General features: G+C 41.9%; 1 protein-coding gene across 5 annotated transcripts; it reads left to right on the top strand.

The window, feature by feature from the left end:
• Nucleotides 1-47,972: 47,972 nt before the first annotated feature.
• Nucleotides 47,973-138,242, top strand: TAPT1 (transmembrane anterior posterior transformation 1). 5 transcript variants are annotated; one of them, XM_075930688.2, is made up of 16 exons: nt 48,137-48,278; nt 56,686-56,816; nt 73,169-73,287; nt 78,176-78,243; nt 79,058-79,081; nt 89,854-90,016; nt 97,959-98,094; nt 102,317-102,414; nt 102,676-102,745; nt 117,965-118,045; nt 119,836-119,945; nt 123,454-123,513; nt 124,819-124,887; nt 127,568-127,644; nt 132,256-132,416; nt 136,256-138,242. In XM_075930688.2, exons 2-16 carry the CDS (start codon nt 56,786-56,788, stop codon nt 136,483-136,485), a joined length of 1,497 nt encoding a protein of 498 aa, XP_075786803.1. In that variant the 5' UTR covers nt 48,137-48,278; nt 56,686-56,785; the 3' UTR covers nt 136,486-138,242. The 5 variants fall into 5 exon arrangements, with proteins under 5 accessions (XP_075786802.1, XP_006137044.2, XP_075786801.1 ...); XM_006136982.5 differs by lacking the exon at nt 78,176-78,243 and having other exon boundaries at nt 47,974-48,278; XM_014580547.4 differs by lacking the exon at nt 79,058-79,081.
• The last annotated feature ends 5,937 nt before the right edge of the window (nt 138,243-144,179 follow it).

Raw genomic sequence — 144,179 nt, 5'->3', positions numbered from 1 at the left:
AGAGGAGGTATCTAAGCCTCTAGCTATCATATTTGGAAAATCATGAGAGACAGGAGAGAGTCCAGAGCACTGGAAAAGGGCAAATATAGTGCCCATCTATAAAAAGGGAAAAAGAACAACCCAGGAAACTACAGACCAGTTAGTTTAACTTCTGTGCCAGGGAAGATAATGGAGCAAGTAATTAAGGAAATCATCTGTAAACACTTGGAAAGTGGCAAGGTGATAGGGAACAGCCAGCGTGGATTTGTAAAGAATAAATCATGTCAAACCAATCTGATTGGTTTCTTTAATAGGAAAACGAGTCTTGTGGATAAGGGAGAAGGGGTGGATGTGGTGTACCTAGACTTTAGTAAGGCGTTTGATACGGTCTCGCATGATATTCTTATCAATAAACTAGGTAAATACAACTTAGATGAGGCTTCTGCTTCCCTACTGCACACCTATCTGTAGGCTGGCCAGACTCTATCGCTCAGTTTTTTCAAGAGGAAACTACTTGTGGCAAACAGTATAACTTCTAGTCAGAGGAAATAATTTTTTTTCACTATTAGACCATAAAGACTTTCTATTACTGTAAGCGTTAACTCTGCCTTAAAATTAGTTAGGTTGTTTTCCCTATTGCTCCTGCTGGAATATACGAGAGGTGAGATGAATAACTGGGATGTAACCAGTTTAGTGCATATATTCACAAACAAAGCAGAATGCAAATAGATGTACAATAAGGGTACGTCTAAACTACATGCCTCCGTCGACGGAGGTATGTAGATTTGTGTATTCGAAAAAGGGAAATGAAGCCACGATTAAAATAATCGCGGCTTCATTTAAATTTACATGGCTGCCGTGCTGAGCAGACAAACAGCTGATCAGCTGTTTGTCCGCTCAGCACGCTAGTCTGGATACTCCCCTGCCGACATCAAAGCCCTTTGTCGGCAGCCCCGGTAAACCTCATCCCACGAGGAATAACGGGGCTGCCGACAAAGGGCTTTGATGTCAGCAGGGGAGCGTCCAGACTGGAGCGCTGAGCGGACAAACGGCTGTTTAGCGCGACAGCCATGTAAATTTAAATGAAGCGGCGATTATTTAAATCGCCGCTTCATTTCCCTTTGCCTATAACCCTAATCTACATGGCTCCGTCGATGGAGCCATGTAGTCTAGACACAGCTGTCCCACTGCTCCATTAGTAAAGAATCACCTTTTACACGTGAGGCTAGAATAGAAAATAGCCAGTGTGACACACATCGATTAAGTGACTCACATGAAGTCAAGATTTTAGATCTACTCTTACCAATATCACTGTACTTAGATTTACCAGATGCTACATATTTAGGCACTACACTAATCAACCATGCACATAGCTTAATGCAGTGCAGCTGAACACAGAGAGGTTGCTGATATAATTTCTACTGTAGAACCTCCTTGCTAGCCAGCAGAAATTAAAGAATACTGGGGGCTGTGCCCTCTACTCACCATGCTCGCCAAACTCCCGCTCTCTGGGGATAGGCAGCCCCGGGTTACCTGCCCCCACCACCCCGGCAACCGGGCCAAGGTCATGCCAGCCCCAGCATCCCGCCCCCCCTTCAAGCTGAGGCTGTGCCAACCCAGCCCCCCAGACCAAAGCGATGCCAAATCTGGCTCTTCCCCCCCCTTCTCCAAGCTTCTGGGCCAAGGCAGCCACAGCTCTCCCCTCCTTCACCCCCTTCCCCCGCAGTACTGGGAAAGGGAGAGGGGTTGAGGGAGGAAGGAGGCCGTGTGGCTGAGAGCAGAGGGGCCACGGGATGCAGAGTGACGTGATGACATCCCTCTATCATCCCACAGGAATTTTTTTTTTAGAGTGATAAAACACTCCTTTTCCCTGCCTTCCCATAAAAGGACATCAGAAGGTCTTTTCTATCTAGACAGATTCCCAAAAACTATGTTATGTGCATTCCTGCTTCCAAAGCAAGCAGCATTTTCTCTTTTCATCAAGGTAAATCAATACCAAGGTTCAAACCAACACTCGTATATGAGACCATATTACCTAAGCAAGTCCATTGCTGAGCATGGTATTTAATTTCTTTACCCAGTTCTCAGAGGTTCTGTAGGCAATTTCTTCCTACATGTTGTATCGCTAATGAGGGTCTTTAAAACTGGTGAGTTTACTCTTAAGAGATTATTGTAAAGAAGAAAAACATTTAGTTCTCTTTGTGGTAAATGATTTGGGGTTTCATTTCTTATACCCTCTTTCCCTCCCCCCATTTTACCTGAGCACCTCATAGTTTTTAATGCTTTTATCTTCCCAACGTCCCTTTGAGACAGGGAAAACACTGTTATAAAATGGATATAGATGGGCAAAAAGGACATCAATGACGTGTACAGGCTATTTGTGGCAGAGAAAGTGACTGTTGATCTCCTACAGTTCAGTGTACTAACCACCAGACTCCTCAGAAAAATTGACACAACAGGATACAAGGTCAACTCATTGATGTACCATGGAAGTTGAACCCAGGATCTTCTGTTTACTAGGCAGGTGATTTAGGCAGTTTTGTCCATGACAATCTGCAGTGTGGCATCATGGTTGAGTCTTTGAAATTAGACTACTAAATTTTAAAATCTGAAATAGTGACAGTCATTGGAGCAATAAGGTCTGAATTTAACCAAGCTGACATTCTCAAGTACTGTAAGTTTATTTTAGAGCTTTATTCCCTCTAGCATTTCAGATTGTGTGCTAATGCATCTGAGAATCAACTACCATGAACACAATGGCACATCACAAACACAGCAAAACTGGGCTTAACTGCTAGACTCAAAAGTGTTGATTTTACAAAGTTCTTTGCAATAGATGTGCCTTTGAATGTAGCAAGAAAAAATTGGTAGAGATGGGATAAGAGTAGCAGTAAAAAGAAAAATGTTCAGATTCTGTCTTTTAAAATACATCCCGCAGTTTAGATATAAAGCTCCTTATTTTTTAAAAACCAGTAAAATTGTTCAAGCTCTGCCCCTACAGTTTCAATAGCAGTCTAGTGCTTTAAAACCATGACCTTGAAAAGAAAACGTTTACATTGTGAATGTACTGGTACTATAAAGACTATTCTATGAGTGAGTATCCAACTGTGGGAAAAGGTTCAGAAGTAAGTTTTCCTTATTCTGAAAGGCCTAATCCATGAAGCTTTTATAGTGGTTAAAGCAAATCTTTGGCACGGGTTATACATGCGTTTTAGCAAAGCACCAGCACAAATCTCAAATTTCACTGCAATTAAATCTCATAAATGTATGTCCAATGGGTACCAGAAAATCAGTATTTCTGATAAGTATTGATATAATCAGAGCTTTTTAAAATCACATTTTACACCAGCATAGGAGCACTCTGCAACATGAAACTATATCACATTTTATATAGGTTAGCTGATCACTTTCAGTCAGCTTCTGTTAACTTCAAGGAGAAATAAAGACAGGGCAGAACAAGCTATACAGAGAAACAGAAACTGTGGCATTAAACAGAGTCACACTTGCTCCCACCATCCCAGCTGCAGTTCCTAGAGTCTCTGTGCCTCAGGCCAAGCACAATGTTCTCAGAAGCACAGCTGCAATAACACCCTTTGAAAAAGACCTGAAGCATGTCCTCAGCCCCAGATGGAGTGCTAATTCTGCTGGTCTGTGGTGGGCTGGAATAGGCCACAGCCACAGAAGAAGCTTGATGGCTAGATAGAGATGCCAACTCTCCAGGACTAGATGGACCAGATGCCATTGACACGAATGGCATCTGGTCCAGAAAGTTGGCAACCCTATAGTTAGATCTTCCCTGAGGAGAAGCTACTGCTATTGTTGGCACAAGCTATACAGTGCCCTTAAAATCCTGAGCAGAAGGCCAGGATTCTCAACTCCTTATTTCCTGCCCCCATACTACTCTTCAATCTCCTGTCCTTTGTGTCTTTTTCTCTATCATGCCTACTCTCTGGCATGTCCTCAATTTACCTTCTCCTCCCCCACATGCCTCTACAGCCTCATAATTTCCTCTCCTGTTTCCAAATATATTGCCCCTCCCTGCTAACCCTGCAGCTTCATTCCTTGCAGCATCTCTTCAGTCTTCTTGCCCATGTGACCTTCACATTGTGACTAAGGTCTGCTTACTTGAAAGCAGCTGGATTTCAACCCAATTGGAAACAATGAGAGATGCTCATGGTCCAAATGATTGACATATTTGTGACAGTAAGGAATTTTCCTCCAGGTCAGATTAGCAGAGGCCAACTGCCAACACTGGGACTATGATTGTGCCCAGACATGAGCATAGGGCTAAATTGATGAAATTTCCTAACATGCCTTCGCCCTCAAACTTCTTGAGCATTCATATGGGACCTAACTCTGTCTGTCTCAGGACTATTATCCTTGTGGTGCTTGTTATTACAGAACTCCCGATCACAACTCCATTATCAAGGCTATCCTTCCCTAAGCGTACAGCACTTGCTCTTTGAACAGAGTGAGTTTTCTGAGCAATTGAAAGTCAGTCAGTTAATTTGTCAGAGTTAAAATTAAACTTAGTCTTTTTTTAAAAAAAATTAGCACCTATTTCTTTTTCTTTTGTATTGCATGACATTAACAAAATAACAGATTATTCAAACGCTCCATATATTAAAATTAACAGGAACTTTATGCATTAGCTATTATTGAAGAAATTAGATTGCAAATAACCTAAGTTACAATTATCTTTCTAGATAATTGTTTGGATTGTGTTGGATCCACAGAGAATCAGGTGAAGAGCTTAGGTCACTCTTAAGCAGAGCTACTGTGACACCAGAAGTAATTCAACCAATTACTATCCATTCTCAATAGTTAATTTGAATGTAACAATTCTATTGGTTCAGTGGTATGAGGAAGACTAGATACATGTCAAGAGTTCTCACGAGTAGATTACTTGGCGCTGATGTCTTTGTTCTTTAGAAGGTTCTGTGGCTGCATGCTAATTTGGGCATCACTTTCTTGAAAGGCTCTCCACAATACTGTTGTCCCTCAACTCCTCTGCACATTGAGAAAACACTAGCTGCCTAGCCCTGTAAAAGTCCAAATTCCATAAACACCAAAGCTTCTGCTGGTTGGTTTACACAAAATCACCTCAGTCTTGCTACAACTGGGCTGCTTATGACTATGCCCTAGAGGGATTCTCAGATTAGGCATTTCTCCCATCTATCTCAGTTGATGCAGTAAGTGTGCTTTGAGCACCCCTAAACATAAGTGCTGGGTTAATGGCTCCAGGTTTCACCAATATTCTACAAAGCAAATCAAGTCCTACCAATATTTGAGCCAGGGCTTAACCAGAATTTTACTAATGAGGGTGCTTAGATTACCTGCTTAGCTTTCCTATATTTGAGTGGCATTGCAACCTGGTGCCCAGGGGCACTAAGGCTATGTCTACACAATAGGGGTTTTCTGGGATACCAGAGGTATCCCGGAAAAACTCCGCCGCATCCAGGGAATGCGTTGGCTCTTCCGCTTTTTTTTTTTTTTTTTTTTTTTTCAGAAGAGCAGACACATTCTTTTGGAAACCCTGTCTTCGTCCTCATACAAGGAAGAAGGGCTCTTCTGAAAGAGGAGGCTTTTCTGAAATTTGGCCCAGTGTAGATGGGCCAAATTTTGGAAAAGCATCTTCCAAAAAACTATCGGAAAAAGGTACGCAAATTGCCAAGAGGGGGACATTAGATAGGTAGTCTGCTCTGTTAATGGGAGAATTAAGCATTGACATATCTGAGTGTTTTGCCTTTCTGCTTTGTGAGGAAAAAACAAAAAGCTTCCTGTTTTTATAAAACATCCCATGTTTAAAACGCCCTGTGGCATGTTCTCTAGTTGGTTCTGTGCTAGCTAACAGACTAACAGCTGGGGTTTGAAAAGCTACAAAGATTGTTTCTGCAGAAGGACATGAAGGCTCACTAATAGGGTTTGGCATGTGCTAGCTTGAGATCCTCTAGTAGCAAGGGATTGATAAAGCACACTCCGAGTTGAACTCACACACTGCCTCCATATGCTTCTCTGCCCATCACAGGTCCCTGGTGGCAGGACCACGAGACAGAGAGAATGTGTGTTTCTGAGTTAAGTTTCATTATGTTAGTGTGGTTCTCCCTTTCTAAAATATAGGCCTTAGTTTCTTTTGAAAGACCTGATTCTTACAAACCATCCCTTTTTATAGGCTGCACCACTGTAACTAGTTCCTCTACTTCTGCTATGAGTCAAACAACTCACATTACTGATTTGTTACTGTATGATGCCTTTTAACAACACTGGAATCCTAACTAATGGGGCAAGGCCCAAGTTTTAAATATTTATATAATCTTTGCTTGCATCTGAAGACCCTCAAGGGAGACTGACTCACTTAGAATTAAACAAATAAGATTTTTTTCCCAACGGGTGAACTGAACAATCCAGTTCACTTTGAACCAAACCCAATTATTCTGAAGATTCACTTAAACACAATTTTCATTTCCTTTTGAATTAACCAAAATTCAAAATAAGTTGGAGATTTCATTTCAATTTTGTTGTTTGGGGCGAGATGTCTTTTCAACTTTTTTTTGGTTGTTGTTTTTAATTGGTCAAATCTGAAAACAAAATGTCACTTCAAAACAAAACACTTCAGCTCTTGAAATGTTTTCCAGGGCTTTTTCCCAGCCAAAGTTAGGACTAACTCAGCCCATGATCATGAATAGTTTGAGCCCTGAAAATGGCATTTTTTAAGTAATATTTGCTGAGTCTTTTTTTATTCATGTCTAACTTTGCTGCAAAAAGATAGGCATCATCTTTTATGTTATACATGTCATTACATCGCTTCAACTACCACTGAAATCCTCCTTACAGGAAGGGCTCAGCACTTTACAGAATCAAATCCTTACTTTGTCTTGGAGATTTAGTAGGAAACAATTTACAGTGAGGTACCTTCTAATGCAGGAAGAACTGATCATATGCAGATTATCCTGCTGTTGCACTCACACAGCAAGCTGATGATGAGTACAACATATGTTACTTGTACTTTTGGCTCAAGTTATAGTCGTCTCTTTCTTTCTCTCTCCAACTCTCTCAGGAGCAATAAATGCCAGCAATAAATATTTTCAGCCTTACAAGGATTTCAGTAAATTAGGGTTCACATCCAAGTTTTGGGCAACTTCCTGTAATCTAAAAAGAATCCAAATGAATGTCTTCCAAAGTCTACACAGCAAAATAATAATAAAAACCATCTAAATCATTAAAATGAGCACCATCCCTCTGTTCCATGAATTATGTATAAAACCAAGCTGCATTATATTAGCAAAGGATAAAAATTAGAGATGGGTGAAAGTAAAAACGTCATTTTTGGTTCCATAAAGAACATCCTCTATGACTCTAGCTCAGAGCTCCATCTAGTGGAGAATTATATATGGTTTCGTTTTTCTGTCTGCCACAATGTTTTGATTTTGCAGTTTAGTTAAAAAACAAAAGTGAAAGCCATCTTCAGTGCAGAGCTTCAGAATTAAGCTAGTAACTCCAAAGTACAACCACCAACATTATAGGTATGTCTACATTGTATCCCAAAATAGCTATCCCGCGTCTTCAAAGCAAGCCCATTATTTCAGGCTCACTATTCCAACGTCACTAGAAACCTCATTTTACAAGGAGTAAGGGATGTTTTGGAATAGTGCTTTATTTCAAAATTTGGTGCTATGTAGCCAGCGCCAAATGACAAAATAAGCTATTTCAAAATAGCATAGAAATAAGATATGCAATTTACATAGCTCAAATTGCATATCTTATTTTGAGTTACGGTGCAGTGTAGATGCATCCGATCTATATTACGTTCTTGTCTATCTGTCTCAACCTGCTTATACTGACACTATTAATGTCACACATCCCCTTTCCATTTTCTCCCATTAGGAACAATACAGTAAGTTCTCCAAAAAACACCATGATGCAATTATGCAAATAAAGCACAGGAAATTCAAATCCCAGCTTCATTTGCAATTTTGATATGTCTAATTTACATCCCTCTTTCAGAAGAGGGATGTAGTTTAGATGTACCTTTAGACAACTCATGTATTGTAATTAGTGATCCACTTTGAATTTGCAGCTCATGAGTAGTTTTTCTCTCTGTGTCAGCCGATGGTCAGGGCAGTGTGTGTGTGTATGTTACACCCGAGTCTTCAACTGCTGGGACACAAGGTCCCGTCACAGTGGGCGGCCTTAGGGAAGACTGACGGGCGCCCCGAGAAGTTTAACGTCTGTGTCCCTTCGCGGTGGGCAGCCAACAGGCTGACAGATGCCCTAGAGTTTACAGGGAGAGCTTATTACACCTCAGATTTTGACTGCTAGGATACATGATCCCTTCGCAGCAGGCAGTCTAGGGAAGACTGAAAGATGCCCCTACGGATCTGTCCCCTGGAAGTGACACGATCCAAACACCCAGCTCTGCCTGTATCTGTCCCTTATAGCCAGCTGGAATTCTTTTAAATTGTGCTTGGTTCTGTTACAGCAACTGAAGGAGACAGGTTAAAGCTTAAACAGTTACAGGGTTATTAAAGAAGCTTATAAATCATATGGTTACAATGGCTACTGCTCTATTTCTTAACTGCTAGCAAATATAGATCTTAAAAAAAATGGTTACAAAGAAAATAAAGATAGAAAATAGAAATAATGGTACCAAGTGACAGCTTAATCTTTAAAGAGCTCTAAATCTATGTGTACACTTAAGACAAAGGACACATCCAGGTACAATTTTTACCCCCTTGTGTGCCTCTTGACTCCAGCGTATCAGGCTAGGGCCGGTCCCTCAATTCCTAGGAAAGACGAATACGAGGTGGGCGTCCCCATGGAACCTCGGGAGGCCAATCACCTAACCCGCAAATAGATGGTAGATTGATGCTCAGAGTAAGTGTGCTACTGGACCCATCTTTATACCCATAGGGGCCCATATCCTCTTTCTTATCTAAGATGCCAAATTGTGTTGATCCGTTTTTGTGATGCCAGTTCTTACAAGGGAGTTTCAACTTAATTTACACTTGCAAGAGAGATAATTAAATTGTGAGTACTGGACATTCTTTACTGGGCAGGAGATTCCTCTCCCCTCCCCCCCACGGACGGCTGTCTGTTCGTATCAATATAGGTGCCAGCCAAGGCAGTTCTCGCAGCCTCGAGGTCAGCGATTAGTTCGACTACCCTCTTATCTCTGCTTACAGTTGTCCAGGGCTGGGTGAGCTGGCATATCTGGGCCTTCTGTCAAGGCTTTCAAAGACTATGCTGATTTTACTGCTCTGTGTGCCCTGTATGCTTCCAAGCAAGCAAAGATGGACCGGGGGGGGGGGGGGGTTCCTGTCTGGCTACACTGTTATACCAGTTTAATAATGTAAAACTTAAAAAACAACAAGTAGTCTAGTAGCACCTTAAAGACTAACAAAACATGTAGATGTTATGTTTCGTGGGCATAACCTACTTCTTCAGATGTCATCTTTAAGGTGCTACTAGACGATTAATTGTTTTTTAAGTTTTTCTAATTACAGAATAACTCAGCTACTCCTCTGAGGGTATGTCTACATTAGCTCATTAATTCGAGCTAGGAAGGCAAATGAGGCAACCAGAGTTGCAAATGAAACCCAGTATTTAAATATCCTGGGCTTTATTTGCATGTTCCCGTCCGGTCACCATTTTGAAATTTCACTAGCCCAAACTCACTGCCATGCAGCTACACGCGGCAGTGAAACGTTAATTTGAACTAAGTCTTTAGTTTGAATTAACTGTTACTCTTCCATTACAAATAGTAAAGACTATTTTGATGGTATATGAGTTTTCTCATTACCAGAAGTTATGACAAAATACAACATCAAAATATGTAATTTGCATGAAATATATATTCCTCAGGCAGGGAATCTCTAAGGATATCATGCCTGGTGGTCTGTAGTCTGGTCATAAATTTAAATTTGTTAGAGTATGGGTTTAAGCATGTGATTTTGAGTCCTAGATATCCTTAGTCCAATGATCCCGTAGCAAATGGTGTGAAAAGAAAGACTTCTGAAAAAGGCCACTGACTCCCATATGATCCATATTTGGCTATGCTGAATCAGAGAGAAAAAAATGATTCATGACTGTCATGTGCAGAGAGACTGGCAGGAAGTTGAGAACTAGACTCACAACTTAGCACTAAGTTCTAACAGTAATAATGACTTAGATGTATATAAGCAACAAAGTGTAAACAAAATACCGTATTTTCCGGTGTATAAGACAACTTTTTATACTAAAAACCATCCCCCAAAAATTGGAGGTCGTCTTATACGCCGGGTATAAACATACTGTAGCTTCAGCTACATGCAGAACGTCCCTATTATTACCTTTTAGCCCGCTGGATGTGCCCTAATACAGGACTGTAGCTTCGGCTACATACAGAACGTCCCTGTGCTGATACTGTATGTACCGCGCTGAGCCAATCACGGCAAGCGGTGTCATTTATTAATGCATACAAAGCCTGCTCGGATTGGATGAGTCAGAGAGGCGGGCTATTATAACCTTTGCCAATCCGAGCAGGCTTTGTATGCATTAATAGAATACACCGCTTGCCGGGATTGGCTCAGCGCGGTACATACAGTATCAGCACAGGGACGTTCTGTATGTAACCGAAGCTACAGTACTGTATTACCTCACATCCAGCGGCCTAAAAGATTAGGGATGTTCTGTAAGTGGGTGTACAACAAATGGCTGGTAGAAAAGACCCCATCATGGCTCCAGCAAGAAGAAGGAAATTTGAAGCCAGTTTCAAGCTGAAAGTTGTAAACTTTGCCAAGGAACATAATAACTGTGCTGCTGCAAGTCAATATGGAGTAACAGAAAAGATGGTCTGAGACTGGAAAGCAAATGAAGATGCATTGAAGAGTATGCCAAGTAATAAGTGTGCATTAAGAAGAGGCACCCCACATTGGTCAGAACTTGAAAAGCACGTAGCAGACATGGTGCATGAGCATCGTCAAAATGGTTATGTAGTGACACGAAACAAAATACGTATGTTTGCACTTCAGTGGGCCAAATCTAACCCAGACCACAGCAAAGGATTTAAGGCCTCTGTATCCTGGTGTACTAGGTTCTTGGAAAGGCATAATCTGGTACTGAGGCAAAAGACCAAAATTGCACAAAAATTACCTGCAGATCTCAACGGCAAAGTAAGTCTTTTCCATCGATATGTATTACAACAGCGCAAGAAACATGGCTATGCGTTAAGTCAGATCGGAAATATGGATGAAACTCCTATGAATTTCGATATGGTTGGAAATAAAACTGTTAATCCAAAAGGTGCAAAAACAGTGTTAATTAAAACAACAGGACATGAGAAGTCCAGTTTTACAGTGGTACTAGCATGTACAGCTGATGGCGCCAAACTAAGACCAATGATTATTTTTAAAAGAAAACCAATGCCGAAAATCAAGTTCCCTGTTGGAGTTTTTGTACATGTGAATGAAAAAGCTGGATGGATGAAGAAGGGGTAAAGCTATGGCTTGATAATGTATGGAGTAGGCGACCAGGTGGACTTCGTCAAGAACGTAGCCTTCTGGTGTGGGATATGTTCAGGGCTCATTTAACTACCAGCACAAAGAAAAGGCGGGCAAGAATAAACACAGATGCGGCAGTTATTCCTGCAGGATTGACATCATTGGTACAGCCACTGGATGTGTGCCTAAACAAGTCATTTAAAGATCACATTCGAGAACAGTGGAATGAGTGGATGGTTAGCGGCGAAAAGTCATTCACAAAAGGAGGAAACATGCGTGCGCCACAATTGGATGTTTTGTGTAACTTTGTCATAAAAGCCTGGAATGATATTGATGCAGAAACAGTAATCAAGTCTTTCAAGAAGTGTGGCATATCAAATTCTTTGGATGGTATGGAGGACGACTTCTTGTGGCAAGATGAAGGGGAAGCCGAAGCTGAAGCCACACCATCTGATTCGGAATTAGATCCATATGATGACTGTCTTACAAATGTACCACAAGATGTCATTGATGAACTTATGATGTCAGAGGATGAACATGATGAGGATTTTGAAGGATTTTAAGTACCGGTAAGTCAAAACCATTTTAATTAAAATTATTTAAATCAAATCTGATGTTATTAAATGGTGTTGCCTCAGAAGGGGGGGTAGCCTTATACGGCGAGTATAGGCCAAAACCTATGTTTTAACTGGAAAATTAGGGGTCGTCTTATACGCCCAGTCGCCTTATACGCCAGAAAATACGGTATGTATTATGATAAAGGGTTCAATGTTGGGGAACCTTTAAAGAGCAAAGATGCTATGCAGCTTCACACACAATGGTATTTGCTAGGCACAGAGGGCTGTAGTGATGCATGAAGTTGCTGTATGATCTTCTGAGGTATGTATGTTTTGGAGGACCAGGAGACATCTGCAGCATCTTCTAAAGAAGAGTGGGGATAAGTAGGCAGATACTTCACTGACAGCTACAGTACAAAGCACTGTTGATCTTGCATGCCCTTCCTTAGGGCTTGGTGGGCGAACCTAGCCCCAGTGTCTACTGTGAGTTCCAGTCCAGGAACCCTCTGGTAAGCAGCTAGATCTACTGTGTCAGACATGCTGCTTTTTTCCTGTGTCGTTATGTACCTCGAAAATCCCTTGCATTGCTTCACACAATAGTTTCGAAAACCCCTGTGCTTCATACAACCTCCATTTGGTTCTCAGGCCTCTGGCTTCCTCACAGACTCTCCTAGCTTCTCCTTTCTTTGCTAACTAACCACTTTTCCACCATCGTGGCCTCTATTGAAGTGCATAATTGGTCCTATTTCAGGATATCCTACCCAGGAACATAAACTGCTCCATATGCATTTTCTTGACTGGTTAAGCCCTATCTCTGGGCTCCCATGCATAGGAGTGTAACCTGCTATCTGTGAATTTCTCTCCCAGGTCAAATCTCATTTCCTTCACTTCCTCCTAAGACCCAGAGGCCTAATAATCCTTACATATCTCCATCCCCAATAGCAAGAAGTCAATAAATCCATGAATCACAGCTATACTATGTGGCTCTTCACATCTTGCCTAAAAAATTATGGGAGTAAGCCTCCCCCCCCCCCCCAGTGTCCCATATCCATGATTAATAGTATTACTTAGTTTCATCTCATTATTCCTAATTACAGTCCCTCTTTCAGTATCCTCAACAGTCTCTGTAATACAATACTACCTCTGGAGCATGATCACCCTTCGAATATTTATTAAATAGCCTCCATTCTCTTACCAAGACAGATGATAAAATAATGAATTCTGTGGCACCTTAGAGACTAACAGATTTATTAGGGCATAAGCTTTCTGTAAGCATTAACTAAACAAGATTTCTTTGTGCTCTTCTTGTCTTCAACAGACTTATAATCTGATATTCTTTAAATCCAACATTACTTTCTAAACACCATTATCCAACAAAAAGAGCTTTGTTGCAGGCAATTATGAAAAGTACGGTATAAATTATGTAGCAATATTTTACTATAATACATCAAATGGAACAAGCTACTACATTGACAGAAGGCTATTAATAAAATTAGGGGCCTTGTGCTGTCTGTTTAAAAATTGTGGATTGGAGCAGAAAGGGGATTAAAGAACAAGAAGGACATACTGAGAATGAGTACACTGAGACATTTTAGGTATTAAATGGACATCCATGTGACAAAGCAAACCTCAAAGGAAAATAAATAATTCAGGTGATGAAATACATATTTTTTTTCCACAACATTTGTGTTACCAAGGATGCAATAAGAAGACAGCCATTTTTCTCTCAAAGATAACTTGTAAGACCCAAGAGGCTAGATACTGGCCAACACTATTCACCTCTATTGCCACTAGAGTTGCAAAAAAAATGTAAACCTATCCTAAAAGGGTACCTGAGAATTCTTCTAGCATGGTTGACATTGATATAACTTAGAGTAGCATCTAAGTCTTAACTGCCCCCCTCTTCCTGCATCCCAGCTAACTCAGGATTTTTGGGAAGAACATAGATGATGTATGTGCACTTGCCCAGTGTGCTGCACTTCCCTTATGGCTCCTGTTGCTATGGGGAGTGCAGTGTGTGCGTGTGGGGGGGGAGGATGATACCACAGCCACCGTGAATCACCAGCTCCCCCTCCCCCAGTTAAACCCCAGTCATGTGCTTGGGGGACAGGATTTCATGGTGGGAAGAGTGGGGCAATGCTGGTAGGAAGGGGCCTTGGAGCTAGTAATGGACAGCTCCATCACCCACCCAGCCTGCTGGGAGTCGCAGGCCAGATTGTATAATCACTCCAGCCAGGACTGGCCTGTGGGCTGGGAGTTTGAGACCCTTGCCCTGAACTGAATCTCACTTGCTAAGCAGAGCCTAATCCAGGGAGAAGAGGTGATCCTGTCTGGTGGTATTTCTGCGCTAAACCATGCCAACTGGCTTGGACTGGAGCCTGAGTTCTAGGGCCCTGTGAGGGGGAAGGGTCCCAGAACATGGGTTACAGCCCAAGTTTGAAATTCTAGACTTCAGTTAAACAGCCCCTTATCATGAGCTAGATGGCATGGGCTGTCCGTGTGTGTCTAAGTGAAGTGTAAACATACCCATGGAGTTTGCTCAAAGTGTCCTAAATGCCATTTGACCTTCCTGTCTCCAGAGTTTAATGACAGAGCTGATTTGATTCAGTTAGGAGTCCCTGTTTCTAATTGATTTCTGGAGCTGTATCACTGCTTAGCAGATTTAGGTGCTAAACCTTACGTCTTCTGTGTGGACAGTGTTGCAGCAAAAAGCTGGCTGCAAGGTTCCCACTACCTGCTGAAATCACTAACAGCTGGGTTCACTGGTGGAATCTCAGCTGTGCACAGCAGCAGCAGGAGAGAGACAGTAACAGCTGTGCACCTGTTACAGAGGACATGGCAGCAATAGAAGGATTGAACAATACCTTCCCCCAGGTGGGAAGTGAACCTGTATGAATGCATTTCTGAACTCTGGATGTTTGCTAACCAATGACTGTCAACTGTAAAAGGGGTGTAGAGCAGGGAGGGGTAATGGCACGTTAAGGGACATTTCTTTGCGGGGCAGTGTTCTTTGCCTCAGTCTTACCTTGCACTTTGGAAGTTTCAATCTACTGTAGAGTGGGTGTTTGCCTGTGGCCACAGGCTCTTAATTGTGGTTGTGTTTTCCCAAATTAAAGTTGGGTCCTCTTTTTCCCTTTTAATTGAATATTTTGTGTTGGCTTGTTGGGTTTTTTAAACACTTGGTGCTTGTTGGGAAGCCTCCTAGAGGTGCCAGAATGGTGTTTCATTTTCCCAGATTAATAGGTGGGGGCTTGAGCTGGTTCCATTTTGTGTTAAGAGAAACCCCTAGTCACTAAGCCTGGTTTTTGTTGCTGTTGACGCCACCTGGCAGGAGGGTTACATAATTTGCAATCAGCATTTGAACTACTACTATGCAGTAATTCTACTGATATTTTTTCACATACGCATACCTGTAATATGACTTTCAATAGAAAGTTTACTGCAGCATGCACACACACTACCCTCAGTTTGTTTGTTTTTTTCACTGGGATGACTTCTCAGACTCTGCTGTGTTGCTTCTGAAAGGTATGTATGTCACTGTGACTACTGTAAGCATTCTCCCAAACTCTTCAGCAAAAGCAGTTTGAGCCTGATAGTCATCTACTCATTCTGGGACTGGAATTGCTATCTCTCTAGCTTTCAGTGAGATTGGATCCAGATGACAGTCTCCATAAGTGATAAGTCTCCATAAGGCTTTTGGATACAGACCTCACAACAGAAACTTCTTAGTCCTAAGCTTTTCAACCCTGAGTCAACACAGCTTTCTCCAGCTCCATCTGTATACAGCAAAGACTGGGCAGGTCTTCTTTTGGTCCTGGGGCAACTTTATAATAGGGTGGCTAGGCATCTTCTCTTTGATTGGAACACCCAGTCAAAAAGGGATCTTGGGAGCTCTGGTCAGCACCATTAACCGAACCATTAAAAGTCCAGTTGACAGCACATTGGGGCTGAGGCAGGCTCCCTACCTGCCCTGACTCAACATAGTCCTCAGTAAAAGTGGTCAGCAGGACCCTGTAGCTTGTAGGCATACAGGGGACCAGAGAGGCTCTGCACATTGCCTGGGCCCAATAAAATCTCCAATAGAAAATCATAGTAAAAGAAAAGAAAGCCCTGTAAGCAAAATATTCATTAACAAGGCCCACAAAATACACTTCAAGAATTTCTTGTCATCTGAAAGATACAGATTCCTACTCATCAAAAAAGAGGAAATATAATGTTCATTTTCTGAGAAATAAAGTGATGTTTTTGATAGACAAGCGCTTATTAGGGTTTAACTGGCTATATAAAGGAGGTTATGTCTACACTACAATGTTAGTTCGAACTAACGGACGTTAGTTCGAACTAACATTCATAGGCGCTCCACTAGCGCTCCACTAGTTCGAATTTGAATCGAACTAGCGGAGCGCTTAGTTCGAACTAGGAAAACCTCATTTTAAGAGGATTAAGCCTAATTTGAACTTACTAGTTCGAATTAAGGGGTGTGTAGCCCCTTAATTCGAACTAATGGAAGGCTAGCCCTCCCCAGGTTTCCCTGGTGGCCACTCTGGCCAACACCAGGGAAACTCTATGCCCCCCTCCCAGCACCGGACCCCTTAAAGGGGCACGGGCTGGCTACGGTGCCCATGCCAGGTGCAAGCCTGCCAGCACCCAGCCAGCAGACCCTGCACCTGGCAGAGATCGAGCCACCCACCCGATGTCCCCCAGCCCACCCCCTCTTCCCGGGACCAGGCTGGCGGCTCCCGGGAGCTTGCCCTGGACCGCAAGAGGCGGGCACCTTCCTGGGCTAGTGCGGACATCGTGGACCTTGTCCACGATCTCCGCACTAGGCACAGGAAAGTGGCCGGCTAGGGCAGGAGAGCTGCCAGCCTGGCCACCCAGGAGCAGGTGTGCATGAAAATCAAGCGGGTCCACTGAGACCCCCGACCCTGAGCCCTGAGCTTACAATGGCCGTCCTGGGTCAGACCAAAGGTCCATCTAGCCCAGTAGCCTGTCTGCCGACAGCGGCCTACCCTAGGGACCCTGGAGGGGATGGACCGAAGACAGTGACCAAGCCATTTGTCTCATGCCATTCCTCTCCAGCCTTCCACAAACTTTGGGCAGGGACACCACTCCTACCCCCTGGCTAAGACTACTCCATGGACCCAACCTCCATGACTTGATCTCACTTCCCTTTAAACTCTGTTCTAGTTGTAGCCTTCACAGCCTCCTGCAGCAAGGAGTTCCACAGGTTAACTATTGGCTATGTGAACAACAACTTTCTCTTACTAGTTTCAAGCCTGCTACCCATTCCTTTCCTTTGGTGTCCTCTAGTCCTTCTTTATGGGAACTCAGGAAGAACTTTTCTGAATGCACCCTCTCCACCCAACCCCTGCTTTTAGAGACCTCTATCCTGTCCCCGCTCCATCTCCTCTTTTCTAAGCTGAACAGTCCCAGTCTCTGTAGCCTCTCTTCATCTGGGACCTGTTCCCAACCCCTGATCATGTTAGTTGCCCTCCCCTCTCCCAGCCTTTCTCTTCCCCTCTCCCACCTCCTTTTCCCAGTCTCCCCCAGTTTTGTTCAATAAAGACAGAGTCAATGTTGGAAGAAACGTTATCTTTATTTTGTACATCAATAAGAAGGAGGTGAGGGAGGAATGGGGTACAAGCCCCCGATGGGGAGGACTGGGCTGGCTCTGCGGGCTTCTGGGGGTGGAAGCTCTCCTGCAGCCCCCCGATTGCCCCCTCTCCCCAGATGGCAGCCTGCGGCAAGTGCAGTCGGGCTGATGGCCGAGTGGTGTGATGTGCCCAGTGTGGGTACTCCGGGCAATCCAAGCCAGGACTGCTTTGCAAGCGGGGCACCCCTTAGAACTGTCTGGCCAGGGTGGGTGTCGGGACCCTTTAAGCGCAGCCCTCGGCTAGCCTGAGACAGCATCTCCACGCTCTAAGTCCTCCTCTGATGCTCTGCCGGCACTGCTTCCGGCCATCCTTAAGCCCTGTTCAGGGTCCACTCAATGTGGACTTGCTAGTTCGAATTAGCAAAACGCTAATTCAAACTAGTTTTTAGTTCTAGACGCGTTAGTTCGAAATAGCTTAGTTCGAATTAACTAATTCGAACTAAGTTAGTTCGAATTAACTAATTCGAACTAAGTTAGTTCGAATTAACATTGTAGTGTAGACGTACCCTTACAGGTTTATTTGAGGAAGCTTATAAATCATATGGTTGCAATGGCTATTGTTCTATTTCTTAACTACTAGCAAAATATAGATCTTAAAAATGGTTACAAAGAAGACAAAGATATAAAAATAGAAATAATGGTACCAAGTAACAGCTTACTCTTTCTATGTGTACACTTAAGATAGAGGACCACATCCAGGTACCATTTTTACCCCCTTCTGTGCCTCTCGACTCCAGCATGTCAGGCCAGGGCCGGTCCCTCAATTCCTAGAAAAAAACGAAAATACGAGGTGGGCATCCCCATAGAACCTCGGTAGGTCAAACACCTAACCCGACCAGCAGGTAGAGGGTAGAATGACACTCAAAGTGAGTGTGTGCTGGGCCCATCTTTATACTCATGGGGTCACGTATTTCTCTTTCTTATCTGTCATGCCAAATGATGCTGGTGTTGTACCAAATAAAAGCAAGCAGGATCTTATGAGGGGGATAAGGCAAAAAGCCACATTTATTGTAAAGATAATAATAAAAATAAAGAAAAGATAGAAGCAAACAACGTTGTTTAACTACTTATTCCTAACACTACTTAACCCTTATACACTTATATATATATATATATATATAACCATTCATTCATACATCCATTCATTCAAGTTCTGGGTATAGTTACCAGCCTGGAAGTTGCTTGTGACAGAATACTGGCCAGGTACTCTGTACACAAGTGATGGTAGTGGGGAGCGAAGTCCTGATCAGATGCGAATCTGAAGCTCCTGGTGGGCTGGCAGCAGAACCTTGGACTCTGATTCCATAGTTTTTTAGTCCAGTTCTTATAGGAATTTTTTCCTATGCCAGTCTATGGAAATTGCTGCATCATGCTGATGTCTCCAGGGTGGCTGCCAGGTGCTCATCAGTGATCTCATCGGGTGGACCTCCAGTTTCTCCACTTGACACCTTTTGGTTGCACTGGCACCTGACGCCTTCTTCAGCCCTTTGTTGCTGTATTCTCAGGCTGGCACCTCTCAGAGCCATTCATTCATCATCCAAGCACTCTTTCATACATTCATACAGTATTTTGTATAATAATAAAAGTTGTAGTTACAGAAAGTTTCTGGGTGGTATTGCTTAAAACATTCTCTGACTGCTAAGTAAAGTTAACAATGCCCTTAGACAATTACAGGGCTTGGCTCCCATAGCAGAGTTAGTGGCTTGACAATGCATTGTTACAAAGTATCTCTGCAATGTCAATTTCAAGCAGCCCCTTGCACAAGCTTGCGCATGCCCTGGAGCACAGGGGGAGGAGGGGGGGAGGCTGTTTCTGGCTACATAGGATTATATTCTTAACAGTTAGGATTATATTTTTAACAGTTCTAAATTACATGACCTAATATATTATATTCTAAAGGGGCAATAATAATAATAAATCTAAACATTTAACAATCTTAACAAATAATAATAATAAGAAGAATTAATAATAAATCTAAATACTTTAAGTTGTGGGGAACAAATTATGGGGAGTCACTTCCATTTGGGGGAATCATTTTCAATACATTAATATGTTATCCCTACACTGGTCTGTCTTTTGTGAGACCAGTTCTTACAAGGGAGTTGTGAACTTAATTTACACTTGTAAGAGAGATAACTAAATTGGAATTACTGGGGATTCTTTTCTCAGTGGGAAATTCCTCTTCCAGGGACTGTGTGTGTGTTCAAATCAACATAGGTGCCAGCCGGTGGCAGTCTCGCATATCCTGATCTCTCCTCATATCTTATGTTTGAGCTTCTCAGGATCAGATGAGCCAGCATAGGCTATGCTGATTTTATTGCTCCTTCTCTGTCCTGTATGCTTCAGGAAGGCAAATAAGATGGATGATATGGGGGTTAGTCTGTCTGGCTACAGGGGACTAGACCAGGCCTAGGCAAAATATAGCCCATAGACCGAATCCGGCCCGCCAAGCCACCAGATCTGGCCCACAGAGCAGTGGGCCAGTAACACAGCTGTGGTGTACTTTCTCTTTGAGTCCAGAAAGGAGGGGGAGAAGATTCAGACACTGTTCCTGCCCCCAACACAATCCCATTGGCCGATTTCTGGACAGACACTGGCCAATGGGAGTCACAAAGCACAACCTTCCTGCTCACTCACTCAAGCACATGGCCAATCAGGCAGAAACATTTTAATCTCTGCAAGCCATTTTAAGCTCATCAGGCAGACAGGCAGGCTGGTAAGTCTCCCGGCAAAAACCAGCCTCTGGCCACCTCAGCCCCTCCCTTCCCCAACCCTCCTCTATCCCCCACTCTGCCTCACTACTCTACATGCACCCATACCTCCTCCCAGATCTGGCACCTCAATCTCCTGCCCAAGATCACAATCCCCTCCAACCCTAGGTCACATCCCAAAACCCTGCACCCAGTTCCCTGCCCTAGATAACAACTGCCTCCTTGGCCCAAACTCCCTCCCAGACTCCATTCTCCCTCCTGGACCCCAATCCCTTACCCCAAGCTCCCTTCTGCACCCAACCTCCATCACAGACCCCGCACCTCCTCCATTAATACCACGGAAAAGAACAGCCCTTGACCACTTGCCAAAATCTTAAGTGGCCCCCATCAAAAATTATTGCCCACCCTGGACTAGACCCTGAGTTGGAACCATTTTATAGTGTGGGTGCTAAAGTCATAGAACAAAGCTGCTTATGATGTAAACCACTTCAAGCTGGGGATGCTGCCACACACCTAGTTCCAGCACTCTTGCAGTAAGCAGAGACAGGCACCTAGCTATTACTCATGTGTAGGTGCCAATTTCTATGGGTATGTCTACACTACAGAGTTAATTCGAAATAACAGACATTATTTCGAATGAACTGTAATAGCTGTCTACACATAGAAACTGCTATTTCGAAATAAATTCAGAATAGCGGAGCCCTTATTTAGAATTAAGTATACCTAATTCTACAAGGAATAACGCCTAATTCAAAATAGCTAATTCGAAATACGTGCTATGTAGACACTTATTTTGAATTAGGGAGACTACAGCCCTTCCCAGTTCCTCCTGGTGGCCACTCTGGGCCAAACAAGGAAAACTCCTCACCTCTCCACCAGCCCCAGGGCCTTTAAAGGGGTATACTCTGGCCAGACGGCACTTGCCAGACCCAGGCCTGCCAGCAGTCTCTGCCCCTGGCCCAGTGGCCCCAGGATGAGCCAGGCAGCTGTCCTCCGCCCAGTCCCCCAGCACCCAGGGGCCAGCCAGGGGCCATAGATGGCGCGTACCCTCATGGACTAGTGTGGAGATCATGGACCTCATTTAGGTTTGGGAGGAGTCCCCCAACATCCATGATCTCCGCACTAGGCAGAGGAACGCAGCTGTCTATAGCTGCATAGCGGCCATCATTGTCAGAAAGGGACACAGGCGCACCCAGAAGTAGGCCTGAAAGTTAAGGAGCTGCGGCAGGCGTACACCAGAGCCACCCTCTCTCTTCCCCTCTCCCACCTCCTTTCCCCCATCTCCCCAGAGTTTCATTCCCCCTCCCCAGTTGTGTTAAATAAAACCAGTTTCTATTTTTGAAAATACGTGTCTTTTATTTGACGTAAGGAAGGGGGGGCTAGGAAAGGGTAAGTGGAAGGACGAGAGGGAGGAATGGGGCAACAGCCCCCGGTGGGGAGGACCAGTGTGGCTCTGAGGGCTCTTCAGGGTGGACGCTCTCCCGCAGGGCCTCCTGGATCCTGACAGCCCCCGATAGACCTCCCGGATGGCAGCTTGCAGCAAGTGCAGCTGGGCTGATGGCAACGACCCCATGAGACGTACCGGCGTGCCCAGGGACAGGTCTGGTTCCATGTTGCAGAGTGCCATGGTGTCCTGAGTGAGGGCAAGCAGTGCACTCCGAGACACAAATGCTTTGCTGTCCCTCAGCGAGGTAGACCAGCAAGCAGAGAAACCTGAGAACTATCTGCAAGCAGAGAAACCTGAGAACTGTCTGTCCAGGATAGAAGGTCGGGTCTCTTTAAGCACAGACCTCAGCAAGCCTGAGGCAGCAGCCCCACACATTAAGTCCGACCATGATGCCCTTTTGGCACTGGTTCTGGCCAGCCTTATCTTTGATTCAGGGTCCACTCAATGTGGATGTGCTATTTCAAATTAGAAAAACGCTATTTTGAATTAGTTTTTGGGTCTAGATGCGTTATTTCGAATAAGCTTATTTATTAGCTAATTCGAAATAAATTCATTTGAAATAGTGCTGTAGTGTAGACATTCCCTAAGAGAGGTGTGAAGCTTAGGTCATATCCCAATCATTGGCATCCCCCAATGGCTAGATTAGGCAACTCCCTGCTTTCTATGCTGGCATAACGGGGAGCACATACCCCGAACTGTAACAGGTGGGATTAAGACCCTGTGGGCGGAGGAAGCCCTCCCCACCCCCAAACTGGGCATGCTCCAAATGCTGGGGCTGTAAAAAAGACAGCAGAGCAACTCAGTCTGGGCTGACCAGCAGGGAAGAAGGACCTCCAGTCAGAGCTCCTGAGCAGCTGCAGCCAGTAACCCCGGCGATGGGAATTGGAGACCAGGCAGATGGCAGCCACAAAACCCCCAATGAGTTCCAGAGAGAAGCTGTTGCCAGAGACACGGAAGACCGAGCAGCCACATGGAACGTGGATCTGACCACAGCAGTAGGAAGTAACCCAGGAAAGGTGCAGAAGCAGCCCCTCGCATCCAGATACACTCAGCATGTTTCGGGCAGATTCACCACAGAGGGAGTGGCAGGCAGTGCTGCTGCTCACAGGATCCTGGGTTGGGACCTAGTGGATCAGGGTTGGCCCGGGTCCCCCTACAAGGACATTAGCCCCAATATTATTGACTCCAGCCAGCTGGCTGTGCTGCCTTGAACTGAGAGCTCCTCATTGACTCTAGCCAATGGGCTATGCTGCCCTGAAGTGAGGGCTCCTTATTAACTCTAGCCAGTGTGCCATGCTGCCTTGAACTGGGGGTTCCTTACTGACTTGGGACATTAGGTCACACGATCCAGGGGGACAAGATCATTTGTGAGCTCGGGGTTCCCCGGAGACTAAGATTATTTTGTGAACTGTAGAGACAGCCAGCTACTTCATGGCCAATCAGGCAATGTCCCACTCAGGAAGAGGCTCCCACCTGTGATGGGGAGCACATACGCCCCCACAGCTGGCTTCTGTGGATTGAATTGTAAGGCTCATGTCTCTTCCCCAAGGATGTAACTATGTAGCCTCAGTGGGCTGTGGTCCACCCACTTTGTATCCAGCCCCCCCCCCCCACTCTCCTCCCCTCCAGCACTCATTTAAGCAATAGTTCCTACAGTTCATAGTTCTGCACCTTCAAATCTGAGTTTCTTCAGAACTCTTGGGAGAGCACTATCTGATCCTGATGGCTTATTACTGTTTAATTTATCAGTGACACTTCGGTCTGTGATAGTTTCTCAAATTTGTCATCTAAAAAGAATGGCTCATGTGTGGGACTTGCCCTCACATCCTCTGCTGTAAAGACTGATGCAAAGAATTCATTAATTTTTATGCAGTGGTAGTGTCTTCCTTTAGTGAGGGCTCCTTTAGCACCTCCATCTTTCAGTGGCTCCAGTGATTATTTGTCAGGCTTACATCTTAAGCTGTATGTTAAAAAATAAGAGAGAGGATGTGTGTCTTTTCTAGAAGCTCTTCAAAATCTTTTCTGGTTTTCCTAATTGTACTTTTGCACTTGACATGCCAAAGTTTATGTTCCTTTTTTTTCTTAATATGATTTGATGTCCAATTTTCAAATATCTTTTTGTCTCTAACCATCTCTTTATTCTGTTTAGCCATGGTTGCATTTTTTGGACCTCTTTCTTTTATTTGGGGGTATGCATTTAGTCTGAGCCTCTATTATGGTGGTTTTTTAAAAGTTTCCATTCAACTTGCAGGCATTTTCACACTTCGTTCTAATTAAAACTAACTACTCCTTTTAATTTAACTTTTATATGAAAAACACTGGAAAACATTTAGGAATGATAGTTGCAGCTTAAACTGGGGAGAAAAAAGTAGAGCTCTCCTCTTCTTTGAGATGCTAAAATGAGGCCCCACCCACAGTAGATAGTACAGATGTTTAAAAATATGATCATATGTGCTCTGGTGGCTCCTCTTCCATGCGCAAGTTTAGATACTATTGTCCTCTATCAGCGGGGCTTGCATACCCCTTTAGACTGGTGTGGGTGTCCCCTCCATAAGGATTAATTCCCTGCTGGCTTTCACAGAATTGACTCCCTTTCTCAGATGCCCCTTTGATCTCCTCTGCAAGTCCTTGGGGCTACAAAGTTCAGATTCGGAAGTAAAAGTGATGGTGCTCTTCTACGTGTTCTCTCAGTCATGGCACCAACGTGAAATGTCACTCACAGCTCGGCTTGGCAAACCAATAAGGTCAATTGATGAATCAGTTGACTGCCTATTATTCATCATAGTCAAATATTGTCAAATATTCCAACAAGAATGGCCCAACTCAGACAGCAGCCTACCTTTATCTTTACAATAGAGCTGCTCTTTCAGGTTTTTTAGAGCTGCATTTGATTTATATTGGGTTAAAGTAACTCAGTTAAATAACTTGGTTTTGTGAACCAGTTAGACCTCCCTAAACCAGGACTCTCTGGTCTGGCTGAACCACGTATGTTCCTGGACCAGAGAGCCCTGGTGGCCAGGAGTTAGGCAGCAGGAGGACTGGCTGCTGGGAGTCTTTGGATGCCTGACTGGGCTAGCAGCAGATCAGCAGGGGAGCCGGGGCTCTGTGAGCAGTGGGGCCAGCAAGGGAGCTGGGGCTGGGATTGAGCAGCAGCCCAGCAGGGGAGACAGGGTCATGTGGCAGCCCGGGGAACTGGAGCCGAAGCTGGGACCATGTGGCAGCCCAGTAGGGCAGCTGGATCTAAGGACATGACAATGCAGCAAGGGGACAGGGCTGTGGTAGCCTGGTGGGAGAGCGGGGGGTGGAGGGAGAAGAGACGGCAGACCATCAGAGGAGCTGGGTCAAGGCTGCACAGCAGCTCACCCATCTGGGTGTGACATAGTTGAGGTGCTGTCTACTTTTGTAATCCTATGTTCACTCTGGTGTAGCATTCACTGTTTGTCTTATGGGGTTATATGTGATCCTACTGTCCTATGCTGCTCTGTAGTGACACTGTGTGTGGGTGTGTGCATGCCTCAATTTACCCAGGCCCTGCAGCACTAGCTGCATGAGGAGGGGGAGGCTGGGTGTGACTCACTGGGGAAGTATGTGCAGTCTCTCACATCCTGAGGCCCAGGTGACAGCACATAGCACCTTGGGCCTGAAAGGAAAACAGTGGAGGAGGAGGGGCTACCTGGGGCGAGTGAGCAGTGGCTGGGGGGGTTGTGGTTTAGTCTCAGCTGGGTAGGATGAGGAGAGCAGACTGGGTGCTGGAAAGGGGGGTTCAGGGTCCAGGAGACCTTCCCCCCCAAGAGGAATAAGGCGTCTGCTCTCGGTGTCTGTGCTAACATCAGACCTATGCTACGCTGTGTCTCTGAGAAGCAATAAAACCTTCTACTCTACTGGCTGGCTGAGAGTCACAACTGGCTGCAGATGGGGGTGTAGGGTTGGGGGCTCTCTGACACACCGTCACACTGGGACCATCAGTAGGCAGCTCATCTGGGGCCACTAGCAGGGTGACCAGACAGAGCCAAATGCGGAGCCAGCGGCAGACTAGAAAGCTGGCAGCAGGGTACCTCCCCTGGTCTGGCAAATTCCCTCATTCAGGACCAGTCAGGTCCTGAGGGTGCCGGACCAGGGAGGTCCAACCTGTAATTAGTGATAAGTATCTATTTAGGATTAAGCCTGTTGGAAACCATAAAATCTCTTTTTTTGTTACTGTTCAAATAAACGAGTGCTTTAAAATATTTGATTTTTGTTTACTGTGTTTGATCAATATTAGTCACCTGGCTAATCATTTTTGGAATGGTCAAATGTCCAGTCTATTTATAGTAGATTGTTCAGATCATCATAACATATTTGTCCCTATCCTTTCTCATATGCTTAGATCGGTAACATAACTAACAATGTTAATGTTTAAATTACTCTCATGGGCGATCTTTAATAATATACCTTAAAAGACTACTCATAGAGACACCACTTCATAAGTTACAGACTGCCTGCATGAATAAAAAAAAGCCAGGACAGCTATATCATCATAATACAGCATTACTGTGTCAATAAACTTCCCCACATAGATACACTGGGATAATTATCTGGGATAATTTTGTTTTCCAATCTAGTTTATAACACTTATAACATCAGCATGCTGATAATCTTCCTCAGTGTCAGGATCCCAACAAGGGCAGTCAGAGCCAAGCACAAAAGTAGGGGCAAACCTGAGGCCAAGGCTTTCATAGTTAGTTCTAAGCTAGGGTCAATATCCCTTGTAAGAGTACAAGTAAGGTTTCAGGTTTCAAGTCAGGAGGCAAAGTCCAAACTAAGGTCAAGATATAAAACAAGAACACTCATGGTAGCTACAGAAGATCCATGCTGTTTCTTGGATACTTCCTGGAACGACCTTAGGTTTACATGGAGCAGGGAGTTGGTAAAGAGCCATGGAAGCTGTTGACTGTCACACTATTCAGGTGGAATTTCCCATGCATGGTCCATAGTGGGTCATGAGAAGTTAAATGCAGGTTTGTTACAGCTGCATCTGGGTGACAGCCTGGAGATGTTAATTGTTCAGCAGCCCTCTATTCTAGATCTGTGGGACCAGATTCCACTAACTATTCTCCATCTTCCACTTAAACGAGCCCACAACTTAAACATGCCCACAACCACTGCTTCCTCTAACTACCCCAATACCTTCAGCTGTCTTGGATTCTCCCACCTATCAAATAATCACTACTCAACAATAAACTACTCCCCAAAAACCCTTCAGTGCCCACCTCCCTGCCACCACTCTCATGTTTATGAAGCTGCATGTCTTATCCCTGCCATTGCTTGAGAAATGGTGTAGTAAACTTAAGCTACAGTTTATGTTCCTATGCAAATTAACACAGGCACATCTAATTCAGTTGTTTTCATATCTGCAGATTTGCATAAAATATCACACATGGATCTGCACAAACATTGGCAGCTATGAATAAGGGCAGTGGTTTTCAAACTGTGGACCAGGACCCCAAAGTGGGTCACAGGCCAGTTTTAAGGGGTTGCCAGAATTGGCATTAGACTGGCTGGGGCCAGAGACTGAGCTCCAACTCTTGGGCAGCAAGGCTCAGGCTTTGGCTTCAGTCCTGGATGGCAGGACTCAAGTTACAGGCCACTGTCTAGGGCTGAAGTCCTTGGGCTTGGGCTTGGTGGACGGAAGACAATGATCAAGCGATTTGTCTCCTGCCATCTCTCTCCAGCCTCTGACAAACAGAGGCCAAGGACACCATTTTATCCCCTGGCTAATAGCCTTTTATGGACCTAACCTCCATGAAATTATCTAGCTTCTCTTTAAACTCTATTATAGTCCTAGCCTTCACAGCCTCCTCTGGCAAGGAGTTCCACAGGTTGACTACACGCTGTGTGAAGAAGAACTTTCTTTTATTAGTTTTAAACCTGCTCCCCATTAATTTCATTTGGTGTCCTTTAGTTCTTCTATTTAGGGAACTAATAAATAACTTTACTTTATCGGCCCTTTCCACACCACTCATGATTTTATAGACCTCTATCATATCCCCCCTCAGTCTCCTCTTTTCTAAACTGAAAAGTCCCAGTCGCTTTAACCTCTCCTCATATGGGACCCGTTCCAAATCCCTAATCATTTTAGTTGCCCTTTTCTGAACCCTTTCCAATGTTAATTTTTATTAATTAAATAAAGCTGCTTTAAATATCCTGGATATGTAAAGGGAAAGTTTATCAAAACATGTTTTGCATGTAAAACTGTTATAGTAAGCCAAGGTGGTATTATCTATAGTTATTGAAGTGATTGTTTCTGGTCACCATGTTTTTCAAGTGTTAAGAATCAATAGAATAGAATTAACTGTCAAATGTAGCTGTTATTCATAGACTGGAGGAGGAAATGTTCTGCTTTTTCAGCTCTTATTCTGTATCTTAACTTTGAGTAAACTCATCACTCAACTAAAGTAACTGAATAAACTGTCATTAAGAAATCATTCTCTACAAAAGAGGCTATTGAAGTCAAAACCAGCTTAACACTTTTAACAAACTTTGGTTCCAAGTTCTAAGCCAGTAACTTCTACCTATTCAATTATTTGAATTTCTTTAAAACTTTGGCAACAAATATGTACTGCAAGTACTTAACATTTTTTAATTTAAAGGACTTTAATAAATTGTATGCCCAAAGGTACTAACATAGATTGCTATGATTTCAATTTTAAATACACAAACATTTAATTTAAATAAAAAAATTAATTTTTATCCACTTTTCCAGGTAATCACTACCTTTACATTACTATTGTGTCTTTTAGAGCTGAGCACGGTTAGCTGTTAATCAGCATGAGTATGACTTGTTAATTAAAATGGACTGTAGATCATGACTCAGCCCAGCAAGCATCCTTACCGTGGTGGGCTGTAAATATTTATTACGTAAAAATCTTTCTTATAATCAAAGAAGTTGTATGAGCTGTACTGATTTTTTTCATAGCATTCGGGGAAAAAACCTTGTAGAATGCCCTAATGCCTGCAATGGAAACAGTCGCTGGCTGATGTGCCACGGAATCTTAGAAGCCATATTAAAAATCATCAGCATTAATGGTTGTTGGTAGTTCTGTTTTCCCAATTCATTTAATGAACCACTGCCTGCTTTTTTAAAACTGTCTGGGCAATGCTTTCTTACTATGCACATTATTTCATAAGGCTTTCAGCAGGTATTTTCTATCCAGTTGACTCTACCAATGTCAGCCTCACTAGTGATGGCATCAGAAATATGGCCATGCAACATTTGCTTCTATTTTTTCTTGTCATGCATTTAGTAAGTAGCAGACATAACAGGCTGTGCACAGAGGAAGATCATTTCAATATAACATCCATTCCAATTGCGTAGTAATTACATTCAAATTACCTGAGTGACATTCTAGCCATTATAAATGCAGTATATATTTGCAGACAGAAGATGGCAGCATGGAATAGAAAATAATAGCATTATGCACGTCTGTGTGACTAATGGTGCTTTGATATTGCATTTGGCATTCTGATTCACCAGCTTGATTGAAGTTAAATTAAACAGCACTATTGTCCTCCTTTTTGGTGGTATGTACATTACTTAAACGCTTTCATACTCCTTTTCATGCTGCATATTTTCTGATACATTTCTGGACCTTTCATTTTTCACTGGTCATCCTTAAATTTCCTTTGTAATAAGTCTGTCACTGATGAGGGTTTTCATCCAGTCCAGATGGATTTATTTTGGAGGCAGCTGAATGTGAACAATTAATAATCTCATCAAAGCTATAGTGTACTATGACAATACAGCAGCTGGAGAGTCCTACGAGTTGCCAGCTATATAGACCAGCCACTAAGCAGACTGTGCATATACAATAAATACAAATTACATTGGAGTGAATATTTTAAACAGTCAAACATTTGGGCATAAATGAACAATGTAACTAAATACAGGACTGAATTCATCACTACCTTTAAGCAGGGACCAATTTAAAGCCTATTGAACTCAATGAAAAGACTTCCATTGACTCCAGTGGGCTTTGAATCTGGCACAAAAATGTGCCTGGACTTTCCTGGGGCTGCTAGGAGCCAGTTCAGCCCCTGATTCAAGTTAGACCAGTCCTGAAGGCTACAAGAACTTGCACCTAACTGCTTTTAGTCCATATAGAGTTTGCAGCTGCCAGGAAATAAACAGGGTGCACAACTGCTCTGTCCATACGTTCACATCTCCTTGTAGAGCACCCTCTGACATGTCTCAGAATGCAAAAGCCTCAGGGAGGAGGAGAGCAGAGTGATGACATACTGGCTGTCTACCAGAGACACTCTCTGTACCAGGAGGTATTACCTGCTCTCCTTCTGCCTTCACTTTACATCTCCTTTGTACCAATCTAGCTATAGGGGTACGTCTACACTACAGCGCTAGTTCGAACTAACTTAGTTCGAATTAGTTAATTCGAACTAAGCTAATTCGAACTAACGCGTCTAGAACTAAAAACTAGTTCGAATTAGCGTTTTGCTAATTCGAACTAGCAAGTCCACATTGAGTGGACCCTGAACAGGGCTTAAGGATGGCCGGAAGCAGTGCCGGCAGGGCATCAGAGGAGGACTTAGAGCGTGGAGATGCTGTCTCAGGCTAGCCGAGGGCTGCGCTTAAAGGGTCCCGACCCCCACCCCGGACACACCGTTCTAAGGGGTGCCCCGCTTGCAAACAAGTTCTGGCTTGGAGTGCCCGGAGTACCCACACTGGGCACATCACACCACTCGGACATCAGCCCGGCTGCACTTGCCGCAGGCTGCCATCTGGGGAGAGGGGGCAATCGGGGGGCTGCAGGAGAGCTTCCACCCCCAGAAGCCTGCAGAGCCAGCCCAGTCGTCTCCATCGGGGGCTCGTACCCCATTCCTCCCTCACCTCCTTCCACTTACCCTTCCCTAGCCCCCCTTCTTATTGATGTACAAAATAAAGATAACGTTTCTTCCAACATTGACTCTCTCTTCATTGAAAAAAACTGGGGGAGACTGGGAAAAGGAGGTGGGAGAGGGGAAGAGAAAGGCTGGGAGAAGGGAGGGCAACTAACATGATCAGGGGTTGGGAACAGGTCCCAGATGAAGAAAGGCTACAGAGACTGGGACTGTTCAGCTTAGAAAAGAGGAGACGGAGGGGGGACAGGATAGAGGTCTCTAAAAGCAGGGGTTGGGTGGAGAGGGTGCATTCAGAAAAGTTCTTCCTGAGTTCCCATAAAGAAGGACTAGAGGACACCAAAGGAAAGGAATGGGTAGCAGGCTTGAAACTAGTAAGAGAAAGTTGTTGTTCACAAAGCAAATAGTTAACCTGCGGAACTCCTTGCTGCAGGAGGCTGTGAAGGCTACAACTAGAACAGAGTTTAAAGGGACGTGAGATCAAGTCATGGAGGTTGGGTCCATGGAGTGCTATTAGCCAGGGGGTAGGAGTGGTGTCCCTGCCCAAAGTTTGTGGAAGGCTGGAGAGGGATGGCATGAGACAAATGGCTTGGTCACTGTCTTCGGTCCATCCCCTCCAGGGTCCCTAGGATTGGCCGCTGTCGGCAGACAGGCTACTGGGCTAGATGGACCTTTGGTCTGACCCAGGACGGCCATTGTAAGCTCAGGGCGCAGGGTCGGGGGTCTCAGTGGACCCCCTTGATTTTCATGCACACATGCTCCTGGGTGGCCAGGCTGGCAGCTCTCCTGCCCTAGACGGCCACTTTCCTGTGCCTAGTGCGGAGATCGTGGACGAGGTCCACGATGTCTGCACTAGCCCAGGAAGGTGCCCGCCTCTTGCAGTCCAGGGCAAGCTCCCGGGAGCCGCCAGCCTAGTCCCGGCAAGAGGGGGTGGGCTGGGGGGCATCGGGTGGGTGGCTCTGTGCCGTGCCAGGTGCAGGGTCTGCTAGCTGGGTGCTGGCAGGCTTGCACCTGGCACGGGCACCGTAGCCAGCCCGTGCCCCTTTAAGGGGTCCGGGGCCGGGAGGGGGACATAGAGTTTCCCTGGTGTTGGCCAGAGTGGCCACCAGGGAAACCTGGGGAGGGCTAGCCTCCCACTAGTTCGAACTAAAGGGCTACACAGCCCTTAGTTCGAACTAGCTAGTTCGAACTAGGCGTTAGTCCTCGTAAAATGAGGTTTACCTAGTTCGAACTAAGCGCTCCGCTAGTTCGATTCAAATTCGAACTAGCGGAGCGCTAGTGTAGTGCCTAGGAAAGTTAGTTCGAACTAACATCCGTTAGTTCGAACTAACTTTGTAGTGTAGACATACCCATGGATACTAAAGACTTCTGAAGATTTCTCTTCAAAATGCTGGACTGTTAGTCTATGTCTACACTGATGATGATGATGATGATGGGTAATCACTCATTGCTGAGTATGATCATTTTCCATGGGAGTTGTGGACCATCAAGTTGCTGATAACACTGATCCTTGAACCACATGTTCTATTACAATGAAGGCAGCTATTTTCAAGTACAGCAGGATGTTGACCATGACTAGAAGCACGTCTCCCCTTTTTCCTGCACCTCTTATCTGCCTTAGCTTGTCAGCGGACAAATTCAAAATGCAGAGGGCCTTCTCATAGGATTTCTCTCCATTTTGAGTGATCGTGGGAGAGTATCTCCCAAGTGTCAATGCCAATGTGGCACGTCTTTAAGTTATCCTTTAGCAAGTCCTTATAAAGCTTCCATTGTCCTCCCATGTTACAGTACCCTTCTTGCAGCTGAAAAAACAGGACCTGTTTGGGGAGGCAATGGTCTGGCATCCGAACAGTGTGACCAGGGCCGGCCCGAGTCCTTTTGGCATCCTGGGCCAGGGAGCGTGGTGCCACCCCCGGGTGCAGGGTGCATGCGCGGGCCCGCCCATGGGGCACGGGCACGCCACCCCAGAGTGTGTGGGCCCACCCCCCGGGGTGCTCAGCGCATGTGCGGGCCGGTCACGGCCGCTGGCGCACAGCCCGGGCCTGCCCCTGGGGTGCACGGCACATGCACTGCCCTGCCCGGTCCGGCCAGTGCTGCTGGCGCATGCGCCAGGCCCCGCAGCCATGGGGGAAGGGCACTGCTGGCTGGCGCCATGGGGCCGGCGCTGTGGAAGCCAGGCGCGTGGCTCCTGATGGCAGATGTAAGGGACGCCGCACGTCCCTTGCAGCTGCCATCAGGAGCCCCTCATCAGTTGGCGCCCTGGGTAGCTGCCCGGCTCACCCATGCCTCCATCCAGCCCTGAATGTGACCGAACAATGATCCAAACAGTTCAGCAAAGTTGCTGAAGGATGATCATAGCCTTGACACTGATGGTCTTTTACTCTTCCAGAACACTAATTTTAGTGAGCCTGTCTTCCCATTTGATCTATGAGTCTGGTAAAATTTCTTCTGACAGGAACAAAAGATGGGTTGCAGAGATCTGTGCCAGAACTTTGACTGCAACAGCAAGGAGAAAGATACCATGATAGTTTCCAAGTCCGTTTTAATGCCCTCTCTTGAAGAGGGTCACAATCAAGGTGTCCTGCATTTCACTGGGTATCTTCTCCTTTATCCAGATTTTAAGGATAAGCAGACAAAGCTACCAAATTAACTCTTTAAAGATTTCAGGAGGGATCCATCTGGACCTGCTGCCTTGTTCTTCATCTGCTTGAATGACATTATATACCTCATGCAAATTGGGAGGGTCTCCGAGCTTATCCCTAGAAGGTTGTTGAGGGATTTGCTTAAGGATTTACATCTGCAACAGTGGAGTTACAATAATAAAGATCTTCAAAATGTTCTTTCTAGTGAAAATTAATGGCTTCGTTGTCCTTCAAAAGTGTGGTTCTATCCTGAGAGCAAACGGGGTTCATATGACAAGCTAGCTCAAACAGCTTTAATGGTACTAAAGAAACTATGTGTATTCTGGATGACCATGAAATGTTGGAATTCTTGTGCTTTCTCTGTCCACCATTTGTTCTTGAATTCTCTGGTTTTATGTTGGACTTCTGCCCTCACCTTAGCATGGGTTTCTGTCTTTGTATTACAATTTATATCATTCTGCCAAGCACAAAATGCCATTCTCTTCTCATTGTTGAAATCGAGCAACTCATCATTCTCAAACTAGTCATGACAGTCTCTGGTTCAATAGCCTATGGTTTCCTCACAGACATTGACTACTGCTTTCAGTTGGCTCCAGTGTTCCTCTGTTTCTTATGGAATCTCTGATGGAAGCTATTCTTTCTAAGACTGCTTGGAAGTGGTCATGCTTAATGGGATCCTTCAGATCTTGAACTTTCAGCTTGTGCTTGACCTGCTTCTTTTGCAGCCTCCATTTGGGGGTGATATTAATTTTCATTGTGGATTAAATGAGATGATCAATCCAGCAGGTATTAACACTTTTCATTGATCTTGTGAGAAGTACGTCACTGCGATCTCAAGCACGAACTATGATATATTGGAGAAAATGCCAGTGTTTTGACCATGGGTGTCTCCAAGATGTTCTATACTTGTCCTTTTGTTGAAAAGAGGTGTTTATGGTAATAAGTTCATGTTCAGCCCTTGGACGGGGCAGGATTCCATTTGAGTTGCATTTGCCTGTTCCTTTCCACAGGTCTGAGTGTCATTCAACACGTGCATTGAAATCCCCCACAGGAATGATCTTAACTTCTTTAGGGGTCTCTGATAAAATGGTTTCCAGCTGAGAGTAGAAATCTTTCTTCACATCCTTATTGGCATCCAATGTTGGTGCATAGGTGCTCACAATAGTTACTTGTTGTTGTTGTTGGGGGAGCTTTAATTTGTGTGTCACAACCCACTCATTGATGCCAACTGACACCTCAAAGAGGCTGAGATTTATAGCAAAGCCCACTCCATTTAACTGAGGTTCATCCAAAGATTTTTCCTTTCCAGAAGTAGGTGTATCCTCCTTTCTCCTCCCTCACTTGCCCTTCATCAGCTCGTCTAGTTTTGGACAAAGCAGCGATACCAATGTTGAACAGATTCAGTTCATGAGCACTGATGGCTGTAAGTCACTCTGGTCAGTCACTGTTTGAATTGTCCATAAAGGTGCATGTGTTCCAGGTTCCAAAGTTGAAAAGTTTCTTATGTTTTCAATCACTGGGGTGGGGATACTGCTGGATGCAGCTATCCAACCAAGAAAAAAAGAGGCAAGACTATTTTTAGGGAACCTTTTCTAGTCCCCCTCCCCATACGGGATGAGCACAGTGGGTCCTAAAAAGGACTGCTCAGTCATGGGTGCAGCTGCCAAGATGCTTGACATTAGAATAGGTTCCTGTCTTTTTTTATTGTATGTAAAACGCTGTTTGTCTCATGCTGTGTATCTGTATGTGAAATACTTTTAAGAATAATTGCAGTTCTATAGAACTTTCCATCTGAGAATATCAAAGCCATTTACAGACACCATTTAATTAAGCTCTGTAACTCCATTGTGAGGGAGGTAAGTGATATTATTTTCATTTTACATATAAGGAAACTTAGGCACAGAGAGGCTAAACTCCAGTCTCATAAATAGACTGAACCAGAGCCAGAAGTAAAACTCACATTTGTGTACTCCCAGTGCTTTAATAATGAAATCATTTATTCACTATACATTTTTCATGTTCACATTTGGCCCCTCTAAGGAACAGAATCCACTTAAAATTCTGGTGGAGAAACAGATGTGCTTTTGATTTCTTTAAATGTGCTAAGATGACTTTTTATTAAGATCTACTTTTCTTTTTTTCTCTGTACATTTAACTTCGCCAGGCATTCAGCATCCAGAATTTAGTACTTTGCTTGTTGGCTCAAAACATTTATATTTATTTTAATGTTATTTCCTCATCTAACTAATTACTTAATTGTATCAGTCGATATATTGCTTTTAATGTAATTGGATACTCCCATATCCTCAAATTAAAATGATTGACTATACTAAGTAAATCTGCCTAAAAGCTAGAGCTGGGCCTGAAATGAAAACTGATGTTTGAACTCCTCACAAACAGAAGATCATCTCTTACTCCATTCTTGAATTTTGTGTCTAATGACCCACCTTGAAAAATAACCGTAAATGATGGGTTCAGTCAGAACTCCATGTGACTGTCACTTGATATGCTGAAATAGCACTCAGCCCACCAAGCATCCCTCTGAGGTATCCCACCAAACCTTTTTTAATACGGTGGACTTGCAAACCCATTCACAAACTTTTGTTTGCATATTTGCATATCATTATGCAAATGTTACCAATTGCTAACAGATCAGAGATTGCAGATATCTACAACACTAAAAAAATTCACAGAAAGAATTCCCCTCTGGCTGCTGGGTGCCAAGTACTAGACCATTAAGCTCTTTGAGTATTACTAATAGCCCTCACTTAGCACAACTAAATTAGTACAGGCAACCTCAAAGGTATTGGATACCTGCAGCTACCATTGATTTCACTGAGATTTGTATTCTTGTAATTTCATGGGAAGATTTGGCCCAGCCTCTTAACATTCCACAGCTGCTGGTCTTTGGGGTTCAAGTAAATGAAATGCCACTAAACATTTTTGACTATTACTTTCAGATGAATCTGACGAAGTGGTTTTTACTCATGAACGTTTATGCCCAAATAAATCTGTTAGTCTTTAAGGTGCCACAGGACTTCTCATTGTTTTTGCTGATATAGACCAATATGGCTACCCATCTAAGACTTGAGTTTTATGTTAATTTGTAGCCTTTTAAATTTCCATTCAACTATTTTTACTTAAGACCATGAAAAATGTAGAGTTAAAGGACTTGGTGTATAAATGGCAAATGTACAAGAGAAGTGATGAATCATATAACCTTCATAAGCCCCATCAATAAAGGAGTCTTCATGACTACAGAACTTCTAGACTGCAGCTCCTTGAAATTTATAGTCACAATATGTATCTAACATCTAATCCTGGGTTGAATGAACAGACACTTATCATAAATGGTCCTGCTAGTACTATTTTGCTAAAGGTTGTGTCAGCAATTTTATTATAGGAATTTATAAAGAAGAACTAAAATAATGTGCAACTCAATCATAAAAATAGTTCTGGAATGACACTTGAGGACAAATTTTCATAACCCAGCAACTTAGTGCCCACAAAGTGTATGTACAGTATAGGGGAACTGACATTTATCTATGCAAGTTGGCTAATTGCTTCTGCAGATTTAATGTGTAGGCATTTCTATTGCATTTATAGGTACTTGTGCATGTAAATAACCATTTGCACATGCAGTTTCTCTAAATATACACATGAATATGAGTGTGGATGTGTATATGTTTTACAAGAGTAAGTCAACCACCAGGTTTGACAATTTTTATGACTGGATTGATGGTTAATCTAGCTCTCTACTATAAATCCGTACAATAGAAATGCTGACAGAACCTTAAGCAAAGTAATATTAGCACACATCATTTAAAAGTCTTTTGCTTAGCCAGCTGCCAGTGTTTGAACATGTGGCATTATAAGATGTGTTGGACTGAAATCTTTTTTTCAAGACCGTTAACTAAATGGCAGGGCTCTCTGCTGTTCTGTTTCTCCAAAACAGATATGTTGCATACCCAAGCTCAAGGGCATGAGTTAAGGAAGGAGGGAGTCTCGGCTTTCAATTTGAGGGTACTTCTAGACTACAGGCTTTTGTTGACAGAAGTTTTGTTGACAGATACTGTCGAAAAAGCTTCTGTTGACAAAGAGCGTCTAGACTACAGCCAGTTCTGTCGACAAAGCAAACCGCTTTGTCGACATGACAGTGTAGATGCAATATTGCCTTCTGTCAACAGAACTCTGTTGACAAAAGGCGTTATTCCTTGTAGAATGAGGTTTACAGATGTCGACAAAATTGCTGAGCTCTGTCGACATTATGTCGACGGAACTCAGTGGCAGTGTAGACGCAGGTATAGTTTTGTCGACAAAAGTCCACTTTTGTCGATGAAACTTGTAGTCTAGACACACCCTGAATGTGATTCTTTGGATTTAGACATAGTAGGTGAAGTAATTTATTTTATTGGACCAATTTCTGTTGGTGAGAGAAACAAGATTTTGAGCTACACAGAGCTCTTCTTCAGATCTGGGAAAATTACAAAATGTCACAGCTAAATTATTTTAAATTGGTATACAATTGTTTAACTAATTTAAAATAGAAAAACTCAAAAAAATTAATAGTCTAGCTCAGTGTTTCCTAACTTTATTTGGCCATGGAACCCTTTTACACTTGAAAGAATTTTGCAGAATCCCTAATAACAGTCTTGTATATGGAGCTGAAAAAGTTTATTATACAAATAAGTAAGTATAATAAATAAATGCTAAACAAGGTCATGAGATCAACATTTAGTTTAATTGAATGTATTTAAAAACAAAAATCACATTTAATGTGTACAATTTTTTTTAAATCATAACATGTTATTGTAATGGAATTTTCTCATGGAACCCTTATTTCCACTTTGCAGAAACCCAGAGTTCTGCAGAACACCAATTGGGAAACACTGATCTAGCAACACCTTAAAGACTAACAAAATATGTAGATGGTATCATGAGCTTTCATGGGCACAACCCACTTCAGTTAATCACATCTAGTTTTTTTAACCTAGTCAATTTGTTTTGCATTAGTCGCTTAAATTAACTTCAATTAATTGACAGCCATACTAAATACAAAATCACACAGACAGTTTAGCATTAGTAGAACATATTCTATTTGTTTTTGTATTTAGCTGTGACATTCCTACTCCCTTTTCCAGACCTGAAGAAGAGCTCTGTGTAGCTCAAAAGTTTCTCTTATCAACAGAAATCGATCAAATAAAAGATACCACACTAACTTTATCTCTAGAATATCCTGATATTAATACAGTTACAACAATACTGCATACGTCTATGGGTCTTTCAGTTCTTCATGTGACTTTAGTGTTGTGTAATTTGTTGTAGGATATGAAGACAAACAACAGTATTAATTTTAAAATGGAAATGAAAAGCATGTTAGGTAATGCTATTCTAGTTGGTAAAATGATAGGACAGGAAGGGTTTCTTCTCAGGAATATCAAACATTTCAGCCTAAGTGCCTTCTTTTGTGGTTGGCCAGAGCTGAAAGAGCAATCACAAACATATTTCACTGCATCTTGGGTCTCATCAGCATACACCTAGAGTTCCAAATACTAATTAGAAATATACAGACGCTGCCAAAGTAAAATTGCCTGCATTAAAATAATAAGTCTGAGTTTGGCTCACCAATCCCAATCTTTTGTCTGTTCAAGTTGATATTCCATCCTTACCTCAGCCCTCTACTGCAGAGAGTTAGAATAAAAAAATAAATCACTACCCTGCTTAGGGATAGGTCCCGCCGGGCCCCCCCTTTTTTTTTAAGAGCTCAGCATCTAGCAGTGTCCATTAGGGACTTACAAAAAGTGGCCACATTTTCAAAAATGCAGAAAACCATGGGATTGATTGGCGTGGTACATTAATTTTATGTTTGTACAGTAATATATAAAATGTAATATACTCTACTTTGACCTCATGGCGTTAAAATCAGGGTTGAATTTGGTCCAAATCTTGTTGTGGGCAATGTGAATTTTACAATTTGATTGTGCATGCCTATCAAAAGGAAATAACACTGACTTCTGGGAAAGATGCATGTTCACAAAAGTAGGTTGGAATCCTTGTCAGCAAAAAATTAGAAATTCACTAAATAAGGCTACAAATATTTCACAGAAGTCATGAATTCCATGACTTTCTGGGACTCCTGTAGTGACTGATGCAGTTGACCTAGTGCAGCCTGAGCAGCTGAGGCAGCCTTTGGACTAACCATGCTATCTGTTGCTTGAGCAGCCCCGAGGTCAGATGCACTGGTCACTGCTCAGGTGGTCATAGGAAGCTGGTCCTGACTGCTCTGCAGTCACACTTCAGCAATAGCAGTGGCACACTAGAGCGACGCCTCCGGAGCACCTAACTTTTAGTCAGGGGTATTTGTATAATAAAAGTCACGTTCAGATCATGGCCATGACTTTTTGTTTATTACTAAAATAGACTAAATTGTAGCCTCAGCAAGTCTCAGAGCAATATGCAGTGCTAGGAGTTGATTTCAACACCAATATTCTGCTCTCCTTATATTTGCAAATCTCTAGCTCCATGCATGGAGGAAGAGCAAACTTATCAGAGTAAAGAGATGCCATGTGATTCTGAAACTCTTTTCTTTCTTTCTCTCTTTCTCTCTTTCTCTCTTGTTCTGGTTTTAATCCTGTAATACAAGTAGTAGGTTGAGACTGTCTAATCCATTGTGTGTGGTATTGAGAATCTGCTTTTGTTGTACTATTAGTCAAAATCTAAACACAAATAAAAATAAAGCTTCTGTCGTATCATGACTCAAACCATGTATCCAGATCCTCATTATGGAAGTTGGTCATAAGTCAATAAAACTACTGATTTATGCCATCTAATGTCTTGGCCAAACATCTATTAATTGTAGGGGTCCTAGATACATATCAACATGATTTTGTTACATTTTCTGTATGTATTAGTAAATAATATACAGTAAAACCTTTGTTATCCGGCACACTGTTAACCAGAAAACTTTGTTAACTGGCATTGCCCCCAGCCACAATACTGTTACATCTTCAGGTGCACAGGCCTGGCTTGGTTTACCATGAATGGCTTAACAATTTTTTATTTAAGAAGTACTAATCATCTTTAACTCAAAATAGAAATGTGAGACCAACTGCCTCACACTACAAAACTACCAATATTAAAAACTTGAGTTTTACTATTATTGTCCATTGGTTTTTCCTAGGTTGATGGGACTCTTAGATAACCAGAATTTTTAGATAACCAGAACACTCTAATCCCTGAGTGTGCTGGATAACACAGGCTTTACTGTATGTAATTAGTATAATACATATAATTAGTAAGTAATGTATATATAATTTATGTGCCACTATAATTTTACCTGAAGTTTCAGAAAGTCTTTGACAAGGTTCCTCTGCTTGCAAAGTAAGCAGTCATGGGGCAAGCAGGACGGTCCTCTGATGGAATAGTATCTATTTAAAAGACACAAAACAAAGGGTAAGAATAAATGGTCAGTTTTCAGAATGAAAGGAGGTAAATAGTAGTGTCCCTTAGAGATCTGTATTGGGACAAGTGCTGTTCAACATATTCATAAACAATCTGGAAAAAACACTAAATGGTGAAATAGCAAAATTTCCAGATGATACCAAAATTATTCAAGATTGTAAGTCTTTGCAGCCTGATTTGGACTTAAATAATAGATCTCATAAAACTGAGTAACCAGGGAACTTTACAGGACCAAGGGAGGGGAATCTTAACCTCTGCTTTCTGTTACAAACACACAGACAATGGTACCTCTGTGTGTTTTATTTCTAGCTGCTGCCATTGAGGCCTTCAGGCATTCACCCTACACAGGCACAGAATGCCTGACCCAGATGTGGAGGAGAAAGAAGAGGACTTGGGATGCCATGTGAGGTGAGATACTGCACACCTATGCTGCATCAGACCATGAACAGAGGGCCTAGAGATTGAATATTGCATTAAGAAAGAGACAACAGTAGACAGGCCCATGAGTCCCAGCTGGAAAAGGAGAGGGAGATGGGAAAAATGGGATTTCTCTGTCAGTAAACACAGATCCTGCAGATTCTTGCAAGCACAAAATTTCAACAGCCATTGATTTGCCTTCTTTTGTAATCTATGAGGACCTCCGAGATAGAGCTTCGCTACATGCCTCCCTCAATATTCCATGTGGTGTCAGAGCTGCATCCTTATCACTCCACACTCAAAGACATGAAGGACAACCACAGATTCACATACACTACAGTTGATGTATGTGTAGCTGAGATCTACAGTTGATGTATGTGTAGCTGAAATGGACATGAATGTTCCATCCCTTTTTTTAAGCTCTGTTCCATAAATTTATTAAGGTTTTAACATATTTGCTTTTAACTTGCCCAGAATAAAACTATATTCTTTGGAATTAATCTTCATTAGTTACCAACGTATTAGCAGTACTGAAAGCTTCCACCTACCTGTTAGTATACACTATACCACAACTTATAGGATCAGTGACAAACAGTATAATAACCATAAATGTATAGCAAAACCATAACATTAATTAATATGCCTTGTCAGTGTTGTATTCCTATATGTATAACAAGCACCACACAGTTTCTAACGGACCTAACAAAACTGCAGGACCAGTTAGAACATACTATACAACAACATATTACTGTGACTTGTTGTCAAAGTGCTCTTTCAATGCCTCTTTGAGACACATAACTCCAGTGTTGAGCTGATTGTCTGGCTGTTCACACTCAGCAGGCGGTGACTCCATCTCCATTCCAGTAGCAACTCTTCCCCTTTTGTTGAGCAGATATAATGCAAAATACAATTAGACAGCTATCATCATTGGGGTATTTTCTTCAGTGAGATCCAATCTTGTGAGCAAACAATGCCAGGGACTGCTTCAACCTACCAAAAGCACATTCAACTGTCATTCTATACCTGCTAAGCTGGTAGTTGAATTACTATTTAGTACTATCAAGGTGCCCTATGTATAGTTTCATGAGTCACCCTAGTCTGGGAACAGAATCATTGCAGCACTATACATTTGGAGACTGAAATACAAACAAGGTGGATACCAGGATGCCATGGTAAAGGGTCTAAATAATGAAAGAACCAAGGGAAACCGTTATAGGATCCAATCATCAGAATTCCTAATGGCAGTGTTATAAACCTTAATTAATCATCAATCCTTTCTATAGTAGGTAGCTTGTAAAGTATTACTATTGCTATTATACAGATGGAAAACTGCAGCAGAGAGATGAAATAAGTTGTGTAAAACCACAGAGATGCAGTGTGAGAGCAGAAGAGATTAACATTCAGAGGATTCCAAGTTCTGGTCTGATAATCCACAAATAAATGTTCTTTCTTTGGTTGAAAGAGTGACTATTTTGAAATAATCCCTGTTATATCCCTCTTTCCAATGCTAATAACTCTCACAGAAAAGAAAGTAAAACTCCAGACACCTGTTAAAAATACTAGAAACCACCATTTCCTCCTGTAACATAACCACACATTTTCTGTTCCTCCAGAAGGATCCCCAAAGAACAGCTCTTCGGATCTATCATGAGGAGGCAACTGTTATTCCACACTGCCATGGAACCTTCTGATTCCGACATTCCATTGGGGAGGGAGGTGATTCAAGTCCACATGTATCCTATTAGCATACGCAACTGTGCATTCTGCTGTCACGTTCTTAGCACAGTTCTTGGAATGCGTTCATGGCAGTAATGTGCCCTGATGTCACAACTAAACAAAACTATCTTTAGATGAACATGACACTGGATGACTGATTGAAACTGGATTCTTTCTCCAGGAAGTAGCACTCAACAGCACATTTCAAACCAAACAAACTGTGATGCAGCATGAAGGAGTTACTGTTCTGAAGAAAGCAGATAGCCTCAGTTAACTCGTGACAGTGGGCCGGAGCCATAGTAATGAGCCATAACTACAATTCTAAAACTACTTCTTATGGCATCTTGGATAAATACTAAAATCTAAACATTTTCATGTCATAATTCTGAATGCTCTAATGTTGACTTCGGTTTAGTTTGTTAGGGCTGGGGTGAGATCCTGGAAGCGGCCATTGGTTTTCAGAATCTTAAAATATAATAATTAAAACACACATCTTTGCATATGGAAAGCACAAGCAAAGCAAACTAAACAGATGTACTCTGCAATAGCTGTCATCTCTAGGGGAAAGATACCTCATGGATGACAAAAAGGAGGATATCTGCTCACTGTGTCCAGCAGTCAAAAATGTGAATGAGATACAGGTTGGATCTCCCTGGTCTGACAGCCTGCTGGACCAGGAAAGGTCATTTCTGGCCCCCCGCCACCAACCCTGGTTTCCTGGTCCCTCCAGGAAGTCCCGCTGCCACATTCCAGGATCTCAGTCCACCGGAGCTGCACACCAGGCTCTCAGCCCCCCCAGGCAGCCCTGCTGCCTGCCATGGACTCCCCACTCCCAGCCGCCAGCCTTTCATTGGGACACTCTGGTTCTGGAACATATGTGATCCTGCAGGACCACAGATGTTGCTGGACCAAGTGTGCTGGTTCAGAGAGCTGCAAACTGTGTTATCCCAAAAATTCCCATTGAAGACCATCCAGGGTTATACTAGCATGGATTTATTGATTGAGGAATTAACTCTCCACTATATGGTTAAACTAAAGAGGATAGAGCTGCCACTAAAGGTTTAAACTAAAGGGCTACATCTAGACTGGCATGATTTTCCGGAAATGCTTTTAACGGAAAAGTTTTCCGTTAAAAGCATTTTCGGAACAGAACATCTAGATTGGCACGGACGCTTTCCTGCAAAAGCATTTTTTGTGGAAAAGCGTCCGTGGCCAATCTAGACGCGCTTTTCCGCAAAAAAGCCCCGATCGCCATTTTCGCGATCGGGGCTTTTTTGAGGAAAACAAATCTCAGCTGTCTACACTGGCCCTTTTGCACAAAAGTTTTGCGCAAAAGGGACTTTTGCCCGAACGGGAGCAGCATAGTATTTCCACAAGAAGCACTGATTTCTTACAGTAGGAAGTCAGTGCTTTTGCGGATATTCAAGAGGTCAGTGTAGACAGCTGGCAAGTTTTTCTGGAAAAGCGGCTGATTTTCTGGAAAAACTTGCCAGTCTAGACACAGCCAAGGAGAACCAGCTATCTCTCTCACACACAAACAAACACACATACCTTCATTCATTCAGTCACTCATTCACACACATTAATTCCTGCCCTCAGGCACTCACACAGGCATACAGGTTGCAGAAAGAACCAAGGTATGTTGGTTCTGGAGGGTCTGTCTGCTGATCGTGGCTGGGGCGCTGATCAGAAAAGAAATAACGTCCCAGGAAGACCTTCTCAGAAAGAGGGCTACTACTTTTATTGCCTCTGTACAACCTTCTGTGACTCATCCTCATTCGTCACCAGGGAGCATGCCCAGACTTCCCTTGATCCAGCAGAGCAGCAGTCTCCTTAATTCGTCTGGATCCACATGCTCAGCCTTGCAGTTTCTAATCATAAACACACAATAGTCTCATAAACACACATAAACACTCACATAAACACACATAAACACTCACGTACACATATTCATATTTCAGGGGGAAATGCTGTTTAGAGCAAGTTACAAGCTAGGTGTCTGAGAGTTACAAAGATTACAAAGTTGCATGGCTCAACAATCACCAAGCTTACAGTAGGTTTCTGAATTTATAAAGCTAAGTTGCTGAGAGTTACGAAGTTGCAAGGTTTTACAAAGATTACAACGAATTGCAGAGTTTAAAAGGCAATGCAGCTGAAATAATTAAAAAGCTTCAGAAAATCATTTACAAATCATCAGTAATGAAGTGACTTAGAAAACAACTGCCCTCCCTTTCCCCGACAGCAAGGCAGTCAGCAGGAGGTTTTTGTAAGTCTCTAACTCGTGTTGGCAGGACCTTACAGTTTAGTGTATTTCTAGAAAATCCATGGGTAAAATCAAGTAATAGCTCAGGCGGAGCATTTATGCAACAACCTGTATTAGTAATTAGTAATGCTGGAGGCTGGAGCCATACCACTTCAAGCAATGATAGTGCTTGATCTCATATATTAGACTGGGATAGGCTAGGTTAATCCTTAGGTAGGAAATTCATGTGCTGAAAGTACTGGTTTTCTGGGACAACTGGTCTCTGTGGGGGAGGGAGAGAGAGACTGGAGGAGCCTGTGGGAGCACCCTGTTTAGCAATTAAAATTTTGGTGGGGACATGGGGGGTGCAGGGTGTGGTGCACTTCCTCACTGCTACCATGAGTCAGTATGTTGATATTAGTGATTCACTAGATAATATATGAGCCAGTGCTGAATTGAAAAACAGTGTCAGGTGGTAAATCTGCCACTCGAGTTGTCTTCTTTCAGATAAAATAGATAACCAAGGTCCTTGTCAGTAAAGAATTCATGGCACTTTTTCATGGTGCTAAATCCAGTGCTAAAAATCTCTCAGTAACTGCTTTCTAAAATCATAGATATAGGTCAGCATTACAAAAGATTATGTACTTAGTCATAAAGTGTGTGTGGGGAGGAAGGGGTTACTATCACTGAATGCAGTGGTTATAAAAACCTTTTTATAAAAAATCTAGGGTTGCCAGGTGTTCGGTTTTGAACCGGACAGTCCAGTATTTGAGCTTTCTATCTGGGAAACAAATAGAGAAAATATAAATGTCCACTATTTTCTAAATAAGATGTAATGTAGATTGTGATGTAATGTCAAGTGTGTCTGGTATTTTTGTTGAAACCATCTGGCAACCCAAACAAATCCAAATAAAACATATCAACCAAAACCAATCAGCATTAGCTAACACGGTCAATTAATAAAACATACAAAGGACACATCTAAAATGGAGGTTGGGCTTCACCACCAGCTCCCCATTTATTGAACATTTGTCAATAACTACACTATCTGAACTGCAAGAGCACAGTGATTCCTCGACTACTTCTTGAGCTTAATTCATTATTGCCCCATCTTTCCTTTATACCTCTAATTGTCTTGCTGTTACCTTGTGCTCTCCCCAACTGTTTGTTGCAGTTACATGTTGTCTCTTGTCTTATGCTAAAATTGTAAGCACTTTGGGGCTAGGACCATTTCTTCATTTTGGGTGTGTACAGTGCATGACACAATGGGGGGCTGATCCATGATGGGGAACCTTTACATTCTCCCATCATATAAATAAATAACAGTATTGCCAACACAAACATTTTAAGTACTGTGAGATTTTAAATAAAATTAAATGATGTTATTTTGGTCTGACTTATTTTGACCTCCCAATATCCCAGTATGTACGCATTCAAAGATAGTGTTACCCACGTTCACAAATTTAGTTCTCACTGCAGAAGTTCATGCTACAGGACTCAGTTGAGATTGGCTCCCCGTTGTATTAGCCACTGTAAACAAACACAGAATAATGTACAGGCCCTATCCTGAAGAGTTTACAATCTAGTCCAAACATACCACATTTTAGTAGAAACATTGTTGGCTTTATCATAGAATCATAGAATCATAGGACTGGAAGGGACCTCAAGAGGTCATCGAGTCCAGCCCCCCGCCCTCAAGGCAGGACCAAGCTCCATCTACACCAGTGGTCCCCAACCTTTACGGGCTCCCGGGGGCGGGGCCACACTCGCACCGGGCGCCCGGGGGCGGGGCCACACTCGCGCCGGGCGCCCGAGGGCGGGGCCGCGCGTCCTGGGGCACGCCAGGGCCGGGGCCGCCCGAGCCCCTTGTGCCATGGGCCCGGGGCTGGCGGCGCCGCCCGAGCTGCGTGCCTGGGGCCGGCACCGGCGCCGCGCGCCCGCATGTGCCCCGGGGCTGGGGCCGCCCGAGCGCCGCACACCAGGCGCCGGTGAGTGTCGCGCGCCTGGGGCCGGTGCCTCCAGTGCGCCGGGGGCGGGGCCAGCCCGGGTTGTCGGCGGGCGCCTAAAAATGCCCCGGCGGGCGCCATGGCGCCCGCGGGCACCGCGTTGGGGACCACTGATCTACACCATCCCTGACAGATGTCTATCTAACCTGTTATTAAATATCTCCAGAGAGGGAGATTCCACCACCTCCCTTGGCAATTTATTCCAATATTTGATCACCCTGACAGTTAGGAATTTTTTCCTAATGTCCAATCTAAACCTCCCTTGCTGCACTTTAAGCCCATTACTCCTTGTCCTGTCCTCAGAATTATGGTTAATAGTTTACCCTGCCTCTTTCTGTACCATATTTGAACTATTTGTTTCATTGTATTTGTGTGAATCTGTTGTTAATTACTAACACTAATTTGGTTGTATTGTTTTACATTGATTTATATCGTGCTAGGTACAGTACGTTGAATGCCTTGGTGGTGAATCGCAGGGGGTACTTCATGATATCATTTCTTTTATTACACTTGCATGATGATAGTGTGGGGGCAGAGGATACCAGGCTAGAATGGCCCGTTATCATTACGCACTAAATCCTCTCCCTGACGCAAAGCCCCAGCTGGGATTCCCTCGGGCCAGCTTGCTTGAGGGAGTGTTTTAGCGCTACGTCAGCAGCAGAGCCGTTGACAGTAAATGGTTAATAGCCGCTTTGCCTATAGTAAGATGGCGCCCGGAGTTCTCGCCTCCCTCCTTGGGACGTGAGTTGCCGCCGGGGCCGTGCGTGAGCGTCGCCTGGCGATGACGCACATTGAGTGCGCGGGGTAGTGGAGTTTGTTGCGCCGCTGAAGGCGAACATGGCGGGCGTCGCTGATGCCGCCGCTCCCGGTAGCAGCGGGGACGGGAGGCGAGGCGGCGCCCCGGAGCAGCAGCAGCAACAGGAGCAGGACGCGGGAAGGGGGGAACGGAAAAGCAGCTGTTCGATTGGCGAGTCACGGCCGCCGATTGGCGGCCCGGGGCAGCCGCCACTGCCGCAACGAACCGAAACCCTGGGCTTCTACGAGAGCGACCGGGAGCGGAAGAAGAAGAAAAGCGCCTCAGGTGAGGGGCAGGGGGTGTCGGGGAGGAAGCGGTTGGGGACCGGGGTCTGGCGCTGACAGGCCGAGCGAGGCCTGTGGGGTTGAAGTTAGCGAGAGGGAGAGGCTGGTGGTGAGGAGCCTGGTGCTGAAGCGGAGTCGGGTTCCGGCTGTCGGAGCGCTTGTCGTTTGAGCGCAGAGATAGCAAGTGGCTCATGGATGCCCTCAGCGCACACTCTGTTTAAAGTCTGTGCCCAAAAGTTTTCAAACGTGGGTGCCTAACGTCAGCGTCTTGCATCTGGTTTTGCATCTGACAAAGTGGTTTCTACCCACGAAAACTTATGCCCATTAAATCTGTTAGTCTATAAGATGCCACACGACTCTTTCCAGTTTCTGGATTTAGACTGCTAGATGGACGTGGTTTGGTCAGATTTACAGCTCCTAAATTCTGCATATTCGTCTGAGTGTTTTAGGCACCCATGGTTCAAAATTTTGGCCAAAGTCTTTAGAAACTATGCAGTTTAGTTCAAATATGGTTGGTATGTAGCAACTATAGTAGCTTAAGTGACCAGAGAAAACAGTATTAGAAAACCGTCACTGCATTTGCTTGTTTTCGCCTTATGTTTGGTTTTGGTAGTTGATGTACCTTTAAAAACATCTAAGTGGTTTAAATCTTTCAGTTTTACAATAGTGTCCAAAATAGAGGCATCTCTATGTAGTTTTATGTGTCCAGTGACAGGATGTGTTGGATTTGTTGCTGTGACTTCAGTTACCAAAACAATTCCACAAAATATGTGTACTGTATTCCAAATTAATCAAACAGAGATTCAGATCTAGACAGGTACTGTGTTTTGAAATATTTGGGTGTGCTTGCTCAGTGTTCTCTGTCGCTGAGGCAGAGAAAACGTTGAATAAACAGTTTTTGATAAACAAATTTGCTTAATACAGAATATTGTAAATAGAGTAGTCACCATATTTAGTTTTTAGAACAAAATGTAAGTATTATATAAGTTTCTAGAAATGTATGTATTGTTAGCATTTGTGGCTTTTAGCAACATTTAGTTTAAATGAACACTTGTAAAAAGATAAAGAAAATGTAATAATTTTTGTCATCAAGCTAAAATTGTGTTCAGACTTGCGCTTGAATTGCTGACATTTGAGTCCTGTATTCTGTCCTCATTAGAAAAAATACATAACTTTTATTTTTCTTATAAAAACTTTAATTTAATGCAGTTTATTGCATATGTGGTTCAGATTTAATTTTACAGGTTCAAATATGGGTATTTATAACTACATTAGATATGTTAACATAATACCCTGATAAAAATTACTTTTGAAAACAGGCTTGAAGAATAAATGAAACTTTGAGACTTATCTACTGTTTATGGTAGGATGGGAAACCACAAGCCTGGGAATCAGATGTGCCCCCCAGCCTGCCTGGATCCAGCCCCTGAGATTCAGGGCTTCCTCCCCCAGCACTGGGGAGCCTGTACTGACACGCCAGCCTGCCCCCCCCCCAACTCCAGGTGAAACACTGTGGGGCTGGAGCGCACAAAATCTGTTAGGCTAGGCACCCCCCAGGCTCTGGTTTGCGAGGAGGAATGTGGGGAGTCTCTCTCCTTCTCAGTAAAGGGCACTTGTTTTGGGGCGGTATTTTTGCTTCTCACTTGTGTAGTGCCCCTAAATGATTTTTCTGAGGCTCCCTCACCCAGAAAAGGCTCCCCATCACCTGGTTTATGGTTTTGAGCATAATTTTATGTAACAATAAGTATTAGAATAGAAAACAGAGTAGATATAATTTTTAATTCAGTTTTTAGTAAATTTTTAATTATTTCCATTTAGGCTTGACTAGTGCTATGTCAATCCCAAATTCTACTGCATTCCTGACAAAAGTATTATGTCATAAGATTTATAGCAGCGCCTTGTCTTGCCTTTGTGGCATTGCAGAAACTGCATTAATGTCAAAGCACCACAACTCAACTGAGTTAGCTTGATTACGATATTATGGTTTTTATATGGAAATTGAATTTTATGTTTAGGATTTATATTAATGTACCCAAAAGGTTGTTGAATAAATAGTATGTTTTAGTATCTTTAGAAAATTTTACTATGCTTCCAAACTGCAAAACCTATATTTTAAAATTAGTTTTGGTTAACTATGTTTTAAATTATAAGAGTCGATTGTTCATGGTAGATTTTAAGAATACAGACACCTTATTTAGAACAAAACAAAACAAATTGTCTTTGCTTAGTGTTTGTTTATCTGGTTCTAGCAATATGCTCAATTTTGTTCAACTTCTGAAAATTAAAAATAGTTCCTTCTATTATCGTGTAAGCAAGATAGCATAGATAGGATGTTCTGGGGAGGCTACATGAAAATAAGATTTTTCTGGATATTGTATTGCCATATAGTTTCCCTTCTTTTGGCATTATTGAAGTAGATGTTCAAGATTAAATTTAAGTGAAGAGAAGGTAGCAAGTTGGCATTTTGGAAATGGCAGTGCGATTTATATGTAATGGGAGCATAGAGGGATCCTTAGATAAAGTTGTTTACATGCTTATAAATGGGATTTTCCTTTTCTACTTAGTGATTTATACTGTATTTACCAGGTGAATAGCTTGTAGCAATCTACCTTAAGTAGATCAGTATCTTTGTCCTTTAAAGAAAGTCAATTTTTACTACTTAAATTTTGGGGAAGCTTATGTTTTATTTGAGTATAATGTTCCTTAGACTAGATTTGTCCATTGAGTCTTTGTGTTTCCTTCCACTGCTGCCAGTTCCCAATCCTTGTCTCAGGTTGGGAAATGGCAATAGGGATATAGCATGTATTTTGAGCAGTCAGGATGAAGATAGAACTGGCATACTATTGTTAGCATTCGGCCACAGGCTACTAACTACTGCTAGAAAGGATCGTGAGAAGGTTGCATCTGTGCAGGAAAGAGGTGCTTTACCAACATATGAAGTAGAGATGTGAAAGGTTAACCAGTAAGCACCACTCTTAATGGGTGAGGCTTACCAGTTCCAGTTAACCCGTGGAGGCTGGAGCAGCTCCCCACCTGTGGCAGGCGGTGGAGCTGTCCTAGCCTCTGAGACCCATCACAGATGGGAAGCTCTGGCATCTGAAGCAACCTCTGTCTACAGTGGGCCTGGATACAGCCCCCCTCCCCTGACCTTTAATCGGTTAACTAAGCAGTATGTTTAACTGGCTAACCGATTAAACATGATTTAGCATCCCTAATCTGGAGAATGTTTGGCCCTAGGGAAAGTTTGATATTAGGCTATTTCTTGTTAGAAGGTGCGGTAGTGTGATATCCTCCTGTTGGAGATATTTTAGCCTATCACAAACTAGTCAAAATTGAACTAGTGCCCTTGTCAAGCTGTACATAAACTTGATGCTTAAATGCCTGTAAAGAAGTCTTCTATACAGGCAGTCCCCGAGTTACGCGGTCCGCAGTTACGAACGGGGTTTGCTGCCCATCTCCCTGGTCTGCTGGAGACCAACAGACCAGGGAGACGGGGAGCAAAGCGGAGCAAAGCCGCAGAGCACGCGGACAGCCCAGACGCGCCGCGGATGTCCCGCTGCTGGCGTGCTCCGCGGCTTTGCTCTGCTTTGCTCCCCGTCTCCCTGGTCTGCTGGAGGGAGACGTGGAGCAAAGCCGCGGAGGACCCGGGCGGTGGAACCGCGGTGCGTCTCAGTCCCTCGCCTGCATCTCCCTGGTCTGCTGGGGGAGGGAGGGTGCAGCTAGTACGCTCCCCCCACTCCCAGCAGTCCAGGCTTTTCTCCGGACGCCTGTGGTAGAGCAGCTGGTGCGCTGCCGGTTGGTCCCGCAGCACCGCTCTGGGCGCTACTGGACCAACCCGGCAGCACCCCAGTTGCTCTGCCCCAGGCGTCCTGATTCAGCCGCTGCTGAAACTGACCAGCAGCGGCTGAATCAGGACGCCTGGGGCAGAGCAGCTGGGGTGCTGCTGGATCGGTCCAGTAGCGCCAAGGAGCGGCGCTACTGGAGCAACCCAGCAGCACCCCAGCTGCTCTGCCCCAGGCGTCCCCAAGTCAGCCACTGCTGAAACTGACCAGCGCTGACTACAGGAAGCCCGAGGCAGAGTTGCTCTGCCCCGGGCTTCCTGGAATCAGCCGCTGATCAGTTTCAGCAGCAGCTGACTTGGGGACGCCTGGGGTTCTTAAGTTGAATCTGTATGTAAGTCGGAACTGGCGTCCAGATTCAGCCTGTTGAAACTGGTCAGAGGCTGATTCCAGGAAGCCCGGGGCAGAGCAACTCTGCCTCGGGCTTCCTGAAGTCAGCCGCTGGTCAGTTTCAACAGTGGCTGAATCTGGACGCCAGTTCCAACTTGCATACAGATTCAACTTAAGAACAAACCTACAGTCCCTATCTTGTACGTAACCCGGGGACTGCCTGTAATGGATTATTAATGTGGTCCTGAGAACACTGGTGAAAGTTCCTTTTGAACCTCTCCATTCCTCTGAATTTTCTATATAGAAAATAATGTTCTGGATGTTAGTGTCACTAGATCTCAAAATTCGTTAGCTTTGGCTTCCAGTCTCTCATATGCACAACACCAAATTTTACAAAGATAAAATTATGCTATAGACTAGTTTGATTCCTTTCCAAAGTGATGCCACTTTAATATGTCTGTTGACCTGCCAACATTTTCCCCCTCTATCCACATGTCTGTCCATCTTCATGAGGCCTGTCTCTATATGCTCAATGTTGCTTGGATGCTTGGGAGCACGCTAGAGCCCACACAGTCCACTAAGAAATTCTTTTCAGTTCACACTAGTTCATTAGGGAACACGGTTACTAAGAGGACCTTGTCTGCATAACTTTCACATTGCTTTGACCTATTTGGTCTGAACTAGATAGGTATGTCACTCTGCCTGAGCCAGAGCTATCACACCAGCCTTCCTTAGTCATGTTTCCATTATCTTAAATAGAGCCCTGCATGATGCAACGTTTTATATCTGCATTGCAATATGCAAAAATAAGCTTCAGATACTGTATCCATGGATGCAAAGTGAATATCTGCAAATTTTCAGGATTCTAGATACAAAATTTGTATTTGCATTTACAAAAATGAGTTGTGCATATCCATAGATGCAGATATCTGCGGATCTGCAGGGCTCTAAGCATGGACTTCTGCAAAACAGCTAAAAGCTTGTCTCCCTGTTTACCAGAAGAAGTTTTGTTTTCCTTTAGGATGTCCATTATTTCAAGTTGACTATTTTTATATGCCCTCCTCCCATTTGCTTATTCTACAGTCTATGATACTGAATTCTGAGGAGAATCTTAGTCTTCCTTGTGATGTATATTTTAAAATGTACAGTGTTTTAAAACCTACCTACTAACTGTGAGATGCTGGAGATGAGCCACATCCACTCTAAATTAATTAGCACTGGTGTCGCACTCATCCCTTCCTTTTTTTTCTTTTCTTTTTTAGCATCTTAGAGAATTGTAGCTCATGAAAGCTTAGGTCTTAATAAATTTGTTAGTCTTTAAAGTATGACTGGACTCGTTGTTGTTTTTCAACAAGGTTTATTGTTTTGGGAGATTTGCCTCCTTCCAGGAGAAACAGATTGGAATGTTATGAGGAGACTCATAGTTGGCAGGGGTGATGTTTAGTAACAGAAATTATGGGACTTCCAAAGACCTCAAAAAACATAAAAAAACAACTAATGGTCCTGCAGCACCTTAGAGGCTAACAAAACATGTAGATGGTATCATGAGCTTTCCTGGGCACACCGCATGTAGCCATTTGGGTAACAGATAAATATGAGCTTATCCGTTACCTGTTTAAATGGCTACACTCTTACATCCCTAATTAAAATATATCTCTTTTCAGAGTGTCTAAAGCATCGATATACAATCTACCTGATGAAGTCCTCAAAGGCCTATGTTATACAGGAGGACAGACTAGATTATTACGGAGTTCTTTACTAGCCTTAGTATCTGTTAACAATATAATAGGTTAATGTGTTCTTTCTGGCTCGCTAAAGTGCTTCAGTCTTGACAGGGTTGAATCTCTTCTTCTCTTGGATTGGCTGAGTTTACACAAACACAATACTGTAGTGGGGACATCTTAATATGAAGAGTCCATGACTTCGATATTTTAGAGCATGGGTTCCCAAACTGGGGGAGTGAAGAAATTCCGGGGGGGCATGAAGCGACCCAGCCGCACCCTCATCCCCATCAATCCCACCCCAAGTTCTGCTGCTATTTTTTAGGGTGTGGGGGGGAAGGGCATGAGGGACATGGGGGGGAAGGGCATGAAATCAAAGAGGGGGAGTGATGCCGAAAAGTTTGGGAACCACTGTTTTAGAGACTAAGGAAATCAACTATGTAGCTTTTTCAATGTCATCTTTGCCAACATTCAAGCATTCCAACCCAGGTCAACAGCTAATAATCTCAAATAGTTTTACTAATGACTTGGCATATTAGCTTTTCTGAGTAGTAGCACAGAACAACTTGGCTGTCACATCTAAAAACAGGTCTTTATATTTGCTTATTTGTTAGGATTGTACCTAAATTACATCCACTTACGTGCTAGTTTAGTCAATCTCGTAAACTTGAGTTTAGAACAATGTAACTTAACACAAATACATCTTTATTAACAGGGCTCGACAAATAATACAATCTACTCGCCCATGGCGAGTAGATTGTAACCCAGAAAAGCTGGGTTCGGGCGATCTGCACATGCGCAGATCGCTGGACAGCACAGCTGGTGAGCGGGGCTCACTGCAGTTCAGCGAGCCCTGTTTATTAACCACACACACACAAACATATACTTATTAATCCTATTTTTATTCTACATTTACTCTATAACTTGCATGTTTATTCTCTGTAGACTTCCTTTCCTCTGCTCTGTTAAGGTTCTTTTGCTCTATCCCAGCAACACTGCTACTGCTTCTGGTTTCTTTTTGTGTTGCTGCTTCTGGCAGCAACTAACCATCTGACTGATGACCACACATTTTTGCCTGCTCACTACTGTCTGCCTTACATTCATATTTTTGACTTGCTTTGAATGTTTATTCTTTAACTCCTCCTTCGTCCTCCAATCAAATGTAGAACCTTTCTGCTTCGTCTGGAGTTACAGTCCAATCGCAACTACTAAATCTGTGAATCAGAGTGATTACATAACAGGTCATAGTGTTATGGTCTGGGGATCTTCATCTGGTTTTGGGGAAAAATATGCCTGGCACATCTTTCTCTGCAGTGTGGGAGTGGCCTTTACTTGGCCCAAGCCTCTTTTGTCTGCCTGCTAACATACTAGGGACAGGTTAACTCAAAAACTGTTATTTCACTCTTTTTGGCTGTGTGCCATCATTTTTGCCAGTTTAGCAAAACAAGTAAGCTCTAAACAGTTACCTCACTCCTTTTAATGTGTACTCAATTGTTACAGCCTCTAGCAAGTAGAATATAAAATTGAGTAGAATGATCACTGCTACAGGGATTGGGGCATTGTGGAACAGCTGCTGTTAAGGTTGACACGGGGGTCATTGCGGTGTATAGCTTGCACTGCGTCAGTTTCAGTTGTCTTTGCACCTTTCAGGGAAGTGATTATACTGTGTTGCTGCAAGGGCACATTGGTCAAAGACAAACTGGAAAAGAGACATGCACAAATAGGCTGATGCAAAGCAACTTAGGTTAGCCTAACTTTAGACTTAGACCAGGCCTAAGTCTTTAGGGAAGTTCTATGCCCTGTGTTGTTTAAGAAGTTTGGGTACATGATGACAATGGTCCCATCTGGTTTTGGAATCTATGAATTCACATAGAAGAAGAAGAAATGCCTCCAAAAAGTGTTGAGTACTACTCCATGTAATCAAAACAGAAAGTACTGTGAATATTTGAAACACATTAAAAGAAACAAAAACTGCTCTCATCACTGATCTGTGTACCTTTGCGATTGAGGCGTAGGTTTCTTCAGATGGTCAGAGGTATGTCTGGTTTGGGATAACTTTTGTGCATAGAATTTGCTGGTCATCTGTTAATAAGCATTTTAATAGGAGCATCATGAAGTGCAAATGATCAGTCTCTAAGAAGGAAAATATTAAATATTTGAAAGCTTTCAGTAACACTAAACTTGTTTCAGAAGTTTTGTCAATATTAAGTCCAGATCTGTTGCAAAGGTGTGATAAGGTGTGACCTCTGACTGACCTAGGTGTGTTGGGAAAAGTACCTAATATAGATACAGTTAGACCAGCAAAAGTGCACTTCTTCAAATATAGCCTATTTTACTCACAGGCTGGAATAAGCCTTACAGTGAAAAACAGAGTTTCCTGGATAAACTGTATCCACACTAGGAAGTGTGTAACCTGGCCTGCGTGAAATACTTTGCACTTTCAGCTTCAGAGTTAAATTAATGTTTGATATGTCTTCTGTATTGGATTTACTTGTTTTAATCTGTTTCTTCTGTGCAGACCTTTCATTGCTGAGGTTTATAAGTACTGAATTAACAAGAGGTTACTTCCTTGAACATAATGAAGCAAAATACACAGAACGGCGAGAGAGAGTGTACACATGTATGCGAATACCAAGAGAATTGGAAAAGGTGAAGTATTCTTGAGATGTTTATTTTGGTTTACACATTCAGACCATGACTGTCATGTTAAGATATTTAAAATCACTTAATGTACAAATATTTTTTTAAGAATTATAAACACCAGTTGTGGTGTTATTATTTCAGTTTTCCTTAATTTATTTTTTCAAGATCAAAGTACTCTTCCTATTTATGATTCCAGCTTTCAGTGTGATGGTGGTAACATGCTGCTATATGATTAGCAGAAGCTAGAACACAGTTGAACTAACCTAATTGCAAGTCCAGAGCATTAACAAAATTCTTTAGCTACTTCCAATTAAAAAATGAAAGCAGAGGCTGGGGAAAACTCATTTGATCCCAAAATTTACTTCTACCTTTACAATGATATAACAGTGCCTTTTAAAAAAACCCTTCCTAATCTAAAAGCATACTGGGGTGAAAATAATACAAGTTCTTTAAAAATATGGCACCATGGTACTACGCTGTAAATAAAGTGCAGTTGAATTTTCATGATCCTACCTTTCTCAGAACTTCAATAGTAAAGAATATGATCCTCACAGTTGATAGTCTGGGACTTAGATTAATATTTTTTGCCAAATGTAAAATAAATTAGGAAAAAGTATTCCTGATCTACACAATAATGATGTGTTCAGAAAATATTCACATAGGACAAAAAGTGTAAGATGAAAAAAATTGATTTCACTGAAGTTATTTTGTTACCATCTACTGCTGAGAAGACCCCAATTTAAAACAATAGTTTTTTTTATAGGACTGTGACAGTGTACACATTTAAGCAGTAAATCAGTGAGCCTGGGCTAGTCCGTTAACCTTCACAGTTACATGCAAGGGCCCCTCCCCTGCACTGCTGCCTCTGTATCAGGAGGCAACAGCATGGGGGGAGTAGGTGGGCGCTGGTGAAACCCAGTTCCCCACGCATACCAGTTCCCATGGAGCCACTTTTCCCCCTGCGCTGCTGCCTCTGGAGCACCAGCTCCTGCCTGCTCATCCACACTGCTGCCTCTGCCCCTTCCTCTTCATCTCTTCCCTCCCTTTCTCCCCCGGATGTAAACATAACTGCTGAAATTTTCAGTGTTTACCTGTTTACAAAAAAAATCCCATGCATTTTAATATCCCTTGTTTTTAAATAGAAAGGTGAGAGAGAGTCAGCTGCTAAGGTTACTATGGCTTGCAGGCAGCTCTTGAGGAAGCTGATAGTAGCTACAGGAAGAGGTAGTTCATTCCTCAAATCTTTTGTCCATAATGTAGGAAAAAGGAGGGCATGTCTTCCTGGTTGGCTAGGTCCCTGCTTTCTCTACTTCCTTATGACCATTTGGTCCCGAGTACGTCTTACAGTTAGAGAGGAAAAGCAGAAGAAATTGAGGCCTATTCTTCTTGTGCATGTCTCAAGATCTGCTAGAATGAAATAATGACATCACAGGAATGGAAGTTGAGCAGTTGAAGGGAAATCTTTTTTGTCCAAGTGTTCAAAATTTCGTTTTCATACTTCTGTTGACTGCTGTTTACTACTGCTAACTGACAAATATTTAATAAGTGAACTTTTTTTAAAGGTTCAACACTCAAATCTCTTAATGTTTGCAGTAAATATTCCTGAAATTACTTGATGTCCTTTAGAAAACCCAGGACATATGAGATTTGACACATACATTTTTCTTTTGCACATTATAAACCAAAAAAGTGCAGAATTCCAGATTTTTGGACATTCTTTGCAGATCACCTAGAAGATGAAACTAGGATTCAGATTGTCAGTAACTTAATGGTAAAAGTCCTTAAATATTGGTTAGCAAGTACCTTAAACCAAGAAATAGAGTGCTAAGGTTAAACTTAAGTGTGAACATGAAAAAAAGTGAATACAAGTGTGTATAGTGCCTGTCTAACAATGCTAGTATCCCTTACTGTTTCCTTTTTTAGCTACTTGGTAAAATAATTTTTTGGACTAATGACTTCAGTGCCTTTTAAATACCGATCTCCCCACTACCCGCTATATTTCTGTGATTACTCACTTACCTTAAGCAATGCTGTATCATATAGGGAGAGGAAAGCTATTTATTGCTCTCCAACTCTTAAGTTAAACTGTGATGGGTCTTAGCAGCTGGGGTTTTTTTCTCTTGGGATTCGTGAGACGCTGGAACAGTGTGTAGTTCCATTTCGCTTCTGACTTAGCTCATACGCTTGAATTACACATGAGCATAAAACGTTTAAAGACATTGTCAGATATTATTCAAACTGTCGTGAGTGAACAGTGAAAACATAAATAATTAACAGCCGGAAATTGATTGGGAGAGAGAATGCTGTTGCTCCCTTCCAACAGCCTGAAAACTGAAAGTTGAGGAGGGATTAAAGTTTGACAGGGAAGAAAGAGAGCAGTGCCTGTGCTATACAGTCTGTGTTGACAGACCTGGTCTGTTAGGGTTTGTGTTAGCTCTCTAAAGATAGCTGTGTATGTGGTGCTTTGAAGTTGCGTTTGGGGCTCTGAAGGCTTGGGAGGGAGTTTGCTTCCAGTGGAACTCCCCATTCCTACAGATAATACAAACACTCAGTACTCAAAACTAGGCCTATACAGGCACTGTTACCTCTCTATTTGTTAGTAATAAGCCAAAGGGGGGCTTGGGGGATGTGCGGCAGGGTCTGGACAAGGGCCATAGAGGGAGTATCATCCAGCCCCACACTGTCCTCTGTTGTACCCTCAGCTGTGGCTCCATCCTAGGCCTCTTGTTTCCCAACCTGGGCACTTACCAGACCTGGCCCATGCCTCATCTTCGGCCCACCTGCGAGTCCATTCCTGCTTTTGAGTGTGGCCTAAGGCCTGCACACGGATATGGCCCCAGCCTCCTTACCTTTGTCTGTATCGTCTCATCCCCGTGCCCCTGAGCCCTGCCCAGCTCCTGACTGTGGCTCTCTGAGTGGAGTACAGGCAGTCCCCGACTTACGCGGATCCGACTTATGTCGGATCCGCACTTACGAATGGGGCTTTCTCGCCCCGGAGGTCGGAGCGAGAAAGCCCCATTCGTAAGCTGCTCCGGTGCCCCTGGTCTGCTGGAGACCGTCTCCAGCAGACCAGGGGCACCGGGCGGGTTCCCGCGCTTCTGAGGCTTTGCCAGGGCAAAGCCTCAGAGGCGGGGAACCGCCGCTGCTGCCGCTTCAGTCTAGGTGCCTGTGGTCTGCTGGGGACCGTCCCCAGCAGACCACAGGCACCCAGACTGAAGCGGCAGCAGCGGCGGGGTCCCTCGCCTCTGAGGCTTTGCCAGAGCAAAGCCTCAGAGGCGCGGCACCCCGCTGCCGCTGCGGCTCTGCTCCCCGTGTCCCTGGTCTGCTGGGGGGGGGGGGTGCAGCTAGTGTGCTCCCCCCCCCAGCAGACCAGGCTTTTGTTTTGGACTCTGGGGCACAGCAGCTGGGGCGCTGCCGATTGGTCCTGCAGCGCCCGCTCTGGGCACTACTGGACCAACCCGGCAGCACCCCATCTGCTCTGCCCCAGGTCCTGATTCAGCCGCTGCTGGTCAGTTTCAGCAGCGGCTGAATCAGGACGCCTGGGGCAGAGCAGATGGGGTGCTGCTGGGTTGGTCCAGTAGCACCGAGGAGCGGCGCTACTGGAGCAACCCAGCAGCACCCCAGTTGCTCTGCCCCAGGCGTCCCCAAGTCAGCTTCTGCTGAAACTGACCAGCGCTGACTACAGGAAGCTCCAGGCAGAGTTGCTCTGCCCCGGGCTTCCTGCAATCAGCTGCTGATCAGTTTCAGCAGCAGCTGACTTGGGGATGCCTGGGGTTCTTAAGTTGATTCTGTATGTAAGTCAGAACTGGCGGTCAGTTTCAGCAGTGTCTGAATCTGGACGCCAGTTCCGACTTACATACAGATTCAACTTAAGAACAAACCTACAGTCCCTATCTTGTACGTAACCCGGGGACTGCCTGTATAGACAGACATAATTGTGAGTGTGTGATGTGAAAAGTTTGGGGGCCACTGCAGCCAATCCTCAAGCCCTCTCTGAGCATCTCCATGTAGTGTCCATCCCCTATTCCACTTGTATTCACAGATTTGATGTTTGAGAAGTTACTAGTTGCACCTTAGATCACTGTTCGACTAAATACACTTTCCTTATAGATGTAGAAAAACTAGTAGAATTTTATTTGGCAAACTATAGAGATTCTAGCAATAGTAGAAGCATTGGAAACAAAGGTTAAGTATAAAATAAAATTATAATATGCATTCTGGAACCTACATTTACTTACTTAGATAATTTCTCACCCTACAGAGAAAGGCTCAGCAAAAGTCCACCCAGCATTTTACAGCCAGTCTTGGCTGTGATCTTCCATTCATGAGACAAGTCATGTTTTCCGTTTCTTTTGTGTGAGACATTGAGTGCCTATATGCGCACATAGATAAAACCAAACAATCTGTTTTCATTGATTAGAAGGATACCCCTTACTGGTTGTTTTTCCACTTGTACTCCATTTGTGTAGATTTTTCAATCTCTCATGCTGTCTCTTTAAGCATGAGATCACTTTTTGAATTTAAGTGCAATCCAGGAACTACCTCAAAACCAAACTCCCTTCCCGCCCCTTCTGAGGCCCCGCCCCTTCTCCGAGGCCCTCACCCCCCCCCGCTCACTCCATCCTCCCTTCCTCATTCTCACTCACTCTTATCAGGCTGGGGGCAGGAGTTTGGGGTGCGGGGGAGCGGTTCAGGACCGGGGCCGGGGTTTGGAATGCAAGCTCCAGCTGGGCACCACTTACCATAGGTGGCTTCTGGGTGGTGGTGCAGGGTACTAAGGCAGGCTCACCACTGCCCTGGCCCTGCACCACTCCCAAAACCAGCCAGAAAACTCTCCATCCCTGCTTTCCTCTGCTCTGTGGAGATAGGGTGAAGGGAGTGGTACCCTGACGTCATTACACCCCCTCTTCCTCTTCTTCCCGTGCCCTGCACAGCAAGCAGGAGGTTCCCAAGGGTGAGGGCCACCTCCAAGGCAGAGGGCAGGAGCAGGAGCAGCATGGCAGTGCTAAGAGGGCAGATGAAGTGTTGGCACTTATAGACTCATAGACTTTAAGGTCAGAAGGGGTCATCTAGTCTGACCCCCTGCACAGTGCAGGCCACAAAATCTCACCCACCCCTCCTAGAATAATCCTCTCACCTATATCTCAGATATTGAAGCCTTCAAATACTTTGAAGACCCCAAGATGCAGAGAATCCTCCAGCTGTGATCTGTACCCCATGCTACAGAGGAAGGCGAAAAACCTCCAGGGCCTCTGCCAGTCTACCCTGGAGGAAAATTCCTTCCTGACCCCAAATATGGCGATCAGCTAAACCCTGAGCATGTGGGCAAGACTCATCAGCCAGACACCCAGAAAGTTCTCTATAGTAACTCCTATCATCCCTCCATTGACCTATTTCCCACTGATAATGAATGGTCAGTTAGTTACCAAGATCATGTTATCTCATCAAACCATCCCCTTCATAAACCCATCTAGTTTAATCTTGAAACCAGATAGATCTTTTGCCCCCACTACTTCCCTTGGAAGGCCGTTCCAGAACCTCACTCCTCTAATGATTAGAAACCTTCGTCTAATCTCAAGTCTAAACTTCCTACTAGCCAGCTTATATCCAGTTGTTCTTGTGTCCACATTGGTATTAAACTTAAATAATTCCTCTCCCTCCCTGGTATTTATTCCTCTAATATATTTTAAAAGTGCAATCATGTCTCCCCTCAGCCTTCTTTTGGTTAAAGTAAATAAGCCAAGCTCCTTGAGTCTCCTTTCATAAGACAGGTTTTCCATTCCTCGGATCATCTTAGTGGCCCTTCTTTGTACCTGTTCCAGTTTGAATTCATCCTTCTTAAACATGGGAGACCAGAACTGCACACAGTATTCTAAATGGGGTCTCACCAATGCCTTGTATAATGGCACTAACACCTCCTTATCCCTACTGGAAATACCTCGCCTAATACATCCCAAGATCGTATTAGCTTTTTTCACAGCCATCTCACAATGGCGGCTCATAGTCATTCTATAGTCAACCAGGACTCCGAGGTCCTTCTCCTCCTCCGTTACTTCCAACTGATGTGTCCCCAGCTTATAACTAAAATTCTTGTTATTAATCCCTAAATGCATAACCTTACACTTCTCACTCCTATTGCTATCACTCCAATTTACAAGATCATCCAGATCTTCCTGTATGATATCCCGATCCTTTTCTGAATTGGCAATAGCTCCCAACTTTGTCATCCGCAAATTTTATTAGGACACTTCCACTTTTGGTGCCAAGATCAGCGATAAAAAGATTAAATAAAATTGGCCCCAAAACTGATCCCTGAGGAACTCCGCTATTAACCATCCTCCAACCTGACAGTTCACCTTTCAATATGACCCGCTGTAGTCTCCCCTTTAACCAGTTGCTTATCCACCTCTCAACTTTCATATTAATCCCTATCATTTCCAATTTAACCAATAATTCCCCATGTGGTACTGTATCAAATGCCTTACTAAAGTCGAGGTAGATTAGATCCACTGCATTTCCTTTATCTAAAAAATCTGTTACTTTCTCAAAAAAGGAGATCAGGTTGGTTTGGCACAATCTACCTTTTGTAAAACCATATTGTAATTTGTCCCAATTGCCATTAGCCTCAATGTCTCTAACTACTTTCTCCTTCAAAATTTTTTCCAGGATCTTACATACTACAGATGTCAAACTAACAGGGCCTATAGTTACCCGGGTCGCTTTTTTTCCCTTTCTTAAAAATCGGAACTATATTAGCAATTCTCCAGTCAAATGGTACAACCCCTGAGTTTAGAGATTTATTAAAAATTTTTGCTAATGGATTTACAAGTTCATGTGCCAGTTCCTTTAATATTCTTGGATGAAGATTATCTGGGCCCCCCGATTTACTCCCATTAAGCTGTTCAGGTTTGGCTTTTACCTCGGATATGGTAATATCTACCTCCTTATCTTTAGTCCCATTTGTTAAACTTACCATTATCCCTAAGCTCTTCATTAGCCTCATTAAAGACTGAAGCAAAGTATTTGTTCAAATATTGGGCCATTCCTAGATTATCCTTAACCTCCATTCCATCCTTAGTAATTAGCGGTCCTCCTACTTCTTTTTTTGTTTTTTCCCTATTTATATGTCTCTAAAACCTTTTACTATTGGTTTTAATTCCCTTTGCAAGGTCCAACTCTACCTGACTTTTAGCCTCTCACTTTATCCCTACATGCTCTAACCTCAATAAGGTAGCTTTCTTTACTGATCCTCCCATTTTCCACTCCTTATATGCTTTCTGCTTTTTCTTAATCACCTCTCTGAGATGCTTGCTCATCCAACACACCTGCTAGGGATACAGGCTTCTGACAGCTTCTGCAACTTTAACTTAAAATAATTCCAGGCCTCCTCCACTTCAAGATCCATAATTTCTTTAGTCCAATCAACTTCCCTAACTAATTTCCTTAATTTACTAAAGTTAGCCCTTTTGAAATCAAAAACCCTAGTCTCAGATTTATTTTTGTTTATCCTTCCATTTAATTTAAACTGAATTAGCTCATGATCACTCGAGCCAAGGTTGTCTCCTACAACCATTTCATCTGAGGTCCTCCGTACTCACCAAAACCAAATCTAAAATAGCATCCCCCCTTGTTGGTTCAGCAACTACTTGATGCAGGAATTCATCAGATATCACATCTAGGAAAATCTGAGCCCTATTATTATTACTAGCACTTGTTCTCCAGTCTATATCTGGAAAGTTGAAATCTCCCATGATCACGCAGTTTCCATGAGTATTTACTTCATTAAAAACATTAAAGAGGTCTCTATCCATATCCAAATTGGATCTTGGTGGTCTATAACACACCCCAAGCACTATCCCAGGGGAGGATCTGATAGTTTTCTTCCCCAATGTGATTTTTGCCCAAACGGACTCTGTCTTCTCCATTCCATCACTTTTTTTATTTCTTTACAATCTACCTAGTCTTTGATATACAATGCGACTCCACCACCTTTACCCTTATTTCTGTCTTTCCTAAACAGCACATACCCTTCAATACCTGTACTCCAGTCATGCCTAGTATTCCACCATGTTTCTGTTATTCCTATAATATCTGGTTTCACTTCCTGGACCAATAGCTCTAGTTCCTCCTTTTTGTTACCTAGGCTCCTCGCATTGGTGTACAAACATCTTAATTTTTGCTGTTTGGCCTCATTCTCATTCTTTACCCAATTTGGCACAGACATTATACCTCCAATATGACCTATTATACCACCCCACCCTTCCTCATGTTCATTCTCCTACCCCCAGCTATATCCTTTCTTACTTCGTTTTCCTCCCTCTCAGTGTTAAAATCTGGCATAGAGATTACCTGGGCATCTCCCAACCGTTTTCCCCAAATTCCTAGTTTAAAGCTCTCTTAATAAGTTGAGCCAGCCTCCATCCTAGAAGTCTATTTCCCTCCCTACTTAGGTGAAGTCCATCTCTAGAGAACAGTCCTCTGTCCATAAATGCCTGCCAGTGACCATACATCCCAAAGCCCTCCTTATAGCACCACTGCCTAAGCCATCTATTGATCATCATAATCCTGTCACATCTTAGTTGCCCTTCTCTAGGAACAGGCAGAATCCCACTAAAGATCACCTGAGCCTCAGTTTCCTTAGCATCCTCCCCAGCCTAGCATAGTCTCCTTTAATTCGTTCCAGCAAGAATCTAGCTGTATCATTTGTTCCTACATGAAGGATGATCAATGGATTCCTTCCTGCTCCCTTAATAATTCTCTTCAACCTCAGTTCCACATCTCTTATCTTAGCACCTGGCAGACAGCACACCCTTCTATTCTCTGGATCAGCTCTGGTTACAGGCCTATCTATTCTTCTCACTAAGGAGTCCCCAATCACATAGACCTGCCTTTTCCTAGTGATAGTGCAATTCTCTGGTCTATCTCTAGCTTCCTCTGGCTGCAAGTCCTTGCCATTCCTATTTTCTCTTGTAATCCTAATGCTCATTGGTGTTGTCTCCATTAAGTCTTCCCCTTTATCTATGGGACTAGCCATTCTTCTCCTCTTCCTTACCCTTCCATCTTCATTATCTACCTGCTGTACCCCTTCTACATTTTCCAGCTCAACATACCTGTTCTTGAGCTCTATTTTTCCTTCACTGACCCATCTTTTCCTCTGCCTGGTCCTCTGTGTCACATGCTTCCACTATCCATTTTCTTCGCCCAGCAGTCCCCCCTCTGAGGCCCTTGATCCTGCTTCCATCTGCATATCTGGCTCAACTAAGCTTTTCCCTTCAGCCACGTCATGCCTTTGCCCCATCATCTGCTCAAACCCCCTTCTAAACTCGACCAGAGTTTCCACCTGCATCTCCAGTCCTTGGATCTTTTCTTCCATCAGCTCTATCAGGCGGCACTTCATGCAAACAAAACTCCTTTCAGGTACCCCCTCCAGAATCATGTACATACCGCAACTACCACATCCAATCATCCTCCTTGTGTTCTCTACTACTTGGGCCATGGCCACTAATGCCTCTGTGTTTTATCTACTTTCTCACCAAAATCCTATTAGTCCGGTGAACACAAAAACAAACCAAAACACCCCCTCCACAGCAAAAACAAACTCCAAACAAGTCACACAATCCAAACTCCCTTTACAAACTGCCACTCAAACTCCCCTGTTTACAGCTCTGTTAGCTGCAGCGGCACAGGAGCCAAGCAATCTGACACTTGACAGCCTCCTGGCCAAACCTGTCAGGATCACCTGTCAAAAGTTCCAAGATCTATCAGTAGATCTTGATCTACTGGTTGGTGACCACTGCTCTACAGTATGTACCACAGGTGATGGCTTGTTAGGATATGTATTGAAGTGAAAAGCAAGCTCCCTTTATGTTGCAGGAAGGGCTATAAAGGGCTAAACGGATAACCAATTACTCTGTGAGCATTGCTTTACCAGCATGCTTACTAGGGTAACAGGTTAACCAGCACCTGGCCAGAGCAGCCCCACGGCTTGATGCAGTGGGGTCAGTTAACTGGTTAAACATAAAGTTTACATTTTTAAAGGAGATTTTACAGTCCCTAACTGGCAGGTGTAGCTACTCGTTGCTGGAGCATTGCAACCAGGAAAGACTCTGGTAGGGACGAGCTTCTTGGGAGAACTAAGGAGGAATTTCCATAATACCTGTATCTTTGCTCACTATGGGGGAAAGCTCCAGTAACTGGAAGCTGGCAGAGGCTTTTCCTGCTGCCAAAGTCCTTCCCTGAGTGGTGGAATAGCTCTAGGGCCTTTTCCCTCTGCCAGAGGCTTTCTCTATGGCAGGAAAGGTTCCAGCTACAGAGACACAGCAGAATACTGCACTGCTAAAAATAGCAGGGTAGACTGGAAGGCATGGCTTGGCAAGTAGAGCTGTGTAGGGTGTGCTCAAATATATACCCATGTCCTTCAGTCTATTGTCTTTTCTCGCATTAGCTGTACCTCCTCCTATGTATTGCTACTCATACTCATTCTGAGGAGGTTCACGGTATGTGCTGTTCACACTGTTGAAAGAAACGGTGAAGTCCCGGGTGGCCAACCCGCAGTTTGCAAGCTGCATGCGGCTCTTGAAAGAAAAAATTGCAGCTCCCATGGCTATGAAAGGGGCAGTGTGTTTCTGTCTGAAAGAGACAGAGCCGGAATTGCGGCGTCCTGTGCAGAGTTCAAAATGGCCACCTTCAAAATGGCTGCCTTAAAAGGGCAATGCCTGCTCTGCTCTTAGAAGGGCAGCAGCTGGGGCTTCTTCCGCCTCTCCCCCCCGCCCTCCCGGCTGCTCTTTGCGCTGTATTCACTTCTATTTTGACTCTTCATCTGTAACGGGTTGGCCACCCCTGGTGTAGCCCTACCCCTAATGAGCATCCGATTCAGTATACAAATAGTGTTATGTTGAGAGACGGATTACACAATTACCAAACAGGGAGAGAAATGCACTGCCAGAAAGCTACCTGTCTGAGATATGTCACCTCTTCGTTATCTGCCATAAGAATATTCTTTTTGGTATTGATAAATAATTCTTTAAATACTATTCATAGCTGTAAATGCTATTCATAGTTTATAATAGACACTTCACTATAACTCTTTAGTGAATCATACATATATAAACCCCAGCGCGTTCCTGTAAAATAGGAACATACATTCTAATTGAGTTAACCAGTTAAATGTTAAGTTTATGCCGGTGTATGCTGGCTGCTGCCCCCACACGGTTACTCAGTTACAAACATTTTAACATCCCTATCTTGGACCCCACTATAGAACTAGAAAGTTATCAATTGAGATATAGAAATACATATTAGAAAAAGGAAGAATTCACCCTGCTGTCGAAGTCCATTGGGCAACTGAATGCATGGCAGAACCTGGTGGGAAATCCCAAGACACACTGCCAGGAAAGTGAACTGAATAAGACAGTGTTTCCCAATTGTATTTGGCCATGGAACCATTTTAAATTGGAAATAATTTTGTGGAACCCCTAATAAGTCTAATATATACAGCTGAAAAAGTAGACCACAAATAAGTAAGGGTGATAATAAACAAATGCTAAACAAGATCATGAGATCAACATTTAGTTTAATTGCACATATTTAAAAACAAAAATCACATAATATTCTTTTAATCAAAATGTTATTGTAATGGAATTTTCTTGCAGAACCTTGGGGTTCCATGGAACACCATTTGAGAAACACTAGAATAAGGACATAAGAATGGCCATACTGGTTCAGACCAGCTAGCCCGTGTCTATACGTGGCAGTTCGAAGTAAAGCCCTAACTCGAATTAGCTGTTATTCTTCCTGGAATGAGATTTAACAGCTAATTCATGTAGATGCAGGCAGTTATTCCGGGCTAGTCAATTTCTAAAATGGTGACCACCTGGGAACATGCTAATGAAGCGCGGGATATTTAAATCCCGCGCTTCATTTGCAATTTTGGTCGCCCTCATTAGCCTCCCTAGTTCGAACGAGGGGGCTAGTGTAGACATACCCACAGAGAATTGGTGGAGCACTGTATTGGATTGGTATAAACTGTTTGGGAAGGATAAGCAAGGGATAAAAGGTGGAGGAATTGTGTTGTATGTAAAAGAGCATTGTGATTGCTCAGAGCTCCAATATAAAACTGGGGAAAAGCCTATTGAGACTTTGAGTTAAGATTAAAGGCGAGAGCAACAAGAGCAGTGTCATGGACATCTGCTATTGATGACCAAACCAGGAGGATAGATGAGGCTTTCTTCAAACAGAAGTTTTCAGATCATAGGCCCTGGTTCTCATGGAGGAAGGACTTCAATTACTCTGACATTTGCTGGGAGAGCAAGAATTTCCTGGATTGTCTGTGTGCTGCTGTATTGGAGAGTGGTGGAGACAACTTCCTGGTGCAAGTGCTGGAGGAACCAACCAGGGCTCATGCTTCTCTTGACCAGCTGCTTACAAACAGGGAAGAATTGATAGAAGTAGGTGGCAACTTGGACAACAGTCATCATGAGAAGCTTGAACTCAGGATCCTGAAAATCGAAGAAAGGGATGCAGCAGAATACAGACCTTGGACTTCAGAAAAACAAACTTTGACTCCCTCAGAGAACTGATGGTCAGGGTTCCCTTGGGAGCTAATATGAGGGGGAAAGGAGACCAGGAGAGCTGGCTGTATTTTAATGAAGCCTTATTGAGGCACAAAAACAAACCATTCTAACGTGAAGAAAGAAAGGCAAATATGGCAGGTGACCAGTTCGGCTTAATAGAGAACTCTTTAGTGAGTTTAAACACAAAAAGAAAGCTTAGAAGTGGAAACGTGGACAGATGACTAGGGATGAGTATAAAAGCATTGTTCACGCATACATGAGTGTAATCAGGAAGGTCGAAACAATTGAAATTGCAGCTAGCAAGGGATGTGAAGGATAACAAGAAGGTTTTCTACAGATATGTTAGCAACAAGAAGGTGGTCAGGGAAGGTATGGGACCATTACTGAATGGGAAAGACAACCTAGTGACAGATGATGTGGAAAAAGCTGAAGGACTAAATACTTTTTTTGCCTAAGCCTTCACAAACTAGGTCAGTTTCTAGACTGCTACATTGGGCAGCACAATATGAGGATATGGGGAGCGTCTTTCAGTAGTGAAATTACAGGTTAAGGACTATTTAGAAAAGCTAGACATCCACAAGTCCATGGGAATGGATCTGATGCATCTGAGTGTTCTGAGAGTTGGTTGATGTGATTGCAGAGCAGTTGATCATTATTTTTTAAAACTTGTGGCAATTGAGGAAAGTCTTGGATGATTAGAAAAAGGCAAATATAGTCCCCATCCTTTTAAAAGGGAAAGAAGGAGAATTTGGGGAATTTTACATGGGCCAGTCTCACCTCAGTCCCTGGAAGAATCATGGAGCAGGTCCTCAAGGAATCCATTTTGAAACACTTAGAGAAGAGGAAGGTGTTCAGGAACAGTCAACATGGATTCACGAAGGGCGAGTCATGCCAGACCAACCTAATTGCCTGCTATGATGAGAGAACGGCTCCATGATGATGGGGAAGGCAGTGGATATGATATACCTTGACTGTAGCAAATTTTTTGAAATGGTGTTCCACAGTATACTTGCCAGCAAGTTAAAGTAGTAAAGTTTGGATGAATGGACTATAATATAAGGTGGCTAGAACACTGGCTAGATCATATGGTTCAACAGGTAGTGATCAGTGGCTTGTTGTTTAGTTAGCAGCTTTTATCAAGATGAGTACCATAAAAGTAGGTCCTGAGGCTGGTTTTGTTCAACATCTTCATTAATGATCTGGATGACAGGATGGATTGCACCTTCAGCAAGTTTCTTCCAAAGTATAATACAAGCATTGTCCCATTAAGTATCAAAAAAGAGTGTGCTGATTTTTTAAAAGTGCAGATTTTTTCATTCTTAAACATTAAATGTCATTTAATAATTAATTGCATTGTGGCAATGCCTAGAGAGTAACCAGGTTCTAGGCCCCATTGTGCTGGGCACTGTACACAAAACTAAAAAGATGATTCCTCTCCAAAATACTAAGCTATATATTGAAATGGAAGAACCGACTACTGAATTTGAAAAGAAAGAGCCTCTCACTGTTGCCATTGAAATGTACCCATGATGGTAATTTAAGCTCATATTGTAGGCTTTTTCATCAGCTGCATTTCAGAAGTAGTTGGTCAGTCTTCAGCATCCAAAAAATGGCAAAGATCAATTGGGATTTATGCCATAAAAACAGTTGAAAGGAAAGAGTTTTGAACTTAGTAAGAAAGACTGTCATCTTTGCACAAAACAACTTTTAATAAATACAGCACACACAAAAACAGTTTACAGAAATGTCCACTTAACTTAGGACAAACAGACTTAAACTTGCAAGTTCACTATTGTGTAATCCAAACAAGTTCCTGGAGAAAAACTTAAAGAATAAACATGTGTAATAATATTAGATCAGGGAACAGAACGAAGAGCAATAATGGCTACAAAAGCTGTTTCGACGTGATGCTATTGATTCTGTGCCTGCAAAGAACTGCAGAGCTACCTGCAGAAGCTAGCGGTCTCTGAAGCTGTATATAGAAAGGGGTGAGAACTAACATGGACAATACAGGGCATGGGTTATTGCACCAAAAGAAAGGACTCTGGTCCTTTTTGTACCCACAAACTCACTAAAGGGCCTGGGTCTATGTGTGAATCCTGTTAATTTGGAAAAACTACTCAGAAGTTATAAAGTAGTTTCCATACTGTAGTAAAGAAGTGATTGAATACAAAGGGCATATATTGTGCCTAGAATGGGACAAAGAAGATGCTAGATCATATTGAGTTACTACTTCCAGCAAAATTAATTTGACTATTCACATTTTTACTTTAAATCTATCTTGGTGAATGAAGTTGTTAGTGTTAAAAGGCTGGATAATTATATAAGTCAAATCAAGATAATTTAATTCAGAATGTTGTCAAGGTTTGTTATTTCTCACCCCTATCCTCTCATTCCCCCTCCAAGACCTGTGGTCTTGTTCAGTCAGTTCAGCAGCCACTTAGCATGTTCTAAGTGCACTCAGTCTGGTTTGATTTGAAAATTTGCAGTAGGCTGTTGTGATGGGATACCCAGGATGCCGCCTGGGACTGTGGGACTACTATGCTATACTTATACTATACTTGTCATCCTGGGTTATCTCTCACAATACTTTGCTAGTAACAAGCTGCAAATCCTTTCCAACAAGTACTGTGATCGCTCAGCACAAGAGCTAGATTACATGAATGCTTCCAGAACAGCTCATGAATCATTTAGAGAAAGGCACCAGCCAAATCTCTCCAGATCCCAGCTAAGGAAGTGAAAGGTTAATCAGCTAATGGGTCATGCTTACTGGTTCCGGATCCTGGGCAGAAGGCTACAGCCTCACAGAGACCCCCAGGCAAGAGCTCCTCTTGCCCACCAGCTAGCGGAACTCCTGTTCATCATGGGCCCTGTCTGGCTCACCCCGCCACAGGTTACACACTGGCTCCCCAGGAGCAGGGCAGGCAGCGAAGCCTCCTCCCCAGGAGTGGAGCCAGCATCTCTTGCTGGCCAGGCTACTGGAGAGACAGCGTCTCTGTGACAGCGAAGTCAGACGCCCCTACTGGCTAAGCTCCTGGGCAGGCTTCGTTGCAAGCTCTGCTCATTTAAGCTTATGTAACCATTAAAATTTCCAATAGTTACATGGTTACCTTTGTAAGTGATTTTTTTTTTTTTTAAACATCCCTAGTTTCAGAAAGATATTTGGGATTCCTACGAGGATGAAGTTCTTTGACCTTTCTCTGGGACTGCATATGTTATATGGTCTCTGGTTAATAGATGTCTAAAGATACTTCTTAGCCCCCTATTGAATCTTGGGAAGACATAAGAGTTGTCTTGTCTCTCTCCTTACTACCCCAAAGCCTATTGACTGCTGAATGGTTGGGGTATATCTGCAATTCTCCACCTTCCATAGTTTCTGCTTTGGCTAATCTCCCCAGTGTATACTAAGGATGTTAAGGACTAGTCGATTCCCCTCCCCTCACCCTTTGCTCCCTCTATGAGATAGAGGCAGCAAGGGGGGCGGGGTGGAAAGGGGATACTTCAAAGTGGCAGCGCCTCATGGAGCCCGATAAGGGCTCCACGCGGTGCTGCTGCTTTGAAAGGCCATGGCGGCATTTTTAGATGTCCAAACTATTTTGCTGAATAGGTTTCCAAATATACCACGTTGCTTCCAGTTCAGATGGCTAAATAAATGGAAGTATTGTGCTTAACAATACTAGGTTTTTACTAATTTATACTTTTGTTGACAGAAGTCTTGTATGACATGTAAGTCTTGTATGTGTAAAAGAATGACATGTTTCTTTTTGTTTTCCTTTTATAATCTAGTTGATGTTTTTTGGAATCTTTTTGTGCCTGGATGCTTTTCTCTATGTGTTCACCCTGCTTCCTTTGCGAGTTTTTCTGGCATTGTTCCAGTTCATCACTCTGCCTTTTTATGGCTTACGGTAAGGTTTTATTTTGTTTTAAAAATAAAATATTGCTATTTTAAAATAATATTTTAACTACTTTAAGTTTTTGTAATTAGCCTATTTAATTTTATGGCCCTATGCGCTTACGCTCACATTGAGAATGGATTCCAGCATTGTCAAACATGATCTCACTGAAACCTACCAAAATAGGAAAGAAGTGAGTGTCAAGACTAATGTAATCACTAACACACCCTTTTGGTTTCCCCATTTGTAGCCCATAACATCATGGTGACACATTTTTCTAAAGGGATGAATTTAATAGCACCTTTAATTCAGTTTTTGTTGATGAGAACATTGACACATTGAGGCTTTGTGTTCAAATGAACACTTAAGACAACATTACTGTGTTGTGAAATCAAGGATAGAAAACCATTATTTTACTTCAGTAAGGAAGTAAATGCTGGGCAGAATGGGTACCTTAGTTCAACAACCAGGGGTACATGTACTGCTGGGGTTATGCATAGGTTTTATATGGGTTGTAGCAACTCATCTAGATATTTGCCTAATTTTACAACAGGGCACGTTAAAATCATTATCCACATCAGTAGAAACTAAAATTTCATACAGACACATGTTTATGCTGCTCTCTGTATAAGGAACCTGACTGATTTGGCGAATTGGTAATGAGTGTAAAGACTTTCACTCCGAGAGCAATAGTTATGAATGTTAATACATAAAAGATATTACCAATTCATAGCCTTTTGCCACTCTGGCTGAGAGAACAAAGATAGAGTGGATGCAGGCCTGTTCAGAGAAATGTGGGGCTTAGATGCATCATGCTTGCTGGGGTTCCTTCCTCTTCTGTTGCCGTTTTTGTACACTGTAGTTAGATGTTTTGGGGTGCCCCAAGTCTTAGGTCCTTAGCACGGTTGTCCCACATTTTCCTCCCTCCCCCCCCCAACTTCGAATAGATTAATTTAACCCTGAAAAGGTAATATCTTTATTTAGACTTTGCCATCTCTTAAGTATATTAAATTGAGAGATTGTAGTATTGGTGCCTCTGCTGCAATAATTCTTTGAATTAATAGAATCTGCACTTTCATAAGCAGATAATCATAATCTACTTTCATAATCTACACTTTCATAATTGTGTTGACTTAGTAATAAAATGGCAGCTCACATTTGTATTGTGTATACACACAGTGTTTTGTAGGTTTGAAATGTTTTACTTTAGAGCATACCTTTTTAACAGAGGGAAAGCTAGTGTTACTATATGAAGAAGATCCCATAGCTTTTAAAATGTTTTCTTGTTTTGTGTTGTGAAATTTGTGTGCACACATTTGGGAAATGTCTAAAACTATTAAAAATGGACGCTAGATGGCAGCCTTCCATGTATTTTATCTTCCAATTTGAGATTAATCAGGGAGGTTTTCATTATGCAAAACAAAGATTTTCTTACCATGTACATCTCTAGTATAGCACAGTTACTACAGTTTATCAATTTTAACTTTTTTCTTCATTACTAATTAAACAACATCCATTCAAATTCTTACAAGAGGAGGTGTAATCACCAAAATCCTAAAATGCAATTCAAGTCTAAAAATGTAATTTAAAAATGGCATTGTGGTGATTTATTCCCTTAATTACTTCCTCTCTTTTTACAAAGTTTACAAGTAAAAAAAAAAAAAATTCCCTTGATGCCAGCCTTGCAGATCTAGCCTGGGATAAGGAAAACAAGCCTCTTCTGCTTATGCATAAACATCTATAATAAATATCTGTAGACTAAATGTTGGTCTTTTAAATGTACCTTTGGAACACCATTGTCTTCAGCCGTGTTTTACAGGTGTAGACAAGAGCCATTAGTTGAACAATTTGGTCCACTAATTTAACTTGTACTCGTTCTACTATTTTGGCTGTATAGGGCTTAAAGTAGTAAGTAGTAGTAAAACTTTTTTTTATTTCTAATATCAGCTACAATAATTTTCAGTATACCCAAGGAGAAGATTTTCTTGGTGGGAAAGTTGTTATATTCAGTTATTTTTCAAAACCACTTCACTGGAAACACACCTTTCCAAATACATTTAAGTCAGCAGAGTCTACATTAGATTAGACTATCATACATTATCTAATTCATAGATTTTTACATGTGATGACTTTATATACCGTTCACACACAATTCATGTTTACAATACAATGTAATTTTGTTTAGTGTGATATGATGATTCTGTTCCTAGCATGATGAGTTCTCCATTTTACTTTTTTATTTAATAACCACTGATTTGGTTTGGTATAACAAGAAAAATGTAGACTTTGATTCCCAAAATTGTCAGTATACATTTATGTATATGTAGATACTATGTCAGTAGGCTAAGCACATCTATTATTATTGAAGTTGTTGAGAAAGCAAATTGGCTGGTTAACTTTGCCTTGTTCACACCATTCAAGTAGGTGTTCTTCCCTTCGGTTGAAAAGATTTGAGTAGCTCTTCCTTATAGCTGTAACTTGTAAAGTTGTATTCCATTCTGTATCGTAAATAAAAGTGCTCCTCCCTTCATATAAACATTTTCCCCCTCAAGGTCACATCAGATAAGTTGATTAGCTTTCTGTCTCCCATGTCCTCTTGCTCTTCACTTATACTACTTCTTTGTAATTTTACTATTCTTTATAAAAGAGATAGGGATTATTTTTCCATCCTTTTTTCTTTGAAAGAGTCCAAGCCTTTTCTTTTGTATCAGACTAATCTGTATTCATGGTAACATGCATGGTTAAATGCAAAGAGGGAACTGCACATTAGTTTTTATGTGTGTACAGTATTTTAATATCCCTGTGAAACAAAATAGCTGAAACATTGAACAAGGTGTTTCCCATATGTGGGATTAATTTTCTGGCACCATTCAACTTGTTATACCTACTTTACAAATTAAAGAATATAAATTCTTCAACAATTTGACCACTAAGCCATCATTCTAAGACATTTCCTTTGGTCTAGATTTAAATCTGTAGAGCAAATTCTGGATCATTATTTTTGTTAGAACAACCTTTTAACATAGCTGTACCTTCTCAGATGCTCAAAATTATTGAGGCAACAGCTAATCTACAGAACATTCATAGTTGGTGCAATTCAAGAGTCTGATATGAAGTACAAACTGCCTGTCATTCTTGTACAGCAAAACTGAAAAGATTTTAGTGCTGTTTCCTTTGGGAGTGACTTTGGTAGTTTGGGCCTAATATCTTTTAGATCTTTGTTCCAAACATAAAATGGGTGTCTCACAGGATTCAACAAACCGTTTAGGAAGTTGAGTAGAATTAGTAAAACAATCTTACAAAACTCTTACCTGAAATAATTCCAGAATGTTTTCCTCCTAATAAGAGTCTCCTAAATTCAATAAATCTTTCTTTGTTCTTACTTGCTATTAAATAAATTCTGTATGCTAACCAAGATATTCTTCAGCCACTCTATCATTCTGTGCTGAAACACCAATTCCAATGCAAGGATTTCTGAAAATTTGTTGGAATAAACCTGTTAAGATACTTCTCAAGAATAGATTCCTTGAACTGCACTTATGAAACAATAGTCGGATCTCATTAGTTCAGATAACAGATTTCCTATGCATCTTGATCTTTTGCTTGTAGAATTCTAAGGATATAGATCATTTATTTTCAGCCTAGCATAGCAAAAGACCTAAGAAGAAATGACAGCAAGATCTTTGTTCATAATAATATTGATACAAAGAATTTTAGGATGAAATCTTAAAATTGCACATAATCCAAGACAGTTTTTTAGATATTAGGACTAAAGAAGATTCCATCCAGTAAAACTAATTCTATAATTAAACTATAGAATGAATGACTAGATTATATTACATCTTCGTTCTTCCCTGAAAGGTTTTTCCAATAACCTCAGATTTATTTTTAAGGCATCATTCTAGAAAATACTGAACTAGATTATAAATATTCTCCTGTGGGAAGAAATGTCAATGTCTAAGGTACTAACTCCTTGAAGTGTTTCCCTGAAAGTTCCGATTTGTTCTTTTATGTGGAAATCAGTGGACTTATATTGTAAATACACTAGATAAAGGGCATGTTATTGCTCTACTCCTTTCTTCCTAAAAGGGATAAGTAGTATTAGTTCCAAGTTATAATTTATTTAGCTCCTTTCTAGGCTTGGTTGTAGTAGCTGTATTTATAAAATTCCCTGTTACCCATGTTGGACTTCACTTCTTTCAATGGGAAATAAACAAAGAAAGAACTACAGCATAGAGAGCCTTCTAGAAATACCAAACATATTGGCATTTTTTGTGTGGATCTTAAGAACATAAGAACGGCCAAACTGGGTCAGACCAAAGGTCCATCTAGCCCAGTAGCCTATCTGCCTACAGTGGCCAGCACCAGGTGCCCCAGAGAGGGTGGACCAAAGACAATGATCAGTGATTTGTCTCCTGCCATTCTTCTCCAGCCTCTGACAAACAGAGGCCAGGGACACCACTTCTATCCCCTGGCTAATAGCCTTTTATGGACCTAACCTCCAGATCTTGTTACTCTGATAAATTGTCAGACCTTTTTAAAAAGTAAATTGGCGTTTCCATTACAGACCTAGGTCCAAGTGTAATTGCTTATTTGTTGGGAATGTCTCTCCCTTCTCACCTCATCCCATCCAGGACTAGTTCCAGCCCTTGCACTCACACAGTTTCTTCACTGTCTGATTAAACTAATGAGAAGGCAAATGTGTGTTGTCTTCCATCAGAATGTATTCAAATTTATTCCTTCTAAACAAAAAGCCAAATCCTGTCCATGTGCATTCTGTGTGTGCTACATTAGAAAAGCTTATCAGTGTCAGTGCAGACATCCACCTTTCCTTTCCATAAGAGTACGTTAGTGTAGCAACATTACAATCTTCTCTCTTTCTTTCTCTCTTGTAAATCAGACTGAAGGGAAGAGCACTTTCACTTCCTTTATAGAATGGAATGTGGTGTCACAGGGAACTTCTCCATGGTGAGTAAATCCTGATTTTCCTTTTATGCTATCAGCCAAATTCACATCCACTTGTACTCAGTAAAATGACTGAATACATCAATGGACAACTTAGGTCAATTATTAATTAACATTCTCAGATCAAAAGACACTTGTTATAAATTGCCCACAGCTGAATAGTTCTTTAAAGGAAAACATAAAGGCTTGTGCTGTTTAGTGTTATACTTACTTTCTTATGTGATTTGTGTGTTTGTGGAGGGGTGGGGGCGGTTATGGAAGTAGTTTGGTATATACAGACACTAGGGTTTACATGTTTGTAGGTACAGTATATGTGCATCATTTCCATCAACAAATAATTCTCAGCACTTGCTCTGTTTTGATTATTTAGTACAGTACAAAATGGTTTGTTTTTACTTTTGTATTGTATTCCAGATGTTTCTGTTCATCATCAGTTATATTTTTGCCTGTACTTTATTTTTTAAGCAAATTTTATAATTTAAAATTATAAGAGATTGCTTAAAACTAACTCATTTGACTAAGTACAGTTAGTTAATCTGTATCTCTGGGTGACCACAAGACCAACTTTAGTCTATGGATTTTTGAAAAAGTACCTGCATTTTGGCAGGTGAAAAACACTAAACTGTTTTGTTTTTCAGAAAATTATGGGTATTATGAGAACTACTTAGACTTATTTGCATAATAAACACTTAGCAAATCTACACAGTAAATGTTGACTTTTAATAATAATGCTGCTCATTATTAAAATAAATGTATAAAGTGAAGATTTTTTTAATGTTCTCACGTGGGATCTTATTTTGCATTTATTCTGAGACAGCTCTCCTCGGAGCCTAGAAATCAGGTTGGTTTTATGTTACATTGTTAGTATGGTCTTGTGCTGTGTTGTTTGCATGTAGTTTTCGTGTTTTCAAAAGTGAAGTGCTGTTTGATATTGACAACCTAGCCTCCATTTTGTCCTGTGTTTCAAATAGATGTCTGTGAGCAAAACCCTAATATTAAAAACCAGTTAAGAAAAATTACAAAATGTTGTGTTTACGTACACATGCACACGCTTGAAAATGCAATGACCATGGATATGAGTTACTTTTCCAATACAAATATTAGATGTGTTGAAAATGGCTCTTTAAGGCAGTCTAATCAGGTATTTGTATAAACGTGTAAACACTTGAAATTTTTAGTGGTTACACATTTACATGCAGGAGGTGGGGGCTTGGTGCTTGTGGGGACCCAGTTTTACTGGCTCCCTCTTGCCCCTTCCGCCCTCTCTCCGCTGCCTCCCCATTGCCTTTGATACAATAGTATTAACCGATAAGCCCAGACTTATTGGTTAATCATGTGGTCGAGTACACATTGACATCCCTAGTTTTATTTGTGAATTCAGGCATCTTTTCCAAAACAAAAACGGATGCTGGCTCCTCACACCTTTTGAAGAATTTTTTAAAAATTCATTCTATATACAGACATGTTTGCAGCAAACTCATTTTGGTTTAGTTCTCTGACACTTAATAAGGATATTTTTATGAAAAATAAAATTATTGTATCTTAAGCAGTAGGCTGCTCATTCCTGTTTCTGTTGTTTTATCTTCCTTGACGTAGTTTAACTTGTCTAATTCTTGGATGTGATTATAAATGTTATTAAAGGTAATTGTGTTGACACTGGATACATAAACTTTTTTTACAGCATTACACTTAGTAATGCATAACATTTGGTTTAAAAAAAATTTAATAGCTCTATACAAAATCAGTATATACAATATGTAATTATCCCTGTGTAATATAGGGGTGTTAAATTTTGTTTAACCAGCTAATAGAGTAGTTGATGGAATTTTCCATTGACTACTTGATTAGTTAAGTGGGGAAACAGCAGAGCTGGGTTAGATCCTGACCCCGGGAGCTAACCCCTCCACTGCTCTGCCTTTTAAATGTAGTAACAGCTGCCTGGCTCTTACTGCATTTAAAATCAGAGGCGCAGCGTCTAGGACCAGGCATGAGCTGGGACAACTGGTTCCCGGCTTGCACCCAGTTCCTCACAGATTCCCCCTCTGTGCCTGCCCCCCTTCTACTCCTCCCCTTCCTGCCTCTGATAGAGGCAGCAATGGGGAAAAGTGACTAGTCGAGTGGTCACATGACTAACCAATAAGTATATGCTGCTTACATCCCTAATGTAACATCATCAAAATGACAACTTTATAAATCTCAAACCATAATTATTAGTGGGTATGATGTTTGGGGGATGGTTCTGCTGTTTTTGAAGAACAAGAATATACAGAGAATAAATTGGGTGCTACTTTTTATCCGTTTTCACATATGCCACATCATGATAAAATCGTAAACAGTAATTATATTAAGGCAACACATTTTAATATTAGTACAATCAGTTTTTGCATAATTCATAACTTACTGCCCAAAGAATATAGAATCAAAAAACTGAATTAGATTTGAAAAAAGAATTACACTTATTTATATGAGATTATTAGTTATATAAGATAAGAATTTATAAAGCATAATAAACTTTCTAGAATAAAAGCCAATCATTTGCTGCCTAGTATTTAAATGCAACTTCCCTCTTGAGAAAGTTACTGAATGTGTTTGTCATGAGGATTTATCCTCCGAAGCATCAATCAGTATTTGAGATGACAAGATGCTGAATAGATGGGTACAGCTTGATTTTATAATCTAGAGAAATTTTAACAAGTGTCTAGATGTTTCAGTTAAATGCAATACAAAATAAATGTTTTTATTTGGGTTCTATTTTTTATGGTGCTCCCATGAAAGAAATGCTGTCACTTGATTCTCCTTGGGATAAATTTGGTAGAAACTGGTATCCTGGCTTCTCTTGAAAATATATGGAGTAAAATTATGAGTTAAGCTTATTATATCCTTATGTTGTAGATCCTTTATATGTTGTATAAAAATAGCTAAAAATGCACTAGTCAGATTACATATTTGGGATGCCAGAACTCTAATCAGCTTTGTATATTTCATTGATTTGTGGATTAATTATTCTGGATTCCAGTAAACCAGGGTTTTATTGTGACTCATCTTACTCGTGCCCTACCAGTTGTTAAAAAACTTCAGTGGTACAGCTGTTAGAACAAAGAACATTTAGTTCTTTAGCAAAGACAGATAGTAATGCAATATGAGCCTATAGCTGGCATAATGTACAGTACAAGTACTATCAAAATAATAATTTGCTGCCATTGAAATACTCCTGAAGTGTATGCGTTTGTAATTGTTTTCTTCATAATGGCATTGGTGTTTCTGATCTTTTGTACAGGTTTAGACTCTTGTGCTTTATTTATCTCAAAAAATAGATGGAGACAGAAATCTTCCTATTGTATGAGATGCACATAAGGAATGTATTTAGAATGGCTTGGTATAAAACTTGCATACCATGTATGATTGTTTCAAACAATGGAGTTTTAAAAAAAAATCTTCAGAAGCAAAGAAATTTCACCCTATTTGTTCATTTCTGTTGGCAAACTTTGTTCTTTTTCTATAGTTTTGCATTATATTGCACAAGTCAGGGCTGTTTAACTTTGGGCAGGGAAATGGGTATTAATGTAGGTCAGGTCTTAAATGGCTTTTCTTATGTCAGAAATACCATAATTTTTAAAAGTTGCTAATTGTTCACTACCATTCTTTTTTTTTTTTTTTCAATTTTAAAGTGAAATAAATTTGAGGGTAAAATAACCTTTACATTCTTGACAACTGAAAAGATGTATTTAATTCATCTGACACTAATGTCATGATTACTCTTTTTAGACTTTGATATATTGCCACTATACATCTGTGGCACCACTATATTCTTTTAAGTACCATAACAAGGTGAAAACCTAATAGTTTGTTAGGACTAAAATACCAAATGAAGACTAGCCTCCTTTGTGTTTTTAAGAGGGTAGTCTCACTTGTAGCTTTGCTTCTGGGCTAGAATCCTGGGAGGGTTTGAGCTCTTGGTCTAAATCATCTGTGGATGTTCACTGGAGAGTGAGCTGTTGAATGACTCAAGACTATCCTTGTTTGCTGACAAATGTAATCAGCTGGTCTCCAGATCTGTCTGGTGTGCATCTTTTGCATTATCCAGTTTTTAACATCTGGCCCAGAGATTTCTCATGGTCTCTTTTTCATTATGCCCCCTGAGTAGCTGCTTTTTTGGAAAGTGGGGCTGTGGCGGGGAGCTTGATACAAACTTAATTAAACATATATTTATACAGCAAAAAGAGTGATAGTTCCTGGACACTGACTTACCATCACTCAGAAATAATAATAAAGTAAAACAGTGATTGGACATATCCTCCATGAATTTATCTAGTTCTTTTTTGAACCCTTGTTGTAATCTTGGCCTTTTCAACATTCTCTAGCAAAGTGTTCTACAGGTTAGCTGTGTGAAGAAATACTTCCTTTTGTTGGTTTTAAATCTGCCTATTACTTTCTGTATCAGAAGTAGCAGTGGGGGGTGCCAAGCGGGAGCCAGTTTGTGAGGGGGGCCAGTTTAAAAACCAGCTCCCCACACAGATTGGCTGCTTGACACTTCATGCTGCTGCCTGTATATATATAGAGGTGCTGTATACAGAGGCAACAGCATGGAGTGGCAGCAACCCCTGTCCCCAGATGTCTGAGCTCCCCGTGGATTGAGGCTGCTCCCAAGGGAAGGGTGGTGAGGGAGTGTGGGGAGGCTGCCATGAAGCAGCCTCTGTCTGCGGCAGCCTGGGTTGGCTGTGGACAGAGGCTGGTCCAGCAGCTGCCCCCTGAGCTCCTGCCTCTGTCTGCAGGGAGCTTGGACCTCCCCACGGACAGTGGCTGCTGCCGCAAAGCAGTATATTAATTACATTTGATGACCCCCTCCTTGTGGTATCAGAAGGAGTAAATAACACTTATTTACTTATGCCCCATCTGTCATGATTTTATAGACTTGTATCATGTTCTCCCCCATCATCTCTTTTTTTCAGCTGTGGTCTCATTCTTCGTAATCTTTCCTCATATGCAAGTTGTTCCACATCTCTATTAATTCTTTTTTGAGATGCGGTGACCACATCTGCATGCAGCATTCAAGAAGTGGGTGTATCATGGATTTTTATAGACATTTTGATATTATTTGACTTATAATCTATACCTTTCTGATTATTTACAATATTCTGTTAGCTTTTTTTTTACTGCCACTGCACATTGAGTGGCTGTTTTCAGAGAATTCTCCACAATGAGTCCAAGATCTCTTTCTTGACTGGTAACAGCTAATTTAGACCCCATAATTTTATATGTATATTTGGGGTTGTTTTCCAATGTGCATTCCTTTGCATTTGTCAACATTGAATTTCATCTGTCATTTTGTTTCTCAGTCACCACGTTTTGTGAGGTCCCTTTGTACCTCTTCACAGTCTGCGTTGGTTTTAACCACCTTGAGAACTTTTGTGTCATTTGCAGTTTTTGCCACCTCAATTTTAATCCTTTTTTTTTTCCCAGATCATTTATGAATCTGTTGAATAGCACTGATCCCAGTACAGATCCTGGGACACCACTATTTACTTCTCTCTATTCTGAAAACTGACCATTTATAACTACCCTTTGTTTCCTATCTTTTAACCAGTTCCCAGTTGATTCGAGGACCTCCCTCTTATTCATGATAGCTTTCATTGTTTAAGAGCCTTTGATGAGGGACCTTGTCAAAGGCTTTCTGGAAATCTAAGTACACTATATCTGCTGGATCCCTCTTATCCACATACTTATTTACTCTTTCAAAGAATTCTGTAGATTGGTGTATGGAGATGTAGAAGTTATGACTTAAACCAAGTTTAGCTATATTGCAAGCCTGTAATTGGTTTCCAAAAAACACTCACTTCTGCAGTCCAGTAAGAGATTATAAGAAATAAGCCCTTGGACAGCAGACAGTTTGGATATTACCCTATAGGAACTAGCACGTACCAAACATAGCTTTCGTTTAACTGAGCGTAGATTGCACACAGTAACAAACATGCATTTTTTTTATAGCTACATTGTGAGAATGTACCCACAGTATACTTTCTGTCTGTGGTTGCTGTTCGCCTTCTCGACACTGAGGAATATTTCAAGGCCAGACATAAAGTTCATGGGGGGGGGGAGGACGGGGGAAAATGTCAGTTTAAAACTTGCTCCCCAAAGTAGATTGAAATGGCAGTAATTCTGGCAACCTTCTTCTCCTAGGCACCTTTTTGGGGACTACAGAAGGTATGAAGCTACATACATATACAATCAAAATTCAATTTTCAGTTAAAAAAATATCCCACTCCATCCATTTGTACGGAAGCATGGAACCTTTCTGATAACTTCAACGTATGCTTTCCTCTGCCAACCTCCGAAGAAAATCCAGAGAAAATGTATAATGCTTCTTACTCAACTAGTAGCTTTGGTATCCAGTTAATTCACCTCTGCATTTTAATTGTATGGCTACTTTCATTTTGGGGCAGCCTTAGAATAGGAATTTTGCAGACTAGTAAAGAAACCTGTTATTCCCAGCTCACTTTTAGCACTTGCTTTAGACAAAGGACTGTTAATTGGTGCCTTTGTGGTATGTTGACCATTTTTGTTTTTTCTCTATAGCCATGTGTATAAATCCTTCCTGGATGTTGCCCTCCTTTTCATTTTTCACCTGTGATTGGCTATGGTCTAGGTACACATAATTTAAGTGAAGGTGTGATTTTTAAACTACTTTGAGTGAATTTGTGCAATGCTATATATGTATTTTGTTAGCTTGTTCCTTTAAATTTTCAGTGGCAGGTTATAAACACAGGAGGCCCCAGGAGGGATTAGCTGGTTTGATAAAGACTCCAGAGCATTCCCCATATCCATTGCTCAGTCCCTTATTTCTTGCTGACTGATGGCTCAGAAATATTTTATATGCAGTTTCCTATTGTCTGCAGCTGCCAGAAGGGGCAGATTTTGAAGCTAGAGTGGTGGTGAGCATATGAGCACTATTTATTTGATTAGGTGTCTATACTGTTCTCACCTTTGTAGTGAGTACCTGAACCATAGAATCTTTATGATCACGAAACAAGGTGGGAAGGCACTGACTCCTTCTTGCTGTACTTTTGAATTTCCCCAGTCTTCAGTGTGCCAATGACAAATACAGGCACTTGCTAATTATTGTGTGATAATATTGCATCAGAGGCTTTGATTAGTTCTCAAAACTCATTGCACACATGATATTAGAGATCTGAAAACACCTTTTTGGCCAAGAGCTATGCTTAAGCATTTGGCTTCCTTTCCTTCACTTCTCTTGGGTGACAAAATATGTCTCTCCACGTTGTGATCAGGATATTTTTTGCCTGTCTATACTGTGAATTCCTCAAAGTCATGCTTCAAAAACAGGCATGCTTTACATTCTCCACAAAAACTATGAACAGCATAATTCCTCACAGTTAAGTAACCACACAAGTTTTTCTAAGTACAGTAAACACATTCTTAAAGTGGAAGTTTTGCAGGAGAAACATAATAAAAACAATAAAAGGACCTGTATGCCTGTTAATAAGTTTACCAGAGATCACCCCTAAGTCCACCAAGGATTCTGGCAGGCAATCACATCTTCAGAGCACATAATGAGGTTTTTCTGTGGTTACAAGTTCATAACATCTTTCACTCATAACAAGAACAGCCATTAGTCTGTGAGTGAACTGTGAATAATACAGTGAACTCTTAAACTTGATTCAACAAAGTTTAATTTAATTCAATAAGGTTTGTCCAGTATATTATAGAAATTATACTGTATCAGTCACTCCTTTAAAAATAGGTCTCAATTTGAGCACATCACTACTAAATTGTTGGTGGCAATGAATAGCTATTTTATAGTGGTAATAACAAAATAAGAGCAACTTCACTGAATGAAGGAGTGTAGGGAGATGTACATTAATTCTGTATGAAAGGTTAAGACAGTACTTAGCCCTCCAAGTTGCCTTGTCAAAAAATCTTATGCCGGAGCAGCTAATTGCATGGATACTACATTTCTCCTAATACACAACAGCTCCTGAAACTCACCTTCTTGACCTGGATGATTAAATGTGCAGTGACTTTTTGAACTGGGAATTAGGATTGACAGGGGCCTTGAAAAACTTAAACACAAGGAATAGTCTTGAAGTCATCAACGTTAGCCCCGTGTACTGACACAGAACAAAATAAACCTAAACCATCCCTGATAGATGTTTGTCTAAACCAGTGGTGGGGAACCTAAGGCCTGGGAGGCCAGATGCAGTGCACAGCTTGCCTGGATTCCACCCTGAGACTCAGTGTCTGCCCCCAGCATTGGGGAGTCCATGATGGCACTGCACGACTCCCTCTTCCCCCCCAGCATGAGGCTGGAGCCCACAAAATTTACTACTCTGGACCCACCTAGACCCTGATGTATGAAGGAAATGTAGAGAGTTTTGTCTGCCCTTCTCAGTTGGGGGCCAAAACTGTGAGGTAAGTGAGTTTTTTGGGGCACCCCCCTACGTATTTTTCAGTGGGTCAGTGGCCCCTGACCCAAGAAGAGATTCCCTACCATGGTCTTAGACGGATCCAGACTGGCTGTTCCTTATAGCCCTACTATTCTCTGGATGGCTTACAAATTGTTTAAATTTTTTCAAAGATCTTTCTGGGTATTGATGTCAGGCTTACTAATTCCTTGGATCATCTTTGTTATCCTTTTTAAAGATAAGCGGTATGTTTGCTCTTCTTCAGTCTTTTGGGACCTCACCTGACTTCCTGTAGTTCTTGAAGGATGATTGCTAATGCTTCCAAGATTTCTTCAGCTTATTCCATAAGTACCTTCACAGAATCATAGGACTGGAAGGGACCTCGAGAGGTCGAGTCCAGCCCCCCGCCCTTAAGGCAGGACCAAGCTCTGTCTACTCCATCCCTGACAGATGTCTGTCTAACCTGTTCTTAAATATCTCCAGAGAGGGAGATTCCACCACCTCCCTTGGCAATTTATTCCAATATTTGACCACCCTGACAGTTAGGAATTTTTTCCTAATGTCCAATCTAAACCTCCCTTGCTGCACTTTAAGCCCATTACTCCTTGTCCTGTCCTCAGAAACCAAGAGGAACAAATTTTCTCCTTCCTCCTTGTGACACCCTTTTAGATATTTGAAAACCGCTATCATGTCCCCCCTTAATCTTCTTTTTTCCAAACAAAACAAGCCCCGTTCATGAAGCCTGGCTTCATAGGTCATGTTCTCTAGACCTTTAATCATTCTTGTCGCTCTTCTCTGTACCCTTTCCAATTTCTCCACATCTTTCTTGAAATGTGGCGCCCAGAACTGGACACAGTACTCCAGCTGAGGCTTAACTAGTGCAGAGTAGAGCGGCAGAAAGATTTCACAAGTTTTGCTTACAACACACCTGTTGATACAACCTAGAATCATATTTGCTTTTTTTGCAGCAGCATCACACTGTTGACTCATATTCAACTTGTGGTCCACTATGACCTTCATTAGGTCTTACTGGTTTGAATACTTCTAATTGTATTTAACTATTCTTCAGTATGTTATTTCCCTATTTTGGCTTATGTTCCTTATAGGGATGAAAAGGTTAACTGGTTAACCAGTAATCATTAGCCTTACTAGCATGCTTACCAGGTAAATGGTTAATTGGAGGACTGGTCAGGGGGAGCAGCCTCCTGTCCACTGTACCTGACTCAGGGTGCAGTGTAGCAGAACCCTGGCTAGAGCAGCCCCCTCATCCAAAGTGTAGAGGACTGGGTTGGAAGAACTCCCCATAGCTGGTGGACTGCCTGGACCCCAGCCCCGGGACCTCAGCCACACAGTTAAACTATTACAATTAAATTGTTTAACCAGTACATTTTTTTATTGCATATTTACATTCCTAGTTCCTTCCCCCTTGCTGTTCAAGTTGAGTACCTGGTAACCATTTTCCTTTTCAGTGAAGACTGAAGCAAAATGGACATTCATCAGCTCAGCATAGGAATATACACACTATTGCTTGGTACAAATCTGACACCCTGCTTCCATTGTAAATCCTTAGAACCTGGACGGTGAGAGGATCCACTGAGTTGCTGTTTTATAAAAGCTGTTGTGTTTGTGCACTCTTCAAAAGTATGAATTCATATGAACATCTGGTTCAAACGGCACTACTTATGTTTTTTGCAAGAAATGAGCTTTTATGTAGTTGCACATTGCAGTGCTTGTCTGAAAAGAGTGTATCATGTCTAAACTCCTAAGAGCTTACAGGCTAATACGAGACATAATAAATGAATGGCAAATGAACAATAGAAAGAAAAAGGGGAGACAAGGGTAATAGTAATAAAAACATGGGTATTTTTAGACTCACTATGTATATTTCAAGATTTTATATCTGCTCCATTTTTAAATAAATCAGTTGAAATTATTAAACAATTGTATGGAGTGTTTAAAACACTGTTGAGAGTAGATGGGCATCTCATTTTTCAATCCTTAAGCTCTTTTCTGTTAAACCCTTTTCAATCAAACTTATAAATCAGGTAATATACCCATATTAATATAACTCTAGTAGCCATTGCTAATTATCTGATTTAATGGCTTGATCTAGACATGTGGTGAGGGCAATGTGGAGTCTCGGCATCTGTCTGTTTATTTCTTATCTTTTGTAGAGGAACATAGAATTTGTGTACTTCTGTCAACTAATTAGAGACAAGGAAGTTAGGGTTTTATTGGACCAGCTGTGCAAGATGTTACCTCACCTTGTAAGTGCCATATCCTGGGATCAATGTGGCTTAGAATAGCATTACTTATTTGCAATATATTGCAGTGGAACTATGTACCTTTCATAATTTATAAAAGCTAACCCAACATGTTCATTATCTTTTTATACCACAATTTTTGTTTTTGGAATGTACTAAAATGTAGAGGGGTTTATCTAATTACATGTTTTGATAGGTACCAGTTAAATTTGATTATGGCTTTTCCTGTACGTGTCACTTATAACATCTCTGAATATTTTATAATTTTTACATGACTTGATTTCATGATTTGTATATGTATCTGTCCAGACAGTTTCTCTCTTGCCCTTACTTAATTTTCCTTAGACTGGTAGAAAATAAGGGCAAATCGACCAAAATAGCTATTCTGGAATAATTATTTCAGACTGAACTTAAAAAACAAGAAATGGTCTGGTAGCACTTTATAGACTAAAAAAACATGTAGTCTATACATGCGCCATCCGTTAGCATGTCCTTCTTTGTACTGAAGTATTAGAGAAGGCTGCTTCATTTCCTTTCCAAAGAGAGAAGCAAGCAAGACTACTTCTGAAAGTGAGGAGATTAAAGTGATATGTAAAATTCCTAAGAATGAAGGATTAAGTAAAAACAACCATACCTTTGTGCAAAGGCTCTTGTTAAGGTTAAGGGCAAATGTGATTTTACCTAACCACTGGGGCCTTGACAGCTGGGAGAGAATGATCCTGTTCAAGACAGTGATCTATAGTTTTGCATAATTATTTTTAGCGCACCACTACTTGTTTTTCTGTATTTTTAGCTCAGCAGTAAATTCTTTCAAATTATATATATTCATTCTTAGCCAGCAGCCTCTATCAGTGCATATCAGCTAATGGCATTTGTGTTGTATTTTACTGTATAACATATAGAAAAATGATTTTGTCTTTGTATTTCAGTGATAGACGTTTGCTACAACCTGCTCAGGTATGTGACATTTTCAAAGGAGTTATATTGATCATCTGCTACTTCATGATGCACTATGTTGACTACTCTATGATGTACCATTTGATAAGAGGACAGTCTGTCATAAAACTCTACATCATCTACAACATGCTGGAGGTAAGGGCATTGACACCAAAAGGAAATGTCAAAGTATGCTTTCTTTCTGGATATCAGATATAATGTATTATGATTTTTGCACTTTGACATTTGTACATCTCTCTAATATAGTAGCTAGAAAGATGTTAAAACCTCAAGTTGTACTTTAACATATAGTAAAATAGACAAGGACTTGAAAATCTCTACAACAGATGCTTCCATGAAAAAGGGTGCAACAACTTTGTTATATATCCTCTTAAATCTGTTTCTTGTAATGTATCAGAGTTAATTATGTTAAATTAAAAAAATAAAATGAGGAAGAGAGAAAGAGAAAGAAAAAAGAAAAGTGTTCTAGAGTGAAACTTGAAATACAAGAGTCAGACTATAAGATAGCTGAAAAAAAATATATAATATTTGAAATAGGAATTGATTCTGTGAAGGTTTTGCCCAATAGTGGCAGGATCTTAGGGTAGAATAAAGAAAAAAATCTTAAGGTAGATGAGATTTATCTATTTATTTCTTTTTTTAGAAATGTGCCTTTCAGTATGCTTACGCGTGTGTACTAAAAACAAAATCAGTACTTCCAGCTTCTCCCAATCCATACCAGCATAAAAATCCTTAGTACGTGGGTAGAATGTCTACTAGGGATGAAAGCAAATAGTCGACTAACCGATAAGCTTAAGCTTATCGGTTAGTCGACTGTTTGCCTAAGCTTATCGGTTAGTTGAGATGACTACTTGCATTTCCTCCTCCCCCCACTGCCTCTGTATCAGGCAGCAGTCCCTGTCCATGAGGGGGTCCCAATGGGGAGCTGGGACCCCTCACAGACAGGGACTGCTGTCGCAAAGCATCCCCTGTCCACAGCAGCCCAGGCTTGCCGTGGAGAGAGGCTGCTCTAGCAGTAGCCCCTTGGTTCGCGGTGGGTCCCAGCTGCCATGAATGGGACTGCTCTTGCAGGCAGGCAGCCCGGCTCAGTCCCCGCTCCCCCGGTCCGGGACCAAACCCCTCTGTGGCTCTGCGATTTAAAAGGCAGTAGGAGCCAGACAGCCATCCCCACAGCTCCTACTGCTCCAGGGCCAAACTCTGCTGCAACTCTGCAATTTAAAATGCAGTAGGAGCCAGGGGGCAGGCTGCCTGACTCCAATTGTCTTTTAAATTGCAGAGCCACAGCGGGGTTTGGTCCCAGGCCCGACTGAGCTGGGCTGCTTATCAGCAAATCAAGTAGTCAACTCGATTAGTAAATTAACCTCATTTTAACATCCCTAGTTTCTACCATGAATTAGAGGAGTTGGAGAAACATGGAGGGAAAGAGGGGGGAAGCCAAGAGATATGTTTATGAAGTAGCATAAAAGGAAGTCCTGTAAAACTCAAAGCATCTGTTTTTATATGATTTGTTATTAATATAACGCTTTTGGGAAGCAACTGCTTTTCTTTCCCTAAAATGTTATGAACAACCATAAACGACATTTACAAAAAGTTTTAAAAAGTGGATAAAGCTTGAGTCTGACCGTAGCTCTGAATATCTGTAGCATGAAAGAGGCATAATGTGTTTAAGGGGCTATTATACCCCTTGTTGTATAGTATCCTGGCAGAACTATTGCTAATAGCCCATGATTAATTAGTATGATTCAGATGTCTATCAGAAGTTTGAGGATTATTGAAACTGAGTCTTGATTTGTAGAAAATCCAGAGATTTGTATTCTAGACATGAATTATTCACTACTGCTGTTTGAAAGTAGTGAATAAGAAGCACATTTCGTAACCACAATATTAATATGCTTCCTGAAGTAAGTGATGTGTGAGCACAATCTTGGATGTTAATTAAGACTGTCTTGCCTTTCATGTGATTTTTCTTTAATACTACTTTCAGCTAATCTAGAAATCAAAATGTAAAATTCAGCACTCTAAGATCATGTGAACTGTGATGTACTAGGGGACATTTATCCACATATATTTTCCTAATTTCTGCCTGTGAATGATCATGACTTAATAAGTAAATCCAATGGTACAATTTATTAATGCTGAAAATAGTTCATTTCATTTCAGTGTAATTGTTTTAAAACAACACCAAAAACAATAATGGCTACTTACTGCATGTTTTAAAATGGGGCTTCAATAGTTTAATCAGCGAAGCAGAAGGCATGTTTCATTCCCCTCACTGAGTAAACAGGAAAGGAGCTTGAGCTTAGCTTTACCTGAGTATAAGCAGAACCAATGGTGCCATGTCTGCTCCAGGGCAAGGGAATAGATCCTGCTGATCTGAATTCTGTGTTCTGGTATTGCTTATAGCTACTAGCAAAGCAAGCTCCCTTTGATTTCAGTAGAGAAGGCTCCTGCTAGAAAGTGTACTGGATTTCTTGATCTACCATGAAAAAATGTCATGCATGGCAGAGTAGGAAACGTGATTTCTGCAAGCTTTTTACAAGCCTAAATCATATCCATATCAGCATAAAACAGAGGGTCTTAGATCCCACTCAACATACTTGTTGGAAACTTGTTTCCATTTTACCCAAATGCAAATCTGCCACTAACAGTACACCTTAGAAGTTGCTCATGTGCACTCTTTTTTTGTAAAGGCAGTAACCAGACTTGTATTGGTATTAAAATATACTTAACTCAAACCTCTGATTTTGAAATTTTTAATTCGTGGAAATGATTAGACTGACAAAGATGTTTACAATGACGTTTTCGGCTGACTTTGGGTCAGAGAATATTGTCCTGCAAATGGATTTGATAGAAATAAAAACCACCCAAATTATGTGCTGAATGCCCCCCAAATAACCAGGTTGAGGGGTGCATTCAGCCCTGCTGGCTTAAAATGACGCTTTTCTTTTTTTAGATTCAGACCCACCGGCTCCTACTCCTTATGAAGCCCCAGCGTGCGTTATGCTGGTGACGCAACATTCACCATGGAACTCAACTGGAGCCTGGAGCCGGCATATAGGGTTTAGGTAAGTCTGCTTTAAAAGAACCAACAATATTGCGTGGTGTTTCCTTGTTTTATACCATAAGGGATATAAAACATTAAAATGTTAAAATTAAAAAACTTTTTTAAACCCTTCGCAATATTGTGAACTAAACAAAACTTACCTGCCTCCTTAAGTATTCAATAGTGGGTGCCACTTCACCAAACAAAGTGCATGATGGGGCATCACATTGGAGCAGGAGCGAGGGGATGTTGACCACTTTTACTGAGAAGTAAAAAGCCGAAAACAATACCATTGTAAATATTCTTTTGAATTAACCTAATTCTTTTCCTGATTTAAAATTTCAAGCTGCAGAGCTTTTGAAATAACTCTGAGCAGGAGATTCTATTACCATAATACTATTAGGGTAGCTAGTTAGTGCTAAATGGTACTCTTGTTTTGTCTGGGATATTCAGCATTTAACTGTACTCATTTGTTGTTTTGGTGAAATCTTCACCATTAAATGTTTTAGTAGTACTTAATAATGAGTGTTGGCTTGAGAGAGGAGTTGAACTTTTCTGATTTCTGTCAGAAGTTGCTCTTCAGTGATTTTTTTTTTTTAAATCTGACTAGCAACCGCTTTAAAAATAAAAAACACTGAACTTTGGCTGACTATATTGTTCTGTGGAAAAACCTTTAGGTTAATGTGGCAAAGGAAAGTATTTGCTTGTTTATCTTCTGCTTTACCCTGATACTACTGGTTATTGTTTTTACTTGTCTAAAGTAGTCATTCTTAGTTTACAAAAGAACAACTAACTGAAGTATTAATCTTAATACATCTTACAACAGTGATTCTTTTTATATCATAATCTTACTACAGTTTAATAAGGAATTATAATATTACAGCTTGAATTTCTCTAGTCAGGAACTCTTTGGCATGATTTTGGTAGGCAGCTATCAACTTATCATAGGTGTGGCCAAATTTCCCACAATTCCATAAAGTTGGTTTACAACAACAAGTCCTAGCTCTCAATGTCCTGTACTGTTGTTTAGCTCTAATTTACCCCTAAGTGTTTTCTAAGAGTGTGTCTAGACTACATGCCTCCGTCAGCGGAGCCATGTAGATGAGGCAGGACGACAAAGGGAAACGAAGCGACGATTTAAATAATCCCCGCTTCATTTAAATCAAAATGGCCACTGTGCTGTGCCGATCAGCTGCTTGTTGGCACAGCGCGGCAGTCTAGATGGGGATCTGCCGACCGCAGAACCCTTCATCGGCAGATCCTGTAAGCTTCGCGTATAGGATCTGCCCATGAAGGGTTCTAGGGTTGGCAGATCCCCGTCTAGACTGCTGCGCTGTGACGACGAACAGCTGATTGGCACAGCGCGGTGGCCATTTTGATTTAAATGGAGCGGCGATTATTTAAATCGCTGCTTCATTTTCTTTTTTCAAGTAAACTAATCTACATGGCTCCGTCGACAGAGCATGTAGTTTAGATGTACCCTAATAGCCCAATAAGCAGTGGAAGTGTTGGTAATGCTGCTAGACAATATTGACCTCTCGTGGTTTGACACATTCTCTGCTTCAGTACCAGTCAAGTCCATGTGGTGCTGGAATAGAGAGGCTTATGGTATTGTGCTATTTATCTCTTTACTTGGGTTATTCTCATAAGAGATAACAAACACCTCTTAATTCAGCCAAACATGCCCTGTGAATGTAAAGCTATTCTCTAAAGTACGTCTTCTACTGCTTTGTTCATTTTAATTCTAATGATCTCAGACTTGTATGTATGTGCTAGAGCAGGGGTGGGCAATAGGCCACTTCAAGATTTTGGAAAGTGATCAAGGGCCATGCTTTTTCTGTAGAGGAGATGTGGGATCTAGGGTGGTGGTTGGATGTAGAAGGGCACACACATTTAAAGGACTGGGGTGCAAGAGAGCGTGTGAGGTCTGAGAGGGAGTTTGGGTGAAGTAAGGGGTTGTGACCTGGGTGCAGGAGAGGATTCTGGCCTTGGAGAGGGGCTCTAGGAGAAGGTGCAAAGTCTGGGAGGGAATCGTGACCTGTGAGAAGGGGAAAAGGGGGTGTAGACTGCAGAGGGTTGACTGGTGACTTGGTGTGCAGAGTTTTGGAGGGTGTTTGGGTGCAGGAGAGGATTCTGGCCTGGGGGAGCAGCGTCGGAGGGGGTACAAGGCCTGGGAGGGAGTTGTGACCTGGGGCAAGAGGATGCAGAGGGTTTGGATGATGACCTGGGGGAGGGAGTTGGCGTGAGGGAGGGGCAGGGGTGCCAGAGGCAGGCTGTGACTGGGGAGCACATACCTAAGCTAGCAGCCCTACAGCACACCCAAGACAGGCTGGGCTTCCTGTCTGCTGCAGCCCCAAAACACTTTAAACTGACGTCTTGTTCCCTCCACATGGCTCTCAGCTCTGGGAAGGGAAAGAGGCTTGTCCGGCCCCCGTCCCCAGGCCAGTTTCTCAGCTCTGAGCTGAGAGATTGGCTGGGATCGATTTGTGTTGGCTGGTTGTTTCCAGCCTGTAGAAGTTGAGGATTGGGCTGGGGGCTGGGAGATCACACACAGCCTCCCCCTACCTCCAGAGCAGAGAGCTGCACAGACTGTACTTTAAATTGCGGTAGCTGCGTGCCTGAGTGTCCGGGCAGGGTGGTCCGCAGGCTGGATCCAGTGGCTTGGCAGGCCAGGTCTGGCCCCCAGGCAATATTTTGCCCAGTGTTGTGCTAGAGGAAGGGCTTCTATTGCTTCTCCACTGAATTGTCTTCAATTTGTCAGTATCTCCAGTTTCTGAGAATTACATTTAATCACACTGACTTTTTTTGCTGCTGTATTGAATAGCAAACTACAGTAAACTCCCAATAATCCGGCACCTTTAGGACCCAGGGGGTGCCAGATTATCAAATATGCTGGACTATTGGAAGGGGGGGACTATGATGGGTCTGGGGTGGAGTGGGCGGGTGCCACCCCAGACCTCTCATAGCCCCCCCTTCCGATAGTCTGGCTCTGGCCCAGGAGTCCCCGATTCAGCCGCTGCTGGTCAGTTTCAGCAGCGGCTGAATCGGGGACACCTGGGGCAGAGCAGCTGGGGTGCTGCCAGGTTGGTCCGGTAGCACCGCCCCTCAGCACCGCGAGACCAACCCGGCAGCACTACAGCTGCTCTTGGGGACACCTAGGACAGAGCAGCTAGGGTGCTGCCGGGTTGGTCCCGCAGCGCCCAGGGGCGGCGCTATGGGACCAACCTGGCAGCACCCCAGCTGCTCTGCCCCCTGCTTCCCCAATTCAGCTGCTGGTCAGTTTCAGCAGCGGCTGAATCAGGGAAGCCGGGTGCAGAGCAGCTCCAGTTGTCCAGCAGCTGGAGCACTTGCGGGTTCCTGATGGTGCCAGGCGATCAGGAGTGCCAGAGCATTGGATGCCGGACCAATGGAGTTTTACTGTATTTAATTTTCTACACATGATTATTCTTAGGTTTCCTTTAGAATTACTGCTTTCTGAATTCCCCCTCCTCATTGTTCATATATTTTGGATTGCATTTCCTCAGACATCTGCAGTTTTCGAAATCAGTTCTCATGTTATTTTCTGACCCATTTTTCTAATCCTTCTAGATCCCTTTGTATCATTTTTCTTTGGCATTTGTAACTCCTTTAAATATTATCCAATTCATGCTGTTTACTTCATACCCAGGGCTTTAGTGAAGATGTTATATGAAACAATCTAATGCCAATCTTTGCAGTAAAATCTCTCCCTCTTCCCCCCCCCCCCAACTTGAAACTTAGCTGTTTATCATCTTTTCCTTCATTCTTTTTAAATAAATTCGAAAAACATGAGACACAGGCTAGCTTTGTGGCATGATAGTGAACATGTTCCTTTGTGAAAGAAGTCTGAATTGCAATGTGATACTTTTGGCAGGCTGCCATAGCTGAGTTGTTGCCACGGCCCAAGATTTCGTATCCTAAGGACATAGGAATGGCCATACTGGGTCGGACCAGCGATCCTTCTAGCCCAGTAGCTTGTCTTCTGATAGTGGTTCGAAGGATGAATGGGGATGATCAGAATAGGGCAATGTTGAGTCCTCTCTGGTCATCCACACTCAGGTTCTGGCAGGTGTAAGTTTGGCGGCATGCAGAGCTTGAGGTTGCATCCCTGACCATCTTGGCTAGTGGCCTATTGATGGACCTATTCTCCATGAACTTATCTCATTATTTTTGATCCAGTTATGTCTTTGGCCTTCACAACATCCCTTGGCAAAACATCCCTTGGGTTGACTGTACATTATGCAGAGAAGTACTTTGTTTTAAACTTGATGTCTATTAATGTAATTGGGTAGCCACTGGTTCTTGTGTTATGTGAAAGAGTAGATAGCACTTCCTTATTCTTTCTCCACAACATTCTTGATTTTACACACACCTATCATATCCTTCCTCAGTCATCTCTTTTCTAAGCTATATGTTCCCAGTCTTTTTAATTTCTCCTTATGGCATTTGTTCCTTATCCTCATTCTTGTTTCCCTTTTCCAGTTGTTAGCTATCTTTTTGAAATAGGGGCAACCAGAACTGCATGCAGGATTCAAGGTGTGGGTATACTATGGATTTTTATAATAGCATTATAAAGTTTTTTGTTTTCTCTCCCTTTCTTAATGGTTCTAATGCTCTTTTAGCTTTCTTTTACTGCCACAGTGTCTCCAAGATGGTTCTTGAGTGATAATAGCTAATTTAGACCCCATCACTTTATATGTAGAGTTGCGATTATTTTTCCAATGTGCACTTATCAAGTAGGTATCCAGTTCCTGAATAAGTCCTGCTGAAAGAAAGGAATGATAAGATTAGGGAAGTGTAGACCATTTAGGGATATGAACAAGGCAATTGTAATACAGCTTTGAGAGAGATTGCAATGGAATGAAATGTCCAAAAGGAAAAGAAAAATATGGGGGAAAAAATTGACCCTGTGAGGCATTTTTTGTGTGTTGGGCTTTAACTATTGCTAAGTATTTAAATAGCTTTTTTAATAAAAACAACTGTTGTTTTGAAATATTAAAAGGTCTCTCTCTTTAGGTGGCTGATCGCCTGTTTTCCTCTTTTGGGCAAGATATTTTGGATGCCCTTTATTGGACAGCTACCGAACCTAAGGAGAGAAAAAGAGCTCATATAGGTGTGATTCCTCATTTCTTCATGGCAGTGCTGTATGTCTGTATCCTTTCTTTTTCTCAGGATTAATTGCAGCAATTTGCTTTATTTCACGGGATATTAGGTTAAAGTTTCTCAAAATAAGAATGATTTTAAGACATAATTGTATACAATTATTTTGAGATGTTTCTGGACTTACTTGAAATTACATATTCATGTTAGTTTTCTGAATACAACTTACAATACTTGATTTAAAAAAAACAACTGTAAAGCTTTTAACCTGCCAAAAAGTGAGTTAAGAGTTGTATTTCTCACGCAGCAGTTGATGACCTTACTAACAACAAAAGTGGAGCAAATGTAAACAAATTCCTGAACTTTTATATGTGGATTCTGAATGAATAGTGACTGTACTTATACTTAAGTATTACACTTAAATCTTTCAATAGTCTTTAGTATTACTATCTTTGGTGTAGCATAATTGCTTTCTTAACTTGAAAATATTAGTTTGAAAAAATATAACTCTTTAACAATTATTTTTGCTCCCCTCCTCCATCTCTAGCTAATTTTTTCTAGTTTGTCACTAGATTAAATATACTCACACGTATTTTTCCTGATGTCGCCTTATGAAGCCTTGTGATACCATGTTGTTGTTTAACTGGGGTGGGTGATGTGAAGTGTCCTCAGAGAAGTTTGTCAGTCTTTTTGGTTTCCAAATTAGGTTATAGAATCAATAAACTTCATAGGCAGAAATTCATATCTTCTTTATGGTAGTGTCTTCTAATGTCAATAGACCAAAGGAGTAGTGTTTTGGTTTTTTTTGTCACATAAAATAAATCAAGACAGGTTTTTTGTGTCTTGTAGATGGGTTCCTAGACTTTTCTTAATTCACCATATAATGACAAATAAAAGAGCTCAATAGATGTTTGTCTTATCAAAAAAGAAAGTGTAGTGTATGCCATTCATTTTTCCCTGTTGAATTTTATGGGTCCACTTGAACCTTTTGCTCAGCTTTCAGATATGAAAGAACCATAGAACTATAGAAGTCTTCTGAGAAGAAGTCTGAGAAGCCTTCTAATCTCTCCCTGTCAGTGAAGTAGGACCACATATACCCAGACTGTCCCTGGCAAGTGTTTGTCTAACCCTGTTCTTCAAAGCCTCAAGTGATGGGAGTCCCCTAACTTACCTTGGAAGCCTATTCCAGTTCTTAATTATCCTTGTAGTTAGAAAGTGTTCCTGAAATGTTTCTGGGGAGGGAAAGAGGCATATGAAAGGAAGAGGGAGAGCCCTCTCATGCTTTTTTTTTTTTTCTCGTTGCTTCATTAGATTTAAATTTCTCACTGCTTCCGTTATTTCACTGGCCTGCTTTTGTGACAGCTCTTCTTGTGGCTTTGTTTTCTCTGACTGACAAGACGTGGTATCCCTAACATAGATCAACAAAAGGTATAGAAACCAGCAGCAGTAATGATGGATCCAGTGTATTACATGCTAGTTAGAGTGTGCAGTACAGTCATTACACATTTAGTTTCCACCATCCCAAGTACGTTCAGGCTATATTGACATTTCTCTTACATGATGACCTAGGACTCTTTCAAAACAGGAAATCTTGCAGCCTCAATCATGATTTGCAAAAGAATTCTGTTTATATATTAGAATAGAATGAGCTGCCTACAAAAGGACTTCAGTGCCTTAACTTACAACAATGTGGTTAATGTTTTGAAACACTGCAGTGCATTACAGGCAAGTTGCGGACATTTAAGCAGTTCTGAAACTCACTGACTTGAGTGTAAGAAGTTGCGGTATGGTAGAACCCTGTTCAATGCCCCATATAAAAAAACATAACACAGTGATGAAATCCAGGCCTCATTAAGATAGATGAGAATTTTGCTTCCACAAGTATTGTACTACTAATCTACTTCACTCATTAACTTTTCAGTGGCGGAAGAAATATTTTTGGATTTAATTTTGAGGATACTAGGGGAATGCACCTCTGCGCACTACACTTGCCAACCCCCATCTGTCTGCCACAGCTGGACTGTGGCCTCCCCTTCTACCCGTGATGTCACAGGAAGGGGGCTGCCATGTGCTGCACCTGGATTGGGGCTGGATAGGATGCTGTGGCAAGATTGGGGCTGGGCCCCAATTAGGGTGTCTGGACGGGGAGGGGGCAGGAGTAGTGAAATGTGCAGGAGTAGGCTGGGGGCAGAGTGTCTGTCCAGGAGAGAGGACGCAGGAGCAGGCTAGGGGCAAGGTGTCTGGCCACGGGGAAAGGGGCAGGAGCAGGCTGGAGGCAGGGTGTCTGGTTGGAGAGAGGGGGCAGGAGCAGGGTTGCCTGTAAGGTGCACGCTGCATGGGCACGCATCAAGAATTTCATTCCTGCCCACCTCCTCAGTAGAGTTTCACATCTGTGACCCAAGCTGTGAGTGGCGGGTGACTGCCCATCCCAGGAGCAGCTGGGCAGCCACCCTGTGGGCTGTGTTGCAACTGCCGAAGCTGGAGGCCAGGCCACGGTACTAAAAAAGCACTGTGGCCCAGCTGCAGTCCCAGCACATGGGGCAGCCACCTGCCATGTGACTCAGCGCCTGGGAGCAGCTGGGACCACAGCTGCTGGGGCTGGGACCACAGTACTAAAAATAGTACCACGGCCCTGGCTTGAGTCCTGGCATATGGGGCATGCTGCCTGCTTTGCAGGTGTCAGAATGATGGCAGGGAAGGGGCAGGGGGATAACTAAAGGGAAAGTGGAAGTGAGGGGAGGAAGGGGCTTGTGCTGAGGGGAGAGGAAGGTTTCAGGGCAGAAGAAAAGGGAAGTCACCAAGGTGCAGGGTGGAGAAGAGACAAATACCGGGGGGAGGGGGAGCAAGAGGAGTCAGTAAGGGGAAAAGGCAGGAATTGGGGCAGGGGGAGGGTAGGGGAAGCTATCAGTGTGGGAGGAGAGGGGCATGGGGAGCAAGAGGAAGGAATAGGAGAGGGGAGAAGTGTATGTCAGGAGAAAAGGGGTTGAAAGGAGGGGTGGACCTGAGGAAGGCAGGGGTTGGAGCAAGTCATGTATGAAGGCGCAGTGGGGCGTGAGGAGAAACTGGGACAGAGGGTGATTAGTGGGTGTGCACCAGGAAGGAAGAGGGCAAGATGTTGGGAGGGCAGGGGCAGTGAGGGAAGGGCGAGGCACCGGGAGGGTGCAGGAGTATGGTAAGGTGAAAGTGCGGGTGAAGCAGAAGGGCAGACCTGGGGAGGGGAGAGGCAGGGCAGGTGAGTAGAGGAAGGTGTTAGGATAAGGGGAGGGGAGGGGAGTTAGAGGTGGGGTTGGCATAGGGGCTAAGGACAGTGCAGGGGTCAAAGAGAATGGGGAGGTGGGGCAAGTCCCAGGAGGGCTGAGGGGAGTGAGAAGGGCAGGATCCAGGGCAGCAAAGGGGGGGCAACAGCAGGCACCAGGGAAGCAGATGGGGCAAAGGGTGGATGGGAGACATGGTGGCAGAGGGAAAAAGGGAGAGGTTTATAACTTGGTACCACAGTGGCACACGTCCGAACAAGCACACATGACCTCAGTATTGATACACACTCTCCTCGTGGATGGAAAATCTTAGAGTGAACACTGGCCAGGAGCATGCTGGGCAGGGTGTCTGGTTGCAGAGAGCGGGCAGGAGCAGAGGACAAGAGTGAAGAGGGCTGGAGGCAGGATGTCGGTCCAGAAGAGAGGGGGCAGGAGAAGGCTGGGAGCAGTGTGTCTGTCCAGAAGGGAGGGGGCAGGAGTGGGCTGGGGGCCGGAGAGGGGGGGTGTCTATCCATGGAGCCTTGGGGCTTTCTCCATCCCCGGAAAAAGCTAGTGCTGGCACTCTAATCTTGCAGGGGGGACCACAAGGCAGCCCGAGGCAGGCAGCGGCAGCAGTTTCCTACTGTGTCACAGAGCATCGGGGCCCCAGACCCACAAGTAGAAGTGGGATCAGAGGCAGCTGCTGCTGTCACCCCCAGTCCTTCTGCATGGGAGCTAGAGGCAGACCTGGGGAGGGGAGAGGCAGGTAGGCTAAGGCACTCCCGAAAAGGAACTGGGGGGAACCCTGAGCCATGGCCATCACTTCCCCTTCTGACTCTGCGGAGGCTGGGAGGGCGGGGTGACGCAGAGTGACATGACTACGTCACACTGTTGTCCTACAGGAAAAGCTTTTATACATACATACATAGAGAGAGGGAGAGAGAGATCTTTGTTCCTTTCTTTTTCCAAGTTTTGCTAATGCCAATATACTACAGAAGTGTACTTTTCATATGTCATATTCTTTAACACTGCTATTTTCAGTCTTGCATGCTATTCTTATAATGGTCCAGGCAACAACACTGAATGTTGCCTTCAACTCCCACAACAAGTCACTGCTTACCATCATGATGTCTAATAATGTAAGTATGGAGTAAATTTGATTTCTACTTCAGAGTAATAAATATTCATAAATGTAAAAGATAAGTAATGGTGCATTTTAGCATCATTGAGCCACAGGATACCTTTTTAATGCTTAGATTGTAGTATAACTTCGTAATTGTATATGTACCCTCAATTATCCTAAACATAGCCTTTGAAGAAACTGTTTGATCATCTTTGGCTATGAATTTTAATTGAACATGGATAATCTGTAATGAAGCTATTTGTTTTTAAAATTACAGTTTGTTGAAATAAAAGGAAGCGTTTTCAAGAAGTTTGAGAAGAACAATCTTTTTCAAATGTCAAACAGCGGTATGTATATTTACATGGCTCAGAAAAATATTGCTAAATCAAAATTTGCTCTTATTTCAAGGCAATCTTTGTTGGACCACAAATGACATTAAATACCACTTAGTAGGTTCCTTGTTAGCAAGTATCCTGTCTTCTTTGTTATGTTACTGATCACTGGAACTCATGTGCATATCACAATATCATGTTTTATGCTTCTGAGCAAACAATGTAGTGAAAAATTGCTAACAAGGAACCTACTAAGTGGTTTTTAATGTCATCTGTGGTCCAACAAAGATTGCCAAATTTGGCAATAATCTAAAATCTGGTGTTTGAAACATGTTAAAAGCGTGACTTTTGAGAGTGTATTTAAGTAAATGTTAGACAATGTGTAGACAGATTGCTGGCATATTTAGATATTAAATGCAAAATAGTTATTTGAGCAAGTACAATAAAAGGGATAAACTGAATTCAGTTTTAGGAATACTTGACTTGCTCAAATAAGAGTAAGAGTTGCACCACATCTATCCTGGAACTTCAATATGCTGATGACAAAGCAGTTTTTGCCCACTCTGCAAGAGATCTTCAAACTATCTTGAACGTGTTTGCTGATGCTTACTCGTGTCTTGGTCTCACCCTCAACATGAAGACCAAAGTGCTCCATCAGCCCTCCCCAAATGAGGTACCATATGCTCCATCTATTAAAATCAACGGAGAGGCACTAGAGAATATTGATCATTTTCTCTACCTTGGAAGTTATCTTTCATCTAACGCAGATATTGATTTAGAAATCCAACATCGTCTGAGCTGTGCCAGTGCAGCCTTTGCTCATTTATGGCACAGGGTTTTTGAAGATCAGGACATTTGAACAGATACCAGACTTATTGTCTATCAAGCCCTCATTCTCCCAACACTGTTGTATGGGTCTGAAACCTGGACAACCTACTGACATCACTTGAAGGTCTTCAAAGGTATCACCAATGCTTCCTCCGCAAGATCTTGAAGATCAGCACTTCCAGCAACTTCACTGGACTGGTCACGTTGTTCGGATGCCGAACCATCAGGTCCTGTTTTTTCAGCTGAAAGGAGAACATGGGAGGACAACGGAAGCATTACAAGGACTTAAAGAAGTGCAATGTTGATGTCAACACTTGGGAGACACTCGACCAGCATCACTCAAAATGGAAAGACATCCTAAGGAATGGCCCCCTGCGTATTCAGTTTGCCTGCCAACAAGCTGAGGAGGATAAGAGGCACAGGAGGAAGGTGAAACTGGCTTCTAGTCATGGTCAGCAACCTCCTGCTGTACCTGGAAACATCTGTCCTCATTGTAATAGAATTTGTGGTTCCGGGATCAGCCTTATCAGGCACCTGAGGGTCCACAGCTCCCATGGAAGATGATCATACTTGGCAACGAGTGATTGCCCATCATCATCATCACAACCTTCCAGAGTTTCCTGTAAGCTGCCCATTGAGCCCCATGCAGGGGCTCAGGGATGCCAGGCATGGAGCTGCCACTGCTGGGGGAGAGACACACTCCAGTTCCAGCAGGGAGCTGCTGCGGCCAGGGGAATGGTACCTTTTCAAAGTTCTGACCCCGGCTTTCCCTAACAGCATGTACCTGCCATATCAGGGAGAGAGGTGATCCTCCTTCATTCAAACACAGCCTTATCAGAACCACAGCTGGCAGAGGGGCACCTCTCACCTTACCCAGAGCTGTGGTAGTAAGAGAAGACTGGGAGGGAGCTTTCTACCAAGGAAGCCTGTACCCTTTTTCCGGCACATCCTGGCTCCTGCACTCCCAGCCACAACCTTCACTCCTATACCCGAACTCTCTGCCCCAGCTCTGAGCCCCCTCCCACATTCTGAATCCCTCAGCCCCGCCCCAACCACAGAATGTGAATATTTTCTTCAATTAAAAGTTGTCAAAGAGAAAAATTAAAGCTTTTCATTTAATGTGATTGTGTACACCCCTATGCTCATATTTTTAATTTTTAATTCATGCCTATGACAAACGCATGTAACGAACTGATAAACAAAACATTCTTTTTCTAAGGGTCATGCACTACTCTGAACAAGAGGACAGGAGGAATAAAGCACCCCTAAACACCACTTAAAAACCATACTATGTTTTAAGGCATCAAAAATATTTTTCCTAAGTAGGTACTGACATTATCAAAAAATTTCTGTTGGCCACCTGAAATATTATGACAAATTATGAGCACCAGACACACAATTTGCGTTCACTAAGCGCTAGTCTATATAGTGTGTTAGTTTTCACTAGAGGAGTGCAGTGTTCTCTCTAATTTTTAATGTCATTGTGTAGAATGAATTTTGTTACGTGTACCAATATGGAGATGATGTGATAATTTCAGTACCTACTTAAGAAAAATATTTTTAATGCCTTGAGATATAGTATGGTTTTCAAGTGGTGTTTAGGGGTACTTTATTCCTCCTGTCCTCTTGTTCAGACTTCTAAATGAAGAAAATTTGCTTTTAAATCAGGCTTCAGAAAAGAAACTAAACCAATGATAAACTATGAAGCTTTATATAACATGGATAATTTGAAGTGTTCAAAAAATTAGATTGTAGTAAACGGCTTCATCATTTGACTGTCTGATTTGTGCATGTGAGACAGTGTTTGCCGTTAAGATCACAGCTCCATTATAGTCTTCACTTCTGGAGGGGAATTTGTCTCGTGCTGGCAATTGGTTCTTTGGTCTGCCAATTAATTGTTTTTTGACTGAATAAAATGATTTGTGTCTTTTTCTGTGAATTTATCCTTCTGCAAAATTGGTGTGATGCTGCTTTTGTTAATGTTGAGGATTAATGGTTTCATGGTGCCTGGAGTTTCCTAGATTAGAGGTGATACAGGAAGAAACATAGTAAAAGAAAACAAAAAATTAAAGAATTCTCAGATTACCTTAAACTTGTATTTTTTATTAGAAGTCTGTGAAGGCCAAACAAGTCTCTTCCACCCTGTTAGAAAGAACTCTTGTCTAGTACTAGTGGTGATATTAAACTTTGCCAATAGAAATTATCAACTTCAAAAGTAAAATATAATGTGTAATTAAAATCGTTTTAATGTGAGTATTTATGCAAATAAAACTGGATTGCTGGAATGTTAACAAAAAGTGAAAATATGAACAGGTCAGGGCAAGGCCAAAACAATGTATTTCTTAAACGTGAGTGAATACTCAGAAAATATTTGCACTACAGGCAGTCCCCGGGTTACGTACAAGATAGGGACCGTAGGTTTGTTCTTAAGTTTAATTTGTATGTAAGTTGGAATTGGCGTCCAGATTCAGCCACTGTTGAAACTGACGAGCAGCAGCTGAATCGGACACGCCTGGGGCAGAGCAGCTGGGGTGCTGCTGGGTTGGTCCTGCAGCGCCGCTCCTAGGCACTACTGGACCAACCTGGCAGCACCCCAGCTGCTCTGCCCCAGGTGTTCCCAAGTCAGCCGCTGCTGAAACTGACCAGCGGCTGACTACAGGAAGCCCGAGGCAGAGCTGCTCTGCCCTGGGCTTCCTGGAATCAGCTGCTGATCAGTTTCAACAGCGGCTGAATCTGGACGCCTGGGACAGAGCAGCGGGGGTGCTGCCGGGTAGATCCCCGCAGCGCCTCACCTCAGAGCTGCGGGGACCAACCCGGCAGCACCCCAGCTGCTCTACCCCAGGTGTCCCCAAGTCAGCCACTGCTGAAACTGACCAGCGGCTGATTCCAGGAAGCCCGGGGCAGAGCAGCTCTGCCTCGGGATTCCTGTAGTCAGCCACTGGTCAGTTTCAGCAGCGGCTGACTTGGGGATGCCTGGGGCAGAGCAGCTGGGGTGCTGTTGGGTTGGTCCAGTAGCGCTGCACCTCGGCGCTGTGGGACCAACCCGGCAGCCCCCCAGCTGCTCTACCCCAGGCGTCGGCGAGAAAAGCCTGGTCTGCTGAGGGGACGCACTAGCTGCGCCCCCACCCCCCAGCAGATCAGGGAGACTCGGAGCGGCTTTTCTTGCCACGGAGGACACGGGCGGCGGGACCACGGTGCGTCTCAGCAGTCCTGCCGCCCGCGTCCTCCACAGCGAGAAAAGCCTGGCCTGCTGGGGGAGGGGGGAGGGGCGCACTAGCTGCGCGCCCCTCCCCCACACCCCCCAGCAGACCAGGGAGACACGGAGCAGCTTTTCTCGCTGCAGAGGACGCGGGCGGCAGGACCGCCGAGACACGCCGCAGTCCCGCCGCCCGAGTCCTCCGCGGCGAGAAAAGCCACTCTGTCTCTCCCTGGTCTGCTGGGGGGAGGGGGGGAGCGCTAGCTCCGTTTCTCCCTGGTCTGCTGGGGGGAAGCGCCCCCCACACTGCTGGAGGCTGCGACAGTGGGGGAGGCACCCCGCACTAGCGGGGGCCCGCCCCCAGTTCGTAACTAGGGGTCCGACTTAAGTCAGACCCACGTAACCCGAGGACTGCCTGTATTCAGACATCTTAGTTTTTGTCAGGGATACAGATAAGTATAAGACCAGCTATGGTTCTTAAATTAATAGAGTTCTGGTAAAAATGGATTAGAGGTTAGGATTATCAACCATTTCTCATTGTTTTCATAAATAATCTTCAACAGTCATATGATAAAGCAGAACAAATGTATTTCTTCTATTATATTGTTGGGCTCTGTTAGCAATGATCTGTAATGCAATGTCAAGTTTCACTCCTAGCCATGGGGCGAAGTGAGGCCATGCATTATGCCAGATGGGTATAGAATCAGATGAGTGCATGCAAGACTGCACAAAACAAGTGAATTTGTTCTCTTCAAATTGATAGCTAACTTCTCTTGAAATGATTCATAGAACATCCATGAATCACCACATATTGAATGTCTAAAAAAGAGAAAATAGTAAGTTTTCTAAGATTTGCAGGTGTTTAGAATATCAGAGGTACCGTAATATTTTTCCAACACAATAGACAGCACTAATTAAGTACTGCAATTTGCAATTACTCTCTTGCACATCAGTTTGTAAGATTGCACCTATAATTAGTCATAATTCCTTTCCATTTGTGATTTGATTGTGTTTCACTGAATGCAGTTGAAGGCATGACACTTTTTGTGTTAAGTCTATTTTCATAGTAAGTTATATTTTCATTAAATCTCTACAGTGGTGTGGCTGTGTTTAAAGCAGTGCTGTAGATTTGCCCTCAGGAATGTGATTTTTCACATGCCTGAGAGATGTAGCTATACCAATGTGAGTCCCTAGTCTTGATCTGTGATGGTAATTGATGTCAATATAACTATATCGCTTGGGATCAGTGGGGTTTTTTTGTAAGAAAAAAGGTACGGGTACTCCAGGCAGAAAGTTGTCGAGGGGAGGGAAAAAAAGCCATGCCAAAACCGGGACTGGGGGGAGGAAAGTTGTTGAGGACGGGGTGGGGGGGACGGAAATGCTGTCACGGCCCCTTTAAGAGCCGCATGTCCCGAGCAAGCTTCTGTTGGGAGCCCAGCTTCCCCAGGAAAAGAGGTGCCAGTACACCTGAGGGGAATGCAATTCATTTAAGTTATGCAGGGAAAACAGGTGTTGGTATGCTGTCCTGGGATGTACTATCACAAAAAAAGCACTGCTTGGGATCCATGTTGTGAATTTTCCACACCCCTGAGCAGTGTAGTTATATTGACCTTACCTCCAGGCTAGAGAGTTCTAGGTTAACAGCTTTTCCGATTAACGTAACTACTGCCTCTCAGGGAGGTGGAGTACCTTCAGTGATGGGAAAAGCTGTCCCATCAGCATAAGTAGCATCTTCAGTTAGCGCTGCAGTGCTGTAAGGATTGATTAGTCTGCAGTGTACATGAGTCCTAGTTATTGAAGGAGAGAGAAGTATCCTTATGAAATCTTAGTGAAGAGACTTTGTTCCTCCAGTTAGGAGGTTTCCATCCAATATCTGAAATATCTGAGGTTAAAAGTTACTGATGTACTGATGAGTGCTTTTAAAATTTTGCTTTATTTAATAGAAGGTCCTGAAGAACTTTTGAGTATGGATGCCACTTTTGATGTGTGCCCAGAATATTGGAATCCTTTAACCAGTAATGTCTATTGCACACTCCTTCCTGAGGGCATAAAAAGTGGAGAGTCTGCAACTGCCCCTCAGGCAACATCTCCACTTGCCACACCAGAGATTGATTTTCTGGCACCATGGTCTCTGAGTGAAGACTCTTCTTTTTAAGTCCAAAGGAGAACTATATATTCAATCTAAAGCTCACCACCACAACCCAGCCTATGTACCACCAGATTTCAGTACTGGTCCCCATCCTGGCACCTGGTCAGTGGATCAAAGGTCAGTGTAGTGGCTTTATTGGATCCCCTGAGGGTTTCTTCCAGCACCAGATCCTCCCTTCCTTTACTTCTACTTCATGCTTTCTGAAGCACTTCAGGTCCCCAACAGCCTTCTTGTTTCTTGACACCTCCAAGACAAGAACTGTACAAAAGAGAAGGGAGAGATTATAAATGGCACCAGCCACTCCTATCCACCTTATTCTCCCAGCTGGGATCTCAAGAAGTATTTTGGAAGGGCCCAAGCAGGCCTTTTGAAGGAGTGCCATACCAGTCACTACTTAAGATCTGTCTCCCCTTTATTTTTGTATCATCTGTCCCACTTTAGCCCAGCATGGTCATACATAACATAAGATGGTTGGGTTCTAAGTACAGTGACAGTTGACTATGCCCTTCAGGTTTTTATCCTACTGCCCCTTTTCAGGGACTTTTCTCATAAGCAGCTCCTCTTTCAGAAGGTTCAGTCACTCCAGTGAATGATGGCTATCCAGGAGATCCCACAAGACTTGAGAGGAAAGGAATTTTTACTCTTGGTATTTTTTTAATCCCAAAGGGGCCACTCTTGATTTTTGTTGCCTCAACAGATCTCAAAAAATGGGCCTCCATCATTCATTCCCTGGATGGAGGAACCTGGTACACTATCCATGAGTTAAAGGATGAATATTTTCATATTTCTGTCTTCCATGGGCACAGAAGATTTGTCAAGGGCCAGCACCACTATAGATTCACCACTCTTGCCTTCAGTTTATCAGGCCTCCCTGGGTTTTCACAAAATATGGAAGTATAGCAACCTTCCACAGATGGTGAGGCATCCACATCTACCTGTACTGCAGTAATATGTTGATCAAAAAAGTCCGCTATCAGCTCAATTTCAGAACAGCCTCAGCATAGTCCAAGTGAGTTTGAGTTCTGGACCTACTGATAAATGTACAAAGATTAACTCTTACTCTGGCTCAGAAAATAGAATTTATTGCAGTGGTGCTTGACTTAACCCAAACCAGAGGCCCAATTTCCTGCCAGAGGCCCAATTCTGGGCCATATATGGACTTGATAGCCAATGTCATGTCCACACAATTATTACAGCTATGGTTTGCCTCAAGCTACTGGGGTACATGGCAGCATGTGCTTACTGGGGATGTTAAATATTGGCTAATTGAATAGTTGATTAAGCTCATGAGTTCTTATCAGTTAGTCAACTTCCCAAGGATGGGGCCGGCAGCCAGTGCACTCTGGCCCCACTCCCAAGGAGCCCCCTGCCATTCCGTACTGCTACCTCTGTATAAGAGGCAGGAGTGCTGGTGCCCGGTGGGAACTGGTCTACGAGGGGAGCAAGTTTAAATATCAGTTCCCTTTGTGGACTGGTTGCTTGTTGTCTGGCACTGCTGCCTCTGAAACAGAGGCAGCAGCGCAGGCTCGCAGCAGCTTCTGTCCAGGGACAAGCCGGAACTGAGCCAGGCTGCATGCCCGCCTGTCTCCTAATACACTTTAAATGCAGAGCTGCAGAAGGGGTAGGTTCTGGATCCAGCACATACTGGGACTGAGCCGGGCTGTTGGCCAGCCTGCTAAAAAATGTACTGGGGGTGGTGAGAAGTGTGTGCATTCTGTAACATTTGCCTATAACCTTTTGCTTATTGGTTAATCGACTACACCAGTGGTCCCCAACCTTTTGAGGTTGTCGGGCACCAGGAGGCGTGGCCGTTGGCCCGCCAGGCGCCAGGGGGCGGGGACACTTGCGTGCCCGGGGGCGGGAGCCCCCCCCCCCAGCCGCGCGCCCGGGGCCGGCGCTCCCCCCGCCGAGTGCCCCGGGGCCGGGGCCGGCGCTCCCCCCCCGCCGAGCGCCCCGGGGCCGGCGCTCCCCCCGCCGAGCACCGCGCGCCCGGGGCCAGCGCTCCCCCCCGCCGAGTGCTGCGTGCCCGGCGCTCCCCCCTGCCCCCGTCCGCCGAGTGCTGCGCGCCCGGCGCTCCCCCCGCCAAGCACGCTCCCCCCGCAAGTGCCTGTGCGCCATGTGCCCGGGGCCAAGCCAGCCCCGAGCACCTGGCAGGCGCATTGAAATGCCCCCGCGGGCGCCGTGTTGGGGACCACGGGACTACACTATTACATCCCTACATGGTTCAATGTGCAAGACTGTGCTTTATGCCCCTCCAGAAGTGGTTAGCATCACTATATTCCCTGAGAAGACACCACTGGGACTCTGTGCACAATGTTTCTCTCTGAGTCTTCGCCTCCCTGGAGGTAGGAGTGCCCTTTGTTACCCCTTATCTGTCTTGAACACATCTGATCTATGGTGGGGAGCAGTGTTTCCTGTAAGCTCAGTGCTTTGGCAATCACCCAGGAGAGAATCAAATGCCCAGCTGATTAGCACAGTGCCCACAAAACAGATATCAGACAGGATCACAAAGCAAAACCAGTTTCTTGCCATTTCAACCAAAAAGGACATTGTCTCAATGACTTGATTACCTGCATCCTGCTTCAAAGACCTTTTAAGACTTCACTTCAAAGAGAATCCTCTGAACTGTCATTCATGTTTAAATTCGACACTTTACACCCAAATTTGAATAAAGGTGCTAATTATCTTACCCATTATAAAGATAGTTCCCCAATTATCACCTCTATATCATTGGCTCACAGACATTTACCTCCCTCCCATTTCCCCTCTTCCATCCCCCTTCTGTTCTGAAATTTGATTTGTTCTTTTCATATGTGTTCTTTTTTTTTTTTTAATTGTATCCTTTGGTATATATGGTTGTGACAATTTTCTTCCACTATTTGATCTGAGGAAGTGGGTCTGGCCCATGAAAGCTCATCACCTATTAAACCATCTTGTTAGTCTTTGAAGTGCTACACAGTCCTGTTTTTTGTTTTGCCCACAGCATGTTTGTAGTGGTGGTGTGCATCTGCACATGCCATAGTGTACATAATAAAAAATTTTCCACACATTAATGGGAAAAAACGAGAGGAAATATTGGTGGGGAGCAACAGCTTCAGTGCTCAGGTCATCTAGTTCCAAGACCTTTCCCTGAACATAAATATTAGAGAGCTTAGGCCAGTATACTTAGCTTACCAAGTGTTTCTTCTCCAGATCTCAGGTCATGTGGTTAGATTCCTGACAGACAGTACCACGGCCATGTTCTATAAAAATGAGCAGGGAGGGGATCTGATCTTCGGCTCTTTCTCTGGGCGGGGTGTGGGCGGGTTATCCATCTATGGGAATTTTGCATAAAGCACTCCATTTATCTCAAGTAGCCACATGTCCCAAGAGCCTGGAATTTACTTGCATATCACCTAGCCTCCTTGCCTTTAACTGCCCGGATACTGCTTGACTGAACCCAGAAGAACAAGCTTGCTCAGAACTCATCCAGTAGGTCATGCTCAGTAGTAGGTAGCCATCCATCAGGACTACCTATGTGGCCAAATGGAAGCATTTCTCAACATGGGCATATCAGTGAGTTCTTTCTCCATCCAAGTCCTTCCCTTCAGTCTATCTTGGACTACTTGCTCCACTTAAGGTAGTGACCACTGGCCCATGCATATATCAAGGTGTATTTAGCAGCCATCTCCGCTTTCTACCTGCTAGAGAACAGCAAGACTGTGTTCTCCCATGAGATGATGTCAGTTTCTCATGGGGCTATAGAGGCTGTATCCTTGGGTCTGTAAGCTGATCCCTCCCAGGGGACTTAAACCTGATTGTGTTGAGACTGAGTGGCCCCCTTTCAAACTGCCACTATCGTATCATGCCCACTCTTCTTTTTTCTTAGAATATTACCTTCTTGGTGAAGATCACCTAATTTAGCAAGGTCTCTGAAATCAAGGCTCTTTATATTAGAACTGCCTTATAACAGTGTTTTTCAAGGACAGAGTCCAACTGTGCCTCCAAATCCCTTCAGCCTCTCCTCATAGGTCATGTGCTCCAGCCCCCTAATCATTTTGGTTGCCCTCTGCTGGACTCAATACTCCAGATGTGGCCTCACCAGAGCTAAATAAAGGAGAATTATCACTTCCGTAAATCTGCTGGTAATGCTTCTCCTAATGCAACCTAATATGCCATTCACCTTCTTGGCTACAAGGGCACACTCTTGACTCATATCCAACTTCTCATCCACTGTATTGGATGAGGTCCTAGGTCCTTTTCTGCCAAACTGCTACTTAGCCATTCGGTCCCCATCCTGTAACAATGCTGGGATTCTTTCATCCCAAGTGCAGGAATCTACACTTGTCCTTGTTGAACCTCATCAGATTTCTGTTGGCCCAGTCTTCTAATCTGTCTAGGTCACTCTGTACCCTATCCATGCCCTCCAACGTATCCACCTGTCCCCCTAGGTTAGTGTCATCTGCCAACTTGCTGAGGGGGCAATCCCTCCCCTCATCCAGGTCATTAATAAAGATGTTGAGCAAAACCGGCCCTAGAACCAGTCCTTGGGGCACTCCACTAGAAACCAACCTTCAACCTGACATCAAGCCTTTAATCACTACCAGTTGGGCCTGACAGTCTAGCCATCTTACATTCCATTTATCCAATCCATACTTCCTTAACTTGCTGGCAAGAATATTGCGGGAGACCGTATCAAAAGCTTTGCCAAAGTATATCACATGTACCGACTTCCCCATGTCCACAGACCCAGTTACCTCATCATAGAAGCTAATCAGATTGGTCAGGCATGACTTGGCCTTGGAGAATCCATGTTGACTATTCCTGATCACTTTCCTCTGTTCCAAGTGCTTCAGAATGGATTCCTAACATATTATGTCAAAAGTATTTATAAAACTAGTAAAATATCATGTAATTTTGAGTACGGATGTGAAAGTGTAACCATATACATGGTTAACCGATGAGCCTTGGCTCATCAGTTAACATTCACAGGTACACGTAGGCACCTGGTTCGCATGGGGAGCCAACTTAAAAGTATACTTCCTCTGTGCACTGGCTCCTGGGAAGCCACCAGACAGACACACACACCCCTCGCCATTCTGCTGTCTATGATACAGAGGCAGCAGTGCAGGAAAAGAGGGCAGGCAGGAGTTGGTATGTAAGGGGACCCCACTTCAAAGCCAGCCCCCCAATTGTACCAGGTTCCAGGGAGTCGCCTGGTGCCCCAAGTGTAACCACTGAAATTTTTAGTGGTTACACAGTTACTTAATTACACACATTTTTGCATCCCTAATTATGAGTTATAATTTAATTTTTTTGGCTAAAGATATAGGAAGTAAAGTCTGAATCTATAATGGTCATCTGCTACAGAATCTTCTGGAGGGCAAGATAAAACTAAGATACTATATTCATGAGGGAGCTTAAAAATCAATTAGATGCTAAATTATGTGAAGCAAAACTTCATGATCCAGATATGAGAGAATCCAACCAAAAGTGAAGCCATCTTAACTATACTTACAAATTGGGAATAATTGGTTTGAGATGATAATAGGAAAGTTTGCTGCTGTTGGTACTCTGTATAGTAAGGAATGACTTAATCAAACAAGGGTCTGAGATTTCAGGAAATTAAATTATAAATGCTCAAGAAACCTAATGAAGAAAAAAATGACCGAGGATAAAGCTTGTTAGAATGTGGCATAAGGTGAGAGTGGGCAAGCAATCTCTCTCAAAATTGTTGGTCTAGAAAAGCTAGAAATTATTGTCTTAAGACTTTTGTTGTCTCATTGTTTCTCCCTGGTATGCATATGGGTCTCCATCACTGTAGTAGCTGAGAAGCTTATAGTTTTAATATATTCTCACAACGACACTATGAAGTAGGGAAAATACTGTTATCCTCATTCTCCAGATGGAGGACTGAGATTTAGAGGGGTAAATGATTTGCCTAAGGTCACATGGAATGTGTGTGGTGGAGCAGGGAATTGAACTTGGGCACTCCAAATAGTGGATCATCCTTCCTCTCTCAAAAAGTCGTTTTTTTTCATGTATTTCATATACTGGGAGGAATAGCGAAGGTGGAGTGAGATATAGATAGGTAATATTCACAGATCTTGAATGTATTTTCCTGGGGAGAGCGCAAAACCCTCCGTGACTGCAATTCCGTTCTTCATATGAAGTTTCAAAGTAGGGATTTTAAAAATCGTGTATTAGGGTAACCATGTAATTGTTGAAAACTTACCTGCCCACTGATGCTTAGAAAAATTACTGAAGTTTTGGAGTTGATTAAAGGTACTGTTCCAGAGTTATTGTGTAACGTCCACACAGATGTGCTAGCACAGTTATTCCCAACCTTTTTTATAGTGCGGACCAGCAAACTCATTCAAAAACTTTTGGTGGTTTGTAGGAATATAAGCAACTAGTTGACTATCCAATATGCATAAGCTTATCAGATACTCAACTAGTGATGCAACTAGTTGTTTCCCCCACTTGCTGCCTCTATCAGAGAGAAGCAGCAACAAGGGGAGGGGGGAAGGAAGAGCTGGTGCTGGGGAGAAGACAATTGGCACAATGGGAAATGGCGCTAGCAGGGACTGAAGCTGTCTCTGCTCGAGCTGGTTCCGCTGAGGCACCCTTATTGACTAATCAGATAGTCGATGGAAATCCCATCAACTATTCAATTAGTTAATTCATCTAAATTTAACATCCCTAGTGGATCGGCACTGAAGCATTTACATATTCATTATGGTAATGAATTTTAAGCGGTTTCATGTTATTTTACATTACTCCTGTGCGTACTCATAGCCAAAAAATATGCATAGTGCTTTCTTGTAAAAAAAACATTAATGATGGCACAGGAGGGGGCAGGGGGATCTTAACCCTCATGTCAGCAACATCCAGCCAGGGGAAAAAATGAAACTGCAGTGTGCATGCATAAATGAGTGGCTTTTGTGGATTCTGGGCTGATGTGGCTAGGGTGGTCATATGGACTTTATCAGAGGTATAAAGATGGTGAATTCTTGCACTGTAATGCCAATATAATAAAGTGCTCTTCAAATATACAGAATGCAGAGGTTGGGGATAATAAAAATAATGTATAGAGCATGACAAAATCAAGGAAGTGACGTGCTTTTTGGATTCCTTGAACCATGATTTCTCTTGCTTCCTATGCATGAGAAGCATGAATAGAAAACAAATTTTTTTCTCTGAGGAAAAACCAGGCAATAAAAACAGAAGAAATTCTAAGTGGCAGCACTAACAAAACTATTAAAATGTGACTAACGTCTCATTAAGACAGCTTCTAAAAGGTTTTTTAAAAATAATCATTTTCTGTAATACCAGCGTTTGTTTTCTGGCTTACCAGACTCACATTTACTAATGCCAAAATGCGCATTCCTGGCCCTGAGCCAGAGTCTGGGAGCTTCTACCCACTGCTTTTTGGGACACTCAAAGTTTCTGCGCACTCAAACCCCTGCCATAAACCACCTGTCACACACACAAATTTCAGATTTCTTGCCTCTATCCAGCTGTTCCTTGGGCCAGAGCAGTTGAAGGAATGTAGGACAGTAGTTAATACAAATAGCTGGCTACAGTCAGAGCTGTAAGGTGACTTATTAACTTTAAAATAAAAAAATATTTCTTTCTGCCTTGAAATGTATGGGAGGAAGAATTGAGACCACAGGAATCCTGCCTGGCTGTTGGACCCAGATGGCCTCTGAAAAAGTGGATAGAGAAGAGTTACAACCAATTTAGAGCTGCATCAGCAGCAAACCCCATGAAGGGTAGCACATACAGTGGTGATTCTCCATTGAAACCCAGGAGTCCTTTTCAGTACCCTGACCCACTCCCAGCTGGGAGTTTGCAGACCTTCCCAGAATAATCCCATGGGAAATGGGACCATGTATTGCCAATACCAACCAGCCCAAGGCTCTTACTTTGCCCAAAGTCCCCATGCCGGAGTATGGACGGCTGGACTGGCTGCTGATGAAGACGCCTCCCACAAGGCTTCATAACTTTTGCTCGTGTACAAGACAAAAGTCGCTAGCGGGCAAGCGCAGCCCACAGTCAGCCCAGCCCAGGGGGAGGCAGAGATCTAGGCAGGGGGATTTGGCTGATCTGTCTCTTGGGCAGATAGTCGCTGCAGCACTTTCCAACCAACCAGGAACACTTTGGGGAAAACAGGTTGCAGCCCAGATCAACCAGTGCCTGGTGGTGACCCTCTGGGGCAAGGAAAGAGAGCTGGAAAGGGAGCATAGCAGCCGCCAAAGCTGGAACTGGGACTATGGTTAGTCGGGCCCAGTTGGGACGGCCTTACCGCGGCCCTGGCTCCAGCTGCAGCACGCGCGGCTGCCTGCTGCGCCATTCACCTGCTGCTGCATGGGGAACCTCAGCGGGTGGGACTCATTAGCAGGAAAGGAAGTGGCCTGGCAGTCTGTCACAGCCCAGCAAGGAAGAGTTCATGGGCCAGCAGTTGGGAACCATGGTGATAGCTAGATGAGCAGAAGACCTCTTAAACTTGGTCTATCATACTGTGTTTATAAATGTTGCACATAGTATATTGACTATTAGCTGTTGTCATATGCAGGATATCGAAGTGGAGGACGTGTTCTGATCTGGCATTGCAAATTATTCTGTATCAAGCTTGACTGCCTTTGTGGAACCATTTTTTACCTTAACAAGAGCACAACTGACACCTTTCTCCAAGTTGCTTTAATGCTGTTCAGGACAGATTATTATGGTGTGATCAGTTAACTTTTAGCAGGGAGTTGAACTTGATAACATCCTGAGATCTCATCCAAACCCGGTCATCTATGATTCTATGAATTTAAGGCCGTTCAAGTTCACTGGAGCACCAAGTACATATTACTTCATTGATATATCTGATCTCTGCCTATTAGAGGAAGTAGGAATTTGAGTTGAAAATTACTTGAAGTGACAAGTAATGTTTTCCCATGTTTTCCCTTCTGAATCTGAGAAATTTTTGGCAAATATTGCCTCTTACTATGTGTCTAATGCCTAGTACAATAACACTACCATAATACATATAAATAACTTTTATTTGGAGTTAACAATTGATTTTTTTTTCCAGACATAAAGGAAAGATTCACTAACTATGTGCTACTGTTGATAGTATGTCTAAGAAATATGGAACAGTTCTCATGGAATCCAGGTAATGACTGTATTGAAAAACATGTGATTTTTAAATTACACACTTGTTAGTATGTAATTACAATGCTACAAGTTAGGGGTGTTAAATTTAGTTTAGGGATTTCCATAGACTATTTGATTAATCTATAAGGGTGCCTCCACCTTTGAACTGTAGCAAGAACCCTTGCAGGGTTCTTGCTACAGTTCAAAAGCAGAAATCTGTTAGGAAGCTTGGGGCCAGTGGGGGACTGGCCTCATGCTCCCTGCAGTGCCTCAGCCTTTGAAATGTATAAGAGCCCCAGTGGAGCTCTTCTGCATTTCAAAAAGAAGCCCCGCAGGGAACGCAGGACCAGCAGGGAACTCTTCTGCTGGCCCCACACTCCCTGCAGTGCCTGAGCTTTTGAAATGTACAAGAGCTGGGCAGGAGCTCTTGTACATTTCAAAAGCAGAATTTCAGCAAGAGTGGCATGAGTGGAGACTGCTTCAGTTCCACTCTCACTGTTTTCCACTGTGCCTCTACTTCATTTGCCCCCGGTGGAGACAGTGCTGGGGGAAACCAGCTTTTAAGCCGGCTCCTCCCAGCAACAGCTCCGCACCCCCTCCCCCCGCGCTGCCTCTCTCTAATTGCAAGTGGGGGGAGGGGGAGCAACTAGTTGCATCACTAGTTGACTATCGATAAGCTTATGCTTATCGATAGTCAACTAGTCGCTTCCATTCCTACTACAAGTCCGCACACATAGCAGTCATACATACTACTTTCCTCAACATGGCAATCGGAAAGTCAAAAAGCAAGCAATACTCTTACAATCCATGTCCTGTGATCTCAGGTTACAAGACCTGAATTATCTTTAAATTATTTCCAATTTTCTGTGAATGGTGATTCCAATGGAAGCATGTCCCTTTGCGCTGTGAATAAACATTGATGTGTTTTGAAAAGTTATGTTTTTTATTTAATTTCAGAATCTATTAGTTTAAAGAAGTTCTGCTAGAAAAGTGTAATTATTTTCTTATGCTGGCAAGAAAGGAAACAACTATAAAACTGAAAAGTTTCTATCCTGATTTTAATATTAAACTTTAAAGACAACAAATGGTCTAGCAGTGCCTTAAAGACTAACAAAACGTGTAGATGGTATCATGAGCTTTCATGGGTACAACCCACTTCCACTGAACAAGGTGGGATAAAGGGCCTACCCGCGGTAAGGTAGAGGGGCGGGTACCCGCGTGGCCTAGGGGATAGGGCGCCCGCCTAGATCATTCGTTGTTTAGATTTTTTCCAGTTACAGATCAACTCGGCTACCCCTCTGAAGCTTTTTTTTAAACACTTAATTCAATTAAACATTGATGATTGTTCTAATGTAGCAGATTGGAAATGTATTTAGTGATGTGGGGCCTGATTTTTTTTTTTTTGCCTTTTTTTTTCCTAAGATAAAAAGTGTTTTTAACACATTGGCCTGTGGATTTACCTTAACTAGATAACATGTTTAACTGCAATTGCTTTGTTTACACTTTATTTTTAACGCGATAGCTATCACATGCTAAAAACATACCTTTGTCCTAGTGAAGATCAGACCTTAAAGTGCAGGGTCTAACACAACAGAGCCTGGCCCTTCCTGGGGCCTTTAGATGCTAAGTTAATACAAATAATTCTCCATAGTAGATACTGTGATGGGAATTTATCTCTGCAGGACACTCATTTCTGAGCTAGAAATATGTATCTACATACCACTTCATACCTTTGAAAGTTTGACTGCTGTGCTAAGTAATGATTGTGAGTTTTCTTTACTTGACTTCTAATTTTTTCCTAACCTTCAGATCACCTTTGGGTGTTGTTTCCAGATGTCTGCATGGTCATTGCATCAGAAATTGCAGTGGATATTGTGAAACATGCATTTATAACAAAATTCAATGATATCACAGCAGATGTAGGTATACCACTGGATTTCTAAACATGTTCTAGTTGTGGTTTATCCTGTTTTAAAGATAACTATAGAATAAGATTGAGTCTAATGCAGAAAATATTGTGTATTTTTATTAGTTAAAAAAGCCATTTTATAAAGTTCCAGTAATTATTTTGTTAACAAAGCATTTCTGAGGATGAATTTAATGAACCTGAAACACATCTGCTTCTAAATTCTTAGTTCCAGATCCATAAATTAAACTTGAGACTGTTGTATAACAGCCACAATTCACATAATTTGTAGATCATTTTTGAGGCAGTTGCTAGTTCAAGAAAACATAAAGGTGATGATTATATTTTGCATTAGTCTCCCAGAGTATGTACATTTTTCTAAACAAAATGGATTGTGAGATACAATTCATGTTTTAGAAAAATCTATTTCTCTGAGAGTATTGAATATTTCTGTTTCAGTGTTTTTGTAAAGATAGAATCTGAGAACAGAAATGTTTTGTCTTTTATTCTATCACTGCTGCTCAATGTGAAGTAGGTTAGTATTGGTTTCCCATTCCTGTAATTTTTTTGGACATATAGTATGATGGCCTTCTTTAATATAGTAGATGAAATTTGTTATGTTAACATGACATATAGACCCTAGACATGCTACATTTGTTTTTGGGCTGCTCTACACTAGAAAATAAGTATCACTCAGCAGTGTGAAGAGCTCACACTTCTGAGTGGTGTATTTAAGCCATTCTCCATAGTGTAGGCTGTGCTAGTTTGACAAGGCAATTCTGTCCACCTAACAATTGTCTTTTTGGGATATGTGGATTACGTTTTCAAATGAGAACCCCTTCCATCAGTTTCAGTAGTGTCTGCACCGAAGCACTACTGCAGCAATGTTTAGCCCTGGTCTACACTCAGACCTTATTCCAAAATAACACCCCCACCCCGCTGAGTTGAATATATAAGCAGTGCGTCCAAATTACCAAGCCTGTTGTTTCGAACTAACGAGTTTCAGAATTCAGACTCTATACTTCTGCTTTTCACGAGGCATAACACTAATTCTGAAATAGTAATTTAGAAATAACAATAGTGTGGATGCTCCAGTGCCACTAAATTGAATTTATTGGCCTCCGGGAGGCCTCTTCCAGCTCCCCAGAGTGCTTCCTGGGTCTCTGAGTCTGAGGTAGCATGGCCACATTAATGGAGCCAGCCTCTGACTGTTTTAAATGTTTCCCCATAGTGGAGGCACGCTAATTTGAATTAGTTAAATTGAGAGTTCTTAAGTCGAATTTAATAATTTTTAAATAGTTTCCTAGTGTAGACATGGCCTTAAAGTGCAGACAAGCCATTAGAAACTGATAGGTGGATTCACACACTCTTTGTAAATTTGAGAGATGTATCAGAATTTTCTTCTCATGCTACACCTTAATCCCCTTTTCAAGAAACGAGGACAAAACTTGGAAGTGCTATCACTTTCAGTATCTTCCTAAAATAACTACAATATATGGTGTAGAAATACGTTTAATAGATGCACTTAATAAGCTCCCTTATGCCAGAGGCATTTATGCATGTCCCACTTTCATGTAAAGAGTACAGAAAATAGGAATAATGAAATGATAGCCAGAAATACATTTCAGTGTTTTGAATCAGTTATACCATCTTGCAACGTTTATTATTTAACACTCTTCTTTACCATATTACATATAGATTCTAAAGATTTATAGCCATTGGATATAATTTTCAGAGGTGCTGAGAAATCTGCAGTGTTAATTGAAGTTTTCTGGAGCAGCAGATGGTCAGCTCCTTTATCCTTAAAATAACTTAGTTATCCTGAGTATCCGAAAATATTGTCGAAGTAGTCTTCCTGTTTCCCTTCCCAGCTGCCCGATATACTATTTTTATGGGATCATTTAGGTCAGAATATGATTACAAGTTCAGTTATTTGTTTCACTAGGGTCTAATGCTTTCATGCAGATTCTAATACGAACTGTAAAAATCATAGTACCTTCAAACTACAGTACATTCTTTTTACTTTGTGCTATTGATCTTGACTCAAAAAGATCTGCAATTAGTATTAATATCATACAGATTCTTATGTTATGGTGCTGCTGTTCATTTACAATAATTTTAGCCAATATCTGACATTTTCATAGTGTCTTTATAAAGATATCCCTAAAACTGGGTGTGTGTTTCGCTCTGTGTGTATGGTCATCACAAAGTGCATGGCACTATCATTTAGCAGGATGAAGAAATGCATCACAACACATAACAAAAGAAAATGAAGGGCACTATATCAAAGTGACGTTCTTGAAGACGTTTTGGGTAGGCAGAATGGCTGGATGCACAAAAGGGGTTAGATATCTAAGTTCCAGTTTCAGGACCTCTGCAATGCACAAAGCTCCCACTAAATCCTGTAGGTACCTTAATTTATCTGGCACCTATATTTTTGCTGTAAAGTTTTTTGTAAATTTTAAGTTTCTCCCCTTGAATGTGCACACTGCAGTCCCACTCTAGATCTTTCTCTCACCAAAGCCCCAGAGCAGTTTTCAAGAGAAGATAGGCAGTTGGCCACCAAAGTCATATGTGGGTCCCAGTCTAATAGGCATCTTCTGAGCTCTCCTGCTGGACTGGTGCCTCAGGTGAGTGTATATAAAACAGACCAGGATGGGGAACAGGGGAACTTTTGGCCCAGTTGTTGGGGCAGTCACCCGGGATGTGGGGACTCCTGTCTTAATACCCCCTTTCCACCTGAGAGGTAGAAGGGATTTGAACATGGATCTGCCATCTCTTAGGTGAGTGCTCTAACCATTGGACTGTAGCATATTCTGATGTGAAGTGCCATCAGTCTCTCTTGTTGAAGCTGTTGCACTATTGTGTGTGTATATATAAATAAATAAAATTCATTGGTGCAGGGGACTAGATTCTTTGTCTTCCACAACCTGGATGAGTTTTCTAACTACTAACCTATAGAGTCCTTTTCATGCTGCTTCTCTCTTTCTCATGTGCGTGAAAAGAGAAAATAATTATTTATCCAGAATGAAACAAACATCTATCCTGCTGAAGCTAACTACTTTTTTGCATCCAAGCCAATATATGGAATTTGGCCAGAACATTCATTCCTAAAACCTCTTGCAGTTATCCCACATAGGTTTTAATAGCTGTGTTAATCATTTTCGCAAAATATAAGTAGACTATTGGCATAACACAGAAAATAGCATATTAATCTAAAATCCAAAAGTTAATGATATACTGTAAGTGTGCATTTTAATTTAGTAATCTAATTGTATCATGCATTGTTGTGTATTTTAGAAAATTGGCTTCGTTTTGCTCAGGTGTATACAATAGTTGTCCTTAACTGTACAGTAATATATTTCCACAAAAGGGTAAGATTGAGTGTATGAGTTCTTCCACAAGCCTTATAAAACCTTTTTACTGATGAAAATATTTTCCAGTGAAATCCAGTTTCTGCTGTAAATTATGATTTCATGTAAATTAATTGCATATCCAATGTACTGGATTTTTTTTCCCAGGTCTACAGTGAGTACAGAGCCAGCCTGGCATTTGACCTTGTTAGCAGTCGACAGAAAAATGTAAGAGTGAAAATAACTGTTTTATTAACTGTTGTCATTGTTTTCAATACAGCAAATGACAATCCTAACATATTTAGAAGACTTTCTCCCATACCACTGAAATTATAATCTGCTATTGTGTACATACAAAATGAGTATTACACCATTATTTAGTCACAGAACTTCTGTTCAGTTTGTTTCTTTCAGTAAATTGTCTTGGATTTTTAAAAGCAAACTATGCTAGTGCAAGTTCTTTGATAGTCATAACAAAAACCTTATTATATTTATACTAATTGCCACTGTAAGTATGTGGTATGTTGTAAGTAAACTGGCTAAACCAACTGAAGTGTTTTCCTAAGCTAATTTTGAACTCCTTGCAGCCTTTCATAAAATAGATCTACTTTTTCCTTCCCATTTAATTTCAAATATGGTAGGTCACCAAAGTACGTTATCTGTACAACATTCATTGGTAATTTTTCTACCACAATATGAATTGCATTTGCAAATCCCATGTGCCAAGCTTGTTACTCCTTTCAACATCGATCTGCAGAAGCAATACATTCAGAGAACTACAATTAGTGAGAAGCAAATCTTCCTTTATCAAGCTTATGAATGAATAAGCATAATCAAAGATCTTTCAAACCTTGTCATGTAAATTAGCCCTTCTTGTCCCTGGAATAATAATGGAATTTTCATATTATTTGGTGGTTTGAGGAAAATGAGTATGATATGATATAACTGTTCAGTATCAGAGAATTTTCAGCACCACATGAGAATTCTCAGGCAAAGTAGACTACTTTTATAGTGCCAATAAGAACAGAGCTTTTAGTTGTTTTGCTTAAAAAGAAGTAGAGGGAGGTGTTTTCTTGAGCCTAATTACAGAAGAATTTGGAATAACTATTTAAATTGCCGCTTTGGATAATCACTTCTTCTTTTGCAGTGTGGATTTTTGCATGTTATATTTAGAGATCAAAACCAAATTGATAACAAAAATATCTAAGTGAAGTGGCAGTAGTGCACTTTTGAAATGCTTTGGCATAGTTTGAGGTATAATTTCCTAATTGCTCTTGATTTAGAACTCTGGCTAATTTTAGCAGTCATATTAGTATTGATTGTATTCACACACAAACAGCTCTTCATTGCCTATCCGTGTAGATTTCTGTGAAAGCAGTTGTTTATCAGTTTTAATTGTGGCTTCTTTATCAATGTTATATATGTGTTAGTTCCTTGAATGTGTGCCAAGTCAAAATAATCTTGTTCTAGTCCATATATCAGTAGTTCATAAATAGGGGAGAAATGTCTCTAATTCTAATTCTTTTTTTCCAGGCATACACAGATTACAGTGATTCTGTTTCCAGGAGAATGGGTTTTATTCCTCTCCCATTGGCTGTTTTAGTAAGTCATGTATTTTATATTTTTCAGGCCAAAAATCTTTCACTGGTTAGTAGGAATTCTGGTTACGGATGAAATATTAATTCAAGGCCATGGAAAAATGCTTCATATCTTTGAAGAAAACTCAGCGTGAAATACATGAGGACCCATTCCTTTGCCACCAAGAGACAGTATTATTTTTGGTGCTCTATTTTAAGGCCACATAGAAACTGAAGCTAAAGCAGAATCAAGTTGATGATTATTGGATGTAACTTCACTCCAGGAGCATAAATGCTCCAGGATTTATAAAAGCTATTGCTAAATTTCCTGTTAGAATTCATGGTGTTGGGTTTTATCCTACAAATGGTTTGAGAACCTGATTCTTTCAGAAACTCTGTTTATTGTTGCCACACTTGAGGTCAATATACACATTTGCTGGAGTTTTCTTCATACAACTGTGTGTGAGATACCTGTTTGGTTTATGAACATGATCACCCTAATACAATAATTCCTCTTTTAACACTATACATGGGTTTCTGAAAATGTTCGTGCTAAGCGAAAATGTGCAATGGGGGGGTCAATTTTCCCATTAAAAATAATGGAAAAGGTGGGGGTTGGGTTTCAGGTGGTGGTGGCAAAGTCAATTTTTTGTTGGTGCTGGGTTATCAACGTAAACGTTAGATATCTAGCGACAAGATATCTAGCAACACAAATCACCACGGTTTGTTAAAACACAAAGATAAACACATGAGTGAGTGGAAGAGCGCTGTGGCCACGTGTATTCATCCGCTCATGCATATTACCATTGTTTTCACCAACTTATACCACCCGTGCGAAGTAGTTTGCCACTTGATTATTTTCGTGTTATTTCAGGGACAGTCGTGTTATTTGAAAAATGTTCCCTAAAAAAAAAAATTGTGCTATTGAGGAAAGGTGTTAAGCAGGCACATGTTAAATGAGCAATTACTGTATCTTGTGAGGTAGGGAAGCATTGCATTATTATATCTGAGAATGTGGCACATATTAAGTGACTAGCTTAAAGCCACATAGGAAATCTGTGGCAGAGTTAGGAATAGCACCTGAACCTCTTAAGTTCAAGTTCAGTGTCTTAACCACAAGATTGTTCTACATGAGGGCCCCTCAACTTCAGAATTCATTCGACTCCTTGGTCCAGAAAGAGTTAGTTTCTTTATTTTTATACATGCTGGAACAGCCTGCCCTCCTCCACCCTCACTTCTGTGGAAAGGAATTGAACTAAGGATTATAGCAGGGATGGGTAATAAAATGGCATCCGTTCACTGGGGTTAGGCCCTGGTGGGCCACTGCTGCTATATTTACCTGCGCCTTTGCAGATACAGGAGATCACAGCACCTGTTGTCCAGGAACGGCGATCCGCAGCCAGCAGAAGCTGTGATTCCCCCATACCTGCAGAAGCACAGGTAAATCCTGATTGTTCAGTCAGAATAGCGAAAGCAACTGGCTGCCAGGAGGCTTAACAGTATTGTAGGTTTTTAGGCTCTTGGTAAGACATTTTTTTAAAAACACCTTCAATATTTTCTTTTCATGCCCTTCCCTGCATTAGTATGTTGAGTGGCTTAGGCTTGTCTGTACAGAGAAAGTGACCAGAATAACTATTGTGGTATAAACTGTTCTGGAATAGCTCCTTTTGTACCCTCTTGCCTCTTAGGTGGGCATGTAATTCCAGAATGAAAATGACTTTATTTTGGAATAATTATTGCATTTTGTGATTTCTGAGCACCTATATTATTCTGAAATAGTGATTTTTATTCTGAATTAATGTCCATGAAGGAAGCTATTCTGGAATACCATATTCAGCAGTAGTTGTTCGGGTCTGTTTTTGTGCATAGACAAGCTCTAAGTCATTCTGTCATTGGACAGAAGCAGTCACTCTGCTAGCAAAGTCTCATAATGTTACTGGTAGAGGGATTATTGATGTAAAATTGTTGGGGTTTTGGTGCAATGCATACAACTACAGTTATCTACTTAGACTTCAAGTATGGAATGAATCCCTATTCAGGATGGTACTTAATACATGTCTAAAGTTCAGCATGTGCTTTAAATCCTATTCTGAATTAGGATGGACTTAACACAGGTTTAAGTGTTTTCCTAAACTGGGACCTTAAGCACTACACTGAAAACAAACTTGTGATTTCTAGGTGTTCAAACTTTGTATATAGATAGGTTGTATAACCTGCTGACTCCACAGATCAGCTAGGTTGTATAACCTGCTGACTCCACAGATCAGCTTAGTCTCCAGTTTTCTTTAGTGCAGAGTGAAACATTAAAATACTTCACTCTATCAGTATCTTTCCCCACATACACATTGGGTAGTTTCCTCAGATATTTGTATCAATAACTAGTATTCTCTTCAAACCCTCATTTCTTTCTTGATTCTGCAGTGAAGTCATAATGCTAAATTTGATATAAGTTGTTTATATAGCAACAGACTGTAGAGTTATTACTGGCATTACAGCTCTACTGCATAGATACTCTTGTAATATTTATTTAGACAATTCCTAAATCATTAGCAATATCCAGAATTCAAAACCTTACAAGGTTAATTGTTAGTATAAATGTTCTCATTTTTGTCACAAACTTGTCCTACTCTAATGGATTTATTTTAAATAGTCTATTCATTATTAATTTGTATGCCTGAACTATTGAACTTTTATTTTTAAAACAGCTCATCAGAGTCGTAACAAGCTCAATAAAAGTACAAGGAGTCTTGGCTTATGCCTGTGTTGTGCTCTTCTATTGTGGGTAAGTGGAACACAAAAGAAGCAATTATTAAACCGCATTTACTATTTAACTAAATGATTGTAAGAAATAATTTGCTCTGCTGATGTTTTCATGGTTCAAACATAATACAGTCACTTCTACATGGAGTCCAATACGTGCATAATTTACATAACATTCATTGCAGAATAGTCAGAATGGCTGAGGTTACCTATATGGAATGCAGATTTGTCATGGAATTACGCCTGTTGGAATTCTGCAATTGTACTATGGGTCCAAATGAAACAGTTGCGGAATTCCTACAGAAGTAAAGTACATACTTTGGCAGAAGCACGGGCGATTAAAAATAATAGCCATGCACTCTGAGCATCCATCACTGAGCAGTTTGCAGATAAACATTTGCATCTGTTTCAAAGTCTTCCTGTTCAGATGGGCTATGTCTACATGACAAAGTTTTTTTTTTCGGAAAAGCGGCCTTTTTTCTGAAGAAAAACTTCATTTATGTCCACACAGCAATTGCATTCTTTTGGGGAAAAAAAATTTAAAGAACAAAGGGGATTTTCTGACAGGCTTCTTCCTCGTAGAAAGAGGTTTACCATTTTCCAAAAGAGCTCTTTCGGAAAAAGGCATGTGAACGGGGAATGGGGAGTTCTTTCGAAAGAAGAGGAAAGAGGAAAAAGCACCAGGTTCCCTGGTAGCCACTTGGTCCATAGTAATCACAACTTATATGCGAGATAGCGTGCGTTCAGTGTGAATGCTATCTTTCAAAAAAGATTATTTTTTCGATGTACTTTGGCAGTCTGGACGCTCTCTTTTGGAAGATCTCTTCTGGAAAAGCTTTTTCTGAATGAAGCTTGCTGTCTAGATGTAGTCTTAGTGTGAAGTTATGATTATGGTCAACAAAATGAAACTAGATTTTAAAAGGGAGAGAAGATGGGTGTAAAGAATGATTATTGTTTTTTTAAGAGTGGGTAAGAATGCAAGGGTTAATGCTTATACAGTAGACCCTCGCTATTTGCTGTAGATATGTTCCTGGCACCTCCATGAATGGTGAAATGCGCAAAAACCGAGGATAGTAGCTCCCAGCTTTTCCCTGTGGCTGTTGTTCACCTATGTCTCAGGCTAGCAAACTCTTAAGGACCCTGCTAGTTGGTTTAGTTGAAGACTCCCACTTCACTGGTTTGAGCATATGATTTAAGTGATACCAGGCAAGCACGAAAGAGATTGATTTAATTACAAACAAAACATGCTTTCCAGTGACTAAACTTTAATTTTAGCAAGTTTCAATTTTTGCCTAAGCAGTTTCTCAGTATATAAAGTGTCAATTCTTGCCTTTCAGGCCAAGAGTGTCCAACTTTTCTAGGTGCTGTACCTGTCAGTGATGGTTTACAAACAAAAAATGTATTTCCCTTATTACTCAATTTATTGTGTTTGCCTCGAGAGCCAGGAGGGCTTCCTAGGGTGCACTTTCTGTCCCTCAGCATGATTATTGAATGCTCATCTGAGGAAGTGGGTTTTGTCCACGAAAGCTCATGATACTATATATATTTTTTGTTAGTCTCTAAGGTGCTACAGGACTACTAGTAGTTTTTTAAAAAAGTTACAGACTACAGGAGGCCCCTGACTTACAATGCGATTGGTTCCTGGGGAAGCATTGCAAGTCGGGGGCATCGTAACTTGAACCCTCATATACAGTAGGCACCATGCACCGTCATAAATGCAGGCCGAGGGCATAAGTCAGGGGTTTTTGGCCCCTTCTTCACTTACAAAAATGGTTTAAATATTTAAATATCCCCCGCGGGATTTAAATAAACATGGCCGCCGCGTTTTTTCCAGCTTGAATAAGTAGGAATAAGAGATCCTCCGGAAAAGGGCTTTATTCCGGAGGATCACGCCAGTCTGGACGCTCTTTTCCGGCTTTTCCCCAAGCCGAAAAAAAGCGGCGGCCATGTTTATTTAAATCCCGCGGGGGATATTGAAATCCCGCGGGGATTTCCCTATTCCAAAGTTAGAAATTAGCATGCCTCTTCCGAAGAAGGGGCCAGTGTAGACATAGCCATTTTGATAGGAATTTTTTTCAGTTCAAAATTTTAGACAATTTCTAATCATTAAAGTACCATAAGCATTTATGTGGCCATCCTGTCCTTTTACAATAAAGCTCCTTTACACCACTCTGGCAATGCAAAGCAGCTTTAACATTTTTACACTTGTTTATATTCCTGGGAGAATTTATTACACTTGGAGATATAAAACAAGCAGAGTCTTGTTTGGGGGATAAGGCAATATGCTGTGTTTATTGTGACTGTAGAATTCATTTACAGTACTGAGCTACTAAAATTAACCACCGCACATACATACCCTCATACATAGTTCTATGGATGGGATATAATTACCAGCCTCAATTGTACTCTGTTTTGTGCAGTAAGACTTGAGTCTCGACTTAAAGAATGACAAAGTGTAAGAATCCTGGATCCAGAAGGGAGTTGACTGTGTTGTTTGTTACCATCCCTATTCAAGGAAACAGGAACTACATATTTTGTAAATAAACAAAGTCCATCAATAAAATACCTGACACAAACTCACCAATTCTGCTCCAAATGTGATACTGACCTTCAACATGTAGGAGATAGAGCCTATTTTGATGTTATGTATACATGAATATAGATAGATGTGAGCTGTTTCGTCTTTAGATTTAATGTATTAGATTAGATTTGTCGTACTATATGAATTTCAAAGTGAGAATGGACCTTATTCTTTTGTGATCTCAGGTTTAGAATTAGTACATCTTCTAAATCCTCTGAGTAATTCCAAATTCTGCACACTGCTTCCAGTGTCTGTAATTATAAGCTACGTAAGTGGAATTATCTACAATGTGAGAGACAGAATTTAAGTATTATACAGACATATGAGAAACACTGCCCAGATAATGCTTTAAGATTTTATCACAAAGGATTTAGATTGAAATAAGGAGGAAATTGTTTTGATTGCAACAATGTTTAAGTTACATTATTAAAAGTAATAAAAAATATTAAGTCATGCCCAATATTTGCCACTTCCATTTTGATTTAATTGTTCATAATTTTGAGCTGTTCATAGTCAACTAATCTGACCCACCTCTGCCCTCCCAATAGTAAGAAACTCAAAGTCCTGTGACAGGAAAAAACTTGGAAGCGCCTGTGTAATCCATGATGAAAATCTGATATTGGTACATGCCGTGGGTGGGTTGTGATCCACCAACATCCTGATTCAGCTCTCATTAAATTGGATTAGGCCCTACGCCCCTCATCTTTCAAAAGTGTGTGAAAATATCTTTAAAAAAAATCCTGAAAGCCCTTTTTTGGAAAGGATATGCAGGGAAAGAAAGCAAGGGACATATTTCTGTAGAAAGAAAAAATATTCTTACCCTAATAGAAGGGACCTTGTACACCACAATTACAGATCTGGGGCAATTTAACTTTGTTCAGTTTGTAGTTGCTTGAATTACAAAAAGAAAAGTTCCTGTTTAAATATTGAGGATTGTCTGCTCTGCTTGTCCTCCCATACCTCTGACTTTTAATAGGAAAATGTATTAAATAAAAATTCATTTGAGAGAAATGTTGTATGCTACATTTTTCTTTTTAACATAATTTGTGTTGATGCATTGTGATAGTTGAGTTGCTATTGAAGTATACTTAGATATCTTTACAATGTACAAGTTAAAATCCTTCAAGTAGGTCTAACTTAAATTCACTTTTTCCTGCAAATTTTATAAATTTAGATTAATAAACACTGTGATAATAAGATTTACACAATAAAGGATATTCTTACACTTCCTTGAGTAAGTAATAAGTTCAGAGACCCAAATTCTAAGTCAAGAACCATCAGATTAGCCTGCCATCATCTTCAATATGGAGGCATATCCTAAAAATATTACAAGTCCTAGCATGCAATATACTGTCGATAGTAGTAGTAACTCTCTTTTCAAAGGTAGATAAGCCTCTTTCCCATTTTACAGGTGGGAAAACTGAAGTGACTTTTCAAAATTTACATAGCAAATCAATGGCAGAGGTAGGAAAATTATCTAGGTCTCCACTATCTACTAAGTGGTGTTACTCCCAGCCTGCTATTCATGCAAAAATAGTATATTGCATGCTCGGACTTACTTCGTGGAGCATGCACCTCAGTGTTAAAGCTGACAGCTACTGAAATTTGTCCATTTTATGGAAATTAGGTATCGTCTTTGAACTTCAAGTTTCAGAGCTCATCCTAGTGTGTGGTGTTATTAGAGATGCTTCAAAACTATCACAAACGTGTGGTTATTTTTGGTAATCTCTTCAGATTAAATGTTTAAGTACTTAATGTTTTGAAAATTTACTGAAATTCCTATAGCTGCTCCATTAAGTAAACACTAATATTAACTAAAATATTATTAGGATCCAAATGCTTTATAGAAACACTTGAATTTTTTACCCCATGAAACTCTTTAATTAAAATTTCAAGCTTGAAACCAAATTAGTTTGCTCCTTTTGTTCTTTGTTTGTTTGTTTTGGTCTGTCTATAGGCCATAAGAAAGAGCCTTATAGTTGGAAGAATTAGCTAACAAATTAAATCCCTTCCGAACAGCAGAATGTGTAAATGTACCCTTTTATTTTTCAGGTTAATTTCACTAAAAGTCCTTAACAGCATTGTGTTGTTGGGCAAGTCATGCCAATATGTAAAGGAGGCAAAAATGGAAGAGAAGTTGTTCAATCCTCCCCCTAGTAGCACCCCAGGCAAACCACTCAGTAAACCCCAAAGCAAATTTAAATCTACTCAAGGTAAGTTTAATTGCTTGATCAGTGAAAATAAAACTGTTTCTAGATTAAACTTAATGTTCAATCAACAGTTCCTGTCACAGATGTTCAACAATATCTTTACCACAAACTGTATGTACCAGACCATAACTATGCATTGGTTTACATAAGGATTGGGAGGATACACCTAGAAGTTGAAGTACAGTTCTGTAAACAGAAACATTAATTTTCTATTATTCAGAGCTTCATATTGCACAGATCTAAATACTCTTCAGTACAATAAAACTCCTCCAGTGTATGGGGAAGAATATAGGGAAGCAAAAATATACTATCTTTGTGTACATGTGCATGCACATTTAGAGGAGAACCTTCTTGTAAATGCAGCTTTTTCACATTTGGCTTGAGATCTGACAATATTGAGGTTTCAGAAGGAATGTTCCATCGAATTCTAATAGAAATGAAAGTAAAATATGACATGTAGAAGGTACAATTACTGAAAATAGTAACGAAGATAGGAAGATTCCAGACAGCTTTTCATTCTTTAAGTGGAATTAACATTTATTCTCCTGATCTGAAGATTGCCTTGGTTTTTTTGTTTTGTTGTATATAAGGTCATTTTCTTAGTCTTCTGTAGTTTATACACAATATCTCTAACATCAGATGTTAAAGTAGAAGTTAAAATCTCTTCTTAATAATTAAACGTATGTATTTTTATATGCCTCTTTGACATAACATGGGGGAAAACAAAAACCTTCATTGTTCTGATCAACAGACTTGGATTATGTATGAAATATAAGGTGATTAGACATCATAGTGTCTCACCAGCAATACTAGAGTTGAGAATCTGTCAGCGTTTTTGGTTATAATAGCCTAAATATCAACTGTGTCAGATCACATTTGGCTGAAACTTATTGCATGTGTTTATTTCAAAATGGTTTAAATTAATAACATTGGGGGGGTTTGTTTATATAGTGAGAAAATGTGTATGTGGTAGGTCTGTGTGCTTTTTCCAAGAAATGTAACAGTATTACAGTACTGATTTTTTTCTTACAGTATTAAAATATTCTATAATTTATTTGTATGTGGGACTTAATAATTCATGCTATAAGGGTTAACCATAAAAACTTACCCGCAGTTCCCAGTAAATACATCCTGAAGACTATTTTTAGCTGAAGCAGCAGTAAGATCACCCAGGCCATTTCAGAAGAGAGCTTATGTCTCAAACGACACAATTTTATAAGAAGCAGAGACCTACATATTTCTGTGAATATCATTTAAAATATTCTCAGCCTCTATAAATCCTCCAAGGTAGAAGCTTAATTCTTCAATGCCATCACTTTATTTTTATAAATATGAAAACTCTGAACAACAATTGTTTCCCTGTAAAGCCAAATCATATGTAAGAAGTTTTCTACCTTGCCTCCACTCCAGTGTATTCATTATTGTTGCAGAATTCTGCATTGTTGATTTAATCCTATGCCCCAATTATAGGCTTGAACAGCACAATATCTGTGCAATTTAATCACTCATATCAAGGAATTCATGTAGCCTACTTGCCTTTAGCTTATATAGGATAAGAGTATTTCATATTCCTGACAGTTTGCACCTTTGAAACTACTTTTGAAAAACGAGCTCATTAATTAACTAGTAATTTTTATATTGAGCAGTGGTTTCTTCTGAAAATTCCCTAGTGGGAAGATACCTACCTTCATATTGAAACTCTATAATGAACCTTATGATTGTTCTGTGCTGTGTGCAGTATGTTTTACTTACATTGGATTTTAGATTACTCCAAAGATTAGTTGTTTTTCCTTTAAAAAAAAAAGTAGATGGTATATACAAATGACTGAAGGAGGTGATAAAATAGAGACGCTGCTTTATAAAGTAATTATCTGAAACTAGTAATGACATGGCTTTACACATTGCTGAAATATTTCAGTTGCAAACCCCTATTTTGTAATGTATAACTTTTGTCAAAAAATGCTCTCTTGGCTGGATCATACACAGTTTCTCAATCCAAGCCAGATGTTTTCCAAAACTCCCCTTAAAATATGCACATTACCTTGTTTCTAAGAGGTGAAAAAATAACTTGATGCTCTTACTGCCAACTTCACTTTGGGGTGGGGAAAATCTATTTTCAGCTGTTTTGAAAACTATATTTTAATACAGGCAGTCCCCGGGTTACGTACAAGATAGGGACTGTAGGTTTGTTCTTAAGTTGAATCTGTATCTAAGTCGGAACTGGCGTCCAGATTCAGCCGCTGCTGAAACTGATCAGTTTCAACAGCGGCTGAATCTGGACGCCAGTTCTGACTTACATACAGATTCAACTTAAGAACCCCAGGCATCCCCAAGTCAGCTGCTGCTGAAACTGATCAGCGGCTGATTCCAGGAAGCCTGGGGCAGGGGCTTCCTGTAGTCAGCCGCTGGTCAGTTTCAGCAGCGGCTGACTTGGGGACGCCTGGGGCAGAGCAGCTGGGGTGCTGCTGGGTTGGTCCAGTAGCGCCGCCTCTCCTCCGCGCTACTGGATCAACCCAGCAGCACCCAAGCTGCTCTGCCCCAGGCGTCCTGATTCAGCCGCTGCTGAATCTGACCAGCAGTGGCTGAATCAGGACGCCTGGGGCAGAACAGCTGGGGTGCTGCCTGGTTGGTCCAGTAGCGCCCAGAGCGGCGCTACGGGACCAACTGGCAGCGCCCCAGCTGCTGTACCACAGGTGTCCGGAGCAAAGCCAGTGGACGCGTCTGGGCTGTCCACTGCCCGCGTGCTCCGCGGCTTGGCTCTGCTTTGCTCTGCTTTGGCCCTCCCGTCCCCCCCCCCCCCCCCGTCCCCCTGGTCTGGGCTGTCAGCTGGCCGGGCGCTCCGCGGCTTGGCTCTGCTTTGCCCCCCCCCCCCCCCCCCCGGTCTGCAGACCAGGGGGACGGGGGGACGGGGACGGGCGGGGGCAAAGCAGAGCCAAGCCGCGGAGCGCGTGGGCAGCGGACAGCCCTGTCCGCTGCCCACGTGTTCCGCCGCTTTGCTTCCTCTCCCTGGTCTCCTAAGTCGGATCCGCGTAACTCGGGGACTGCCTGTACAGCATGGAAATATAAGTATCATATGTTCATATATAACTGCCTTTGAAAAAATTGTGTTAACAAATCCAATGTTTAGTTCTATTGAAACAAAAGAAAGGAACCCTAACAAATCAGGTGGTTCATAGAGTTATTTTGGGATTAGAGACCATAAAAACATACATTTATTGTTTTATCATATTTGAACCTACTCCATGGGATAAAGCTTAAGGTGTCCAGTTTCCCTATGTAGGCAGGATACAGTCCTGTCACTGATAACGTGTCTAGATTCTTTCATAGAAATCACGTCTCTTACTGCTGTTGATTGGCATCATTTCAGTGGGGATGGGTGGAGAAAACAAAGTTATTACACAAACCCTCAAAAATAAGGAAGTAAACTAAAAACATACCATATGGTATTCAGTAACATACCACAATGATCATGACCGTCATCAGCTTGTTTTATTGCATCCCATTATGTCTCAGTGTTGGATGACATATATGGTATACTCCTGCCTTTCATTGAACTTCTTTATTTTGCTGGATTTGTATCACAATGTTAATGGAAATTCACGCACAATATTTTATTGCATTAGTAAGCATTTTAGGCAGTGGTAACAAAAAGTAGCTTGACAGGATATTAAGTAGAATCTGGTTTCCAAAAGTGGTTCACTTGTTTTTGTACTACTTTTATTGTTCACATGGCTAACGTTCTGAACCCTCAGTGTAGCTTTGATAGATCAGTCTGTTTCAAATACATTGATGTGCTTATACAGATAATACATTTTTATTCTGATTTTCTGCTCTTCTAATAGGAATTTCCACAGATGAAAGTTTCTCTGCATCAGTTACCAATCAGCCTGTACAGCAGAAGGAAAATACAACATCTTTACTTGTGACAAGCAACTCTGATCAATTCCTGACGACTCCTGATGGAGACGATAAAGATATAAGCCAAGACAATTCAGAATTAAAACACAGATCTTCAAAGAAAGATTTGTTGGAGATAGACAGGTTTACTATTTGTGGAAACAGAATTGACTAAGTTTTCTGGATTGGTGTGCTTAGGAAACTGAGCTGTTGGGACAGCAAATACTACCAGAATGGACAGTTGCCCAAAAAGGCACTTAAATATTTATTTAAAAACTTAAATTATTAATGTCAAACAGATATTAATTTCTACAAGTAAATAGGTTTGGTTGCTGGTCAGATTAAGTAACAGAAATCTTTAACTTGGCTCTTTGGAAAATATAATGGATTGTGAGAGCCTCTTGTCTATTTGGCAGAGCTACAGTATCGCTGTTGCGGAATTAGATTGGAAAAATCAAAATCCTGTTTTGCTTTTTGAAACCATGCTTCCAGAACATATCATTTTTCATCAAGGTGTCTCCATTATAAGGATATAACTGGGAATATGTGACAACTTCAATAGGAAGCTCATCTTTCCAGTGACATGTTGTTTTCATAAACAGCTACAAACAGATTTCAAAACTTGTGCTTATCAGTGAACACATAAAAAGCACTGGTAGATTAAACAGTAGTCAAGATAATTATTCTTGTCACCAGAAAAATCTTGGAAGATGTACCTGAACTAATCAGAATAAAATACTACAGTATCTTAAATGAAAGACCTAGTGCATAGATAGTATTTTATCTAAAATCTAAACCAGGAAGGGAAATGGATCACAACTCCAAAAAAAATACAGTGAAGGGTCCGCATAACTGGGCAAACGCAGCTTCATCGTTTTTCTGTTCAATTACAATGTGTTCTGCAAGGCAAGCGGTATACATTTATAAATGCTATATGAAAGGCTTTTTAAAAAAAATAGTTGCTTGTTTTTTGCAATTGGAAATATTTTGTTATATAGAGATTTCTTTATATTGAGAAAAGGTAATGTGAACTGCAGCCAGCAACACCAGTGCTGCATTAATTCCACATAATTCCAATGCAATGGAAGAAATAACTACTACATTTTGGTTTAAACAAGTTGATAAAAATGGCATCTCTATATTAACTTAGCTGGAAAAATTGTCCATAGAATAGTTATACAGAAATCAGAAGCATCCATTTTAATTGATGGATTTTAAGTAGATTTGAGTAGCTTTATTATGAAGAGCTTGGTGTGATGAAGTATAATGCATCTTAATTTCTGGTGTGTGTGGCAAGGTTGGGGGAATTGATGAAAGGCATTTTGAATCCCTCAAGAATGAAACTGCATTTCAGCTCAATAAGTAGGCTAGAGAACTGAATCAAAAGGCAGTCTTGCATCTAGTGATGTATCCTATATTTGCTGTTAAAATACAACATTAACCTCTTTTTTCAAAAACCTTTCAAAAGCTTTAAGTTGATGTCTGCTAAATTATTTCCCTTTGGAATTTAATTTTTGTTTTTGGCTATGATGCAGATATTTCAGTGATGAACAAACCACAGGTTTTTTATCAACTTATGTGTAATATATTAGAGTGGAAAAGCCAAAGTTCAGTGTTTATCTTATGAATATGAAATGTGGAAGAATATATGCTAATTCCTAATATTTGCAGAATTGTATTATGACAGAACAGAGAAATGTGTAGAAATAATGTCATGAAACTGAATGTAAAGTTGTCATGAAAATGGCTTAAACAATGTAAGTCAACATCATTTACTCTAAAGGGAGCCTCTTGCTGCCCCTTCTCTACCACCACTACCTGCAGTAGAGTCCACAATCAATTGAGTTGGTGGAGAAGATTCCAAAATGCCTTTATTTTAGATGTATTTTATGCTCATTGAGAAATTTGCACATTAAAATTCAATTCAGATCATCTGTGAATTGGGTACAACTTAAATTTTTCTGAGACTTAATTTTTTCAGTTATTTAGCAGTTGCTAAAGGAATCTTGGAAAGATTTTCATCTGTTAAGTGACATTCTGTACCAATTTTATAAGTGCATCTTGTGTGAAACTCAATAAAACACAATTTTGTAATCTTTGTTTAAAAAAAGGAGGGGAATAGGCTGGATTTCTTTGCTATAGTTGTCAAATTTGAATACTGCAATGTGATTCCTGCATATTCTGGTTTCACTATGAATAACCTATTTTTTTTGCAAGCATAGTATTGGCTACCTATTTTAGATCTAATTATGTTGCTGGGTTTGGTTTTTATTTTTATTCATCAGTATGTTAAACCCAAAGGGGGTACTAGTGCCAACCTACTGTTAATCTGAATGCTAATTGTTTAAAGAAAGAATCAAATTGAAATCCTGTCCATTTTTAACTTGGTTTTTTTTCAGTTGCACTTATATCATCCTGTTAATTTTTGTGGTTTTATATTCTGTTATTTTTACTATCCCTCCCTCACTATGTGAAAATGTAACCTACTATATTTTATCGCCATTTATTCTGTGGGTACCTATAAATGCACATACTTTTCAAGTGACTGGTAGCAACTGCATAGTTGGGGATGTATTCTAACAGGGGCTTAAAATGGGATATATATTTTATTTTTTTTTTTACTCTAAAAGTAGGTGGCCAATCAGCATGAAATATCATACAAGGTTAGTGTATATGGATTATTTATGTATGTTTTGTCTTGTTTCATTGTTGAAATAGGGCTTTAGCTGAATTTTGTTATCACATTTTGCACTGAACACTGTCTAGCCACATAAAACTTTATAGAGAGGGGTGTGCTAACTAGAACTGGTGCAAATACAAATCTGGTTGATGGGAACTAGGCAATCCAAACTTGAATGATTGGAGTAGGCTGCAAACTCACTCTCAAACTACCCATTCATGTCCGATTTTATCCTGCAACAGGGTTGCTGCATTTTCGTTCTCCCACGGATTGGGATTTCCCACTTCTTTTCAAGCATTAAAGAAACCTTGTAAACTAATAAATAGAAAAGTTCATTGTAGAACACTTAAGGTTCCTACTAGGGCTGTCAATTGACCTGTGTTAACACCTGCAATTAACACAGGATAGGATTAACATGTTAATTTTTTTAACATGTTAATTGCAGATGTTAATGCTGTGCTGTCCCTTTGAAGTGCTGTTCCTCGCTTCAAAGAGGCAGTGGAGCTGGGGATCAACTGGAGTCCCCCGCTGATCCCCAGCTCCACTGTTGCAAAGCCCCTTTGAAACAGCAGAGCAGCACTTCAAAGGGGCTTTGCAATGCAGAACTTGGGATCAGCTGGAGTCCCCAGCTGATCCCAGGCTCCTAATGCGCTGCCGCAGCATCTCAAAGGGGAGGCCGAACATGACTCATCGCGCAATTAATCATGATTAACTGTTTTAATCTCTTGACAGCCCTAGTTCGTACACAGAGATACCTGACAACTCTCCCCACAAAAGCAAGAAAATGAATAGTAAATATTATTGCCTACCTGTACAGAACCTCTATTTCTCCACGTGCAGGGATACATCACTACTACTGTTCACTACAGATCAAGTTCTGCAAATTTCACAGAACCACCGGCCTTCCATCACTCCTCTTTTAACCTCCCCAAACATGTCTAACTCCCAGTTTATACAATCCCCAATACTAATAAAGTTTGGGGCAGTAAAGTAGCATATACAGATGGATGAAAAGGAGGAAGTTAAATTTGCAATGTGGGATGTGTGGTCCTTACTTAGTTTTAAGATCACTTTAATTCTGAATGTGTATTTCCACATTGGGTTTAACGCGTTAAACTCATCTGATTTAAATTCACAGTTTTTGTTAATTCACATAAATTTTCCTGGGTGTATCCAGCTAGATAAGCCTGTCTGCATTGCAGCTAGGGGCATGCCTCCCAGCCTGGCTACACAGACTTGCACTAGCGAGGCTCAGGTTAGCAGCATGGATGTTTTGGATTAGGCTCATCAAGCCCACCTAAACTCATAGGGTCCTCCTAGTTGCTTGTTATCCTTTTTTCTCCTCTCTACATTGTCTCCTCTTCATCCTATCTCTTCCTGGTCAGTCTTCCTTGTGAGGAGAAGCATGTTTCCGATGTATAGACAAGCAGGGGAAAGTCCTATATGCTACAGGCTATAGTTTGGCCAACCTAATTTACAGGGTAGGTGTGCAGCTGGGGAGGGAGAAGTAACAAGTCTTTGTAATTAACTTATAGCTAACTGGCAAAACTGAGATGGTCTTTAATAGAGTCTTGAACCACAAGACAGTGTGGGTTTGTGTTAGTATTGAATGATCAGCCAATCAGTTGTTTAAATAGACATTGACATCTCCATTTTGCCACAAGTTGTGTTCTTACAGTTTTTATTGCACCACGTAAGTGTACTGGGCATCTTGTTAGGCTGTGAGATGCAGCATCTGCCACTGCATGACTTGTGAAAAGGATTGAATGAGACATTACTTAAATAGAATATTTATAAAATATTTACAAAATTATTACAAAGCACTCATTGGTTCCTTATATATAATATCTCCCAGCCTAAGGTATTTGGAGTGTCAAAGTGCTTTTTGTGCATTTGTAAGATGTACAGGTTGGTCCTTCCTGGTCTGGCATTGTGGGGACCTCACTAGTTCTGAACAAGAGAAGTTTGCTGGACCAGGGGAGATCTGCTGCCACCAGCCCCCAAGCTCATCACCCATTGCTGGTAGACTGCCCCAGCAGGCAGTCCTGCCTCGTCCTCCCTCCTGCCCACCCCCCAACCTGGCTGGGCTGCTTTCCTAGCTTCTGCTGGCTCCCTGGGCAGCCTAGGCTCCAGCTGCTGCCTCAGGGTTCTGGTCCCATGTAGCCAGGGGCAGTCGTGGGGCTGAGGCTCTGACCCCGGCTCCATGCCAAGAGAAGCTGTGGAAAGCTGTGAGGCTTCAACCCTGGCCTCATGCAGCCTCAGCCCCACACCAGAGGGTTGCTGTGTGGGATTCCGACCCCGTGCTGCCATGGGGCTCAGGCCTGAGTGCTGTTGGAGGCTTCCACAGTGGTCTAGCCTGAGTCCTGTGCTGTCCCCAGCCGGGCTGCTGACCCTGATGCCCAGCTTATCTGGACCTCCTGCTCTTAGGCTCCTGGGCTCTCTGATCCAGGAGCATCCATGAACCTGCCAGACCAGGGATTTTGCCAGACCAGAGTGTGCCGGATTTTGGAGGTACAACCTACCTGTACTTACTTGCTATCCTAGTACAGGTTGAACCTCTCTAATGTAGCGCACACTGGTTCAGCAACATCCATGGTCCAGCATGATTTTAATTAGCCCAGTGTCCACTTACCATGGATGTGGCCAAGTTTTCTGCAGTCCCATAAAGGTTGTTTATAGCCACCAGTCCTGGCTTCTGTGTTCTGTGCTGTTTAGCTCAAATTTACCCCTAAATATCTTCTAAGAGGCCAATAAGCTGTAGAAGTGTTGGTAATGATGCTAGAAAATATTGACCTCCTAGTTGGGCAAATTCTCTGGTTTGGCACGGTCAGATCCTGAGAATATTGGACTAGAGAGGTTCAACCTATACTTCATACCATTCAAGTGATGGGTGGGAAACAGGTGAGTTTATAAAATGAGGCTTCTCTCTTTTAATTAGGCTAACATCTCTAAACAGTATTATCTTCAATTGCCTTAGGAAAAGGAAGAAAGGTGTTTTAATAGGTAGTCACCTTTTGTGTATTTTATTAGAAATAAGTAAATTGTTAGAATTAAAATTTTAACTCAGGTTCTACAAACTAGTATCTGTGGATTTTGAGACATTAAGAATTAATAGTTTGTCTTCAGCAATAGTAAAATCTGTTTGCTTTTTGTATTACTAAAGCTACAGTGTGAATTACAGTCAAAGTTACCTGGCCCCAGTGACAGTGAAAGGAGCTATTAGAAGATGCTTACCTGGGCTTCAGTCCAGCAGATTACTAAATTGTGCATGATTTCAGCATGTAAGAAGTCAATCACTTCATTGGGATTACTCATTCACTCAAGCTTTGTCTACACTTGTAGCCTTGAGTGCTGCTAGTGGCAGCAGTTTAACATGACACGGTCACAGCATCAGTGCTGGAAGCGAGCTCTTCCAGGGCTTTAGAAAAACCACCTCCATGGTTTGATCTGAGGAAGTGGGTCTGGCCCACGAAAGCTCATCATCTAATAAACCATCTTGTTTGTCTTTAAAGTGCTACATTGTCCTGCATTTTGCTTCAGCTACCCCAGACTAACACGGCTACATTTCTATCACCTCCATGGGGACTTAGCTCCCAGCAGTGGGAGTCTGTTTACACTGGCAAGTAACTGCTGAAACATTTTTGCCCAACTTGCCGGTGTATGTTGCCTCTGCTGCGTATGTTGACCAAACCAGACTGACTCTGCGACAAAGAACAACTGGACACAGATCAGAACCAGGAATGGTAACACACACAAACCTATAGGGGAACATTTTAATCTAGCTACACACAAATCATGGATTTAAAAGTAGCTGCCTTCTACAAAGGAATTTCACTACCGAATGACAGAGACAGCTGAACTGGAATTCATTTACAAATTTGACACTTGAGGGGTAGCCAAGTTAGTCTGTAACAGGAAATACTTTAAAAAACAACAACAAACAGTCTGGTAGCACTTTAAAGACTAACAAAATATGTAGATGGTATCATGAACTTTCATGGGCACAGCCCACTTCAGATGACTGGAGTGTTGGATGTTTTTTAAATTTGACACTGTCACCCTGGGCTTGAAGACATTAACTGGTTAACGCACTACAAAGCCAGTTTCTCCCGCCTTTGGCATTCACATTTTCACATCAAAAGCTGTGAATTGAACACATCCAGCTCCTCTTAATTAGCTTCATTAACTTGGGTCCTACAATGAACAGGTACTTCTTTTGCTATAATATATATCTTAGGTTCTGTTATTTCCACATCACCTTATCTGATGAAGTGAGTTTTACCCACAAAAGCTCATGATCCTATATATTTCTCTAAGTTGCCACAGGACTATTCATTTTTAAAGTTACAGACTAGCACGATTACCCTTCTGAGACTTTTTGCCAGTGTAGACGAGTCTTTGGTAACAAATATGCTTAAGTGCTTTGCTGCCTCAGAATAATACAATGGTTTGTTTGAGAGAGAGTTGTTGATCAAAGAGCAATTGTGAGCATAACAAACCTTTCATTGGACTGTTTGAATATCTGGTATAATAGGCACCAAATTGGGATGTAAAGTAAATTGTTTCCAATTGCACCATGCTCTCTTAAGTGTGCAGCTAGGGAACTAACAATGTAATATTGATTCTCTCTCTGCACATTTAGTGTGCACCTTGAAGGAAGGAGCACTACATCCTTTGTAACTTTTGTCTGGTAACATTCTACCATCTTTCCTCTGTGAAAGCCTAGAAGTGATTTGCGGGAGCCAGGAAAAGCAAAGTGGCAAATACAAGCCAGGCACTTTGTCCCATTTATTTACATTTGGGGGGATTTTATTCTCTTTGCTTGCAAATTCCAGACATCCTGTCTCTTTATTTCAGAAAACTGAAAACTGAATCTCAGGAATGAGTGAATGGGTGTGTGGAATCTATGTACATCCAAAATAATAGAAACATATTTTTTTTACAGTGCCAAATTTTAAAAGCACATATAGAAAATGAATTATATGAACACACAAGATGCATTTTGTTTGGCTTTAACTACCAAGCTTTTTCCATAGGAATATATTAAGCTCTGAAAGATTTTGCAGCCTTTCAAATGTTCATCATAAAAGCAGAATTTCCCCTCAAGTCAAAGTGACTTTTATAATCATGAATATTGTTAGTTTATTGAATTCAATCATAATTTATGGTTTACATATTGTATAAATTTC

This window comes from Pelodiscus sinensis, chromosome 4, assembly GCF_052426305.1.
Source record: "Pelodiscus sinensis isolate ZL-2025 chromosome 4, ASM5242630v1, whole genome shotgun sequence".
Lineage (NCBI taxonomy): Eukaryota > Metazoa > Chordata > Testudines > Trionychidae > Pelodiscus > Pelodiscus sinensis.
Note: the sequence above shows the minus strand (reverse complement) of the source record. Positions and strands in the feature narration are given on the sequence as shown.

Coding starts and splice junctions, on each gene's coding strand:
- TAPT1 (XM_006136982.5), top strand. CDS start 48,035: ATGGCGGGCGTCGCTGATGCCGCCGCTCCCGGTAGCAGCGGGGACGGG. Junction 90,017..97,958: donor TCATCTACAACATGCTGGAG/GTAAGGGCATTG, acceptor CTCTCTCTTTAG/GTGGCTGATCGCCTGTTTTC. Junction 132,417..136,255: donor CAAATTTAAATCTACTCAAG/GTAAGTTTAATT, acceptor CTCTTCTAATAG/GAATTTCCACAGATGAAAGT.